The 144,179-nt window shown below is 37.7% G+C and overlaps 4 protein-coding genes and 2 long non-coding RNA genes across 8 annotated transcripts; 3 read left to right on the top strand and 3 right to left on the bottom strand.

Annotated features, from left to right (window-relative positions):
* Positions 1-25,169: 25,169 nt before the first annotated feature.
* On the top strand, positions 25,170-28,130 carry LOC113288228. The gene is made up of 3 exons (XR_003330529.1): positions 25,170-26,614; positions 27,289-27,373; positions 27,917-28,130. It is a non-coding gene; the product is annotated as an uncharacterized LOC113288228 (long non-coding RNA).
* Positions 28,131-51,409: 23,279 nt separating this feature from the next.
* LOC113288227 (splicing factor 3A subunit 2-like) lies at positions 51,410-54,276 on the top strand. Its single transcript, XM_026537192.1, has 7 exons — positions 51,410-51,685; positions 51,809-51,978; positions 52,707-52,783; positions 52,927-52,992; positions 53,142-53,216; positions 53,322-53,396; positions 53,510-54,276. The coding sequence occupies exons 1-7, from the start codon at positions 51,534-51,536 to the stop codon at positions 53,945-53,947; spliced, it is 1,053 nt and encodes a 350-aa protein (XP_026392977.1). The 5' UTR covers positions 51,410-51,533; the 3' UTR covers positions 53,948-54,276.
* A 2,932-nt stretch (positions 54,277-57,208) lies between these two features.
* LOC113285818 lies at positions 57,209-57,577 on the bottom strand. The gene is made up of 2 exons (XR_003328962.1): positions 57,406-57,577; positions 57,209-57,296 (listed from the first exon to the last, which is right to left on the bottom strand). It is a non-coding gene; the product is annotated as an uncharacterized LOC113285818 (long non-coding RNA).
* Positions 57,578-74,596: 17,019 nt separating this feature from the next.
* Positions 74,597-76,206, top strand: LOC113288226 (U-box domain-containing protein 35-like). Its single transcript, XM_026537191.1, has 3 exons — positions 74,597-75,180; positions 75,295-75,416; positions 75,615-76,206. Exons 1-3 carry the CDS (start codon positions 74,748-74,750, stop codon positions 76,089-76,091), a joined length of 1,032 nt encoding a protein of 343 aa, XP_026392976.1. The 5' UTR covers positions 74,597-74,747; the 3' UTR covers positions 76,092-76,206.
* Positions 76,207-76,317: 111 nt separating this feature from the next.
* Positions 76,318-80,325, bottom strand: LOC113288224 (serine/threonine-protein kinase D6PKL1-like). Its single transcript, XM_026537190.1, has 3 exons — positions 79,979-80,325; positions 78,199-79,328; positions 76,318-77,433 (listed from the first exon to the last, which is right to left on the bottom strand). Exons 2-3 carry the CDS (start codon positions 79,185-79,187, stop codon positions 76,554-76,556), a joined length of 1,869 nt encoding a protein of 622 aa, XP_026392975.1. The 5' UTR covers positions 79,188-79,328; positions 79,979-80,325; the 3' UTR covers positions 76,318-76,553.
* Positions 80,326-106,261: 25,936 nt separating this feature from the next.
* LOC113288223 (folylpolyglutamate synthase-like) lies at positions 106,262-112,089 on the bottom strand. Of its 3 annotated transcripts, none has more exons than XM_026537187.1 (18): positions 111,862-112,089; positions 111,361-111,453; positions 111,027-111,175; positions 110,872-110,937; positions 110,424-110,533; positions 109,945-110,005; positions 109,703-109,786; positions 109,482-109,538; positions 109,156-109,216; positions 109,012-109,058; positions 108,835-108,912; positions 108,350-108,514; positions 107,974-108,267; positions 107,657-107,735; positions 107,426-107,578; positions 107,065-107,204; positions 106,769-106,824; positions 106,262-106,365 (listed from the first exon to the last, which is right to left on the bottom strand). In XM_026537187.1, the coding sequence occupies exons 2-18, from the start codon at positions 111,368-111,370 to the stop codon at positions 106,344-106,346; spliced, it is 1,632 nt and encodes a 543-aa protein (XP_026392972.1). In that variant the 5' UTR covers positions 111,371-111,453; positions 111,862-112,089; the 3' UTR covers positions 106,262-106,343. The 3 variants fall into 3 exon arrangements, with proteins under 3 accessions (XP_026392972.1, XP_026392974.1, XP_026392973.1); XM_026537189.1 differs by lacking the exon at positions 106,262-106,365 and adding an exon at positions 106,517-106,693; XM_026537188.1 differs by lacking the exon at positions 106,262-106,365 and having other exon boundaries at positions 106,517-106,824; positions 111,862-112,088.
* Positions 112,090-144,179: the final 32,090 nt, after the last annotated feature.

Raw genomic sequence — 144,179 nt, 5'->3', positions numbered from 1 at the left:
GGGATCATCTGAAGAATACTAGGTTTTATCTCGAAATTAGCCGTAGTGGTTGGCAATTTAATGCACGAAGCTCGGGTGGACCTAGTTGGGAACATGTAATCTTTCAAAGTTTCCATCGCTGGCACAGCTGAAGTACTAGGGGTATTTTCCTCACGAAGAGACAGATTCCCAAAACTGAAGTTTCCAAAAACGGGGCTCTCAAAAGAAGAGTCTTCGAGCTCCCCACTTCCACAAGAAGAACTACTAGGTTTTTCACTAATCAATCGACCTAGATTATCTCTTTCCCAAGCCCGTTTTCTAATGACCTCGGGCATACACTAGAAAAACAAATAAAATAATCCTAAAGGAATTGAGGTTCTAAGCAAACACAAAGCAGGCTGACTCCACCAAAGCAAACCTAAAGATTTCTAGCAAAAAAAAAAGCATGATGGCTCCACTTAGATTGTTTCTAGACCAGCTTCTATTCTTTCGAAAAGGAACTCATTACAATCTGAGAAAACCTCTCTGGAATCAATCCGAGTTAAAATAAGTTGAATAGAGACGAGGGAAGCTGCGTGGAGCTTTGATACCCAAGGCCTCACCGGCGTTACAAGGTGGCGTATTCAACTCACAGAAACCATCATGAACTTCAAAGTATGCTCAAAAAAGTAACCAATATTTTTCGAACGCCTTTCCTATTAAGCTCGTTACCCTATAGTTCTCGTTCTAGTCAAAATTTTAGGCTCAGGTTCGCGTTTGGTTTTGTTTTCCTAAGGCGGGAAAGAAGAGAACGGTGATGAAATCCGAACTCTTATCTTGTATGGCCAGTCCTTGCACTTTACTAGGAAATTAAAACAGCCGTTTTCAATTCCTCAGCATATATGCAAACGAAGGAATACAGTAAACCCGCTGACAGGGGATTCGCGGGTGTTTCGAAAAACTTACCTCACGTACCAGACGGGGGACGAACCGCTGAAGTCGACTCGGGCCACGACTCCTATGTCATGTATGAACCCGAGGGAGCGAGGCGATATCGTAATCGCTGTCCTTCTCTGCAAAAGTTTATATTTAAACTATCCTTCCGTAGGGTTTTAAAAAAAAAATAAAGTCCCAAAGTCCACAGTCCAAAGTCCAAAAATAAAGTGCAAAAGAAAAAGATAATTTAAAAAAAAAATATATAAAAAAAATGCCTCTCTCTCTCTCTTTTTCTTTTAATTAGTTTTTATTCTTCTTTTCTGTCGCTCCTTTCACTTTGCTTTTACTCCAAATTTTTAAGTATTTACCAAAAACTTTGGTAAATTTTTCTTTCGCTCCAAACTCCAAAATATGTAAGGAAAAGATAAAAACCCAATAACGTAAAGAAAAACAAATAAAATAAAAATGAAAAACAAATAAAAACCTAAAAAAATAATCGAAAAACTCTAGCTTAAAGACAAGTCCGCGTCGGCGACGCCAAAAATTGATGCGGTTTTCAATTGAGTTGTAGTAATAAGTTCGTTGAGACTTATGAAAGCAAAAGATTTTAGACTTATAAAACTTAAAAATAAAAAATTTATTGCAAAATTGATTTCAAGATATTCAAAGTAACCAAGACACTAGATTTCACTATTACACATGAATGAACGATACCAAATATGTTTCAAAACTCTAACTATCCTTTAAGTCCTTTATTTATTAATTCACACATAATCAGACATATTCCCAAATATTAGTTGTATTCCCTAAGAATAGACTATCAACCGATTAAACAAAGTATAATCTATCAAATTGAATCAAAAGTAATTAAGAAAATTATGTGAACATTTAGAACTCCGCAAAAGCGGTGATTGAATGAATTATAAATTGTAAATTAGAGAAAATAAAATTGTTACCAATCATTCATGCATAGATAGATTCATCCATTTCCTTGGTTGCGCGAGAATTAGCTCATTATCATGGAAACACGCTCAATATTCATTTTTATTGCTCAAAGGGTGTTTACAAAGATGAAATGGGAGAAACAATGATAAAACCGGGTTTGTAACAGTTATATTTGTTACAAACTGAAAAGAACGATAGAACAGTACTGTCGTTGATTCTGTAGCTCTCGACCCACGCCTGTGTATCGTTTCCACTGTTGAAAAACGACTGTCTTGGATGGTCTGTTCTTCGTGTTCTTCAGATGAGCAGCAGCAGAAAAGTATTTCTGGTGGTTCTAATTATCGCCTCTGTCTTCTCCAAAACTCTCCCAAACTCTCAGTAACCCTTCTCTATCACCTCAAAACTCTTTATATACTCCACAAGATTGATATCACTCCAGTAAATGCGAATATTTTCTTTTTATTGCTCTCGGATATTCACGGGAAAATAATTTCCCTTCTTGTTATTTCACGATTCTACAGCTGCCAAACCTTCCTTGTTTAACTCTTCCATGCTTCTATATTGACTCAACACACTTTAAACACACGCAGATCATGCTCTGAACACACTGTGATTCAAACAGAACCCGTGAAAACTTGCGTCCTCTGTTTGTTTCAATACAGCGATGCATCCCTTGTTCGTTGGTTCTAACCTCATTACCAGTCCTGTTTAGTCAAAATAGGATACCCTGAGTCAAATCCAGTTATTTAATCTCTTTCAAACTCCTCCAAAATCACGACTGAAAAATACGCTGCATGTAAGCTTTGTTTTCCCGCCAAAAATGTTCAAACCGTGGGGAAGAAAAGGTTGCCCCCTATCCAGAGTAGGGGTGCCGATAGCATCTGCATTTGAGGTGTCCTGTGGTGCCCCTTATCCAAAATGAGGGTGCCTTTAGTACTTTTCCGGGGGGTGCCCCGAGCAACTTTTCAACCCGAATTTTCCAAAAAAATTTATTTCCCAAAAATACCTAGAAACACATAAAACACCATAATAAGTACGAAATCGAATACCAACAATACAGAACAGTGAGGACTAATTAGACACAAACATGTGTCTATCAGAGACGCTTTCTTCATCAACCGGGTCTTCGTTTTCGCCCTCAAGAGGTTCAGTATCGCCGGATTTCTCTAAAGCTACGTTATGACTACGTGCCAGCCTCGTAAAAGCATTTTCCTTCTTGAGACCCTGATTTTGAATAAGAAGCACATTCAGTGAGGATTTTTCAAGATGAATAAAATCAGTGGATCAAAAGAGGAAAAACTTAAAGTACCTGCATATGGGAAGAATTGAAAACCACCGGTCCACCTGCCTGCTTCTTATATCTCGCTCCTACATCCTGGGGACTGCAGTCATCAGAAGCGTCAGCCCTGGTTCGTTTGCCCGAGAGCGGCTTTAACCGCTTATGTTGCTTCAAGATTTCAGAGGAAGGTTTGTCACGAGGAACTGTTACAACTTCTTCCGAGAAGGTTTGGAAAGCTAGGAGCTCTTCCCTTCAGAAATCGTTATACTTGCTAGTCGCCACTAGTTTTCTCCCTGAGAGCAAAAATGGAAGGCTCTGCTTTGTTGGAAAGACGGCCGCATCAAGAAAATATGACAAAAGATCTGCTGAAGGCATTGACGGACGAAAAAACAGGATTCCCTGATCAAATCTCATGTGACGAGCGACCCTATCAATATTATAAGGAACTGCAGTGAGAGATTCATCAAAGAAAGATGGAATATATCCCGACGTGCATCTTCACATGAATATGATTTCCTCAGAACTCATATCCTTCCCATTGGTGTGCAATACAGTGTCAGGAACAACGACAAAAGTTTTCGGCTGAACCACATAAGAGTGGACTGGTCCCCACGGGTGAAAATCTATGGCGTACACGTTCTCGAAAAATTCGATGAGCATAAGATTTGAAGTGTTACCATAAACACGCTTGGAGGAAAGCAACATGGATATGCGACTCCACCTTCTTATATCCGTTGGAAACATACATATCCACTGCCAGGGAATCCAGATGAGAATACAACGACCCAAGGATTAAACTGCCTAAAGGGAGGACTACGCCTTGCGCCATCTTAATAGCAAACATGACGAGCTCACATCTTACGGTCTTCTTACCAGATCCGTCATCAAATACATCCCTAGACAGCCACAAGGACAGAAATGCGACGACACTGAGTTCATTATCCAACACTTGGCCCGGTTTTGGTTTTGTAGGAAACCATTCAGACACCCACCAAGTATAAAAACATTTCTCATCATTTTACTGTTGATTATATCCTTCCTCCTTATGAACTAAATCATCGAAGGTGCCGCTTTCTTCAACGGATAGTTATAATCAAAACTTCCTGCGATTGAAGGACTTAGAAACACGACCAAACTTTCCAAAGTGATGATCATCTCTCCCCATCTGCATATGTCCGTGTGCGTGGAAGGACACCATCGAGAAATGAAAGTGATCAAACCTGCAGCATCTTTCTAATATGAAGTGTTGCAGACGCCATGACAGCTTCAACAACTTGCGCTTTAGTCAGGTTATCTTTGATGCGTTCATTACCCAACATATACCTCATCCAGCCTTCATAAGAGCGCAACAGAGTGTGGAAAACTTTGAAATCAATAGGAGAAGCCGGATACTCTTTTTTTTTTTGAGACAGAACCTCATCACACGCTCTGGGGAAACTGATGCAGCATCTTTTTCATTTTCCTAACTTGTGAGGAGAGTTATCTTATGACCAGGATGAGTTCTAACATTCGGATAAGGCACAACGAAAATATCGTCATCTATATTAGTCATGTCTTTGGCGCTGCTAGCACTTCCTGGCTTGGAGGTAGAAGTATTTCCAGGTGACATCTTAACGAGAATTTCTTAAGTTCACTTTCAAATAACTGCAGTGAAGCAAAACGGAAAAGACTCATTACTCCATGCTATAAGAGGAACCATGCACACAATCTATTGTCAAAATTCGACATGGTCGCTAATGGTATAAAGCTCATGAATGAAGAAGTGTGTAGATGAACAATCTATCAAGATTTAAAAAAAAATAAAAAAATTTAAGCCGCGGGACAAACATCCACAACGGGCTGAATAAGGTTGTCACATGCTCGATCATTCTCTTGGTCGTCACATGCTCGATCATCCTCTTGGTCGTGGAACGGAGGCACGTACACATCCAGGGCCCGATGGAACATTCACCCATTCAAAAAAAATGGAGAAGGAACATACGGAAACCGTGTACTGGACGTGGGATGTATGGTCGCGGCCAAGTTGAGCGCACGGATGGACGAACGGCTTACTGTGGGTATTATGCTCACTGCCGAAACCTACAGCTGAGTTCGCGTCGATTATAACCTAAATGTAGGTTTCACATGCAAAAAATAAAGAAGGAAAGCAAACGGTGTCAACCAACTTAGGTTTTCTCGTTCATTGATGATCTTAACAACGTTAACTACCCTACTATCAATTCTACTGGTGGAATTCACTACAATATTACCAACGAAGAAGTTTTATTCACAATAGGATGATTTTTTCAAGTTCATGAAAGCTACACCTAAAACTAGGGTTTACATCCACAAAATAAAAACGAAGAAGGGAGCACATACCTTGCTACTGGCAACACTCGACGGTAAGGCAGCTAATGGCAGCGGCAAAGATCGGCAACAACGAGGAGAAACCAAACGAGAAAACAAAAAAAAAGTATAAGGGTCGACACCCTTTTATACAAGTACGATTGCGGAATCCAGGTGGAAAAGGGATTCCTTCTTTGGATCGAACACAAGGAAGAGCACATGGGACCGCCAATACTTCACAGCCGCGTCAAGGCAGCCGGACCCGCCAAGACTCGGCGGCCATGTTGATGCCGCCGCACGGAATAATTGATGACGGTCAACTAAACTCCTTCGAGTAAGCCTTCTCTATTTCATCTCTTTTACATCATGTATGTCACCATCTAATGTTTACCCCGTAATGTCACTGTCATCACGTGCTAAACAGTGGACTTAATGTTGATGGTGGTTTTCGATTTAGGGATAAAATTGTAAAATCCCGTATTTAATGCGCCATCATCCTGCAAAGGAATAAAGGTCATTTAAAAAAGTAATGAGTGTTCAAACCTCTTTACTTATATATGTATTGAGCAATTCGACATATTTATGAAATTTACCAGAACGGTGCATCAATCCCAGATATTCTATAAATTTCAATCTATCGCATTAGCTATTAATACATGACTCGCCTGATGTTTTCCCGTGCTATGTTCCCAGCCGAAACTCTCATTAATGTGTCACAGTGTGACATGTAATTCAGAGCACCTGGGCTGCTCTTAGTAACTTAGTTAGGTGCCTTTAGTCTTTCTTTTCTGTTAGCTATTGGTGTAATTGTTTCCTTTGGATTTCAGACACGTGTTGTCCATCCATTGTTGGCCTAGTAGGGATTAATGATTGGGTATTTAAGCTGTAAGAGAACCCTAAATTGATCTTATCTGAATTAATGAAACAATAACCATTTAGTTGCGCATATTTGCACAGATGTTGGTCTGAATCTTCGATTCAGAAGGTGTTCATCACCAATTATCCATTCATTTCTTTGATCTGTTTGATTATCTGTTGTTCATTCACAACAATTGGTATTCATAGCAGTTCGAATCCACCAATTTTTTTTCTCACAATGACTCTTAAAGCTGTTGAAGAAGAAGTAACCCAATTGAAAGCTTCTCAATCTCAGCTTCAAGTATATTGTAATACCCTATCCTATGAACTCACTACTAAGTTTGATTCTCTAGCAACCAATCTTAACAGCACATTACAAGAGAATAATCGAAATCTAGTGAGATTGTTCGGTCGGCCTCACAATACTCAATATCAACCACATACTGAAGATGCTTCTGGATCTCATGGTCATGATATGGAGGACCACAGTTTTGCTCATCATCGTCAATATATCCCTCCTAATCGTTTTCCTAAGCTCGATTTCCTCGATTTGATGGTGCAAATCCTCGTGGTTGGATTCAAAAAGTTGATCGATACTTTCAATTACATGATATTGAAGAACACAAAAAGGTGGATATAGCTTCAATATACCTTGAGGATAAGGCTGAAAACTGGTTTTTAAATTTTCAAGTTAATAGGCATAGAATTACTTGGATTGATTTAGCTAAGAGCATTTGTGCTAGATTTGAAAACCCTGTGGATGAAAATAATGTGGGAAGTTTTAATAAACTAGTCCAAATCACCACGGTGGATGATTATTATGAAGAATTTGAATCTCTGAAGGCAATAATGCTTGATATGAACCCGTCTCTTACTGAACCATATTTTGTTATGAGTTTTCTTAGTGGCCTCAAATATGAAATCGGCAAGTCTGTATCCATGTTTCATCCCCAAACTTTGCCGGATGCTTTTAACTTAGCCAGATTACAAGAACAAAAACTCAATGTAGTCCATAAAGCTTCTAAGCCATTTAGTAAATCTTTCTCAGCTAATTTTACACCCAACAGACAATACTCTCCTACACCATTGTCACCTAAACCAATTCTTACTTCCCCTAAATCTCTACCTACAACCCCAAAATCCTTCTTCTCTCCCCAACCAAAGACCAACCCTCCAAACCCAATTATCAAAAAACTGTCACAGGAGGATATGGACAAAAGAAGAGCTCAAGGGTTGTGCTATAATTGTGATGTTGTTTACAAACCAGGGCATTTCTGTAAAGGAAGACAAACAGTTTATATGCTTCATGTGGATACTGCTGAGACTAAGGACACTGAGGAAGAGGAAGATATATTTGAAGAATCTCAAGAATCCCCAGTTCACTCTGAAGTTGAAATTTCACTTCATGCACTCACAGGCAACGCACCTGGTGAGACTATTAGAATTCCTGGTATTCTTCACAACCAGAAAGTATCTATCCTCACTGACTCTGGCAGCACAACCATTTTTATTGATAGTGCCTTAGCTAATTCCTTGCACTGCTGCATTGAACCAACTAAACCAATGATGGTCACTGTAGCCAATGGAGAGAAGACAGTCAGTGCTGGAATTTTCTCAAACTTGCAATGGAGTATGCGGGGTCACCATTTTGTGGAAAACTTAAGGATTTTACCTCTAGGAGGGTGTGACATTGTCCTTGGTGCAGATTGGCTGAAGACTTTATCTAGGTGATGGTTTTTTCAATTTTGTTAAACTCAGTATTTCTTTCACACACCACAAGAAGCAGATTACATTACAAGGTATTTATCCTCAATCTACCTTACTTCAGATGAGTACTTCAGCAGCTCAGAAATATTTTTCTACTTCTTCTCATGGCCTGGTGGGCCAATTATTTTCTATTTCTTCTAACACTGCACCCACCACTCCCCAAATATTACAACCATTGCTGACTGAATTTCAAGACATATTTCATGAACCCACTCAGATACCACCAAATAGAATTTTATATCATAAAATCACTCTCCAGCCTAATTCTTCCCATGTTAACCTCAGAGACTACAAATGCCCTTATATTCAAAAAATGCGGTTGAACAGATTGTAAAAGAAATGCTCCATTCTGGCATTATTCATCCAAGTCACATCCATTTTGCATCTCCCATCATTCTTGTTAAGAAGAAAGATAACACATGGATATTTTGTGTTGATTATAGGAAATTAAACAACATCACTATTAACGATAAATTTCCTATTCCCATTGTAGATAAACTATTAGATGAGTTATGTGGCTATGTAGTTTTCTCAAAGATTGATCTAAGAGATGGTTACCACCAAATCAGAATACATGACTTAGATATTTTCAAAACAACATTTAGAACCCATCAAGGTCACTATGAGTTCAAAGTCATGCCATTTGGTCTAACCAATGCACCTGCCACATTCCAGGCTTTAATGAATGAGATTTTCCAACCATTCTTGAGGAAGTTTGTGTTGGTCTTCTTTGATGATATATTGATTTACAGCTCTAACATGACTGAACATTTGGAGCATCTCAAAATTGTCTTCTCTTTACTCAGATAACAGAAGCTATTTTCCAAGATATCCAAATGAAGTTTTGGGCAACCCTCATTGGAATATATGGGTCACATAATCACAGTTGATGGAGTTAGTGCTGATCCTGCTAAGATTGAGTGTATAAAGAATTGGCCACTTCCTAAAAATGTTAAGGAACTTAGAGGATTTCTTGGCCTCACATGTTATTATAGGAAGTTTGTTCGGGGTTACATTGCAATCAGTAGACCTCTCACTGCATTGCTTAAGAAGAATGCATTTCATTGGATCTCAGCTGCCACAACTGCTTTTAAACAGCTAAAGACTGCTATGTGAAACATTCCTGTCATGGCCCTCCCTGACTTTACTAAAACTTTTGTGGTCGAAAGTGATGCCAGTGACTCTTTTATTGGTGCAGTTCTACTTCAAGAAGGCAGACCTATTGCTTATTATAGTAAGCCCTTGGGCCCAAGAGCCACATCTCTCTCAACTTATGAAATGGAGTTTTGGGCTATAGTTATGGTTGTTCAGAGATGGAGGCACTGCTTACAAGGCACAAGATTCACCATAAGAACTGACCATCAAAGCCTCAAATATTTCTTAGAGCAAAAGCTTACAACCTCCTTCCAGCAAAAATGGTTGATCAAATTATTGGTTTTCAACTATGACATTCAGTACAAAAAAGGGAGTGACAACATGGTTGCCGATACATTGTCAAGAAGGCCATTGGAGACTTCTTCTTGCAATTAATTATCACTCTCTACATAAAATTGGGTTCAAGATGTCACAGATATCTATATCAATGACACTCAAGCTAACCAACTTATCTCTGCCATTCTCCTTAACCCTCTCAGCATTCCCAATTATACTTATGAGAATGGTATTTTAAGATACAAGCAGAAGTTATACATTAGTACTGGCAGCAATACAAGACACACACTCTTAACTTCTCTACATGCTTCTGCCATTGGGGGGCACTCTGGCATTCAAGCAACTTTTGTGAGGGCTAGAAGTCATTTTTACTAGAAGGGTATGCACAAAGACATAGTGATGTTTGTATATCACTATGATATATGCCAAAAAAACAAAGGGGACACAACCAACTCTGCAGGTCTTCTCCAGCCTCTTCCTACACCTGATCAACCATGGCAGCATATAACCATGGACTTCATAGAGGGTTTACCTGTCAGCAATAAGAAAAGTGTCATACTTGTCATTGTAGACAGACTGACAAAATTTTCTCATCTCTTAGCTCTTCCACATCCATGCATAGCTTCCTCAGTTGCCCATGCTTTTCTTTCTCAAGTGTTCAAATTACATGGATTGCCTTCCTCCATTGTGTCAAACAGAGACAAAGTCTTCACCAGCAAATTTTGGCAGGATCTCTTTAAATCTTTGGGCACCAATCTGAACTTAAGCACTGCATATCATCATCAAATAGATGGGCAAACTGAAAGAGTCAATGCATGCTTGGAAACTTACTTGAGATGCCTCACTGGACACAAACCCAGCCAATAGATCCAATGGTTAGCACTGGAAGATGATAGACACATTTTTGTGTCTGAATTGTCCTCATTGTCTCTATTGCTAGTGCTTGATTTTGTACTTATTATGGTGTTTTTATGTTTGTGTAGGTGTTTTTGGAGAAATACACTTGTGCGGAAAAAGTTGCTCAAAAAGTGCTATTTGGACCCCTGGAGGACATTTGCTATACGGACCCCAGATTTGGCTAAGGGACACTCAAGGTTATGCGTAGCCCAAATTCATCCTCAGCACCCAAATTTGTCCTCAGCACCTACCTTCTATTCACACCCCATAGCATCCTTGTTTTAAAGGCACCCGCACAGTCGATAAGGGCATCCCTTCTTCTTCTTCTTCACGTTTAAACAGTTTTTGGCGGGAAGAAATTCTTTTAAACCTACGAAATTTTCAGGTAGTAATATTTTTGTAGATTTTTATTTTTTTAGACTTTCTTTTTCTTTTGCACTTTATATTTTTGGACTTTGGACTTTAAAGTTTGGGACATTATTTTTAAACCCTACGGAAGGCTAGTTTAAATATAAACTGTTTGCAGAGAAGGACGGTGATTACGATATCACCTTGGCCCCTCGGGTTCGTACATGACATAGGAGTCGTGGCCCGAGTCGACTACAAAGGTTCATCCCCCGTCTGGTAGGGAGGTAAGTTTGTCGAAACACTCGCGAATCCCCTGTCAGCGAGTTACTGTCTTACTTTGTATGCATATATGTTGAGGACTTGAAAACGGATGCTTTAATTTCCTAGTAAAGGGAAAGGACCGGTCATACAAGATAAGGGTTCGGATTTCATCACCTTTCTCTTATTGCCCGCCTTAGGAAAACGACACCAAACGCGAACCTAAGCCTAAAATTTTGACTAGAACGAGACCGATAGGGTAACGAGCTTAACAGGAAAGTCATTCGAAAAATATTGGTTACTCTTTTAAGCATACTTCGAAGTTCTTGAAGGTTTCTGTAAGTTGAATGTGTGATTGCGCCGCCTTGTAATACCGGTGAGTCCTTGGGAATCAAAGCTCCACCGATCTTCCCTCGCCTCTATTCAACTTACTTTAACTCGGATTGATTCCAGAGGGGTTTGCTTAAATTATAACGAATTCCCGTTCGAAGGATTAGAAGCTAGTCTAGAAACAATCTAAGTGGAGCCATCATGCTTTTTGTTTGCTAGAAATCAATAGGTTTGCTGTGGTGGAGTCAGCCTTGATTGTGTTTGCATAGAACACCCCTTCCTTTTTAGGACTTTTTCTTTTTAATTTTGTTTTTATAGTGTATGCCCGAAGTTTTTAAACGGGCTTGGAAAAGAAACACTCTAGGTCGTTTGATTGGTGACAAACCTAGTAGTTCTTCTTTTGAGAGCCCCGTAATTGGAAACTTCAGTTTTGAGAATCTGTCTCTTTGTGAGGAAAGTACCCCTAGTACTCCTAGTCCTTTGGTAGTGCCAGAAATGACAACTTTGAAAGCTTTTCTAAACCCAACTAGGACCTCTCGTCCGTCTTGTATCAAGTTAGCTGAAACCGAGGCAAATTATGAACTGAAACCTGGGACTTTACAGATGCTCCCAATATTTTTAGGGAAGGAGAATGAGAACCCCTATTTTCATGTTAGGGAATTTGAGGAAGTTTGTAGTACTCTGAAAATTAAAAACCTAAGTGATGATGCGTTGAAACTTAGGTTATTCCCCTTTTCCTTAAAACATAAAGTCAAATCTTGGCTGTATAGTTTGGACTCTGAGTCAATTGAAACCTATGACCAACTTACTTCTGCCTTTATACATAAGTTTTTCCCAAGGCATAAAACATCGTCTACACAAATATGTACTTTTGCCCAACAAGAGGTAGAATCTTTATATAGGTACTTAGAAAGGTTCAATGACTTGATATCTCAATGTCCTCATCATGGTTTGGAGAAGGTTAGGTTCGTTCAGATCCTCTACGAGGGTTTAGATTATTCAACAACAACCATGGTTGAGTCCTTATGCACAGGTGGGTTTGAGAATAAAACTGTTGATGAAGCGATGACATTTTTGAATGAAATCGCCGATAAGACCCAACAATGGGAAAATAGTAGGGAACCCCATAAAACAATTCTTCTAAGTAGAGGAAATGTTAATAGGGTAGAAGGATCTTATGAGTCAGATGCCAAAATAGCAGCTATAGCCAAAAGGTTAGAAGCCTTAGAATTAGGTCATTCTAGTGGTAGTAGTGGAAGAAATTAGCCTTTTGGGGAAGGCCATGTTGTTGAAGAGCAAGCCAATACTCTTTATAAAAACACTAGGTTTGATAACCAACAGAAGTTTGACCCATATTCAGAAACCTATAACCCTGGCTGGAGAAACCATCCAAACCTTTCTTGGTCCAAGAGCCAGAATCAAGGTCAGTCTAGTAATGCTCAGGTTCCCCCAGGTTTTGGCTATACTAAGAATCCTTCAGCTCCGGCACAGTTTCAGATCCCTTCAGATAAGAAAATCATGAGTTTAGAAGAGTCTCTTGCCTTGTTAACTCGGAACACTTTAGAATTTCAGTAATCGGTTGCACAAGGATTAGATGAAAATAAAAATATGGTACAAGCTAACTCTCAGGGTATTTCGGAGTTGAAAACCCAGGTTAGTCAGATAAATGAGACATTGAGAGAAAAAGGAAAGTTTCCTAGTCAACCACAACCCAACCCTAGGGGAGTCCATCAAATATCTTTAGCTGGTGAGAAATCATCAAACCATGTGAACTCGATAACAACCCTTAGGAGTGGTAAAACGGTAGACAATAAGGTAGCCATGCCTAGTGGACATACTGTAGTTCCACCTTCTATTCCCCAAGAGGAGCCCGTAGACGAGGAAACTGAAACAGTCTCTAAGGATTCCCAAGAAATTCCTGATAGGTCTACCTTTGTGCCTAGAGCCCCATATCCACATTTGTTAGCCCCAACAAAGAAGGAGTCGACTTTCAACGAGATAATGGAAACATTTAAGCAGGTGAACATCAACATTCCAATATTAGAAGCAATTAGGCAGATGCCTGCTTATGCCAAGTTCCTTAAAGATATTTGTACACGAAAGCGTAAGCTTAATGTCCATAAGAAAGCTTTTTTAGTTGGTCAGGTAAGTTCCATTCTTCTGAACCAAACACCCCCTAAGTATAAGGATCCTGGACTCCCCACCATATCTTGTGCGATTGGTGATCACATGGTCGATAAAGCTTTACTTGACTTAGGAGCTAGTGTTAACTTACTCCCGTATCATGTATACACCCAGCTAGGTCTTGGTAAGTTGAAGCCGACTAAAATGACACTACAATTAGCTGATAGGTCTGCCAAAGTCCCTCGTGGTATCATAGAGGATGTTATGATTGAGGTTGATAAGTTTATTTATCCTGTGGATTTCGTTGTTCTAGACACCCAGCCTGTTCAGGACCCAAGTCGTCAAATCTCAGTGATTTTAGGTCGCCCATTTTTAGCCACAGCTAAGGCTATCATCAACTGTAGGACTGGGCTTATGAACATATCCTTTGGTAATATGACCACTGAACTAAATGTCTTTAATTTTACTAGACAACCTTCTGAGAACGATGATTTAGAAGAAGTGAATATGATTAGCACTTTAGTTCAGGATTTGGTTCAGGATAATTGGCTTGACACTTTACTGGTAGATTCTTTAGATGATTTTGAGGAAACCATTCTCTTAGATCAGATATGTGATCAATCTTTAGAAGAAGCTCTTGAGTATTTTAAAGATTCTATGGACCCAGAAATTCAGGCAATAGTTTTAGGTTTTTCTGAGAATAATGATGACCCTAAGTTTGGGGGTAGAGAACTAGAAGAATCTCTTGAGTATTTTAAGGACTCTGAAGATCCGGAAATTCAAGAAATAGTTAGAGGTTTGTCTGTGAACCCTAAGTTCGGGTAGTGATGGTTCTTGTGATTGTATCGTATCCCTAATTAGAGTCCCTAACTTGGGACTCGAGCCTTGTACATCTGAGATATTACTTGAGTCTTTTCAGACTCCGCAACCCGATCCTCCTGATACTGTCCAGGAGGTAACCCAGGTATTAGAGACCCTTTTTCGGATGAATCTATTTATCGAGACACACATATGAAGTTCAATTACGCGCCGCAGATAAACCCAGTTGTCTTGACAGAAACCATTAGATGAGGACGTGCTCCTTCTTTTCATTTTTCTGAATCAGTGCAGTTGTCTCATACTGGTGTCAGCTCTATTTGGTCTTATGGACCCACAATTGTTTCGACTATTGATATATGACTTTGGAAGGTGACAATCCTTTTTGAGGTATTTGATGTCTAGCTAAAGACTTTAAATTTAGCATTTCCTGGGAGGTACTCATGCTTACGGTAATATCCTTCCTTATTTCTTTTTCCATCCATCAAGTGGTAACAGTTTCTTATTGTTCATTTAATCTTTAGAACATTGAGGACAATGTTAGATTTAAGTTTGGGGGTGGAGAAGAAACTTTTTGTTAGCTCTTAGATGCAACAAATAAACTCCAGAGCCTAGAAATTTATGCTTATTAAGGTTGGCACTAACCAATCTAAGTGGATGGGAACATCTTGGTTGTAGGAGTTGAGGAACCAATCTGATTAGATGGAAACATCTAAAGAGTCTATTCATAAAAGCACAGAGCTCAGGTGTTAGAATTAAAAAAAAATGGTAGTTTCGCCATATCTCGTTGAATCCTAATCCTTCTATTTTTATTTTTTAAATGATTTGGCGGGGCACACGATTCAAGTTGTTACCTTTGCTGGGTGGAATAGAGTGATTGAGATACCAACATATAAAAAAAAAGATGAAAAAAAAGAGAGACCAGACCATTAGACCAACCGGAATAAATTCAATAAAGTCGACCACTGGTGCCCTTGTATATGCCAGTTGTGTTGACCTAGAGTTAGGTTTATCGACCACTGGTCCCCTTGTATATTCCAGATGTGTTGATATTAGTCAGACCGGTATCTTAGTCCATTAGGATAGGTTCACCTTGGCAGAGGCCTTCAGACAGATATGGGAAACACCGTTCACTTTTAACCATCTCTTTATCCATCTTCTTAATCTTTCCATATGATTGGTTGATTCCGGTTATGATGTACAGAAACTATCTGAGTAGAGCTCTGTCACTTATATATGAATTTTAGTATGCTGAGTGCAAATTCGTGTACAGTAATTGGAATTTCGCATCAGGGTACTTCCTCCTGTAGTCAATGAGAGTATGCCAACCAAGGAGATTCTTTAGTGCCTTCCAAGGTTCTGCGTAGATAGCTAGGGTCTGAAGTAAAGGTTTTGTGGGTACACCTCTGGTAAACCCTCCGGAGACAACACTCCGCCACTAGGGCCACCTAGTGGTTTAACGGCTTGTTGCACGTGCTAAGTGTAGTCATTTTTATTTTCTATATTAGATTTGCTCGAGGACTAGCAAATAATAAGTTTGGGGGTATTTGATAGACACATTTTTGTGTCTGAATTGTCCTCAGTGTCTCTATTGTTAGTGCTTGATTTTGTACTTATTATGGTGTTTTTATGTTTGTGTAGGTGTTTTTGGAGAAATACACTTGTGCGGAAAAAGTTGCTCAAAAAGTGCTATTTGGACCCCTGGAGGACATTTGCTATACGGACCCCATATTTGGCTAAGGGACACCCAAGGTTATCTGTAGCCCAAATTCATCCTCAGCACCCAAATTTGTCCTCAGCACCTACCTGCTATTCACACCCCATAGCATCCTTGTTTTAAAGGCACCCGCACAGTCAATAAGGGCACCCCCTTCTTCTTCACGTTCAAACAGTTTTTGGCGGGAAGAAATTCTTTTAAACCTACGAAATTTTCAGGCAGCAATTTGGGAGATATTCTCGTGGGGATTCTCTAAGATTTGATTGGTATTGATATGTAACGATGTAACAGGGCCGGTAATGTTGTTAGTTTTGAGAAATAAGGAAAGCTACGTGGAATTGGAGAAAACAGGGGGCATGCATTTTTCTCGGGTTCTCTGTGGATTAATTATGGAAGATACGTGAAGATTTGTTGTTGCATGAGTGTGACCCAGTCGTATATGGTTTACATCATGTTTGGAGCGTATCTACTGAAGATTATCGCGTGCAGGAGAAGAAACAAGAAAGAAGATATTCTCGTGAACTGGCAGGGAGCAAATGAAGATTTCGGGAGTTATTACACAATATTCTTGACCCTGTGAAGAGTATATATAGGTGGTGTGAGTATCAGAAGATGTAGAGAGTTTAGGAGAGTTACAGAGCATCAAAGAGTCGAAAAATCGAGTTGCAGAGAACACCATTTCTGCTGCTGCAGAACTGAAGAACAGACTCACGAAGACAGTCGTTTATCAACAGTGATAACGACACAGAGGCGGGGGTCGTAGAAACTGAACAGCGACAGTTGGCTTTTATCGTTTTATGTAACAGTGTTTTGCAACAATTAAAAACGTTGCAAACACCCGATTTTTAATAGTTTTTCTCCAATTCATCATTTGTAAACACTTTGAGCAATGAAATCAACTTTTGAGCGCGTTTCCACAATGACGAGATAAACCCAATCCTTGGGGCTACGGAGGAAGCCGTTGTTTCGGTAAAAGTGATATATTTTTATTAATTAATTACACAACTCTATTATGAGTTTTGCATTGAACTAAAAATTGTTTATATGATTTTGATTAGTTAGGTGTATTTTCTCTTGATAGAATATGCTTGCTTTAGGGTTTTGATATTCTATGCTTGGATTAACATCTATTCTTTTGGAAATCTACATGTCTAGGCAATACTATTAGAATCAATTTGAATGTTGAGTTGCATAATTATTGTTTTATTAAATCACTAATATCAACCAATGGTGGAATCTTAGTCCCATTCTCTCCATAATTTTCACAACATCTTTTTAATTTAGTTCGCTATTTTAATATATTAAAAAATCTAAAAATCCGCTTTCACAAGTCTTGAACGAATCATATTACTGCAACAACTTTGAAAACACATCAGCAGAATGGTGGTATAACACAAGCTTTCACACTAGTCTGAAAATGTCTCCCTTCCAAGCATTATATGGGTATGTCCCTCCTCACTTAGCATTCCCTACCACTGCTACAACTTCAGTATATTTTATTGAAACTTATTTAAAGGATATGGATTCTCTACTTGATATACTCAAGGAATCACTTCACTTAGCTCAAGAGAGAATGAAGATCTATACTGACAAGTCACGCAAAGATAGAAGCTTTGAGGTGGGAGATTTGGTATATCTTAAGCTACAACCCTATAGACAGGCTTCTGTGTCCCTAAGGAAGAACTTCAAACTCTCTTCTAAGTTTTATGGTCCCTTTCCAATTACATAGAAAGTTGGTAATGTGGCATACAAGTTGCAGCTGCCTTCTCAAGCACGTATCTACCCATTTTTTCATGTGTCCCAGTTGAAGAAGCATATTGGCATGAGCACACTCCATCTCCAGAATTACTAGTAGTTGATCACGAAGGTCAAATTATGATGCTGCCTGAAAGAATCCTTAGCACCAGAACCATTCTCCAAGGTCGCAGATCAGTGACACAAATACTCTTACAGTGGACTAATTTGTTGCCTGAGAATGCTACGTGGGAGGATCTGTCAAACATAAAGGATCATTACCCTAAATTTATCCTTGAGGGCAAAGGATCATGTTCAGGGGAAGGCAATGTCACAGTGTGACATGTAATTCAGAGCACCCGGGCTGCTCTTAGTAACTTAGTTAGGTGCCTTTAGTCTTTCTCTGCTGTTAGCTATTGGTGTAATTGTGTCCTTTGGATTTCAGAAACGTGTTGCTCATCCATTGCTGGCCTAGTAGAGATTAAAGATTGGGTATTGAAGCTATAAGAGAACCCTAAATGGATCTTATCTGAATTAATGAAACAATAACCATTTGGTTGCGCATATTTGCACAGATGTTGGTCTGAATCTTCGATTCAGAAGGTGTTCATCACCAATTATCCATTCATTTCTTTGATCTGTTTGATTATCTGTTATTCATTCACAACATAATGACATGACATGACGATCAAATGTTCACTCTCATAAGAGTATCATGAATCTCCCGAAATGTCAGTATTGAGATCCGCATGGAAGCGCCCACATAGGCCGCATCACCCTCTGACGAAGAGAATTTCGTATCGACGCACTTTTAAATTAGCTCGATCAAGCATATTTTCCTTAAAGAAAATCTAGACTGTTAACGTCAGTCTCGAAAATAACCATGGCCACACGATTTGGCCACGCGATTTAACAAGTTTAGACTCTTCCTAGCGAAACTAGGCAATCACCATAGTGACCACCGGCTGGCCCACTAGTGCCCTAGTCGATCGAGTCTTGTTCCCCTCATTCACAAGTGCTTCGAACGCCGACCCAAACATGGGCGTTCACGCTGCAAAAAATAGCTCAAACGAATTGAGACCGACAAAAAGGGTCTCAAAACGCATCACGTCCGTCCAAATTAGCCGGCCTAGTTGGATGGATTGGATCGCATTTCGAGCAATCAAAGAGATACCGACGTGTTCACCGTTGGCCCAACTTTCCCCTTGGTCGATCGACCTGTCCACTGCAAAACCAGAGCGCATCAAATTTTTCCCTCAAAGTAGGGTGAACGCGCTGCTTTGAAAACCCTAAAATTGCGTTTGCGGCAACGCCCTACTGTCGCAAATCAATCACGACCATCCATCTTCGCCGGCCTAGTTGAACGGCTTAGATTCAATTTCAGCCGACCCCGAAGATGTCAGTGTGATCACCGTTCCTTTACACATGGCCAACTGGACTATTCGAACTAGGGATCGATGTCCCGAAATGCTCGCCCAAAGAGGGGTTGGTCGTGCAGCTTCAAACCCTAAAATATAATCAGCGGCAGCGTTCAACTGCCGCAAATCATCTTGTCCGACCAACTTTGCTAGCTTGGTCGGACGGTTTAGATCAGATTCTAGATGGTCAGGAGGGTGACGCCATGATCACCGGTCACCCATCCTCCACGAGAAGTGACAGACCAAGTGATGGCGTGTCCCTAGAGCCACCAAACGATCACCCAAAGGTGGTCGATCATGCTACCTCCTTTAAGACGCTTATCCGCGACTTTTTCAATCAAGATCTAAAACAACGATGCTTCATACACATCAATTAATTTGAGCTGCTTAAATGCGATGCTTCACATGCATCAAATACATACAATATTTTATGTCGGCTTCATAAACAACTTAGTTGTTTCACCTAATAGCACCATATGTTATTCTCCGCGGAAAGTCCCACGACTTGACCCACTTATTCGAGACATCGAACATGTCACAAACTAGGGGATACTTACTGGGGTATTGGTCTGGAAGTTTACAGCGTGCGGCGTGCAACGCGTCCATTATGAGAACGTGTCAGGAAAATACGAACGATTAACAACGGTGAAAGTAGTGGGTGAAGGTGTGACCACGTAATGATCACCACCTCTTACACAACTCCACTACTTAATCTTCTCTATTTCCTACGAGATCAGGGTTGCGCTCAAATGACTTGTATAAATAGGTTTTCGACCTATTTCAACAAAGGGGAGAACATAAGTGTTATCAACACAAGTAGCCAGAAACCATTTTTCTGATACACAAGTCATAAACAGCCACACCTTCGTAATTCAACATCCTGATCTCAAACACCTTCTCCGCTTCCCTCCCTAAGATCAACCCTTCTCCTTCACCTTATGACCGAATTGAATCTGGAACGGCCATTTCTTGGTTTAGGCCAGAGTCTTACATATTGATCTCTCGAACTCAAAAGTACTCATGTGCAGTACATTTGTTTAGAGTTTGAATTCGTTTCTCATCAACACACCCAAATTTACCAAAAATAGCAGAACCATTTTTTACCCTCAAACACCAACATTTTAGAATATTAAAAAAATGACATATTAATATTTATTGGTGAAAAAGACCTATTGGTCATGGGACCATTTGATTTGTAGGCTTTTTGAAGCAATATTTGACAAAATATTGAGAACCAAGAGTCTGCTCGAATGAGGAAGTCATGAGTTATAGAAATCCTGGAATAATAATATTATAAAATAAAACAAAAGGAGAGGTATGGGACCCGCCATGGCCAGTGGACCCTGTCTCGCACTTCTTTTCTTTTTTTATTTTCCTTTTCCTTTTTTGCTTAGCTCTCCATACCCTCATTCATCCATATTTTGAGTGCTCGTTCGTGCATCATTACTAAGTACACCTGCACCATTTTCTCGGGACTTACTCGGTGGTAGCCCATATGCCCGAAAGTTGCATATTCACTGCTAATCCATGGAATTCAGCTGAGAAAAGCCGTAGATTGAAGTAATAAAAATATTATGGTGAAAATAGAATATTTGATGAATGTTGCACTAGAATTAATAAATTGATGACTCTATAGTAGCAAGCAATCTGTCTAGGAGCATTATATTTATTCGAGAATCGAGGTATGAGATAGTAGAGGTATCATACTCGTTCTGAAATTTATTCTGTATAGTCAGGGAACATTTGCAACATCCTGAAGACGTTATGGCTCTATACTAGCAGGCAAACTGTCTAGGAATCGTCCAATCATTCTTGATTCTACGCAGAAGTGGATACTGCACTTGCACGTTGTATACTGAATTATTCAGTATAAAATGATGAAATACGCGGAATATTGAAAGTTCGGCTGAGAGACTTCAATAATCATGTATTCATGATCTGAAGAGGCAGCTTTCATATCTAAATCATAAAATAGGAATTTCATATATTCGTCTGAGGTTAGGTCAGAAATATGCAAAACTATAATTTTACAATTTTAGCTTTCTTGAAAAATCCACCATTAACAAGCTTGAATGAGTTGATCAGTGGTGTGGACTATGTGGTAATTCTTTAGGCTTAGAATCTTAGAATAAAAGGGCAAAGAGCAATGCCTAAAGAGATACAACAATACAACATCAATTCCAAAAGAAAAGAAAAGTATCACACTATTATTCGTCCATCGCGCTTAAAACTATTTGTTTAGATTAAAATTATTAAAAGCTCCCTCATTGATGTACAGGAACACCGGTAATTTTATTTGAACAATTTGCGAATATACATAGCTAAGCTATTACGGTAAGGGTACTTCTTAGATAACGGTATTTTAAACTGGTCAAAAATCGGTAAGGGTACTTCTTAGATAACGGTGTTTTAAACTGGTCAAAAATCATGATGATGTGGTGTTACTTCAAATATTCATTTAAGAACCAATATGAACCAGATCATTTAGCGAGTACCGTAAAGAATTAAGTTCTTCGTAATTTAACGCCCAACGAGGGAATTACAACACTAAAATAAGCCTCCCCTAATATGTCCAACATTAGGTTTGGGTTAGATATGACGTCTAGTGAACAAACAATTACTGAAAACTTAGATTTTACGTTTATTATTGATACTTTTGCTACTAAGAATGTATAAACAAAATCGACTTTCAGATGATTATGGTTGTATGCACTTTACAACCATAATTGCTAAAATACCCTCGATTAGTTATATTAATAATTAGATTAACTAATATTAGTGATTGGATTAGACTAATTATTTGATTTATAATTAGTGTATGAAAATCAAAGATCAGAAAAAATTGATTTTCTTTTCTTTTGAAAATTGAACATACGTTTGGGAAAGAAGCGCAATCGGGGGATACTTTTACTAATTGGGGATATAAATTATTATTCCCATCCAATAGTTTCTGCTAAGGGGTGTTTTTCGGGGTGGAAATACGAAACTACCATTTAAATAAGTAGAAACTAAATCAAACCTAAATATTATCCACTCCCTTTCAAATTCTAAATATTCCCCATTCCCTTTTAAATTCTCTTCTTCTTCTCCGCTTGCTCCTCACTTTGAAAACAATTTTTTTTTTTTACATTCGGAAGTGATGAAGACCATGCCGGTAATGATTAAGACCATATCGGTAGTGATGAAGACCATGTCGGAGGTGATGAAGACCATGGTGGTAGTGATGCAGACCATGCCGGTAGTGATGAAGACCATGCCGAATGTGACGAAGACCATGTCGGAAATGATTTTTTTTCTTACATCGCCGACATTGTATTAGTGATGAAGAATACCGAAAGTAATGAAGACCATGCCGGAAGTGATGAAGATCATGCCGAAAAATGGTGCCGGCGTGCTCGATAAATGATTTACAATGCCGGCATTGTAAGTTGGAAGTAGCTATTTTTTGGCATTGATTTTGTCGGCATTTTGTAAGTTGGGAGTACTCATTTTTTAACCAAATTCCTATTACCTCAAAAAAAATCCTTATACTTTCACCCAAGTGAAGTGATTATGATTTAAACTAGTCATTATCAAACTAATCTATTAACTTAATTAATTATGATTAACCACTAAACATGTTTAGTGATGGGTAGATTAGAAATTAGTTAAAATACATGGATAAGGGGTGATTCTGATTTACTGTTTAAATCTTGTTTTTGTCTTTTTCCTATATCCCCTAATTAATAAAAGTATCCCCCAATTGGGCATTCTTAGGGAAACCTTACCATTAATAAAATATACGGTTGGGATTTCATGTTTTCCCGAACGTAAACAAATCCAGGGTAACTTACAGTGGGGAAAATTTGAAAATTTAAAATATGGTTGGGTTTCCTTATTGTAAACCATAAATACAGTTCGAGATAATGTATTCCCAACCGTAGAAAAATCCAGAGTAACTTACCGTTGGGAAGATTTTGAAAAAAAAAATTTAAAATTTGGTTGGATTTATAACCGTAAACCATAAATACAATTGGAAGTTCATGTATTCCCAACCGTAAAAAATTTCTACGGTCGGGAAATTCATGTATTCCAAACTGTATGAGTATTTTACGGTAGATAAATATTGATTTTCCAACCGTATTTAGTTCTGAAACTAATTTTTAAACTCCTAGTTTAGTCAAATCCAACCTATTCACCAACCAAAAAGGCAAAAGAAAAAAATAATATGGGTTTCTCGATTCATACCCAATTGTGTTATTATTGGTTGAGATGATCTTCGGTGAAAAAGAAATACGAAAAAAGAGGAAGAAGAGGCGACGTAAAAGAATAAGAGAGGAAAAAGAGGAAGAGTCGATTTTTTTTTTTTTTGTGTGGTTTACGTGTATTTTTTTGTTAGCTTTAGCTTTTTATTTCTTTAAGTAGGCTTAGGTTAGTAAACCTTAGTTATGAAAGGTAATAAGAACCCTCGAAACCAAACCTTTAGATCTCAATAGGTTTAAATCAAATGATAAAATCAGGAAACCTGTTTTGAGGCATACTGAATTTTTTTGAGGCATAATTCCAAAATAGGGTCACTAAATAAAAAACACCATCACCCTTTATTTATCCTTTTTGATAATGGCGTAACTATCCTTATTTAATTATTGTTAATGATTATGGTTAGTTTTAAATAATGATTAATTAATAATGTTAGTGATTGACTAGGTTAAGTTGTTAGTGTTAAATTAGTTGAAAAAAATCTGATTTTTGAGTGAGAGAGTAGGGTTTTTGAGAGAAGAAGAAGAAGCGAAAAAAAACTAGAGTTTTTGAGATTTGGAGGATTTTTGTGATTCAAAATGGATGATTCAGATGATCCGGGAGAATCTTCATCTCGTAAAAACGATATAATACACATCAACTACAACAATGATCCGAATTTGGCCAACTTTTTGGATTATGAGAATGATTTTGCTCAAACTTTAACTCAACCTCAACCTAAAACTCAACATGATGGTTTTTATGAGCCAAATCCAAATGACGAATACATTAATGAAGAACCTTATGCTAATAATACACAGGTATACTCGTATACGACGTCTAATCTCTCTTTTTTAGCTCCAAAACAATTGAAATTTTCCAAAATTGTTCGGAGTTCAATACTTGGTTCGGCGGTAATATAAGAGCCGAACCTTGCACGAGAAAAACAGTTCTGAAAAAGCGGGGGTCTAACAACCACACTCAATATTTTGTTTGGGAAATCTGTATGGACAAACTCCAATATAATTCTAAAAGAATCAACTAGACAGTCAGACTTAATCAACATAAATATATCCAAGAGTTGTATATCTGTTTCTCAATGTAATCAGCAAATCAAACAGATAGAATCCGTGAATATGATTATCATGAGAAATAACTTGAACGGTACCAAAGACCAATATTCAAGCGTCAATCAATTTATATCAACAACCAAAGGTTGGATTATCTAATTGATTGAACTACGCATAATATGTGATATTTCAATTATATAAACAAACATAATGCGGATAAGAAATAACACAGACACCGGAAATTTTTTTAACGAGGAAACCGCAAATGCAGAAAAACCCCGGGACGTAGTCCAGATCTGTATTAAGCCGCTACAGACACTAGCCTACTGCAAGTTAACTTTGGACTGGAATGTAGTTGAACCCTAACCAATCTCACACTTGTAAGGACCCTCAAGATCGTCAACACTATTTGACTGGTCTAGTGATGATCAATTGATGAATTAGCCGATAATGACTCGATTAGTTTAACACGAACGTTAATTAATAGAAATTAATCTAACAACAATTTAGATACGAAACTAGTATCGTCAGATATATCTCGAAAATTTACGCAGAATGGACTACTCGAACATGTCATTCGGATACCGGATGAATAAGATATCATCGGAACCGTGAGAAGGGGAAAAAACAGTCATTTGGTGGTTTAGCCGACCCGGCTGCCCTTATCCTTTTGAGGAGTGTCCCATTAACCAATTTCGGCCTTATCTCTACCCGTGTCGAGAGAGTAACTCTCATCTCTTTTCTTCTTCTTCATTCTTCTTTATTTTTCTCTTCTTTTCTTCCTCGACTCTTTTTCTTCTCTGTCCGTAGCCTCTGGTAATTTGAAGAGTGAAACGATGGTTCTGTGATCAGTATAAGGTGGGTAAGATCATTCAGTAGTCGATGGTGATGGTGATGGTGTATGTAATCGATTCAGAATAGAAAGAGAAAGTAAATTAGTAAGAGTAGAATTAGGGTTTCTCTGAGAGTTGTGTAGAAGTTCGATTGATGATGCATAAGGAAGAATTAGAAGATGGATTTGTTCTTAATTGATGTTTGATGGAATTTGTGGGTTGTTTGAGGATTGAATCAGTATGTTAAGGTTTTTCAGAGAATTTAATTGGTGTTCATTTTGGTGACCAGTATGAGAAATTGAAGGATGGGTGTTGAAGAACATGACGTGAATAAGGAGGTGATGGTTTTAATCTGATGATTTCATGTTCAGAATATCAATAATAGGGATTCTTGATAAAACAGAGACTTAGGGTTTGTGAGTTTGAATATTGGTTAAGAAAGATGGAATTAGCGGTGAATCAAATCAAAATGAGAAGCAGAACCCGATTCAGTTGCTTGAGGAATGTATCTTGAGGTATTTACTCTTCTGTTTTGATTAGTGAAGTTATTTAGTTTTATCGACTGAGTATTTGATGATTGAATTGAGGTCTGAGTTGGGTATTATGAATTGTTGGTGTTGAAATTGTTTAGATAGACTAAATGAATGTTGTTTGAGTCTGATGTTGAGAAGGATTGGCTTTGTGTTGCTATAAATATTATGGGAAAGGTGTTAGTGGAAATCAAGAAGGGTGAAGAGCTTGTTATTGAACTGAGTAGATACAAATAGTGATGAATGAGTTGTGCAGGTGAAAGGAGATGCTGATGTTGTTATTCTAAACTGAATTATGAGTTGTAGTTTATATGAATGATCTAGGTGGATGTGAGATTGATTTGAGTATTGTTGTTGTGGTTATGAGTATCTGGTGGTGGTATAATTGCAGTTAGTAGTATTGAAAGATAGTTAGGATGAGTTATTGTTGATCTGGGATGGAGATGTAGTAGTTTGAGCTGGTGGTGTTATGTTGAAGCTAAATTATAGTTAAGGTGGAGATATAATATTTATGGAATTAGTGTTGGAGTTATTGGTGGTGTTGGAGGTCTGTGTATTGAGATTGCAGGTGATGGTTCAGTACAAGTACTAGAACTGAAGTCGCAGGTGGTGTTGTTTTAGGTGAGTACATGATTTTGGAGTTGTTATTGAAATGGTAGAAGTTGAGTCTAACTGAACAGTGGTGAAGATAAGAGTTATAGTCTGAGTTGGTGGCAGTATTGCTATGTTGTTTGTGTGATTTTGCCTGAGTTACAGGAATGAAGGTTAGATGAATGTATGAGTTGAATCTCTCCAAGGGAAAGCTTGTAACTGCAATTGCAGGTAATCTTAGTTGAGTGTTGTATTTAAGATATGAAGTTTGTTTAAGATAAATGTAATGTTATTTGAAGTATAGTTAAGAGTTTTAGTGTTGCACAATGTTTGGGTGCATTAGTGTTCTTTGGTCTGAGCAATGGCTCTGGCCTGTGCAAGAATTTTGGCCTTGTGCCATTCAGCCTAGTTAGGTATCTGACTCTAGCTGACTTAGTCCATCTGACCGAGTCGAATCAGCTGACTCACCGAGTCACTAGACATGAGTCATTGACCAGTTGACTCGTTTGACCTTGGACCTTGACTGTTGGCCTGACTTTAGACGTTGACCGCCAGTTGACCTAGTGCACTGTTAGTGAATGTTAGTTGAACCAAATAGACTGAGCCTTAGATTAATGGGTCGTACTAATAGACTTGGGATTAGGCATAGTTTTCATACTTTCATTTTTTGGACCCTTAAGGTCCGAATTAGCCTTTGGCTTCTTCTACAAAGTTGTAGATATTCATAAGACCTAGCTGATAGATTATAGAACCAATCTAACTGAATTAATAAACCTTTAAATATGCAAGAGATGAATCACGGAGATGTGTGGAACCATAAATGGGCTTAGAACTATTAGATAGACTTGTATGATTCTTGTGTGAGCCGTTTGGCTAGATTCTTAGACTTCTTATGTGATTAACAGTTAGTCTATATTAACAACGATCGATTCAAAGGATGAACCAGTGGATCATGGATCTCGAGGTAGGCGTGGCTCGTCATCAAAAGAGGTGGGAATACTTTTAACTCTTTTGAAACCATTGTTGTTTCTTTTGCAAAAGTTTATGTTTTACAAACTCATGTTATATTTGTTTTTGCATTCCATGCGTTGTTCAGCTTGTATTATGATTTTTCTGTTGGTTCTTTGTAATCTTTCCATGGTTTGGAAAGGACTCGTAATGTTTTGTTGTCGTCATGAATTGTTATGGGAAATAAGAATTTCCACCTGTGGTATATAGGATACGCTCCTTCATATTTATACCTAGAGCTTTTATGATATATTGGCCGGAAGTTTGCGAGTTCAGAATTGTCGACATCAATACTTACGATTAGGTGTGGATTTGCGAGTTCGGAATTGCACAACCATAGTATACATTTTTTGAGGAAGGAGTTTGTCCATATACATGTTTGAGCATTACCAGTGACTTAGTCACTTTGTTGTATGGGAAAATATGTATTGTTTTCCAAATCTTGCTCTTGATTTCTTTAAAGTTGAATGTTATTCCTGCTGGCACCCCTTTTAGGGAGATGTGCTCACTCTTTCCCACTTTCAGTTTCAGAGTCAGATCAGAGTTGCGCAACGAAAGCTTCGAGGAGTTGAGTCCATTATTTGGTTAACTTCTAATATGTTTATTATGTTTTATATTCCATTTGTAAACCATATAACTATTTTATATGTATCATTTGCGAGGAGTTCTTGTATATGTATATATTTCAGAGCGGGGCTAGTTTTGGGTTAAGTTTTGTAGCAGATTTCTTAATTGAATGTTTAAGTAAATGATTTAGATTTTTAGTGCATATTATTTAGTTAATTTCTTGGATTAGTCAGCTGCTATCTTAGGGGGCGCGACAGTGTTGGTATCAGAGCTCACTATTAGATTTTATATGGGAAAACAATGGGAATAGCCAGTGCCAGTTAGTGAAGTAGATTAGTTTAGAACTGGGTTGGGTTTGTGAGATAAAACTTAATCACTAAAAGCTATCAATAACTAAAAATTTGATTGATTGTTTATTTGGTTGTTTGTTTGTGTTCATAATGAAGTAAAAATTGTAGGTACACCAATAATTTTAAATAATAAAAATTAGAGAATAATTAGTCTAAAGAGTATGAACACGTAGATAATCCAATACTAAGAAAATAGTGAGATTAGTATTATTGACAAATCTTGAAAATCAAATAGGAACTTAATGAATAACTTGACTTATATGTAGAGTCAACAATCTATAATTACATAAATGTTAATAGTATTCTTGGGACTCAATAATATTTGTAAGAGTAGTTAGAATAACAGTTCGACCATCAATGTTAATAATAAAAATACTACAATAATAGTTATAGATGATAATAATAGTAATAATGATTTTAATAAAGTAATGTTAGCATTTCTCAAGTAGTATCATATTGTACTTAACTAATATTTCAATAAAGATGTAGAACGATAAAAATAATTTATGATTAAATAGTTATGGAAAATTAATAACGTTCATCTACGGTTAGATTTTGTAAATTAAACTAATAAAAAATTAGAAATATATGTTTTGCGTTAAACCATATTGTTAATATAAGACTTATCAGGTAGGATTAAGAATGTGAGGCCATATAATACATAAAATAAAAACTAAACTTGTCAACGATTTTATACCCAGATTATCTTTAGTTCAATAAATGATTCACTCAATCATTAAATTATACACATGAAGTGACATATACGGTACTTGAATGCTTAGTACAAAATTAAACTTAAAGAATAATAAATTTGCCTATGAATTACATTAATAGCAAAATCTAAAGACTATTAGGATACATTATAATTTATGCAGACTCAAATTTAAATCATATTAAATTATCAATGTCAATATTTAACAAGATATAGTATACGGATTTAATCTGAATAAATAAAATATATCTTATCAATCTTTATGTGAATGTGGAATCGTATTTAAAATATTAAGGCTAAGTGTACCAACCGGACTATCAACTTAAGAATAATGAGAATAACGACAAAGTTGATAATAGTATACGAGTAATTAAGCTGGTAGTAAATTTATAATAGATAATATTTGGAATTAAAATTCAATTTCATTAAAATAAGTAAATAAATTCAGATGGCTAAATTGTTTAAAATGATGTAAACTAATTATATATTTTACGAAGTAAATTTATCAGATTTACACCAATTATGTTAAAAATTAAAGACTAATTAATCTTAATAAATTAATACTTAGTTAATTGTAATAATTTTGTATTTAGTTAATCCATAACGGGGGAATAGTGAAGGTTGTGTTTTCTCTGTTTGTAAGAAGGCATTGTTGGGACTGGCCAACTTGGCAGGGCAACTGCATTCCGAGATGACCGACCATAGAAGTATGATTTAATTCTTTCAGAAAACCGATAGTTATAAACTCAATTAGAAAGATTCATAGGAATCTCCCTTGTAATTAGAGACAAGTATTTTATAAGATAGAAATTAGTGTAAGAAACTTAGACTTTCTTATTAAATAAGCATAGTTGAACCTAGAGCCACAAATTTTAGTTGTAGAGAGCCATTTATGTTTGGGTTTTGTTTTATGTTGTTTGTGCTTAGACAAGAGATAGGACTTTTCTATAAGGTGGGGAGTTTTGAAGACTAGAAGGATGGTTTGATTTTGGATGACGAAAGTGTATAAGGTGGGGAGAATGTAAAAACCCTCAAGCTCGTCAACTCTATTTGACTTGTCTAGTGATGATCAATTGACGAATTAGCCGATAATGACTCGATTAGTTTAACACGAACGTTAATTAATAGAAATTAATCTAACAATGATTTAGATACGAAACTAGTATAGTTAGATAGATCTCGAAAAGTTACGCAGGATGGACTACTCGAACGTGTCATTCGGATACCGGATGAAGAAGATATCATCGGAACCGTGAGAATGGGAAAAAATAGTCATTTGGTGGTTTAGCCGACCCGGCTGCCCTTATCCTTTTGAGGAGTGTCCCATTAACCAACTTCGGCCTTATCTCTACCCGTGTCGAGAGGATAACTCTCATTATCTTTTCTTCTTCATTCTTCTTTATTTTTCTCTTTTTTTCTTCCTCTGCTCTTCTTTTTCTTTGTCCGTAGCCTCTGGTAATTTGAAGAGTGAGACGATGGTTCTGTGATCAGTATAAGGTGGGTAAGATCATTCAGTAGTCGATGGTGATGATGTATGTAATCGATTCAGAATTGAAAGAGGAAGTAAATTAGTAAGAGTAGAATTAGGGTTTCTCTGAGAGTTGTGTTGAAGTTCGATTGATGATGAATAAGGAAGAATTAGAAGATGGGTTTGTTCTTTATTGATGTTTGATGGAAGCTGCGGGTTTTTTGAGGATTGAATCAGTATGTTAAGGTTTTTCAGAGAATTTAATTGGTGTTCATTTTGGTGAAGAGTATGAGAAATTGAAGGATGGGTGTTGAAGAACATGACGTGAATAAGGAAGTGATGATTTAATCTGATGATTTCATGTTCAGAATATCAATAATTGGGATTCTTGATAAAACAGAGACTTAGGGTTTGTAGGTTTGAATATTGGTTGAGAAAGATGGAATTAGCGGTGAATCAAATCAAAGTGAGAAGCAGAACCCGATTCAGTTGCTTGAGGAATGTATCTTGAGGTATTTACTCTTCTGATTTGATTAATGAAGTTATTTAGTTTTATCGACTGAGTATTTGATGATTGAATTGAGGTCTGAGTTGGGTATTATGAATTGTTGGTGTTGAAATTATTTAGATAGACTAAATGAATGTTGTTTGAGTCTGATGTTGAGAAGGATTGGGTTTGTGTTGCTGTAAATATTATGGGAAAGGTGTTGGTGGAAATCAAGAAGGCTGAAGAGCTTGTTATTGAACTGGGTAGATACAAATAGTGATAAATGAGTTGTGCAGGTGAAAGGAGATGCTGATGTTGTTGTTCTGAACTGAATTATGAGTTGTAGTTTATATGAATGATCTAGGTGGATGTGAGATTTATTTGAGTATTGTTGTTGTGGTTGTGAGTATCCGGTGGTGGTATAATTGCAGTTAGTAGTATTGAAAGATAGTTAGGATGAGTTATTGTTGATCTGGGATGCAACTGTAGTAGTTTGAGCTGGTGGTGTTATGTTGAAGCTAAATTATAGTTGAGGTGGAGATATAATGTGTATGGAATTAGTGCTGGAGTTGCTGGAGTTATTAGTGGTGTTGGAGGTCTGTGTATTGAGATTGCAGGTGATGTTTCAGTACAATTACTAGAACTGAAGTCGCAGGTGGTGTTGTTTTAGGTGAGTACAGGATTTTGGAGTTGTTATAGAAATGGTAAAAGTTGAGTCTAACTGAACAGTGGTGAAGATAAGAGTTGTAGTCTGAGTTGGTGGCAGTATTGCTATGTTGTTTGTGTGATTTTTCCTGAGTTACAGGAATGAAGGTTAGATGAATGTATAAGTTGAATCTCTCCAAGGGAAAGCTTGTAACTGTAATTGCAGGTAATCTTAGTTGAATGTTGTATTTAATATATGAAGTTTGTTTAAGATAAATGTAATGTTATTTGAAGTATAGTTAAGAGTTTTAGTGTTGCACAATGTTTGGGTGCATTAGTGTTTTTTGGCCTGAGCAATGGCTCTGGCCTGTGCAAGAATTTTGGCCTTGTGCCATTCAGCCTAGTTAGGTATCTGACTCTAGCTGACTTAGTCCATCTGACCGAGTCGAATCAGCTGACTCACCGAGTCACTAGACATGAGTCATTGACCAGTTGACTCGTTTGACCTTGGACCTTGACTGTTGGCCTGACTTTAGACGTTGACCGTCAGTTGACCTAGTGCACTGTTAGTGAATGTTAGTTGAACCAAATAGACTGAGCCTTAGATTAATGGGTCGTACTAATAGACTTGGGATTAGGCATAGTTTTCATACTTTCATTTTTTGGACCCTTAAGGTCCGAATTAGCCTTTGGCTTCTTCTACAAAGTTGTAGATATTCATAAGACCTAGCTGATAGACTATAGAACCAATCTAACTGAATTAATAAACCTTTAAATATGCAAGAGATGAATCACGGAGATGTGTGGAACCATAAATGGGCTTAGAACTATTAGATAGACTTGTATGATTCTTGTGTGAGCCGTTTGGCTAGATTCTTAGACTTCTTATGTGATTAACAGTTAGTCTATATTAACAACGATCGATTCAAAGGATGAACCAGTGGATCATGGATCTCGAGGTAGGCGTGGCTCGTCATCAAAAGAGGTGGGAATACTTTTAACTCTTTTGAAACCATTGTTGTTTCTTTTGCAAAAGTTTATGTTTTACAAACTCATGTTATATCTGTTTTTGCATTCCATGCGTTGTTCAGCTTGTATTATGATTTTTCTGTTGGTTCTTTGTAATCTTTCCATGGTTTGGAAAGGACTCGTAATGTTTTGTTGTCGTCATGAATTGTTATGGGAAATAAGAATTTCCACCTGTGGTATATAGGATACGCTCCTTCATATTTATACCTAGAGCTTTTATGATATATTGGCCGGAAGTTTGCGAGTTCAGAATTGTCGACATCAATACTTACGATTAGGTGTGGATTTGCGAGTTCGGAATTGCACAACCATAGTATACATTGTTTGAGGAAGGAGTTTGTCCATATACATGTTTGAGTATTACCAGTGACTTGGTCACTTTGTTGTTTGGGAAAATATGTATTGTTTTCCAAATCTTTCTCTTGATTTCTTTAAAGTTGAATGTTATTCCTGCTGGGCACCCCTTTTAGGGATAATGTGCTCACCCTTTCCCACTTTGAGTTTCAGAGACAGATCAGAGTTGCGCAACGAAATTCTCGAGGAGTTGATTCTGTTATTTGGTTAACTTCTAATATGTTTATTATGTTGTATATTACATTTGTAAAACATATGACTATTTTATATGTAACATTTGAGAGGAGTTCTTGTATATGTGTTGATTTAAAAGCGGGGCTAGTTTTGGGTTAAGTTTTGTAGCAGATTTCTTAATTGAATGTTTAAGTAAATGATTTAGATTTTTAGTGCCTCTTATTTAGTTAATTTCTTGGATTAGTCAGCTGCTAGCTTAGGGGGCGCTACAACACTGATCAAGGTATAGTCGCGTTCCTTAGCCTCTGAATCCCAGCAAGACTCTACGAACTTGATTCTCTTAGCTGATCTCACCCACAACTAAGAGTTGCTACGACCCAAAGTCGAAGACTTGATAAACAAATCTGTCTCACACAGAAAATTCTATTGAATAGATAAATATATCTCCTACAAAAATACCTATGAGTTTTTTTTCCATCTTTTGGTAAATCAAGGTGAACAAGAACCAATTGATACACCAGACTTATATTCCCGAAGAACAGCCTAGTAATATCAATCACCTCACAATAATCTTAATCGTATGGTAGCGAAACAAGATATTGTGGAATCACAAATGATGAGACGAAGATTTTTGTGACTACTTTTTATCTTACCTATCGGAGATTAAATCTCGAGCAAATCATAGAGAAAATAGTACTCAATACGATAGAACAAAGTAAGATCAGAACACGCAACTATAGAGAGAATAGTTGGGTCTGGCTTCACAATCCCAATGAAGTCTTTAAGTCGTTAGCCTATAATGGTTTTAGGAAAAACCTAGGTTAAAGGAGAATCGACTCTAGCCGCAACTAGTGTCATACAGGAGGTGTGGGGATTAGGTTTCCCAGGTCTTAGAGTTCTCCCTTATATAATTTTCAAATCAGGATTTATAATCAATGTTACCTTGGTAACAAAGCATTCAATATTCACCGTTAGATGAAAACCTGATTAGACTCAAGCTAATATCTTTCAACCGTTAGATCGAACTTAGATTGTTATACACAAATGAAAAGTGAGTTCATTTAGATATGGGTGACCAACCTAAACTTGCACACTTGGTTGTTTCAACAATAGTTAACCGAAGTTAGCCATATGAACACTTTCATATCAACCTTGTTCATCTTAACACAACTAGTTCAAATGACTCAAATGAAAATAGTTATAGAGTTTTTCAATTGTTTATATTCTCATAGAAGTATACAAGAAACAATTGAAGCGAAATCGATTTTGATTCACTCGAATCAATTCATGAACATTATATCCACGGTTTGCAAAATATTTCATTCCTTATTATATAAATGTATTTGTTCATGAACAAACCGATTTTAGAACTTAACCCACTCAAGTATGCAAACGGGTACGCATACCTAAGTAGACATACTTGGTCTGGGTTCGCCAGTATGCGAACGGGTATGCATACTGTCGTACACCACCAAACTTATTTGAATTCCCGGACTTGAACTTACGCCGGTACGCATACGAGTATGCACACTAAGTTCCCGGATTTCAACTATCAAACCAGTACGCATACGAGTATGCGTACTATGGTTCCGGACTTGGAATAACTTGCAACAATTAGCATACAAGTACACACATTGTGTTATATCCAAGTAATGGTTAAATGTTCTAAAGTCCCATTTCAATCATTGAAATATTCTTAGAAGACGACAATAGCTTTCTCATCTAAACTATTAGCTTCGAAGAAATTTTCAAGTGATCAAATGATGAATACGAAATATTCCGAGTCTACACCAAATGATTGTCTCACACAAATCATATGAGATGTTACAAGGCGATTTTCACATGATCATATTTTGACTTTCTTCAAGAATATAAGATGAACTTGGTTAAAGCGAAAGCTTCCCAACACATATTTAGAGAAATATGTAAGCGAGTTAAACTTAGCTCGAAATATCAGATATGTATAATCGAAGTCTATATAGTTATACGACTTTCATCTCAAATAGGAGATAGAGTAGACTTTTGAGTGATAGATGAGTTCAAGTCTCCACATGCTTTTTGTTGATGAAGTTCCACAAGCTCCCCTTAGTAGTTCTTCTTCTTCAATCGATGAACGTCGTAAAGTCTAAAGCTCAACTACACATTCTATCCTAATCTGAGACTTAGCTATAAGTAGACTAGAAATCAAGGCTTATAGTTTTGACAACTAAACTTGACAAAAAAGCTTGAGATAGCAACACTTGCGAGTTCGACCGAGCAGTGCTATTATCCAGGAGTCATTACCTATTTGCTTAAAGAATATTTGGATCCTCACAAAGAAAGGTTTGCGGCTTTTTATACAAACCAATACAAACATTTCTACAACCAAGCTACAAGTACGGTAGAGTCGGCTCATTATTGATTGAAGAAAAACTTTTTTGGACGAGTTGACTCGGTTGTGACGGTGTTTGAGGCAATAGAAGAGTATTTCAAAATGGATATCGTAAGAATTAAATCAGAATTTGAATATTGTTCATTGTTCAAGCATAAAAACTATGGGGACGATCCTTGGATAATGGGATTAACTTATCGGGTATCCCATTTGTGTATTGACAAAATCATGCTTTAAGTAAAATTGATGAAAGCTTGGAACGCGAATAAACCTCATGAAGTATGTGTTTGCAAAATGAAATAATCCATGGGACTTCCGTGTCGCCACCAAATAGCTCGGTATGTGGATGTCATTATACCTTTTGAGCATATTGATAGTTTTTGGAAGCAATTGATTTTTGAACCTCTCCCCACTAATGATCCCGATAAAGAGATTTGGGATACTCCTTACGGGAAAAAATTAGCTGAGAAGTACTGAAGTGCATACCGGGGTCAACAAAAAATCATATACCACAACTTGAGAACAATCCTTTATCCTTTTATGGAGGAGGATCTTTTGGAACCATAAAGGAGTGAAGGGAAAGGTAGAAAAAGTACCAAATCAACACGAAAAAAGGAGAAAGCAAAAAACAAGTTGTTGGCTAACAAAATAAATCCATTGGGAGTTGAGTATCATGATGCAAAGCGGAAAAGATGAAAAATTGAGAAATTGATAAAGTTGGGAGAAGTTAACGTTTCAAGGAAACGTGGTCGTCCGAGTAAAGATAAGGGAGAAATAAGTAACTAAAATGATACCCCAAGAGACGTTAAACTCTAAGGGAAGATGTTTCCTTCGCAAGAAACGGGGAAACAAATCAAGATGAATGGAAGAAGACCATATATGCGGTGGGCAAAATGAAAGGAACTAAAAAGGATAAGGATGGTAAGTACGTGTGCGCTACTAATGTGATATATGACAATTACATGGAGGAACTACCCGAAATTATTCGTGAGTATATTATAACCATGGACGACGTCGAAGAGGATGAAAATTGCGGTTATCATGTCACGGCGGAAGACCTTTTTAAGAGGCGAAGAATTCATAGTGGCAAGGAGACTAAATCATATATATATAAGGAATCGGTTATTACAAACATTGTGCCGAAACAAGAACTTCTATAACGCAATGATGAGAGGGGGTCCAAGAGGAGACGAAGGGGTGGTATCGGAGTATATTGCATTTGAACGACGTTTACATGGGGATTCTTTCATCACAAGAGACCATTGGATACAAATGTTGATCTGTGCGTTTTTGATAGCAAAGACTTTTGATTGCTTGGTTCATTGTTTCGGAAGGGTTGGTGATAGTTTTTGTTAGAGCACTGCTCGGTCGAACTCGCAAGCGTTACTATCTCAAGCTTGTTGTCAAGTTTAGTTTCCAAAACTATAAGTCTTGATTTCTAGTCTACTTATAGCTAAGTCTTGGATTAGGATAGAAAGTGTAGTTGAGCATTAGACTTCATGGCATTCATCGATTAAAGACGAAAAACTACTAAGGGGAGCTTGTGGAACTTCATCAACAAAAGGTATATGGAGACTTGAACTCATCTATTACTCAAAAGTCTATCTACTCTATCTCCTATTTGAGACAAAAGTCGTATAGCTATATAGACTTCAATTATACACATTTGATATTTCGAGCTGATTTTAACTCGCTTACATATTTCTCGAAATATGTGTTGGTAAGATTTCGCTTTAACCAAGTTCATCTTATATTCTTGAAGAAATTCAAAAGATGATCATATGAAAATCGCCTTGTAACATCTTACATTATTTGTGTGAGATAGTCATTTGATGTAGACTCGGAATGTTTCGTATTGATCATTCGATCACTTGAAAATTGCTTCGAAGCTAATAGTTTGTGTGAGACAGCTATTTTCGTCTTCTAAGAATGTTTTAATGATTGAAATGGGAGTTTAGAAGACTTAACATAATTGGATTATAAACACAATATACGTACTTTCATATGTTTTGATCCAAGACTGGAATGTAGTATGCATACCCGTATGCGTACTGGCGAAGTCAGGTAAAGTCCGGGAGCTAGAGTATGCGTACATGTATGCGTACTGGCGAAGTCAGTTGAAGCCTGGGTACTATAGTATGCGTACATGTACGCGTACTGGATTCAACTGAAGCTTAGAAGTGTACGGAGTATGCGTACCCATTTGCATACTGGCGAACACAGTCCAAGTCCGGCTACTTAGGTATGCGTACCCATTTGCATACTTGAGTAGGTTATGTTCTAAAATCGGTTTGTTCATGAAGTAATACATTTATATAATAAAGAACATAATATTTTGCAAAACGTGGCTATGATGTTCATGAATTAATTCGAGTGAATCAAAATCGATTTTGCTTCAATTGTGTCTTGTATACTTCTATGAAAATATAAACAATTGAACAACTATAAAACTTGTTTCATTTGTGTCATTTGAACTAGTTATGGTTAAGATGAATATGGTTGATATAAAAGTGTTCATATGGCTAACTTCAGTTAACAATTGTTGAGCCAACAAAGGTGTACACGTTTAGGTACGGTTACTCGTATCTAAATGAAGTCACTTTTCATTTGTGTGTAACAAGCTAAGTTCGATCTAACGTTGAAAGATATTAGCTTGAGTCCAATCATGTTTTCATCTAACGGTGAATATTGAATGCTTTATTACCAAGGTAACATTGATTGCAAACCCTGATTTTTGAAGACTATATAAGGGAGAACTCTAGCAACTGGGAAACCTAATCCCCACACCTCCTGTGTGATACTAGTTGCGACTAGAGTCGATTCTCCTTTAACCTTAGGTTTTTCTAAAACCCAGTAAGTTAACGACTTGAAGACTTCATTGGGATTGTGAAGCCAGACCCAACTATTTTCTTTATAGTTGTGCGTTCTGATTTTGTTGTTTTCTATCGTGATTGAGTACTATCTTCTCTAAGATTTTCTCGATATTTAATCTCCGATAGGCAAGATAAAAAGTAGTCACATACATCTTCGTCTCATCGTTTTTGATTCCAAAATATCTTGTTTAACTACCATACGATTAAGATTATTGTGAGGTGATTGATATATCTAGTTTGTTCTTCAGGAATATAACTCTGATATATCAATTGGTTCTTGTTCACCTTGATCTATCAAAATACAGAACAAAACTCATAGGTATATTGGTAGGAGACAAATTTATCTATCCAATAGACTTTTTTGTGTGAGACAGATTGGTTTATCAAGTCTTCGACTTTGGGTCGTAGCAACTCTTAGTTATGGGTGAGATCAGCTAAGGGAATCAAGTGCGCAGAATCCGGTGTGGTTCTAGAGGCGTAAGGGACGCGAATGTACCTTGATCAGTGTGAGATTGGTTAGGGATCAACTACATTCCATTCTGAAGTTAAATTGGAGTAGGCTAGTGTCTGTAGCGGCTTAATACAGTGTGGTGTTCAAATATATACTAGGTCCCGAGGTTTTTTTTTGCATTTGCGGTTTCCTCGTTAACAAAATTTCTGGTGTTTGTGTTATTTCTTTTCCGCATTATATTTTCTATATAATTGAAATATCATGGGTTGTGCATAAGTTCAATCAACTGCGAATCCAACCTTTGGTTGTTGATTAAATTGATTGACACTTGGATATTGGTTTTTGATACCGTCTAAGTTATTTCTTATATTCAATAGGGCTCGCAAATTTCTATTTGTTTGGTTGTAGATTGAATTGAGAAATTGAGATATAACTCTTTGATATACTTTTCTTAAGATTGAGTCTGACTGTCTAGTTGATTCTCTTTAAAGTATATTGGAGTTAGTCCATACAGATTGCTGAGCGAAATATCGGGTGTGGTTGTTAGACCCCCACTTTTTCAGTTTTACTTATGCGCCGCCAATAATACCTTATTGTGATGGTCTAAAAGATAGAAGACACGTTCTTGCGTTTTCTCAAGGATATCATCTAATCGGTCTCAAACTTAATCCCGGTTGCCCATTACCTCCTTTGAATTGTGAAGTCTTTTGGCCGGGATTCCAACATAATTACTCGATGGATTGGTGTGCAAACTACACGACGGAAATGAACCTTTGGAAAACTTCATACATGTCGCTTATGAAAGAAAAAGTAATTGTAATGAAGGATGAAGAGACAAGTGAAATGAAGAGGATGAGGTAAATGAATCCCCGGTAAGATTAGGAAGTCCATAAAACATAATATGAAGTCTTTTTGGGATTGTCATAAAGGATCGGTCTTTTGTTTTTGTGAGGATGAGGTAAGATTATAAATGACATACAATGTATCCTCAAATACACCATATGAATGTGATATTTTGGCTTTTTCTTATTTATGTGTTTGTTAATAAATGACATACAAGTTTCCAATTATGGAAAAGCCGAACCTCAACGCAAAACTGTTACCAAAGTTACATAGAGAAGTCATACTTAAATTCAATACACCACTTTAAGCCGAACTTGACAATTTTCAAGAAAACTTGTGGGAATTGTCAGGTTCGGCTGAAAACGGAAGAATTCATTTTAAGTCGAACATGACATATCCCATAAGTTTTCTTACAATTTGTCAGGTTCAGATGTTCCTATAATTTAGATTATGAGCCGAACCTACATATATTTTTGGTAATTCCATTAGTTTTCATTGATAATCATTTTCATAACAAAATAAAATGCACACTACACAATATTAAATAGTTTAATAAAACCCAAATACGGGTTATTAGAATCACATACCTTTTTTGAGGAAGTCCTCAAGGATGCGGTATTGAGCGTCCTATTCGAAATCCTTTCCCTTCCATCTTCTCCATTCCGCTCGTGACCGCTCTTCAGTTTTAGCAATGGTTTCACCCTTAAGTCGATATCGCCTTTCAATCCGAATTAAAGCAATAAAATCTTCAACTTGTTTTCTTATATTAAACAATCAAAAAAATAACGCGGCATGATCTCGGTTATGAGGGTCCCCGGTGTCGGAGCAGAAGCTTTCATGAATTTTTACTCTGACTCATTATACCATTCATGCTACGTTCTTCACCCCTTTTTGGATAATAGACTACGTAGTGTGTGCATAGTGATACATCTTCATATAAAGTAAAGTTTGGAGCATGAAATGTCATTTTTCTAGATATATGAATAAAAATGGGCATCTAGAGTGGGTATATATAGAAGCTACGTGAGTAACGACTAGTTTTTTTTTTAAATAGTCGTTCCTCGAAATCTGTGAATTTTAAAAGTAAGGTTCGGCTTATAAAGTAACTAGAATATTGAGTTTGGGCCGAACTTCGTTGAACTACAAAACTTCATTGAACTACAAGTAATAGGTTCGGCCGAAAATAAAGAAAAGTCGAATGAGATGAACTTCACTATACAAAGAGTTCGACTGAAAACCGAAATACTAATTTTGGGCCGAACTTCATTAAACTACAAAACTTCTGTGAACTAGAAGTAATAAGTTCGGCCAAAAATAAAGAGAAGTCGAATGAGAAGAACTTCACAATAGAAATAGTTCGGCTGAAAACCAGAATACTAATTTTAGGCTGAACTTCATTAAACTACAAAACTTCTTTGAACTAGAAGTAATAAGTTCGGCCAAAAATAAAGAGAAGTCTAATGAGACGAACTTCACTATACAAAGAGTTCGTCTGAAAACCAAAATACTAATTTTGGGCCGAACTTCATTAAACAACAAAACTTCTTTGAACTAGAAGTAATAAGTTCGGCCAAAAATAAAGAGAAGTCGAATGAGACGGACTTCACTATACAGAGAGTTCGGCTCGAAAATGGAATTTTAATTTTAGGCCGAACGTAACACTGTTAATATAAAAAAACACAAAGCAATTTGATGATAATTAAAGTTATAGTCTTCTAGATATCATAATAATCTAACCTCCTAAACATCAGAGTGATAGCTAACATTTAAACCGGAAATACAAGTCAAAGATAAGCTAACATTTAAACCGGAAATCTAAGTTATAGTCTTAAAAGTTAAACTAAAATCCAAAACATCAAAGTGCAATAACAAAACATATTCATGCACCACTACCTCTACGAACACCTCCACAACCTCTTTTACCACATCCACGATTACATCCACGACCTCTTTTGCTTACTCCATGTCCTTCATTTCTTCCACTGCCGCCTCCATGTTCATCATTGGTATTAGATGCATTACCACCTCCACTTGGGCCTCCGGGTTCTTTCCGGGTTCTCTTCATCGACTCTTTCTTTGCACTGACGGATTGACCTATGCGAATGACCTCTTCCAATTTGTTGCAGAAACCTTGTTGCTCAGCTACTAATGTCTTCTGTTTGCAACTAACTTTCTTCTTCATTTTCTTCAACAACTTAGTTGCCGAGGACAACTAATTTCATTTCAAAAAAAAAGATTAGAAAAGAATATACTTCCATATTTTATAATATTTTTTTAAAAGAGTAAATAAAGACATCACTTACCATCATCGTCATTACCTCGGATACACTATGGATTTTGTTGTCAAACGGTTTCTTTGTCGCGGCTTCCTTTGCTTGTGCCTCCACAATTTCAGCTTCAACAATATCTTGACTTTCTCTATTAATAATGAAGGGATGAGAAGCTTGATTATACCGATCCATGTACTGTTTTACAACTTCACAAGGATTTTGACGCAAACTCTCTAACCCCTCCCAACTCAGCATGTTTTTATGCATTTCATTCCAATGACGAAGCGATGACTCGGAACATATTTTGGTTTCCATGAATCGGTGGTGCTCTTTGTGCCTTTACTTCCCTTCGGCAGTAACTTGAACTTTTGGTTATCATCATATGGTATTATTTGGATAAATCCAAATTGGCGGAGTACTCGAAGAGGATCAAAAAATACACACCCGCCTGGATAGAACAACGGTCCGTAGTACATCTCCAAAGGCATATATTTGTCTTGAACATCATATCCATCCAAAGAGTCTCACTTTTCTCTTAAAGAGGTTATCTTTTCGGGTTTATCCCTCTTCTTATGGTCTTTGAACTCATATTTAGCCGAATTTGGATATGTATCATCCACCACCTCAATTGGTGTGCTTAATTTCAACTTCGAGAAGTGATCATATACTTAAACCTACATTAAGCGCATAAGAAAAATCTTAGTTGACAACATAAACCTTAGCAATACAGGTCGAACCTGACATTTTCAGAATAATTACTGCCAAGTTGTCAGGTTCGGCTCAAAACTGAATTGGTATTTTAGGCCGAACTTGACACTGTGATTGACTAAAACTAGAAAACAAAGTACATGATCAAGTAACTTAAAAATGGAATTAAATTCATTAAGAAGCACCTGAAAGAGACTGAAGTTTCCTCCAATATTTATAGAGTCTAGCCTAGAGGTTGTAGCAATTGAATCGAGAAGGAATGCAACACAAGCGGATCCCCAAGCGTACTCATGAAATTTTGGAAGATCTTTTAAGAATCGGAGATATTGAGCATTAACTTTGTTTGCCAGTATGGTCAGGAAATATAACTCGGCCGAGAGTGTGCAACAAATAAGCAACATGGGTCTGGTTTATTTTGGTCGCGTCCATCACCTACCCATCCTTAACTTTCTGCACAGTGTTCTCGAACTTTTCTTTCAGATTCTTCAACTTGAACGACTTCAACATCTTTAGTTTTTTATCCGTGCCACGACGCACTTCTTCCACTGTAGCGCCCCAAAAGCTAGCAGCTGACTAATCCAAGAGATTAACTAAATAAAGAGGCACTAAGAATCTAAATCATTTACTTAAACATTCAATCAAGAAATCTGCTACAAACTTAATCCAAAACTAGCCCTACTCAAATATATATATATATACACAAGAACTCCTCTCAAATGATACTTGTACAATAGTCATTTAATTTACAAAACAAAATATATAACATAATAATAGCCTGTTTGGATGCAGAAGTAGAAGTCAGAAGTGCTTCTCCAGAAGCAGAACTCAGAAGCAGAAGCCAGAAGTCCAGATTTTTTACTTCATAAAAAGTTGACTTTTCTGCTTCTGGAAGTCATTATGAAATTCTACACCAAACTGACTTCTTGATTTTTGACTTCTAGAAGTCAAAAAGTTACTTCTGGATGTGTATCCAAATGCGCTATAAACATAGCATAAGTTAACCACTACGGACGTAACTCCTCGAAGCTTTCGCCGCGCCCCCAAAGCTAGCAGCTGACTAATCCAAGAGATTAACTAAATAAAGAGGCACTAAGAATCTAAATCATTTACTTAAACATTCAATAAAGAAATCTTCTACAAACTTAACCCAAAACTAGCCCCGCTCAGAAATATATATATATATACAAGAACTCCTCTCAAATGATACTTATACAATAGTCATTTGATTTACAAATCAGATTGTATAACATAATAAACATAGCAGAAGTTAACCACTACGGACGTAACTCCTCGAAGCTTTCGCCGCGCAACTCTGATCTGTCTCTGAAACTGAAAGTGGGAATGGGTGAGCATATCATCCCTAAAAGGGGTGCCCAGCAGGAATAACATTTAACTTTAAAGAAATCATGAACAAAATTTGGAAAACAATTCATGTTTTCCAAAACATCAAAGTGACTAAGTCACTGGAAATGCACAAACATGTATATGGACAAACTCCTTCTTCAAACAATCTATATTAGTGATGTCGGGTTTTTCCACACGTACATAGCTATATTGATGCCGGGTTGTTCCACACCTAATAAGCTAAAAGCTGAAAGTATATAGATATAAATATGAAGGAGCGTATCAAATATACCATATGTGGAAATTCCTATTTCCCATACAATTCATAGTGACATACATTACAAGTCCTTTCCAATTCATGGAAAGATTCAAAGAATCAACAGAACAATCATAATACAAACTAAACAATGCATGAAATGCACAAACAGACAATGCGTGAGTTTTTTAAACATAAACTTTTGTAAAAGAAACAACAATGGTTTCAAAAGAGTTAAAAGTATTCCCACAACACCCAACCGTTCTTCCAAGTTCAATCCACAAAATCTACCAAAACATGTACAAAACACACTATCGTTTCAAACTCTAAACATAACTCCTCAAACAGTTCATACATTATCCACCATCATGAATTCATCAGCAGCATCACCTGTAATTTATCCATCTCCATCACCAAATCTAAAGCCCTGCCATTCATAAATTACCACCAGTGGTTCAACTCATCATCCCTAAAATGGGTGCCCAGCAGGAATAACATTTAACTTTAAAGAAATCATAAGCAAGATTTGGAAAACAATTCATGTTTTCCCAAACATCAAAGTGACTAAGTCACTGGAAATGCACAAACATGTATATGGACAAACTCCTTCTTCAAAAAATTTATATTAGTGATATCGGGTTCTTCCACACCTACATAGCTATATTGATGCCGGGTTGTTCCACACCTAATAAGCGTAAAAGCTGAAAGTAAATAGATATAAATATGAAGGAGCATATCCAATATACCACATGTGGATAATACGATTTTCCATACAGTTCATAGTGACATACATTACAAGTCCTTTCAAATTCATGGAAAGATTCAAAGAATCAACAGAACAATCATAATACAAACTAAACAATGCATGAAATGCACAAACAGACAATGCATGAGTTTGTTAAACATAAACTTTTGTAAAAGAAACAACAATGGTTTCAAAAGAGTTAAAAGTATTCCACAACACCCAACCGTTCTTCCAAGTTCAATCCACAACACCTACCAAAACATGTACAAAACACACTACCATTTCAAACTCTAAACATTACTCCTCAACACAGTTCATGCATTCTCCACCATCATGAATTCAACAGCAGCATCACCTGTAATTCATCAATCTCCATCACTAAATCTAAAGCCTTGTCACTCATAAATTACCACCAGTGGTTCAACTCCTCCCTGCAACTTTAATAATCTTTCTACTAATTCGACATCATCACTAACAATGGTTTATAATCCACATTCACAGTAAATCCTTTCTCAATTCTTATATCATCCATAACTTCAAAAACTCAAAACTGAAATGAATATCTAAACTAATTAACTGATAAGAACAATTACCTTGATTCAGTAACATTCGGGCAATTGAATTCAAATTCTTCTTTGGCTTGATATGATTCATCATCTCGTCTTCAACCAGTATCCATTAAAACCTTATTAACTTCACCTTACACTTTAATCCTGAGTAAACCCCTAGTTCAACATCATGAAACCCTAATCTCTTTAACAACTTCAAATCAACCAAACCCATCTTCTAAATTCTTCTTGTTCATCCTTAAACGAATTCTCGAAACCAAATTCAGAAACCTTAATTATTCGATTCGTAATCTTATCAACACCACAACATCAATTAAATGAAAGCCCCTTTGTTCTTCATCTATCACCACTCGATTTACTATCAATTTCATTCAATTTCCAACTCTAGTCTGAAAACCCTAACTCTGATTCTCTCTGATTTACCGTCTCTTGTATTTCTAAATCAACTGCTTGAACTAATACCACCACATCATCACCTTCATCATCTACACAAACATCATAAGTTTTATTTTCTTTACTGAGTCTCACGGATAATCAACAAGAGAAGAAGAACCGAGAAAGAGAGAAAGAAAGAAGACGAAGAAAGAGAAAGAATAAACTGAGAAGAAAATAGAATGAAGGAGAAAAAGGAAACAGATCGAGTTTATCTTCTCGGTCTGGGGATAAGACCAAGACAAATTATAAAGGAACTCCCTAAAATGATATGGGAAGACGGGTCGATCAGAATGTTAAAAGACTAATTTGCCCTTCTCACTAACGGATAAATTCTTCTTCGTCTGGTATCTGACTGACACGTTCGAGTAGTCTATTCTGCGTAACTTTTCGAGATATATTCAACGGTTCTAGTTTCCTATCCAAATTAATTTCTATTAATTAACGTTCGTGTTAAACTAATTGAGTTATTATCGGCTAATTCGTCACTTGACCAGTCTAATAGCGTTGACGAGCTTGCGGGTCTTTACATTCTCCCCACCTTATGCATTTTCTTCCTCGAAAATCAAATATATCCATCTGATCTTCAAAACTCCCCACCTTATATAATATTTCCATCTCTTGTCTAAGCACAAACAACATAAAACAAAGCACAAACCTATATGACTCTACAACTAAAATTTGTGGCTCTAGGTTCAACTATGTTGATTTTAAGTTTTATCAAATAAGGAAGTCTAAGTTTCTCACACTAATTTATATCTTATAAAATACTTGTCTCTAATTGCAAAGGAGATTCCTACGAATCTTTCTAATTGAATTCATATTTATTGGTTTTCTAAAAATCATATTAACTTCTATGATCGGTCATCTCTGAATGCAGTTGCCCTGTCAAGGTTGTCTAAGCCCAACAATGCCTTCCTACGAACATAGAAAACACAACCTTCTCTATTCCCCAATGTTGGATTAACTAAGTGTTAATTTATTAAGATTAATTATTCATTTATTAGTTAAAGTTATTGGTGTACCCTACAATTTTTACTTAACTGCACATACAAACAACCAAACAAACAAATCAATAAATCAAATAAATCTTTTAATTATTGATAGCTTTTAGTGATTAAAATTTATCTCACAAGCCCAACCCAGTTCTAAACTATCAAGTTTACTAACTGGCATTGGCTATTTCTATCTTTTCCCATATAAGATCTAATAGTGAGCTCTGATACCAACACTATAGCGCTCCCAAAGCTAGCAGCTGACTAATCTAAGAGATTAACTAAATAAAGAGGCACTAAGAATCTAAATCATTTACTTAAACATTCAATAAAGAAATCTTCTACAAACTTAACCCAAAACTAACCCCGCTCAGAAATATATATATATATATATATATATACAATAACTCCTCTCAAATGATACTTATACAATAGTCCTTTTATTTACAAAACAGATTGTATAACATAATAAACATAGCAGAAGTTAACCACTACGGACGTAACTCCTCGAAGCTTTCGCTGCGCAACTCTGATCTGTCTCTGAAACTGAAAGTGGGAATGGGTGAGCATATCATCCCTAAAAGGGGTGCCCAGCAGGAATAACATTTAACTTTAAAGAAATCATGAACAAAATTTGGAAAACAATTCATGTTTTTCCAAACATCAAAGTGACTAAGTCACTGGAAATGCACAAACATGTATATGGACAAACTCCTTCTTCAAACAATCTATATTAGTGATGTCGGGTTTTTCCACACGTACATAGCTATAATGATGCCGGGTTGTTCCACACCTAATAAGCTAAAAGCTGAAAGTATATAGATATAAATATGAAGGAGCGTATCCAATATACCATATGTGGAAATTCCTATTTCCCATACAATTCATAGTGACATACATTACAAGTCCCTTCCAATTCATGGAAAGATTCAAGGAATCAACAGAACAATCATAATACAAACTAAACAATGCATGAAATGCACAAACAGACAATGCGTGAGTTTGTTAAACATAAACTTTTGTAAAAGAAACAACAATGGTTTCAAAAGAGTTAAAAGTATTCCCACAACACCCAACCGTTCTTCCAAGTTCAATCCACAAAATCTACCAAAACATGTACAAAACACACTATCGTTTCAAACTCTAAACATAACTCCTCAAACAGTTCATACATTATCCACCATCATGAATTCATCAGCAGCATCACCTGTAATTTATCCATCTCCATCACCAAATCTAAAGCCCTGTCATTCATAAATTACCACCAGTGGTTCAACTCCTCCCTGCAACTTTAATAATCTTTCTACTAATTCGACATCATCACTAACAATGGTTTATAAATCCACATTCACAGTAAGTCCTTTCTCAAATCTTATATCATCCATAACTTCAAAAACTCAAAACTCAAATGAATATCTAAACTAATTAACTGATAAGAACAATTACCTTGATTCAGTAACATTCGGGCAATTGAATTCAAATTCTTCTTTGGCTTGATATGATTCATCATCTCATCTTCAACCAGTATCCATTAAAACCTTATTAACTCTACCCTTATATTGTAATCCTGAGTAAACCCCTAATTCAACAGCAGCAAACCCTATTCTCTTTAACAGCTTTAAATCAACCAAACCCATCTTTTAAATTCTTCTTGTTCATCCTTAAACGAATTCTCGAAACCAAATTCAGAAACCTTAATTATTCGATTCGTAATCTTATCAACACCACAACATCAATTAAATGAAAACCCCTTTGTTCTTCATCTATCATCACTCGATTTACTATCAATTTCATTCAATTTCCAACTCTAGTCTGAAAACCCTAACTCTGATTCTCTCTGATTTACCGTCTCTTGTATTTCTGAATCAACTGCTTGAACTAACAACACCACATCATCACCTTCATCATATACACAAACATCATAAGTTTTATTTTCTTCACTGAGTCTCAAGGATAATCAACAAGAGAAGAAGAACCGAGAAAGAGAGAAAGAAAGAAGACGAAGAAAGAGAAAGAAAAAACTGAAAAGAAAATAGAATGAAGGAGAAAAAGGAAACGGATCGAGTTTATATTCTCGGTCTGGGGATAAGACCAAGACAAATTATAAAGGAACTCCCCCAAATGATATGCGAAGACAGGTCGATCAGAATGTTAAAAGACTAATTTGCCCTTCTCACTAACGGATAAATTCTTCTTCGTCTGGTATCCGACTGACACGTTCGAGTAGTCTATTCTTGGTAACTTTTCGAGATATATTCAACGGTTCTAGTTTCATATCTAGATCATTGTTAAATTAATTTCTATTAATTAACGTTCGTGTTAAACTAATCAAGTTATTATCGGCTAATTCGTCACTTGACCAGTCTAATAGCGTTGACGAGCTTGTGGGTCTTTACATCCATCTCTTTAGCGGCGCAACAAAACTCAAACTCGGTAGTACCGCGATCCCAACTAAGAACTTCTCGGTCAGCTTATAAAGTTGTTCCCAATCCAATTCATAATATTCAGCATCTACACTTTTCCCACGTGCTCTAAGACCTATTATCCTATCAGCGTCATCAGGTGTGATTGTCATCTCGTCGAATGGAAGATGAAATGTGTAAGTTTCGGAACTAAATCTCTCAGTAAAGGCAGATGCGGTCACTGAATCACAATCCTTTTGCTCATATTGAATTGCTTTGCATAAACCAGATCGCTGAACTATAACTTGAACCTCATCGACCTCATTCTTCCAAGCTTCAGCCCTTTGGTGTCTCAAATTTCTGACCGCACGCTTATGATCCGGAGTCTCATAGATTCTTTTTTCCCACGACTCCACGTAACCAATCACAACTTTTCCTTCATCTCGAGGAAGACCAAGTATTGGGACGTTCCTCTGGGTAGGTATTACGTAATCATCATCGGGAATATGAATCTTTGTCTTCTGTGGTTTAGCGATTTTCCTCTCTTTTACTTGTTTTCTTGGTTGTGGTTGTGGTTGTGGTGGTTCTTCTTGTTCATCATCTTCATTTTATTCATCTTCAACGACTTGTTTTCTATCCCTTTGTGATCTTCGTTGCTCATATTCTTCATCATCTTCATCTCTAGTTGTGTTACCTTGTAATCCTCCTCCGCTTCCGGTCTCTTTGGTTGCATTAGTATTTTCCTTGTTAGCTTCACTTCCCTGAACTTATCCCTCTGGTTGTATCTCTGACTCTCCATCCTCTGTATCGGAGGTTGTAGTTACCTTTTACGTGCACCCAAATTTTTGTTTTCTACTCGAGGTTGGGGAGTTTTAACATTAGAAGGGGTTACTTCCATAGACCTCTTCTTCTTGTCCTTTTGAGTTACAACTCTACCACCACCTTTGGTTTGTTTCCTAACACAAAGAAGAAAGTAACAACTGTTTTTTTAAACACACAGAGAGATGTTTGGCTTAAAACTCGTAGATGTAAAATCGTCCGAACATCACTATAGTACAAACTCGGCTCAAAACTGGATTACTAATTTTGGGTCGAACATCGTTGAACTACTTTTCATTGAACTACAAGTAATAAGTTCGGCTGAAAATAAGAAAAATAAAGACTCCTCGAATGAGACAAACTTCAAAATAGTCTGAGTTCGGCTCAAAATGGCAACCAAATTTTCGGCCGAACTGTTCTTCCACAGAGCAAAAAATAAAGAACAAACCTAGGTTCGTCTATTTCTGTCGCAAAATTTTGGGCAAAACCCATTTCTGAAAATCCTAAATTCATCAAAGAAATCCAATTCTATCGATCAAACAGAGTAAGAACAATCAAAATTAAGATGGGTTTGTATAAATACCTTCTAATATACATTGTGGGGTTATTCGATTCTCGATTTTGTGAATCAACGCCCCTCGACTTGATTTGTTCTTTGCTTGCCCTAGAACTTGCTTGATCGTATTGCAGTCCAACATGCACGTCTGGAAGTAGATCTCTAACACAATGTTTCATTCTACTCATCATTATAGTTTTGATTTTAATTGACGATCAAATTTTTTTATCGAACGATTAATCGGTTTGTGGAAGGGATTCGGCTGCAAAAATGAAGAAGAAGAAAGAATGAAGAAGAAGTTTTGTTGACTGATTTTGTTTTAGTTTAGATTTTAATTTAATCAAAGAGTATTTAAATAATCCGACTAGTTTTAGTTTAAGTTTTTAATTAAATTGAAAATTATTTATGTAAATTTAATATAATTAAAGGATGACCTAATAATTTTTGTATGGATAAACATCCTTTATAAAGATCATAACAGGAGAACTCCGGCCGCCGGATGGGCCTCCAGAATGAGTGCTGGGCCTGCTAGCCGTCTGATAGCGTTTCCTTATCCACCTTCGTGTTTTATAACACCTTCCTGTTTTATAACATCGATATCTATATATAGATTGTAGCACCACCATCAACGTCGGTAACTAGTTTTGTCCCTCTCCATTCTGTATCAGCACTAGTATTCTCGACTCGTAGACGTTTAGAGAGAGCGCGCGTGAGATTAAGGGATGGATCGAGATTGGGGATCGAAAACTGGTGGTGGAGGCGCAGCCTCTGCACAGAATGAAGCCATCGACAGAAGAGAAAGATTAAGAAGACTTGCTCTAGAAACTATTGATCTTGCTAAAGATCCTTATTTCATGCGTAATCATCTTGGAAGGTCTGTCTAATATCACATCTCTTTCTCTTTTCCCAACTTCTGAGTATTTCAAAACCCTAATTTGTTACCGTGTTTATTCGCTACTAAAACCCTAATTTTGAAATTGTTTGTGAATTTTTGCAGTTACGAATGTAAGCTTTGTTTAACATTGCACAATAATGAAGGGAATTACTTGGCTCATACTCAAGGGAAACGTCACCAGACTAATTTGGCTAAAAGAGCTGCTCGTGAACTTAAAGAAGCTCCTGTTCAACCTCAGCCTCATAAGCGAAAGCTTTCTCTCAAAAAGTCTGGTAATTACTTCAATTCCTTGTTACTTTTCTTTTATAATAATCGTTTAGGTATCTAAAGAGGTATTGGTAAGTAATAATTGAATATCTAGGGCACAAATTCCTTGACTTTATTTGTCCTTTAATTTCTGAAACGATTGGTATAATTTTTGACTGTTCTAGGCATGTCTAGATGTGTGTTTGACAGGATAGATTATCTAGAGAGAATAAGGAATATGGACGAGTTTAAGAAATAAGGTTTAATGTTGATATGGATTACTTAGCGAAGCATTAAATTGTAATCCGGTAGTCTAATTGTGAATAACTAGTTGTTAGATATTTGTTGGAGACATCAGGAATTTGCAGGTTAACATTTTAAGAAGTTTTTTACTATCAAGACCAACCCACTAGCCTTGTTGCTTTCTTAATTCCCAATATCTGATACAAAACTTAAAACTGGATCAGTGAAGATGAGAGTAATTGCTTGATAGGTGGTTACTTCTTTTTTTTTTTTGAATTGCCTCAATAACTAATACACATTAAAGGTAGAAAAGAATGTCCCTAATTTGACTCATTGACAGGGGAGGGGGTCTTCTTGTTGCGCTGGTACTCAATTGATGATGTCTACTCATAACTGCAGTAGTCAGCGGTACTCCGAGATGATGGGATATTTACTTATTGATTGATTCATGACCTTTTGTTTCTATGAGATTTTTTTTTAATATGTATTATTTTTTCATTTGATCGTGCAGTTAAGATTGGAAGGCCTGGATACAGGGTAACAAAACAATTTGATCCAGATACTAAGCAGAGGTCTCTTCTGTTCCAGGTACTGCATATATTTTTTGTTGCATCTCAACTGTACATGATTTATATTTATATGCATCTTTCTCTTATGTGGCCAAATCGTTATATGTATAATTGTTTCATTAATTTTATACAGTAACATGTCAAAATTATTGGTGATTGCAGATTGAGTATCCTGAAATTGAAGATCTTGAGAAGCCCCGACATCGTTTTATGTCATCTTACGAGCAGGTAATTTTTCTTTTTTGTCAGAATGGATCACAAAACTTGTCAATATTTATTTGTGGACTTCAGTTTCTATTTTTGTTTTTTCCATGGTATTCAAACTTGTTTATAAAGATGTCTAAGATGTTCTGTTTCTTCGATTCACATTCATACAGAGAGTAGAAAAGTGGGATAAAAGATACCAGTTTCTTCTGTTTGCGGCTGAACCGTATGAGATTATTGCCTTCAAGGTGTGTCCCTTGTCTAAGCTCTCTTTTGATACTCATTCTGCTCTACATAATTTGCTTATAAACATTTATGAGCTTGGTCTTATGCATTGGAATTTCGTGATTCAGGTTCCAAGCACAGAAATTGACAAGTCAACACCCAAGTTCTTCTCGCACTGGGATCCAGACTCCAAAATGTTCACGGTTTGTGTCTGAACTATCATTAACACTTTGCACCTCTTTTATGCATTTGTTGTTCGTTGTTTACATCACATTTGACATTAATTTAACTATCAATGCTTGGTTTGTATATGCAGTTGCAATTATACTTTAAAGTGAAACCCCCTGAAACAAATAAACCTCCATCTGCGAGTGGTCCCGCTAATGGCATAGCAGCTCCAGGTGTGCCACCAAGACCATTGCCTCCACAACCTCAAGCACCACCACCTCCACCACCTCAAGGAAATCCGCCTGGTGGCTTTGCCAACCCACCAAGAGGCCCACCACCTGGTTCTGTGCCACCTCCGCCACCCATGTCATCTGCCAATGGCCCTAGACCAATGCCTCCTGGTGGAAGCCTACCAGTTCCTCCACCTCCTTCAGTTGGAAGCGGTACAATGGCAAATTTTACTCCTGGCACCCAAATGGGTCGGCCAATGATGATGATGCCTCCACAAGGCTTTCCAGGACAACAGATGCTACCACCGCCTCCTAACATGGGACAACAGATGCAAAGGCCCCCAATGCCTCAGTAAGTGGCGCACATCAAGGTTTTTAAAGCTGAATTCGATGGTTTTCATCAACATAAGAGGCTCTGGGAATTTTTATTGAAGTTGTAATGGTAATTATGATTTGGGTTTTACTGTTCTTTCCTTGAATGGTAGGATTGTTGCTCTTTGCCAATAGTACTTTTCTCAGTGGTCCTTTCCATGGAAGTTATATTGAAGGTCATCATGTTTTTCTTGTCTTACCTGTGGCTTCAGCCTTGTGGTCATCTATAACCTCTCTGGGTGTACTATCTTTCTTTCAATGGATATCTGCAGAACGTTGCTTCCCTCATCAACAATACTATTTGCTACTTGCTACAGGGGTCGACTGTTCTAGTGGAATTTCACTGCCAGTACCACTTTTTAATAATCATTTAGCTAAACAGGCAACTCCATTTTTATAAAGACTAATTTGATTAATGGTAACCGATGACTCCATTACCATCCATGTTTAGAATCTCGACCTTCATTACATAATTCTCAAAAATTAAATCGGTAATGGGGAGATTTTTTTTTTTTTTTGTAAGTTAAGTGCATTCCAAAGAACTAACTTGGGGAGTTAGTAACCCTTACATCATAGTAAGTAGAGCCATCTAGTGTAGGATTGGAAGAGTCCATCCTAACATTAGATTTGTTTATTTCAAGAGCATTTGTAATACAAGGAGGAGTTCTACTCCAATTCAAATTTAGTCTAAAGTTTTTTGCCTCTTTGACCAAGATATTTGCTACACTATTTGCAGCTCTAGGAACATAAGTAAAATCCAAAAAATATTGACTCATATTAAAATCTTTCTTGACTTCTTACATTATGGCTTGGTTTTGCCATTCAATTTCAGCTTCTTTCCCATTCAAATAGTCCATCAGGCTTTTGCAGTCTCCTTCCACCCAAAAATTTGTCAGTCCCAGTTCAACTGCCCATTTCGCTCCTTGTTGCAAGACTATTGCTTCCGCTTCTTCAGGGGAAGTGGCTGAGATTGGCCCAGCTCTACTTTGTTGGAATTCACCTGCATCATTACGAAGGATTAAAGAAAAACCTGCAGGCATTGTCTTAGAGATCCATGCTGCGTCAATATTGATCTTCCATTGATTTTTATTTGGAGCAATCCAGGTACTAGGAATTAACTCTTTAGTTAACCCCAGAGGAGAGGGATGTTTGCACCAAAAGTGTAAATGTCTTTGGATTTCCAAACTTAATTGAGCACTAGACTAAGAGGTTTTTTCAAAAAATCGGTTGCATCTTTCTTTCCATATAAACCAAGCTTTGGTTAGAATGAGCGTTAAAGAAATGGTTGAGTTAGGAGTTCCCATCCATTGTTTACAGATATCCAAGAAAGTTATTGCATTATAAAAGCATGGTACTACAGGATTTGGTTCAGATGCCTAGACATCTTTAGCATAAGGACAGAAAATCAGAATATGCTCTATTGATTCCTCTTGTGAGCAACCAAAGGAGCAATGGGGATGTACATCCTCCATAAATTTGGACAATTTTAAATTTGTTGACAAGGCATCTTGTAAGCCTTTCCATGCAAAAATCTTTATTCTATCTTATATGTCTAGATTCCAGAGTTTTTTTCCAAAAAGAGTCTGGTTGTCCTAGATTATAATGGTTCATAGTTTTCTCATTCAATTTGTTGTACATGGATTTAACTGAGAAAACCCCAGGCTTAGTAAGAATCCATCTTAAAGTATCTTGTTTACCTTTAGCTATTTTAGTGTTGATAATCTTTTCAGCTATATGATTGGGGAACATTTCCAGAATTAGTATAGAATTCCACTTCTTTGTGATAGGATCAATGAGATCTTCCACAAGTGTTAAATGGTTGTTAGTTGTTGTTTTCCAGTTACTAAGGTTGTTTTCCAAATTGGGGATCCACTTGTCATCCCATATACTAGTCTTTTTACCATCCCCTATTTCCCAGATACTGTTTGTTCTACTAATATTATACCTTTAAATATGCATCTCCAGATCCAACAGCTAGTAGTAGGTTTTTTAACCCTGAAAGGGGAAGTGTGTCTAAAGTATTTAGGTTTTAGTTGAGAAACCCAAAGTGCATTAGGTTCCGAAAGGAGTCTCCAAGCAAGTTTAGCTATCATAGCTAGGTTGAACTTAAGCGCATTCCTTAGTCCTAGCCCACCTTTATGCTTAGGTTTACACACACAAGAGTAAGATCTAGGGTAATAACCTTTATAATTTGTTTCTTTGCCCTACCAGAAATCTCTTTGTAGTGCATCTATTTTATTTTTAATTTTTTTAGGAAGTATGAAACAACTCATTTGATAGATAGCCATGCTAGCCAGAGTTGCTTTATTAAGGACAACTTTGCTTGTCTGTACAAGCAATTTGCCCATCCAGATTTTTATTTTATTTTCCATCTTAGCAACTAAATCCTCAAACAATTTTATTTTTGCCTTAGCGATAAACAAAGGTGTTCCTAAGTAGGAGTCTAGGGGGTTAATTTTTTTTATTTTTAGAATTTTACTTATCATTCTTTGATGTTTAGGTTGAACTTTTTTGCTAAAGAAAATCCCAGATTTTTCAAAATTTATTAGTTTCCTTGAAGCCTTGCCAAAGGTATCAATTAGAGACAAGATGTTATGACATTCTTTTAAGTCAGCTCTAATAAATAACAAGCAATCATCTACAAAGAAAAGATGAGAAATGTGACTGTTTTTAGGAGTGATTTTAACACCATTAATAAGTTTCTTCTCTTCCCCTGCTAACAACATTCTGGAAAAGATCTTCATCCAAATGATGAATAAGTATGGAGACGGGGGATTAGAGCTGGCAAACGGGCGGGCCGGGGCTGGCTTGTTACGGGTTACACGGGTTCGGGTTAACACGGGTTAAAACCCGCGGGTCGATATTCTTCACGGGTGATCATTTCTTCAACCCGCACCCGTAACGGGTAAAGCTTGCGGGTTCACGGGTTAACCCGACTTGTTTAATTAAAAATAAAATTATAATTTCATTAAGTTAATTTGTGACAAAACAGAGACCAAAGTCACCAAACCACAGAACATAACTTGGGGATATTATTAAAACATAGGATTACATAGAAAAAAAGACAATTATAAGTTCTCTAGTCTACTGTGAAAAAGAGTAAAGAATCAAACCCTAACCTAGGATTATCGTTTCTAACCTAAAATCAATTCACATCCACCACTTTCATCACCTGCATCTCAATTTCATTCATAAATCTTCTCGTTATCACTACCACTAATCTGCAACATTAATCAACAACAACAAAAACGCAAACCCATCTTCATCCCATCATATTACTAATCCAACTCACATACACTTCATCTCAAACTGTCTGCATGTTATCAATTACAGCTGAAATCAAATTTCAAACGACACATCCACCATTAAAAGAACAAAAATGCTAAAATTACAACAAATGGACCAAAAAGGAATATAGTGGTGATAACTATAATGGAGAGACCTGTAGCTGCAAGAAATTAAGTTGTTGTTGCCATTGGTTGGGATGAAATCAAAGGAGGAAGCACCGAAAACCCAAAACGGTTTTGTAAACTCAGCATCGATGGAATAAATCGATACCACCTCGTTTCTGTGCTCAATCTGCATCAGGGAAACAAGACAATAGAGCAATGGAAAATATGAATTAAATTGAAAATCAATAACTAAAAATTCAACCTTAAACTTAACACCCAATACCCATCATTACTTGATTTCATTCTCAATTTGATATAAAATTTTCAATCCATTCTAGAACCCTAATCCTAATTTTAATGATTCCTCTTTCTTCAATCATCACGAAACCCTAACCAAAATTAACTCCACAGACTCATTAACTCTTTCCTTGATTCACTTATTCATTAAGTTTATTCAAATTTCAGAAGAATCATGAATCACTCACACACAGTTCGTGCGGTGGAGAAGAAAAATGGAAAGAGAAAAGAAAAACCAGAAAAGAAAGAGAAGAAGAAGAAAAAAGAAAGATATCTCTTAGTTTTAGGGTTTCTCCTTTTATACCTTAATCGTGTGGATGTGATTAACCCTAGATAATCCGACGGACAGGATTATGTAAAAATTACTAATTAGTTATTGTGGACGGGTTTACGGGTTGTACCCGCGGTTTCACGGGCCGGGACGGGTTAACCCGTTTATTCACAAGCCGGCATTTCTCCAACCCGAACCCGGCTTGTTTAGAAACCAGCCGAGCCGGGTTCGGGTTTTTACGGGCCGGGCACGGGTTAATCCGCGGGTTTCAGCTTGTTTGCCAGCTCTACGGGGGATCTCCTTGCTTGAGTCCCCTGGAAGGCCTAAAGTATTCCCATGGACTTCCATTAAGTAATACAATAATGGAAGAAGTAGAAATACATTGGAAGATGAGATTGCAAAAGTTATCATCAAAACCAAATGTTTTCATAGAGGACATTAAGAAACTCCAATCAATTATGTCAAAATCCTTTGACATGTCAATCTTAATACCCATTCCAGCATGCTTAGTCTTCTTTTTTTAAAGGAATGTATTATCTCTTGAGCAATAATAATATTGTCAGAGATTTGCCTTTTAGTTAAGAAAGCAGCTTGAAATGGGGAAATGAAGGAATTGAGGAAAGGTTTCATTCTATTTGATAAAATTTTAGCTATAATTTTGTATAAGGTGTTGCAAAGTCCTTAAATGTCACCTGCACATTCGCTACAAGTGTGCACAAAATTAAATTCATTTCCCATTTTTGGTTGAAAAGAAGAGGGCGGATCTACTCACTTCGGATGTCGATTTTCCTAATAAAACGTAAACAATTATGTTTTTCTTACGAAGCTCTGCATACCTATTAATAATGTGTACATCTCAAAATGTATAACATATGCTTTGAGAAAGAACCGTTGAAGTTAATACTGGTACCCGAATGTCGAAACCTCTCATTTTGACAGGTAGTATGAGCCAGACAAATGACGCCACCAACTATGAATCCACCACCACCCTTCGTCAGATCCTAAACACCAACAAACCCGCCAAACTCACCTTTTTTATTTACATTATATTGTGGTATCTTTGGCTGGCACGGAATAAACTAATATTGAACAACATCCCCAACATACATGGCTATAAAGCTAGAACAGGAATTCTCCTGGGAAAATTTTGTCGTGCCCCTGCATTTTTGGGAACCTTCCTGATTTCACACAAAATAAAAACCAGGCTAGCATCCACCTCCACACAAAAACCATCTCACCAGGATGGACACAGCCGTCAGTCACTGATGAGGCAGCCAGAGGGCACCCAGGTTATGCAGGTGGCGGTCTTAGTATATGGACTCCTCGACCGATATGATTGTATCAATAGCACAATTCTTATGGATGACGAAAACATTAGTAGCAGAAACCTGGACCATGTCCCTTTGAACAATGAAAACTAGGCATTTGGCCAAAAGTATGTATTGAATCAGACTCATAAAACCTAATTAACTACATAAAAATTCGGAGTGAATCACCATGATATCTACAAGATATGATTATTGAATTTCAAATCTTGATACAAACTATCCCGTAACACTCTTTACAACATATTTAACGAGAAGCTAACAAAGCAGCTAATGTACTTGAAAACCACACAATGGACAACAGCCAATAGGAAGAAAAAAATCCTAAGAAAAAGAGCAAACTGCGAAGGGGCAGTTACTCACTGTTACAGGATGATCTGCATAGCTTCCTCCAGCATCATGCACATACCCTTAAAAGTTATAATGAGTATCGCTAATACGTCTCCTAGTAATTGAAGTTTCCTTAGATTTGGTCTTTTCTAATTGAATTGTCTAAATTACTAGAGTTTATAGCTGAAGTGGCTAGATTAACTGCCGTTATGTTCTGATCTTTAGTGACCTTGACAAAAGAAACTGTTTCAAAATTTTCATCCCTCATTTGGTGGAACCCAGGTTAAATCTACCTTGAACTTCTTTACTGTACTCTTCTTTCAATTCCTTCAGAGTCTCATCATCTTCAACTTTAAAGTCGATATTTGTTCTTTGCAACTCTTTGGCCCATCTTATTGCAAATTCTGCTCTTCTACTGGCTCTGGTGACTCCAGAGATATAGTCTTTGATGTTTCTTGCTCACACACAGTGTCCGGAATAAGACATATCAATTAGAGGAAAGTTAGAATAAAATTGAGGGTTAGCATGTTCATCCATGATAATAGTAGATATCACGAAACTAATGTTAATTATCATTTCAAATTTCTGCTGATGTTCTCTGTTAGTAGAGATTATACATGATGTGACTTCAGTTAGCATAACTCTATTAAAGGAGCAGAGGTACGGTTTAACCTTGTTGGTCGTAGAACTTGCAGCAGGTTAAATTTTCCCGAAAACAAGATCAAATCTAGATTTCCATATGAACCAACGAATGGTAGCAAAGGTTGGAATCCAATATTTGAAGTCGTTCTGGGGATGACTCCAATAATTGAGCCATTCAGTGAAGTTGGCTGCTTTACCAAAGATTTGTGTTGAAGACCAAATAGGTTTGTCCATACAACAAAAGCATAGTGTTAGAGCATAGATCAGTTGAACCCACCAAGTGTTGGTATGTTAAGGTTAGTTGTCATATTTTAGTATCAAAACTCATCTAGAGTCGCTTGATTAAATAATATAGTTAACTTCGTTTAGGTTAGACTAGAAAGTATAGGAATGTTGAGACGTACACGTATTACTCCGAAGACCCGAAGAAAGTGAAGAAGTAGCGACTGCAACGACGACATCATCCTTCCTCTTGAGGTTAGTAATATTGACTTGATTTTGTTTCCATTCCTAACGTATCTTCCAAGTCGTTTATACTGAAAACATAACATGCGAAGTTATATTCATATGAAACTCTAGTGTTATACTTGATCATAATAGTCTGATCAAAGTATTAAGGAATTAGTTTACGAAGTATAACACTTATCTTTTGAACTTCATAAATACGACATAATCTATTTAATTACTTGATTATGTGTGCATTGTATATGTGTGATTTCATCCTAGATAATTATGCATTATTACATTAGTTTAAGGAAGTAGATTTATGAACTTGTTTCATAATCGAAAATCATGATGTGTTGAACCGGTTCTTCATTGAATATTTTGATTGATCAATACAAGATGACTAGGTAAAATCAATCTTAACTTTGGTTGAGAGTTGTGGTATAACCTGTCATAGCCTATAATATATAGATAGTTGTAACCGGTCACAAGTTACTTTGGAAATTAAGGTGCAACCGATCACAAACTATATTGAAATGCAAGTTTTAACCGGTTACAAGTTATTTTGGAATCCAAGGTATAACCGTTCACAAGATGAATTGGGTTACAAGTTAGTTCGATCTAACGGTTGAAAGATATTAACTTGGTTGAATCAGGTTTTTCATCTAATGGTGAATATTGAATGCTTTTTTACCAAGGTAACTTGGATTGCAAACCCTGATTTGAAAACTATATAAAGGAGAACTCTAGAAAGTGGGAAACCTAATCCCCACACCTCCCGTGTGTTACTAGTTGCATCAACTAGAGTCGATTCTCCTTTAACCTTGGGTTTCTATCAAGACCCTGTAGGTTAACGACTTCACATACTTCATTGGGATTGAGAAGCCAGACCCAACTATTTTCTTTGTAGTTGCGTGTTCTGATCTTGCACGATTCTATCGTTTGAGTACTATCTGCTCTAAGATTTTCTCGAGATTTAATCTCAGATAGGCAAGATAAAAAGTAATCACAAACACCTTTGTCTCATCGTTTGTGATTCCACAATATCTAGTTTCGCCATCATACGATTTAGATTATTGTGAGGTGATTGATAATACTAGGCTGTTCTTCGGGAATATAAGTCCGGTTTATCAATTGGTTCATGTTCACCTTGATTTATCAAAAGACGGAACAAAAACTCATAGGTATTTCCGTGGGAGATAGATTTATCTATTCCAATAGACTTTTCTGTCTGAGACAAATTTGTTTATCAAGTCTTCGACTTTGGGTCGTAGCAACTCTTGGTTGTGTGTGAGATCAGCTAAGGGAATCAAGTGCGTAGTATCCTGCTGGGATCAGAGACGTAAGGAACGCAACTGTACCTTGAATAAGTGTGAGATTGATTAGGGTTCAACTACAGTCCAGTCCGAAGTTCATTGGTAGTAGGCTAGTGTATGTAGCGGCTTAATACAGTGTGGTGTTCAAACTGGACTAGGTCCCGGGGTTTTTCTGCATTTGCGATTTTCTTCGTTAACAAAATTCTGGTATCTATGTTATTTCTTTTCCGCATTATATTTTGTTATATAATTGAAATATCACAGGTTGTACGTTGAATCGATCAAATGGAAAATCCAACCTTTGGTTGTTTGATTGAAATTGATTGATCCTTAAACATTGGTCTTTGGTACCGTTCAAGTTACTCCTCTTATATTCAATCGGGCTCGCAGATTTCTATTTGTTGATCACGGATTGAATTAAGATTAGAGATATAAACTCTAGTATATACTTTTCTCTAGATTGAGTCTGACTGTCTAGTTGATTCTCTAGAAAGTATATTGGAGTAAGTCCTCTCAGATTGCCAAACGAATTATTGGTTGTGTTTGTTAGACCCACGCATTTTCAATTGGTATCAGAGCAGGAAAACACATTAAAGACCTTATAAGTCTGTGTTTGTAGCGTATGATATGGACAAAAGTTCTACCTCTAATCACGCATCACCAGTTCAGGAACTTTTGGTAAAAATCCTGATTCGCCTGAAAATTCTGTCAAATCTCCTAAACCCATACTTAACTGGGAAGCTCGTCTTGATGAACAACTATATGAACTTTCTGATGAAAGTGATTTAGAAGAAGGACAAGATGTTGAAGAAGTCTCACAATACATCATACTCTTTGATCATCTTCTAAAGAGAAAGAAGTCAACATCCTGTTTGGCTGAATATCTAACTCCTCTCTGCATTGAAAACAGAAAATTAAAAAAACTCTTAAGGGGTATGATTGTGGGTATAACTTGTTACAAGTTACTCTTAAAAATCGTGAAGAAGATATATGTTCAGAGAATTCTGAATATGATGATCTTCGTCGAAATCTCTTTGTGTTGAAAGAAAGACTTGCGGAAACTGAAGCAAGATATGTCTCTCAACAAAATTGTTTGAATGTCAGAGAAAAGGTTTTTCTCGCCCGAGAAAAACAATTGGAGACTGATCTTAGTGCTGCTCTTGAATTCCAACAAATAAATTGTCTCCAACTAAACTCGTCAAGAATAATGATGAACGTAGCTAAAAAAAAAATCTTCCAACACATATTTCGAGAAAGATATAAGCGAGTTAAACTCAACTCGAAATATCAATGTGTATAATATAAAGTATATATAGCTATACGACTTAGTCTCAATAGGAGATAGAATAGGATAGACTTCTGAGTGATAGATAAGTTTTATTCTCCACATACCTTTTGTTTATGAAGTTCCTCCAAGCTCTCCTCAGTAGATCTTCGTCTTCAATCGATGAACGCCGAGAAGTCTAAAGCTCAACTACACATTTTATCCTAGTCCTAGACATAGCTATAAGTAGACTAGAAATCAATACTTATAGTTTTGATCACCTAAACTTGACAAACAAGCTTGAGATAGCAATGCTTGCGAGTTCGACCGAGCAGTGCTCTAATAATTAGGATCCCATCATTTATTTCTCTCCTATGCACAAATGCACCTTGAAAATCAGAGATAATTGTAGGCAAAACTACTTTCACTCTCTCAAAGTTTTGAAATGATTTTGTAAACACTACCAATCAAACTAATTGGCCTGAAGTTGTGAAGACAAACCGCACAAGCACATTTTGGGATCAAAATGATGTTAGTACAATTAATCCCCCGGTCCAAAAAAATTATAGCTTCAAATTATTTAACTACCAGCATTAAATCCTTCTTGACCACCTCCCAAGAAATTTTGTGAAATTTCATTGTAAAACCATCCGGTCTAAGACTTATTTGTTCTAAAATGTTGAACAACATTCATCACTTCCTCTTCAGAAAAAGGATTCTCCAAATCAATACTCTCTAAAGAAGAAATTGCAGGCATTTCCAGCTGATCAAAACCAAGTCTTACTTTATGAGATTCAGTTAACAAATTAGAATAAAAAAACTTAGTTTCTTCAGCAATCTGCTTCTTGTCATAACACAAAAAATTACCAATTTTAAAACAATTGATACTATTCATCTTGTACTTAAAAGAAACAACATGATGAAGATAAGTATAATTTCTATCTCTATCTTTCTTTAGCTCTTTAAGCAATTTTCCTGTGACATTAACAACCTGTTCGGTTCAGGATTTTCAAATCCCCGGAATTGGATTATCCCATAATCCAACTCCTAGAATCGAATTCCAAAGAATAGATTCCTTGATCAGACAAATTATGTTTGGTTGGGATAGTTGGATTGCTTAGTAATCAAAATATGTGATATTACTCAAAAACCCTAAATCCCCGATTCTTACTTAATGACAGAGATACAAATTGAAGAGAAGATGATTACGAGTAATAAACAAGAAGGAAAACGAGTAATTTAGGTTATACAGAAAATTCCATGACAGGTCTGGTTTCTCTGTTTTCTCTCTCACTACAGATATTGACGGCGTAAAAGAAAGATTATAAGCCGCGGAGATTTTTTAGTAGGGGTAGTAAAGTAATTTGGTATCAATTACCTTCAACTGTATTACATTACATCGCTGGGGGAATGCAATGGAAAATAGAGATTTTGAAGGAATCAGATTCCCGTGGAAAATGATTCCGGATATTAGGAGTATGTTCGTTTCAGGGGAATTGGACCTATTCCGTCGGAATTCAATTCCTAGGATCCCAGTTACCCCCAACCGAACGCGCTGTAAGAGAAATACAAGCATGCTGTTGTATCTCAAATTCTTTGAAATTCATTGGTTCAAGGGTTCGTACCGTTCTTTTTAATTTGTCTTCTGCACCTACATAGTTAAATAGCAAAATAATTTTAGCATTATATTTCATTGCCGAGATTACTTTGTAATAAAAATTGACACGTGGTACACTCCTCGAGTACTGAAGTAGTGCTCAACAATAAACTTTCACATCTGGTAATTAGTTCTAGAATGGAGAATACTTAATACTTAGGTCGGTTCTTATGGAAACTGGCTAAACCCTCCATTTTCCATGCCAGCTGGCCTGGTAAACTGGCCGAGTCACTATGGGAGAAAATATAAGCGGTCGAGTCTCCACCGAACGATTGAGAAAAGACTGACCGGCCTTAAGAAGACCGTTAGCGGCTCAGTCTCAACCGGCTAATTGTCTCTTTAATACCGGTCGGTCTTGTAATCGTCGGTTATCAAATAGTGAAATAACGGCTATTCCCCCACCCCCACCCCCATGTTTCCCTATAAATTCACCTCATTCAATTCAATTTAATCACACCTAATTTTCTCATTAACTCTATCTTATTCAATCTTTTGTACCTTAATCATCTGTTTAATTAATCATCTCTTAATTGCAGTATTGACATTCAAGTTGGAATTGTTGTTTCTGGTGGTTTCTGGTGAAGAAAATGGATTATCTGAAGGGGGGTGATATAATTGAGATGGTTGTGAAGCTGGCGTTGAAGGTGGAGAAGTGTATGGTGAACTTGCAGGTACATTTTGCATGTTTGCTAACACTTCTGGGTTATATTTAGGCAACACTTTCAAAATATGATAACAACTTTCATAAGCAAAATTTATCCCATGTTTATAGTGCCAATCAGTTTGGCACTTTCGTTCGACATCAACATCGACAAGACCGCTCTCTCGACCACGAGAAGCTTGCATTAGAGCAGCGACATACAAGGCAACTTGGGCGTTGATTGTAACAAAGCGACCGGAAAATCCATTTGCATCATGCTCGTTGATGTTCATAGTTTCTTTTCAAAAGTTAGCAAATATGTTATCCCACAACTTGGTAGATTGTTGAGTGGTACCATAGATACTATCTTATGTAAAGAACACATAGTTTCTGCAAATGCTTTCATCTTCGGCTATGGTAAATTTTGGACCCCTAATCTTCTTCTTTTGTTGTTTAGATTGAGTATTAGATTAATACATATTAAAGAAATTGTACAATACAAGTGAATGAAATAGTTAGATGATGAAATTTGTTTTAAATTAACAAATGTGAAGAGTAGAGAAAAGAAGGTGTGAGTTAAAATGGTAGAGTAATATGGTATTTATATGGGGAAAATTATGGCCGTTGGATCAGATTATACTCAGCGGTGCAAACTAAAGCGGCCGGTCTTATAAAACCCGGTAACGGTGTAGTAAACACCTAACGATGTAAACTGGACCAAGCGATCGAGACTCGACCGCTCGGTGGAAACTTGACCTAGCATGACTAAGTGGCAAATTTTCCACTTAGCCAGGCCAATTTTCCCCCTCCATAGTGGGTGCTTAACTGGCAAACTCTTTGGTTTGCCACACCCATACGAAGGGGCCTTACAAACTGGGGCACCAATTCCACCAATACTAATGACTACTTCAAAACTCAAATACATTTAACCATTTCATTGTCATTACAATGTACACAATAGGTGTCACAATGTTATTCATTCCGCTAGGTTCGTTAGTTATTTGGGTTTAATTAAAAGGATAAACTATTAAACTTATTTGTTAAAGATTGATTTCAATTGCAAGGTAAAACAAGAAAAAAATAGAATTTGTTGCATTTCTTAGTCTCAGTGGAACACCAAGCATAAAAAATGAAGGAAACAATATTTATGGATTTCTTAGTCGTGAATTACCTTAACCAAATGTTTATTTTTTTGGATTTGAATTCAATTCCACGAATTGGTTTACCCATAATTGTATTCCTAAGAATCCAATCCTTCCAACCTAAGGCCTATTCATATGCACATGCCACAAAAATGGTGTTTGGCATACCAGGTGGCATGGAAAACCATTTGCGCCACTATGGGAAAACCAATAAGCGACTGAGTTTCTATCGGGCGATATAGTTTGTAACGCTGGTGATGTTCTTTTTATCGAGCGATTTAAATAATACCGCTGGCTATATTATGATTATCGACCAGTAGTTATTTTGCAACGGCTATTTTCCCCCCAATGGTTCCTATATATACGCCCTTTTACTTCTCTTGATAACTCACCCATACTTCTACAGATATTTCACCAATTTCCTTTACTATATTCTCAATTTTAGAAATCACAATCATCAATGTCGAGATCCAATGAAGAAAGGAATATTATTATGAATCGGTTCAGATTACAGCAAGAAAGGTATCGTAAGAGGTTGCAAGAACTTGAATCGAAATTTTGATGCTTGTACATACGGGCCAAATACCAAGAGTTCCAGAACCCAAAGAAGTATTATCAAGAAGATATACGTATTGAGGGAGGGAATTTTACCACCAAAAGCTGATGCACGATTATTTTCTTCCAAATTATGTGTACTCTGATCAAAATTTTCAAGGTCGATTCCTGAACAAAAAGATTCATTTATCAGTTACTCTGTGCCTCGTCATCTGGTGAAAAAGATTATTGAAGAGCTTTGTCGAGTAGAACCTCAATTCAGTTATCAGTTTGATGCACTGAATATTAGAGGTCATAATCCTGAACAAAAAGTTACTTCAGATTTAAGGATTCTAGGTTATGGAAATCCAGCGGATGCGAACGATGAGTACCTTCGTATGGGTAAAACAACTTCTTACACTTACCTTTCATTGTTCTGTGAAGTAATGATTAATCATTTTGGTCCAACATATTTACGAAAACCAACCGACGAAGATGTTAGACAAATATTGAGGGAGAATGAGGACAAGGGATTCCTAGGAATGCTAGGTAGTCTCGATTGTATGCATTGAGTATGGAAAGGATGCCCTGTATATTGGGCTGGTCAATATAAGGGTCATTATGCAAAACCAACAGTTATCCTTGAAGCTGCTGCTTCTTATGATTGTTGGATATGGCACGCTTTTTTTGGTCTTCCGGGTTCACAAAATGATATTAATGTTTTGCACAAGTCGCCTCTGTTTGAAGATTTGAAGTATGAAATTTCTCCATCTGTCTGTTTCATGATCAACGGCCATCAGTACACTCATGACTATTATCTTGAGGATTGTATCTTCCCAAATGGTCCACCTTGGTTCAATGCTACCTTCAGCCTCTTGTTGGTCCATTGATCCGTTCATACCGACATTTTAATGATGCCCAAATAGCATTGAGGAAGGATGTGGAACGCGTTTTTGGAATTTTGAAGAGGAATTTCGCTATCATTTGTGGCCCATATCGTGGGTTGAGCCCTCGTGAAATGCACAAGACTATGCCCACTTGCATCATTCTTCATAACATGGTAATTCAGGAAACCTGTCGTGATTCGGATTGGATTAATTATGAAGATGAAGATTTGAGGCCGGAGATTCGACCAGAAAGAGGTCTCCCTGCAAGGAATTATGGTCAAATGACTAACTACATTCAGAACCGAAATGTGTATGACCAATTAAGAGATGATCTGAGATTGAATCTTTGGGCAGAGCATGGAAGACAGTGAATTTTTTGTTCTTTGGTTATTTATTTTTAATCTTTAAGTTATTTAAGTTATGTTATTTTTTTTTCCTTAAGTTGTATTGTTATTTTTTTTTCCTTAAGTTGTATTGTTATTATTAAATGAAGCAAAACTTAATTAAAAAACATTTCTAATTAATTAATTGGAAAGAAACTTAAACTGCTACATTTAAACTAAAACATTAAAATTTAAAATCATACATTAATCAACTTAAACTCATACATTAATCATCCAAATGAACTACTACATCATACTCATCATCATTATCATCATCATTGGGTTGGTTGTTAGTAAATCCAGTTTGATTTTCAATTTGTGCTTGAATCCTGTCAAATTCGATTTTTCATACATGTTTTTGTTGGGCGTTCATAATTGAAGTGTTAGCTTGAAGAATGTTATGCTTGTCATAGTCAAACCCAAATTTTTCTTGGGAAAGACGACTTTCTTACTTTCCCGGTTTTGAAATTTCCTATCAACTGATCTTTGCTTCTCGACGGTCTTTTGATGTTCCATAAACTCCGCCATGTTAAATCCTCCGGAACTCCCTCCTTCTAGAGATAATTTTTTATCCAATTTTGCGCCATTCCTCCGTGGAAGTTTTCCCTTAGTATTACCCTCAACATAATTATTGAAAACTTTGTTGGCATTTGAGCTTGTTGGGGTATCTGGTGAATAATTTGATGGACCTGAAGAAAATGGTGAAGAATTTGGTGTTGAGGAAGAAGAATTATATGGTGACCTTTCAGGTACTTGTTGATTATTTGACAAGTATTCTGGATTATATTTGTTCAACCCCTTCAAAATATAATAACAACTTTCAAAAGCGAGCTGTTTACCATGTCTTCGTTGCCAATCTGTACGAACCTCTCTTTCAAAATCAACATCAGTCTGACCACTGTCCTTGCCTTTTCTCTTGGCTTGCATTATTAATGCAACATAAGCGGCCACTTCCTTGTTGATTACAATGAAGTGTTCTGACAATCCTTTCGCATCACGACCATTGATGTTCATGGTTTGTTCTTCATAATTCTTAAATATGTTATCCCACATGGTGTTACCATGTTGTTGTGCACCGTTGATACAATCTTGGGTAAAAAAAACATAATTACGACAAATACATTCATCTTCTGCCATGGTGTATTTTGCACCACGGACTCGGGTTTTTTTAGCTTTGCCTTGACTTTGAGATTGTGAATCCATTTCACAAGAAAATATAGATAGTTTTAGATTTGAAAAAGATTGAGAAATTTTACAGAGATTTAGAAATTCTGGTGTGAGTTAAAATGAGTTTGAAATTAGGTATTTATAGAGGTGGAAAACTGTAGCCGTTGGATGATGAATTAATCAGCGATAATCATACAAGCGAGCGGCAGCTTGACTAGCGCTGGCGATTGACTGACCAACGACCGACGAAAAGACCATCGAGCGATGGAATCTCTATCGCTGGATGGAAACTCTGTCGTGTATGCCTATATGCCAGGTCTGGCATATAGACATACGAGTTTGGCAATTTGACATACCCATAGTGGATGCATATATGCCAAATATCATGTTTTGGCATGTGCATAGGAATAGGCCTAAAGAAAACGAGACTTGCTGAAAGGAATATGCTGCATCTTCTGATGGAAACCAAAGATTTGAAGAATTGTGACATCTCAATGCTATTTGTACAATGTCGTCAAAAGTATCCAGCGTAGAGATACAGTTCCGACTTAATTATTCATTGTAATCAATAAGCAAAGAATTTTAATTAATACTTTATACAACCTTATGCCACAACTCACATTTAATTGATAATTAAAACATAAGTCTCGCAATAACACCTGGATCAATCTGATGATCGTCATTCTGCGGTGATCATTTAAAGTTGTGTTACAAGCAAATGGAATAACATTAACAAGCAATCATACCAAAAATAATGCAGAAGAATAACGTCGATCTTCAAGACGACAACTTATTTACTCATGGTTTTAACCGCATTGCTAGTCTGAACAACAATAATGAAGAGAACAATATCGTCGGTGCGTATGATCCATTCATTAAACGTAGTATTAGCAACAGAAAAGGTTCATCGAGCATTAAACATCGAATTCCAGCAACAATAATTGAAGAATGTAAAGGTAGTATTCGTGTTAATTCATTGAAAACAGGTGAACGCTACAAAATATATGTAGCAATTGGGAAGAGTAAATCAAGTAAGGATGCACTTATATGGGCATTGAGACATCTTTTACATGATATTCCCCCTTGTATTCGGCAACTTTTATCTATCTTATTCATGTCTATCCTGAGATTCTCTGTATTACAACTCCATGTAAGTTTGAATTTCCAGCTGATTCATATGTTTTGATTGCTTTATGATTCATATTTAATTTGCTAATTACATTCATGGTGTAGTGGGGGGAAGGTGTCATAAAGATTCGGTGAACCCTCTATTATTTGAGGATTACAAGAACGAAATGATTGAAAAGAGAAAGAAATTCCTCGATGAGTTCTTGAGTCTATGTTCTCTTTGTAAGGTTAAAGGGGAGACATTGCTGATCGAGAGTAACGACGTAGCCACGGCTGTCATAGATCTCATTCCCATTCTCAACATCAAAAAACTTGTCATCGGCACTGGCAAATCAAGTTACAGGTACACAGTCGATCTAATCATATTCATATTTGTACAAAATTTTACTTTACAACAACTTGCTCCACTAGAACAACATTATAATAGACAAACATGATTGGAAATAGTTATCTAGACTTACTATTATTTTTTTCTTCCAAATTCCGTTCATGTTAATGGTAAAAGAAAGAGGCAGTAAAAAGATAAGAAACTGATTATAGGCTTATAGCAGCCATTGGAACAATCAATCATAAGTGTGACATCCTGACAGTTAATGGCGTTATAGTAGCACTTCAAATATAGGTAGTACGTACAATTTCATACTAATGTGGATGATATATGATAAACAGAAAGCTGAAGAGGCCACATGGAATAGCTGATCAGATACTGAAGGCTGCTTTGCCCGATACTTGTGATATTAAGATCATAGGCCGCGGCAAGGAACTGATCGACATTGAAGATCCAGTAGATATATTTAAGGATAAGTCGTCGTACATCGCAAATGGGCAGCAGCACTTCTAGTAGTAGCAGCAGCGGTAAGTTCATGGATAGGGCCTTTTCACTGTCTCGAATTTTCAGCAGTCGTAGCAGCAGCAGCAATGATAGTAGCGATGGCAATGCGGCTGATTCGATCCAGAATATCTCAAGTCCAAAGATGGTCTTACATAATTACAGTTTTGCTTTCAACTGATGTAAATTTGTGCTAATATTTTCATGTCTCGGTTACACGTTTTTCCATAAAACCAAAATGAAAAGAAGAACGATTTTTTCGGGGACCATGGTTTTTTTTGGGACCATGGTTCTATTTTTAGTAAGACATTTAGAAGTAAATCTAGGTCACCCCTTATCTAGATATTTATATTAATAGCTAAACTACCCTCCCGATTAATTTTGGGTAATGATTAGTGAAATGATTAAGTAGAATTATTAAGAGAGTAAAGTTAGAGAAGATGAAGAAGAAAAACATGGAAAAAAAAATTGAGTTCAACCACAATCAGAGGAAGAGCATTTGGGTTATCAGGTATGCTTCAAACTTAGATAATGTTGGTTTAGTGCTCCAAACTTTCAAAAAAAATGAAAATTTTTATGTAGATTTGGGCCAGTTCGGTTACCATATGTCAAGAACATGTAACCGAACACACCTGAAAGTGTAGTTCGGTTACGTTTTCCAAACACACAGGTTACCGAACTCGCTCGTTAATGGAGGTTTTGGTCGTACAGCGTAATGTTGGGTTTGCCCGCAATGTAACCGAACTTTAGGGTCTAGAAGTTCGGTTGCTTTGCAAACAATAACTAACCGAACTTTACGTGAAAATAAAATTTTACCAACTGTACATAGTTCGGTTGGTACGCAAAGTTCATACCAACCAACTATCCAACCGAACTTTACGTTAAAAAAAATTATTCCAAGTGTAAGAAGTTCGGTTGGATCGCAAACTTTTATCCAAAAGCGTATCTAACCGAACTCACCGATAAAAAAAAGAACCAAAGTTACAGTGCTATATTCGGTTACCTGGTATAAAATGGTAGGTAACCGAACTTTGAACTTAACAATTTATATGGGTACATCTTGTGTGTTCGGTTACATATCAAATTGCTCTACCAACCGAACTTAAAGTTCGGTGATATCCTTATTTTGCGAAGGAACCGAACTTATGGACTTGTGTTGTTCTAATATAAGGAGTTCGGTTAAGAAACAATTAATTCGTGATAACCGAACTTTCTGCGACTAAACCGAACGTTTTGCGACGTAACCGAACTAAAAGTTCGGCTGAGACTTGTTTTTTGCGACGTAACCGAACTTTTCTCTGAGAAAAACCCTCCATTAAACCTCTCTGCAACTTTCATTTTCAACTCATTTTGATGATTACTTCTCATTTATTCCACCAAAAACGAATGACAAGTAATGGGTTTGTGAGAATATCTTTATTAATGTTTTAAATTAAGCTATATATATATAGGTGGTGGTGGTTGGTGGTGGTGGTGATCATAGGTGGTGGTGGTAATCGGTGGTTGGTGGTGGTGATAATCGGAGGTGGTGGTGGTGGTAATCGGCGGTGGTGGTTGGTGGTGGTGGTAATCGGAGGTGGTGGTGGTAATCGGTGGTTGGTGGTGGTGATAATCGTAGGTGGTGGTGGTGGTAATCGGCGGTGGTGGTGGGAGGAGGTGGTGGTGGTGTGGTGGTGGTAATCGGTGGTTGGTGGTGGTGGTGATAATCGGAGGTGGTGGTGGTGGTGGTGGTAATTGACGGTGGTGGTGGGAGGAGGTGGTGGTGGTAATCGGTGGTTGGTGGTGGTGATAATCGGAGGTGGTGGTGGTGGTGGTGGTGGTAATTGGCGGTGGTGGTGGGAGGAGGAGGTGGTTATATATATATAGGTAATTATTAGGTTGGTTTTAAATTAAATTAGGTTAAGAATAAGTTAGTCATTTCAATATTTTAGGATATCCCATAAAACTATGGAAAAGGTGACCTAATAAAATCATGATCCCTCAAAAAAACCATGGTCGATAAAAAATCATTCAAAAAGAAGAAGAAAGTTATACATGTACTCATGTAGTGTTATTGGTTACTGTAAGGCCCAAAACAAAGTCATTGTTCACAGGGCCTGTGTGTTTAATTTATGTAACCAGAAGGTATTCGGCTATTTGCATCCGGAGATGAATCTATTGAAAGAACCAATCCAAATCCCCTCGCACTAATACACATATAAATCGTTGTAATTTGAATATCTACCGAGTCGAGATATATATCAAAAAAAAGAAAAGAAAAAAAATTACAGCCTTCCAAAAAATTCAAAACAAAAGATGCCTTAGTTAAGTTGCGAAGGCCATTTTAAACATTGTTTTGTTTTGATGACATGTATAATCTCTTACTAATTTGTTGGATGACTCCAATTTCAACAAGTTGCATCGCTGGAGTTAGACGATTGCTGGTTCCTGATCAAACCTATATTGGTAGATAAGATAATGATATGAATCCGCGGGATTCCCTCAGGATATCCAGATTCCTGCATTTTTTATATCATAGACATAACTTGCAACTACTAAGGAATTCAATTATTCATATTCTTTATTCATAATTTTCTCCTTTGAAAACCATACATTCTGACATCAACATAATAATATATGCTAATTCTATACATTAGCAAGGGATTAAACGCAAGAGAAAGAAAAGATCAATGTGAAACCTACATGAAGTTTTGAGAGCTTGTAAAAAACAGATAAAAACGTTAGAGATTTTAAACATGTTAAGTGACGTGTCAAATTCGGGGATTAAGATTTGTCCACTTTTACATTTGTCTCCTTGGACAGTGAAGAAAAAAAAAATCAAGGTTCTTGTGGAGCCGCAGAGGAATAGTCAAACGAAAATGGATTGCATATTTATCTGTCAGGGATTTGGGTGGTAGCCACTCACAAACAAATAATTGCCGCACCACCGTACTAAAAATTATTCGCATCATTTTATCGATGAAAACGCTGTTCAAAACGTACAAATCAGCATTTTACCTACAAAAATACAAGTCGTAGGTAGAAATCAAAGCAATTGAGAAATCAACGGTCAATGCATAAGTGACCCCGTCCTTAGATCAGAAAATCTTTGAAGGAAAAAAGAAAAACAGAAATCTCCTCCTGGTGAGAGTTCAAAATGAATGGAACAAAACCGAATGGCAAAGATCAAATTAGGAACGACGAATACGAGATTGATGATAAACTTTATACCAACGGGTTTAACAGCATATTTGAAACAGGCAGTAATAGCAGTAGTTGCAGTGAGATAGAAGAAATCGATGAAGATAATAGTAATAACTCAAGTATCCGGAGAGAAACAAACAGAATTGGATTTCTTTCATTTAACGATAAGCACCGTGGGATACCAGCAACAATCGAGGAAGGATCGTTTGAAGGAGTTAGTGTAACTTCATCTTTATCTGGAGCACAAAATATATATGTAGCAGTTGGAGGGAAATTGAATTCCAGCTTGGATGCACTCAGATGGACTTTGAGACATCATCCCTCGACGATGAGAACCATCAATCTTATTCATGTCTTTCCTGAAATCAGCTTTATTCCGAGCCCATGTAAGTGTTGCAGCTATTTTCTTTTCTTTTTGGTAATTTTGGTGTCTCGACTTAGTAGCTTTAATTTCTAATGTGACATTATCTGCTTTTGTGGACTTCTGTGCATGCTGATAGTTGGTGGGAAAGTTCCTAAAGATCAAGTGACTCCGCAGGAGTTGGAAAACTACATGTCCCAACAAAGCCATAAGAGAAGGGAATTCCTTCAGAAATTCTTGGATGTCTGCTCTGTTTTTAAGGTAACATAATTTTGCGATAGGAAATGCTCCTATGCATTGGCCAAGGATTTTTGGATTTCTGAGATTAGTCCTATACACGGAAGGCTTATTGGCTTCACATTTCCGTGTAGGCCTATAAAAGTATGGCTGTATATGCTACTAAACTCAGCTTAGACTGTATTTATGTGACACTCTTTTTATATTCGTATTCCGTACTAGGTTACAGTAGAGACGCTGTTGATCGAGAGCAACAATGTAACGAAGGCTGTGGCAGATCTCATTCTCATACTCAACATTAAGAAGCTAGTTGTCGGCACTTCTAAATCCAGTTACAAAAAGTTGAAGAAAGCAAACGGAATTGGAGATCAGATACTCAAAAGTGCATCAGATACATGTGATATTAAGATAATAAACAACGGCAAGGAACTAGCAATCACCGAGGAGACAACGACACCGGCTGGTGAATCCCCTGCATCCACTCCAAGGAGCAATAGCGGTGTCATTGATGAGACCAAGACAATAACAGTTAATAGTCAATCATCGGCATCCTCTTCGCAACGTAACAGCAGACCCTCTTCACGTCGCAACAGCAGCAACAATGTTCTTGCTGATTTTTACCTTGACGACCTTGTAAAAGGCTCAGGCTCCCTTTCTCCATTTAGCTGCTTTGCTTCAAAATTCTGTCTAAAGCAATGATTTCACTCATTGGTGTGGAACTGCAATATTGCATTGGTTAGTAATCGTGTGGGTAACTTGAAGGTTGCCAACCTTAGGGGACCCTGCAATTTTTCTTCAGTGTATTTGTGTTTTGGAAAACACTGCTTTATTGACAGAGTGCAGTGTTGTGTATTTACCACAATCTATATACAAAGTTATGGCATTAAGGCAACATTCCATTCTAGTATTGGAAGAGAGTACAGTATTGAGTAAAAAAGAAGCTTGTTAACAGTTGAAGACAATAAGAGAAGACTTCTTTTGAACATTTTTAGCTTCTGCAACTACAATTTCTTTTCAACATTATGCTCAACAACAATAACAAGGAACTCATCATCTTCTAACAGTATAAGAAGAACCCTTGACCACTAAAACGTTAATAAAAAACTCTTCCCGTACCCCGACTACTACAAACAAATACAATGTCATTAAGTTTATAAATCACTAAAAGAAATCAAATTCAAGATAATTATCGTTACTTTTCTCCGTTGGAGCAGTGGGAACCACAGGCTTTTCGCTTGTTGATGCTGTTGGAACAACCGGGATCCTCTCGAGCTCAACCGGTTTCGGAATCTCTGGTGGACTGGCACAACGTATTAAAGCCCAATTCACACCTTCAAAGAAGGGGTGTTGCTTGATTTCAGTTGCACCACGCTTGTACGCCAGACGGTGCTGGGGCTCCTTCACAAGAAGCCCTCTTATCAGATCTCTTGCTTGGAAACTAACCCCTGGGGACTCTGGAAAACGAAGTGGCTGACCCACAACATTGAATAATGTTGCTCGATTTCCTGATCCTTTGAATGGAGTTTTACCAAACAAAAGCTCGTATAGAAAAATACCATAAGTCCACCAATCTACTGCACTCCCATGGCCCTCGCCTTTGATGATCTCTGGTGCCAAATATTCATGGGTGCCCACAAATGACATTGACCGGGCCCCTGTAGGCTCCGCAATGAGCTCGGGCAAGGGACTGACTTGGTTACCAATCTCATTTTTAGGCTTGCGCTCTTTCTTGGATTTGCTCGAGAAGAAACGGGGGCCAAAGCATGTTGTGGGGGCTACACAGGATGGCTGGATACAGGATGGTTCTATGCAAGCTGGTTGAACACAATAGGCGGGGTTCTTGCGGAATGGATCAGATGACTCAAGAAATGCAGTTTTCACGAGAGTTGGGCTGACAGAACAGCGAAGGGAAAGGTCAAAATCTGAAAGCATTATGTGACCGTCTTCCCTCACTAAGACATTTTCTGGCTTAAGGTCACGGTAGATAATTCCAAGCATGTGGAGGTACTCCAAAGCAAGAAGGACCTCTGCCACATAAAACCTGCACAGTGTAATCAAAATAATATCAATTCACTCCACCCATCAAAGCACACAAACACAGAAGAAGAAAAAAACCACACACACAATACCATGATTTACAATTTGTACGATTTGGAGATTATAACATCAAAAAAATTGGCTGTAGACTGGAATAAAGCTGCAGTACCAGAGAAGAAAAATCAAAGAGAAACCCATTATCTAAGTCCCATGGTATACCCTTCTCTTCAAAGTGGTCAGGTGTTTCAGAAGTGCCAGCCTGCTCCTATAATTCCTATCATGGTACTCCACCAACATTTATCAAAAGAATGTCGAAATGGACAACCTATCCTTCATGATCTGCTTGTGCCATGATATTACTAGGAAACAATATTCACCTTCCTTAATCCCAAAACTACAAGTTACATTCAACATACCGTTCAGGTTTTTCAAAAAACACCATTCAGGTCTTTCGAAAAACTCATTGTTTCAATGACTCATGTACGCTATACTCTATAAGTTTCTCCTTTCTGCTCTCATGACATATTTACTTTTCTTGGGTGGCTCGCTGCCTCTGTAAGTAAACTAAACTAAGGTACAGAGTACACACCAATGAGCAAGGGGTATTTAGTACACTCCCTAACATCTAAATATGTGATGATGAACATTTAAAGCAGGATTTATGTAGGGAATAACAAGTTGATCTAAGATATAGCCAGGTTTTCTAGGTCTCTAACTAATTAATAAAAAAACAAATTAGCACAAGGGAAAGAACAATTTGGAAACATACTTCACAGCCTGTTCAGAAAAGTGTTTTCCAGGTTGCCTCTGCCGAAGGGTATGCAAATCACCACCAGGGCAAAATTCCATAACCAAACACGAAAACTTTTCTGTCTCGAAGTGTGTATATAGTGTTGGGAGGAATGGATGGTCCAGACATTGTAGTATTTCACGTTCTGTTTGTGCTCGAAGAAGCTTCTTACGGCTTGCTAAAGATCCTTTGTCCATAACCTTCATGGCAAAGTAACTTTTAGTTCCACTCAACTCTGATAGATAAACACTTCCTATATCTCCACATCCCAATCTTTTGAGCAGTCTAAAATGGCTTAAACCCAAGGCTCCCTCTCTTACTCGGACAACTTGAATTGCTTCCCATCTCGAATCATTTGCTTTGTGAGGTTTGCTAACACTGCTGCTCATGCTGCTACAACTGCTTTCATCACTTACATCACTACTCGTGCTTCCTCTACACATACTACTCTTCCCACTCTCAACTAAATCGGTGCGGTCACTGATCTTGGCACTTCCACTAGTCTTGCTGAGACTGCTCGTTCCATCACTCACTTTCGCTGACCCAGGAGGGGTATCTTTTGCACTACTTAGTTCAGAAATTTTCTTTTCTTGATCTTCACTACCACTTTCTAGTGACATCCTTGTTTCTTTTACTCTAGGGTCTACTTGGGGCAGTGATTGTTTGAGACCTTCTAAAGAAGCATTTAAACCTATTTTATCAGATATAGGATCAGCAACCTCCTTTTTTACAGGATTTGATTTTGTTTGGTCTTCTAATACCTCTTTAGTAACCTCTTTTCCCACAACTTGCCTGACAGATCTTGGTGATTTTCTCGGCGTAGCTGGTTCTGATTTACTCATTGGTTTAGCAACCTGTAAAGGCGCTGGCCTACGAGAGTTCAGCTTCGGCTCTACTGCTTGTTGTTTAATAGCTGTTTTCTGCTGTAGTTCAGAGTGAGCTCTGGTACCTGATTTTGAAGCCATCATGTATGTTACAATACAAAGTCTTTTCTACATAAAATTTGGTAAAATCCATTGTTTACTAGCCAGTTTGCTCTCCATGAGCTGCACAGAAAGAGCTTTTATTTAAACCCATAAACAGAAGCTTTGACTTGGCTAAGATGATATCTGCAATTAATCAGATAAGAGATAATAATAACAATTAGTTTGAATCAAAAATGAAACAAAAGAATACAAATTAATCATACCATATAATCAGATCAAGACAATAGAGTTCACCAAATAAAAGTAGATCTAGAAAACTGACAAGTAATCATATACTCCAACACTGAACCAAAAATTAAAAATGATCATAGAGTTCATGAGGACTGAGAGAAGCCATGTTCCTAAAAAATGAACAATAGATCCATCATGTATACAAGAGATCAAAAATTAAAATCAGCCCTTGAAAAATAAAAATAATATTAAAAACTCACCTGGGAAAATCAAGATTAAACAGTTTAATCTTAGAATAGGCTAATACATGACGTTTGAATGAATGTCCCAATGAGAAACAAAAAAGCCATAAAACAGGAAATCTTAACTACAAAAATAAAATAAAGAGAAAACCAAACAGATGAACAAGATTCAAGGACCGATGAAGTAACTAATCTAGATCCCAAGCATCATAAACCAGAAAACGATAATCTCATATAAAACCCTACCATCATAACTCAGCAGATCCAAAAACCCCACAAACAAACAAAAAATGCAGAATTGAGAAATACTTAATCACACTAAACTGATTAACCAAAAGATTTTCAGAAAAAGATGAGTACCTGAACTTGAAAGATCGGAACTTTAGGATTTGCTTTTCAGAAAAAAAGGGAACCCAGAGCTTAAAAATTAGTGATACAGAAATTTAAAGAGAGAGAGGGAGAGGGGGGGAAAGAAAGCAATGAAGTTTGTGTTGTTCTCACTGAGTTCTCCTCCTCACCTGATAATATCTCTCTTGTGGTCAGAAAGAGAGAGTTGTCTGTGGGAGTTCTCAAAGAGAGAGGGAGAGAGAGAGAGAGAGAGAGAGAGAGAGAGAGAGAGGGTAAAACTAAGCTCAAGCTTTTTTGATTCAATAATGTCGTTGTTGGTTTTGGTTCCCAAAACAAAAGGGTCCGAATCAAGCTATTGGATGTCTCTTCATTTCATGTCCCCAAACTGTTGTCATTCGTATCCTTGTTATATCTTCGTGTGTCCTACAATTTTAAGCCAACTTGAATATGTGCCAAAACAAATTCTATCCAGAATTTTTTTTTGTTCTTGTACATATCATTTTCAAACAAAATTTTCAACTATTTTGCAGTGCGCTATAGTACTATCAAATTCCAAGAAAAATTACCAATCCAGTTAATACAAAGATGAGGGTTATTTTGTTTCGTATGAATTGGACAACATCCAATAAGATTTACGAGTGTCACTGTCGTACAGTGATAAAATTAATCACTGGGTGTTGATACCAGTGATTTAAGTTCGAAACTCGTCAGCACCAAATTTTTTACCGATCAAGAAAAAATATATAAGATGTAGTACCCCTCTTATTGGTATGGTATTTTTGAAACTATTATGATGTCTAAGTCTTATCAAGTAAATTTTGAGAGTTTGGGCTTACTTATTCAAGGTTATAAGAGAGAAATAAGGATTAATGCTAAGACAATGAGAAGTTTTAACTTGAATGATAGAAAGAAAGTTACTTTCTCTCTTCTTTCTCTTCATCTTCCCTTTCTCAATAGTCATCTTGATAGTAGATAATAGAATGAGATGTTTTTATATCATTTTTGGTGTCTTTCGACATATTTCTTTGTCGTTCTGAGACGGTTTTTCTTCATCGTTGTGGGGCAAATTCTTCAAATTTTTAATGGCTGGTTCGTGGGTTGATATTCCTGATTCAAAAACATTGAAGATTTATCACGACATCGCGCATCCGTGTTCGTGTGGATCGACAATTTTATGGCAAAAGTACTCATTTGTTTTAGGAGCATCTCTTATGGAAGAAGAATACAATCAGAATAAATGGTCGGAGTATATTTCCAGATATACCATCATCTTTCCCTTATACATAAAGTTGTTTTGGATATCTTTACGGTTCATCGCTCTTTCTCCTCGCGATCTACGTGTAATTGATGTCCTTATTTGTATTAGGGTTTTGATTGTCTCTTATTTTGATGTTTTTGTCATCCTTGTAAGCGAACATGTAATCACTATTTTGATTTGAATGAATTGATATATGTTGATTGTTCAAAAAAAAAAAAAAAAAAAAAAAAAACTAATATGGTGATTGAATAAATGGATAGATTATTTGTTGATCCTAATATATTTACTTTGTGCAGATTTCATTTTAATACTGTGGTAAAATCATTGGGTGATGATACCACTGACCTGAATTTAAAACTCGTAAACACCAACCTCTTTATCAGTAAAAAAAAAAAAACATTTCTACCTTGTGTATTTTTGTTAAATTGTTTGGTTTTCCTTTTAACTATCCAAATATGGTCACTTAACTTGTTTTTGTGTACCTTCCTAAACATTAAAAGAAAAAGAGTATATTCGTTGAATTTTCTGACCCATGGACCCTAATGATAATGGTAATAAACTGGTAGTCTAAACTTTTGACGTTATTGGTCTGGTAATAATTTTGATTTCAATCCTAAATTAATATATGAGGTTGGTTTCCTATCGGAAAGAAAAGACATTTAAAAATAAAAAGTGATTAACAATAACAGATTTATACTTAATTCCTGTAAAATTAGTTGTTGATTGTTATCGTTCATTTTAAAATCACACAATTTGCTACCGAAATAATTAAATTCCACCAAAATCGATAGGCACTAAACATCCCATGTTGCTAGTCTTGAGCGGAAGTCGGGATCCACAACATAGTTTTTTTTTTTCTTGGACAATCAACGTATTTCAAGTTATTCAAATCAGAATAGTAATTACATGTTCGCTTACAAAAATAACAAAAACATCAAAATATAAGATAATCAAAACCCTAATATAAATAAGGACACCAATCAAAACCCTAATAGTTGTGTGTCTGTCAATTTTGGTGGAGTTTATTTTACTTTGTCCAAAATTGTTTCCGAAGAAAAATCATACAATTTCTAAGGACAGTACAAGGAGGAAGTAAAGACTGGAAATAACAATAGTCAAGCAAGAAACCAAATATGACAATGATACCCGTGAGAAAGTACACAATATACCCGAAATACCCTCATTAACAGGTTGTTGTCTCTATTCTATTTTATTCTGTTTTTTCTTTGGATGGTATGTTCAGAAATACATTTTATCTCCAACTCCTTAAATAATTCCATTTTTGTTATCCATGAAACGTACACTGTTTTTCACTTAACAAACGAAAACTTATAACTACTTTTAGGGTTCCACTGTAAGAACAGTTGTGTAATGGAGTTCCACTATGAGTCTTTTTGCCTTTAAAATGTGAAACCAAATCTGTCACTGTAATTACGACCACTGAGCTGCAATTCCTTTCTTTTTGTGGATAATTGAAGAAGCTTTATACAGCTGAACCTATTAAATGTCGAGTTTATGGTTATGGACCCTTCACATCATGCAAGAAGTGTAACAGAAGTATTATTGTGTACTTGATTCACATTAAATTGTATTTAACTCATTTTTCGGCTCGAACAATTAAGCACAGTGCCAAAGCCCTAAACCTTGTTCTTGCATTCTTTAAGTGTTGGTTGAATTGGTTTGGTTCCTAGCAGAATAGTAAGGTTGTTGAGCAAAAATTGTTGGAAAAATTGACACTAAAATAGGGTGAAGAGAAGAATGTTGTATGAGGGTTCAAGGCTCTAATGAAAGATTTTTTTCGACAATTATTAGATCCTTTCCCAATTGAATTGGCGAGTACAAACAGGTCAATGAATATCGCTGTCAGGATACTTGAAGCCCCACAACAATGTTGGATTCAAAGCTTGTACGATCTTGATCCAACCAAGAACACACTGGTTTTATTTCTGATGATGCTTGTAAGAAAGAAAACAGAGAGAGTTGAGATGTGTTTTGAATGAAAAACAAGTCTCCTATTTAAAGAGGAAATCACACCCTTTGCAGATGACTCTTCATCTCTACAGGCATCTTTTCAGAGTGAACATGCGCGTCTCTTCCTTCAATGCGTTCATTGGTGAAATGAGATTTCTGTTCAGTTTTTCTAACTGACAATAGAAACCCAAGAACAGGAAATTTCCAACGAGACGCTGTCTCGCACTCTGCAGGAGGACCCTTGCCCCCTAGACCCCCAGCGACCTGACCGGGCAGGTCGATCCCCGGGAACAGCCTAAATCCTGCAAATCAACGGGTTTGTTGAAAATATCCAACAAAAATAGTCATGAAAATTGAATAAATAATAACTATGCATCTGATATATTTACAGGGTTTAATGGGTATACTCATGAAAAAACTAGAATTTTGCATGACTATGTCTATGAAGATGATATCCTTTTGAGTACTACGTGCTTGGCACATTATCATGGACTCTATTACCCGTTTTACCTATACCTTATGACCATTATGATCTAGGACTTGCATGAATCGATGATTAATGCGAAGATATAACTACTAGTACTACACTCCTAGCACTAATAACTGGTGTTGCTACCTAACCTTTGGACAAAGCTTAATTAGCTACAGTTTTTTGCTCCTAATGACTTAATTCAGTTTGACCCCAGTACTTAATAGGCATGACTTTTCTTCTTTTAAATGAATCAGAAGAAGACCTTTCTTGGCCCTGTCATCAACATATCCACGGATCACTAAGTAAAAAAAGAGAGCTATTTATAGAGCGTTGCACCTACTTCCTTTTTTTACAGTGTTTTTCACGAGCAGCAGTTATGCGCCTGTGTACCAACCACGGCCGAGCTTGCAATTAAGTCAATGGTATGTACCTGTATCGCTCATCGGTCAAACTCTAGCAGTTCTTCTTCTAAATCATCAATCGTGCTCTAGTCTATACAGACACTATTGGGTCAATGTGTCATTTTGCAAGGTCGATCTTAGAATCTCACCATGTGAGGTCAGTGCAACCAACATACACTATTCTCCAGCACATGTTAGACATGTCAACGGATTCAACATCTGTGATCCAATCTTATATAGTATTCTTCCCCTTTTTAAGTGCAGGAATGAAAAAAGAAACCGAAACAAGTCAAAACAAGATCAAGAGAAAACAAAAGAACACAGTCACTCACTCGCAATAAGTTAAGCAAAGCTGCACCTATAAATGGACGGACTATGGTTTAGAGAGGGTTGATCGATAAAACCTCACATGCACTATCATGGATGGAATCTATCAATTAATTTATCCTTTAGATCCAAATTAAGTTTATATATATGTTTAAGTAGAGTAGCCAGGAGGAGCATTTTGTTTGCATAGAGGTAGTTGATTGATCACTAGTGGTCTAAAATGGCATTTGATTATTATTCTTAATTTCTTGTTAACTACTTAAAAAGATAGAGATATTGGGGGATTGTATAAACTACTAATTCCTTAAATTCCGGCAGTGAAGAAGCACGAAATAATGACATCTAAATCCAAAACTTTGCAATGGTCCCTACCACGACGATCATTAAGAATCATTATGCTGCTTATTATCATGCTTTTTCTTTCTAAAGTAACTAATTAATCCAAGAAACTTTAATTAAAGGCTCATCTACAAGAAAGCTAGTTTGGTTTGCCTAGCTAGGCAGCGAGATTAACACTTAAACTAACTACTTGGAACTCAATTAAGCCCATCTATCCATCTATCCACAGTTCTAAGTAACAAAAGATAGATTGAAACGCGTTATGTCCGTAGAGTACAAAAGTCCATTGCCTAAATTGAATAATTTATGATCTTGCCGCACTTATGCAGTTGAAAGTTGAAAATATAAACAAGAAAGTATATGTTTAATATGTTCACATATGCTAACATATTACGTTATACGGAGAATTTGTGGAAGTTGAACACCGAATTAAAGAACCTAACCCAAGGGATTCAGCAGTTAATGGCAATGATAACCATCAAGGTTTGTAGTCTTCTTCTTTATTGTTTTCGTTTATGGAATTCGTACTTATCTTTTAGGTATTTGTGTTTGGTTGATTGTTAATTGAAATTGTTCAATACTCGTATATATTACGCATATAAACAATAGTAAGATTCCTATTTGGAGAGTACAAAACAAACGGCAACCTCTGAGTAAGGAGCCATTTGCTCCACACACAATGTATTTGCGCATCTTGTTTGATGGAGGTTTGTTCTCCATATTGCTTACCATTTCAATTCTTCTCCAAGTTACTTTCTTTAGCAACGGTGATTTTACACGGTTTTACTGATTAGATGAACTGTGAGGTAGGCACCGAAGCCGGAAACATTGAACATCAAAGACAGAACTAAAAAAAGTAATAATAAGAACGGGGTCGCAAATCCTTCCTTTGGCGGTGTCAATTCCTGCTGGTCAACACAACTACAGCAGGGCACAGGCGTTCGACAGCCATTGTTCATACACATTGAGAATGACAAAATTAAGGAAGCAAAGGTTAAAAGGGAATATCCGATAAGGCGATGCCTTGGCTCTCCTATTTGAAAATGGGCACCCCCATGTCGCATTGCTTGAAGTTTTCATAGTAGTATATCTTTTTATATTCCTTTTGATTTTGTCAAACTAAAAACAATAGATAGACAAAGAAAAGCAACGAATCATGAATTTGCCAAACTCGATATATAATGGGATTGGGAGCACTGGGAGAGAAACAGTGCCAGTGGAACTAATAATTTAAGCCAAAGTGCGTGTCTACAAAAATGTAAGAATCATACACTTGGCCGCCATATATGCCTCTCTTTGTATAGTGGCAACGCTTTTTCATCTTCAAGCATGGTATTTATTTATTTTTCCTATGAGTTAGTAACATTGTTAAGATGGTGGCCAAAAATACTGAAACAACATTGTTAAGATGTGTGAGGCTTATGGAAAAGCTCAGATCTGGATTAGGTTAAGGATCAAAGATAAAATTAAGGGCCCTCTGATTTGTCTTATCCTTAAACTGCAACTCCGAGTAAAAGGGTTTGGTTGGTAATCTTGTTTATTTTATTGTTTTTCATTAAAAATTTTGCATATAAAGAGAGAGATTCCTAGAGATGAGTACATTGAGTAGAGTTTTAGTAATATGCTTCTCGTTCTCGATAGAAACGTAACACGTTATTTTGGGCAGAAGGACATGGAACGGAACACTTCGGTTTTAACGCTTTGCTGTTGAAATCAATTAAAAACAGACAGAAAAGCTAAAGGTATCCATATCGTACTACACTACTATGTTTAGAATGTTTATTGCTCCATCTAATCAGACTCAGATTAGCAGTTAACTACTGCTTACTATATACTATAGTACGTACAATACACTCTTAATGGTTGGCACTGCTATGCTTAGGCGTGGACCGTTGCATAGCTACCTATGCATCTTTCTCTGACCTATGTCCTTGCCATATTCATTTGGGAATTGGGCGAGAGCCCAGACCCTCAAAACGAAAATGATTGACAATCCGATAAAGAATTCGTCGTAAAAACCGCCTTTTCACAAAAAAAACGTTTCCAAAACCAAGTTAGTATAAGCGTGGGGTCTATCTTTGTGAGGGGGCGGTTTGTTTTTTTAACGGCGTTGACGTCATTATGATAAGAATGTTTTCTCTCTTTATGTCGGTCATTAAGATAATAGAAAAGATAATTAGAGATTCCCTTTGGAACGACGCTGAAAACGGTAAAAAGTATAATTGGATTAAATAGAGATCAGCATGTCAACCTTTGCACAAAGGCAGACTCAGAATTAGAAAACTGAGGCCAATGAATAAAGCTCTCGTTAAGAAATGGTGGTGGAGATTTGGCAAGGAAAAAAATGTTTTCTGAGTAAAGATTGTTTCTGAGAAATATGGAGTGATGTCATGAGTTGGAGAACTACATCTTCAAAGGCTAGGCATGGAATGAGTGTGTCGATAAGCATCTGCAATGTAGACGATGATTTTTTTAAGAATACTTAATTCAAGATTGGTAATAGGATTTTTATTAAATTCTGAGAAGATAAATGGTGTACTCAAGGCCTAGTAAAATCTATGTGCCCTAACCTCTATTCAATTTCAACTTCAAAACTTTGCTCCTCGGCTAGTGTAGTTGGGTCTTCTGGTTCTATCTCTTCATGGGATATGGGAATTCATCGTCCCAGACTTTACAATACCGAAATAGCCGAGATGGCAGTGCTTTTTCCTATCCTCGTTGCAGTTTCCATCAATTCTGAAATGCTAGATAAGCTCATATGGATTGGAGACAAGTCAGGTACTTTCTCTGTTAAGTCTGCTTACTTGTGTAATGTGTCCGACCCTTCTATCTTAGAATTCCCTAATAAGAAAATATGGTATACGATTTAGCCTCAAAAATTGGTCTCTTTTTGTGGCAACTTGTGCCGGACAGACTACCGACCATCTCAAATCTTCATAGGAAAAGTAGTGCTCTGGTAGACTCCAATGGACAACCTATCTTAAACATCTGTCCCTTTCATAATGGGCTCCCGGAAACTTGCCAACACTTGTTTTTGGAGTGTCCTTTCATCCTTCAGATATGGCATTTCTTTACTTCTTCCGCGAACATGCCTTCTATTAGAGGTTCTTCTCCAATGGAAGTGGTTAAGAACTGGGTAATTTATCTTTCAACTCTGTTTGAGGGTGAAAACAGTTTCTGCTGATTTTGGTAATTTCGAGTGTGTGGGTGAGAAACGAGTTTAAACCCTAAACAATGTACTGCAAGGGAGTACTTTGATTCGAGAGATCAATCTGTACAAATCCGGCCTAAACCAAGAAATGGCCATTTCAGACTTACTTCGGTCACAAAGTGAAGGAGAAGGTTGGTCTAGGGAGGGAAGCGAAGAGAGTGTTGAGACCAGAATAGTTGATTCGGGAAGAGTAATTGTTTGACGACTTGTATCAGAAAGTGGAAAGCTAACATATGGGAAAGCTAGCAAGTGATTTCTGAGTGTTGTATTCTCCTGACCAAAAACTTGTGTTTGGTGGAAATAGGTGAGACCTATTTATACAAGTCGCAACGAAACGTACCCTGGTCTCGTAAGAAGTGAAAACGGTTGAGTAAATTGAAAAAAAAATGGTAACGGGTAACGCCTGGAATTGATGTTTCCATAATGAAGGAAAAGTTTCACCATTACTTCTTGTATTTACTAACCGCCTCACCTTTATGACACTTTCCTGTAACGGGCGTAGTGTACGCCGCACGCTGTAAACCGCCAGACCAATACCCTGATGAGCATCCCCCAATTTATGACATGTTTTGATGTCTCGAGTGTTTTCGTGGAAAACGTGTAGCATGTTGCTACGTGTGGCGTGGCCAAAGGATTTGGCGTTTGTGGCCAAGTTGGTGTCGTGCCCAAAGAATAGGCATCGTAGCCAGGTTGGTGCCATGACCAGAGAGTTAGCATCGCAGCCAAGTTGGTGTCGTGACCAAGAGTTAGCATCGCAACCAAGACATTTCCATGAGTCGTTTGGTGGCAGTTTTATACGGATGAGATCTGCATCTCAGGAGGAAGGGTAGTTGTAGATTGTTCTGACCCTTCGTTTGGCAACCAGAGGAATGGTTCCAGCGCTTGCATGCTCTTGGAACGACTAAATTAGGGTTTTGGTGTCGTGGCCAAGAATTGGCGTCGTGGCCAAGATATTGCCATAAATCGTTTGATGGCAAGTTTGTATGGCTAAGATTGGTATCTCAGGAGGAAGGGTGGCCGTTGATTATTGCAAACCTTCGTTTACATCCAGTGGCATGGTTTAGGCGCGGCCGAGCTAGGTATTTGGCGTTGTTTAGGCGCGGCCAAAACTAGGGTTTTGGCATAGTTTAGGTGCGGCCAAAATTAGTGCTTGGCATTGGGCCAAACGTGGCCATGTGTTTGATGGCAAGCTTGTACGGCTAAGATTTGCATCTCAGGAGGAAGGGCTGTCGTTGATTGTTGCAACCCTTTGTTTGGAAGCCTGTGGCACGTGATAGGGCCGGCATGGCTTTGGCATGTTTTAGGCGCGGCCAAAATTAGGATTTTGGCATAAACCGTGATGTTTGGCCTTGGGCCGGAAGTTTCCATGCGTTAGGTGGTGAACTTGTACGGCTGAGATCTGCATCTCAGATGGAAGGGCAGTCGTTGATTGTTGCAACCTTTCGTTTTCCAGCCAGCGACATGGTGGTAGGGCCCCATGGCTTTGGCATGTTTTAGGCGCGGCCAAAATTAGGGTTTTGGCATAAACCGTGATGTTTGGCCCTGGGCCGGAAGTTTCCATGCGTTAGGTGGCGAACTTGGACGGCTGGGATCTGCATCTCAGATGGAAGGGTAGCCGTTGATTGTTGCAACCCTTCATTTGGCATCCAATGGCATGGTGGTAGGGCCGCATGGCTTTGGCATGTTTTAGGCGCAGCCAAAATTAGGGTTTTGGCATAAGACGTGATGTTTGGCCTTTGGCCGGAAGTTTCCATGCGTTAGGTGGCGAACTTGGACGGCTGAGATATGCATCAGATGGAAGGGTGGCTGTTGATTGTTGCAACCCTTCATTTGGCAGCCACCGACATGGTGGTAGGGACGCATGGCTTTGGCATGTTTTAAGGGCGGCCAAAATTAGGGTTTTGGCATAAAACGTGATGTTTGGCCTTGGGCCGGAAGTTTCCATGCGTTAGGTGGAAAACTTGTACGGCTGAGATTTGCATCTCAGATGGAAGGGTAGCGGTTGATTGTTGCAACCCTTCATTTGGCAGCCATCGGCATGGTGGTAGGGCCGCATGGCTTTGGCATGTTTTAGGCGCGGTCAAAATTAGGGTTTTGGCATAAACCGTGATGTTTGGCCTTGGGCCGGATTTGCCATGCGTTAGGTGGCAAACTTGTACGGCTTAGATCTGCATCTCAGATGAAAGGGTAGCCGTTGATTGTTGCAACCCTTCATTTGGCAGCCATCGACATGGTGGTAGTGCCGCATTGCTTTGGCATGTTTTAGGCGCGGTCAAAATTAGGGTTTTGGCATAAACCGTGATGTTTGGCCTTGGGCCGGAAGTTGCCATGCGTTAGGTGGCAAACTTGTACGGCTGAGATCTGCATCTCAGATGGAAGGGTAGTTGTTGATTGTTGCAACCCTTCGTTTGGCATCCATCATCATGGTGGTAGGGACGCTTGGTTTTGGCATGTTTTAGGCGTGGTCAGTGCCTGGACTTTCTGACCGTGATGATGATGTGTTGTGAATGCTTGTATGGTCGAAATCTTCTGGCGCCACTAGATAAAATATATCAGTTGGGATACGTTCCGTTGCCGATGTATTGCTATCAAAGTCTTCAAGGACTTTGTTCCAAGCGACATCCTTCGAACCATCTTCTGAATCTTGGGTTATCCTATGGAATGGGATGCGGTGAGCAGTCTCCAGTTATACTTCTGTTTGATCCGATGGTCATGGCCGAATATGTGAATGTATCTTTGTGGTGTGCTTTTGAAGTCTTCGGTGTATATGTACGGCTTCATGTCGAGAAATTCTTGCGTAAAACTTCGACAGTGATGATGTTGAAATTAGAAATAACTTGGTTGAGGGGACTGAAAGCATCCCATGTTGGTAGTTCCCATGTGTAGCATACTTTCATTGCATCACCTTGAATCCACGTCCACAGGATTTGATGCAAGATTATTGTACTCTTCTGGATGTGATGTTGGGATGCTCAGAATATCACATGGATAAAATATTCTGGATAGCGAAGAGGTAGAAAATGATAAATTTATATTATTTATCGTGGCTCCCTCTATTTCTTCAGGAAAATATTTCAGCCGCGTCTCTGGAGTTATCTCACGAATCTTTGATGGTCGTCGGGATGGACTGTGATGAGCAGTGCCCAGTCGCGCTTTTCTTTAGTTTCTGAAGTTGTTTCCTCTGGGAAGGCTTGGGATCTGCCGCGGCCTCGTAGAGTGTTGCAGGCGTCTTCTAAATAGAGAGGTGATGATATTCTTACGCTACACCCTTGCAGAGCAGATGGCTTTGTCGTGGCTATGACCTTTGGTTGACCGTGTCTTCTGAGATTTGACAGCGAAGGGATTTCGTGTAGATTCCCATTCCCCAAGTGTGTTTTGCATGTTTCCATCTTGTGTGGTCGGTGGGTTGAGCATGATAATTATATCACCATCGTGTGTTCGTACTTGTGATTTTGTTACTTCTTCCGCATGCAACTAAAATATGGAGGAGTACGGGTTACCTTTACAGTGATTGTTGCCATGGTGAAGCTCTGGATGGTATCAACAAAAGGGCGGCAACAGTTCCTGGAAGAAAATGTAATCAGAAGAAACTTTCCATGGAAGTAAAGGGATTGGCTGGATGCGTAAGCGAGCAAACTGTCTATGACCACAAGCTTTGGTGGGATGGAACAAAAGGTGGCCACGGCTACGGAAATTGGCTGGTTGCGATCATGATCCTTGGCAGGGGGAGTGTGGTGGCACGAAACTCGAAGGAAGGAGTGGCGATTATAGCACGATCCTCGGCAAGGAAGAGCGGCGGATACGACAAGATCCTTAGAAAGAAGGAGTGGCGGCTATGACACGATCCTTGGCAGGAAGGAGGCGTTGAAGTGGCTTAGGTTCTTGGAGAGGACGTTGAAACTTATGGAGCAAAAATGCTGAAGTTTCTTCTTTGGACCCTGGAGCAGCTTATGGAGAGAATGCTGAAGCGGAGCGGCTGTTGGAGCGAACGTTAAGGCGGAACAGCTACTGAAGCGAACGATGAAGCGGATCCGCTGCTGGAGGACGTTGAAGCGGAGAGGCTGCGTTAATCAGTGTGTTTTAAAGCTGGACACCCTTCAAGCAAACAGTGGTTAGGAGTCCCCAGTTCCATCTATCAATCGTGCTTTCCAAGAGAGGTTGGGGCTTGGGAACGGCTTCCTGGATGGAAACAGCTGCTTTCCTGATGCAGTGCGGTTGAGGGTTGCAAATATGTCTTGACTTTGCTCCTTGGGGAAATATAAAATCTCACATAAATGTTTCACCATAGACTGCACGATTTTACGGGCGAAGTCCCCAGAAATCATGCATCTCCTGACAGGAAAAGAGCCTTTGTGAACTCAGGGGGGTTGCTGATTTTCTTTGCTTCGATTTTGGAGAAGTCGTTCCTGATCTTTACGTGTGATGAAATTGTATTGTTGATTCCCTTCTACTAGGCGTTCAAGTGCAACGCTGGAAGGATGCAGGCTGCCGGCGTTGGGAAGATGCAGGTTGCCGGCCCTGGAAGGACGTAGGCTGTCAGCGCTGGGAAGATGTAAGCTTCCGGTGCTGGAAGGACGCAAGTTGTTAGCGCTGGATCGACTTGGAACGGGAGCTGGCTTGACGTGGACGCTGGCTTGTATTTGGTATGGCGCGGATTATTGGTTGGGCATGGAGCGGACTGTTGGCTTGGCGTGGCGCTGGCTTTTTCTTGCAGGCCCAGTTGCCTCTTCCCATATGTAGATCAAATAGGAAACCCTTTTCTTATTCAAATTCCACAAGTGCCTATGAAAGGGGTTGGCTCTCCTTTTTATCTCGTACCTTTGTTATCACGTCCTGGTGTTAGCGGTAGCAGTAAAGTGGGCAAGCATATTCCAGCTATGTACTCCAGCGTTCCTCTTTCAATTCGTTTTCTTGTTTTCTTGTGTTGGTGCAAACCTTAGCCGTAGGTATGCCTTCCATAAATCTGTAGAAATATTGTTCTTCTGAACTGGTGTAAACCCTAGCCGTGGGCATGCCTTTCATAAACTTGTAAAAATACTTCATCATAAACAATTCCTCTTCAAATATTACCGTAGTAACGTCGGCTAGTGCATGAGTAGTGAAGTGACAGGTAATTATTATTATGCAAAGTAGACACGTAAGGGTAGGTGGCTGTGTTTTTTTTCTTTGAAAGGCAAACAAAGCGCCTGGTTTATGGTTTGATTTGAATTGATAGATAATTGTTATCTATAAGGGTTTTGGATTATTCTTCTTGGAATGAATTGTTTTAGAATAATGTTGTCTTGGTTTCGATTGCAAGTGACGCAAACATCCCAGGAAAACCATGGAACCGTGAGTGTTATGTGTCAGTAGAGAGCATGGGATAAAACATAACATGGCTATCAGTTTTATCATTCCCGTGAAAACTTGAAGTAGTAAACCATGTATTTTGTCTAATCAAGACTTACTCAGTTTTTCGGATCTCCTGATGAAAAATGAATCTTCAGGGTGAAAGTCCAAGTTTTGTGGGAAGCACAACCGTGATTTTGGAAAGTCTCCAGTAGTCCCTGATTCGTCTAATGGTCGAGTTGTCAATCCCTGGCCGGCTCATTTGCTTCTAACCTCTAGGAAGTCCCCAGTCATCCCTTGTCGCGTCACGACTGGTGATCGGGACGTCCGGTAACCGAGTCGTGGATCCATGATCAAATCGCTTGCTGCCGCCACCTTGGAAGTCCCCAGTCATCCCTTGTCGTGTCATGACTGGTAACTAGGTTGTCTGCTAACTGAGTCGTCGATCCCTGAGTGGATCGTTTGCTTTCACCACTTTGATGTCTAGGTTGAAGTATGAGATCGGGAATTGGAAATTGATATTGTAACTGAGAGATTAATCTCCCGCTATGGTCGCCAATTGTTTGAGGGTGAAAACGGTTTCTGCTGATTTTGGTAATTTCGGGTGTGTGAGTGAGAAACGAATTTAAACCCTAAACAATGTACGGCAAGGGAGTAATTTATATTCGAGAGATCAATCTGTAAAAATCCGGCTTAAACCAAGAAATGGCCGTTCCAGACTTGCTTCGATCACAAAGTGAAGGAGAAGGGTTGGTTTTGGGGAGGGAAGCGAAGAAAGTGTTGAGACCAGAATAGTTGATTTGGAAGAGTAGTTGTTTTACGACTTGTATCAGAAAGTGGGAAGCTAACAGATGGAGATCTAGCAAATGTTTTCTGAGTGTTGTATGCTCCTGACCTAAACTTTTTGTTCGGTGGAAATAGGTAATGCCTATTTATACAAGTCGAAGTGAAACGTACTCTGGTCTCATTAAGAAATGGAAAACGGGGGAGTAAATGGGAGGAGGTGGTAACCGGTAATGCTTGGAATTGATGTTCCATAAAAGAAAGCGTTTCACCATTACTCCCTGTATTTACTAACCGCCTCATCCTTATGACACTTTCTTATAACGGGCGTAGTGTACGCCGCACGCTGTAAACCGCCAAACTAATACCCAATGAGCATCCCCCAGTTTGTGACATACGTTGATGTCTCGAGTGTTTTCGTGGAAAACATGTAGCACGTTGTTGTTGTCTGGAAATTTGAGATTGGGAGACTTGTCGGCTCGGTGGTGACCTTCAACGGTCGAGATTTTGCATCTTAAGAGGAAAGGCAGTCGTTGATTATTGCAACCCTTCATTTGGTAGCCAATGGCATGAAAGCATGATCAGTATGGCTTTAATATGGCCTAGTTTAGGCGCGGCCAAAAGTTAGGGCCAAAGGTTGCCATGCGTTAGCTGGTAACCTTGGACGGCTAAGATCTGCACCTTAGATGAAAAAGTGGTCGTTGATCGTCGCACGCCTTAGTTTTGGTAGCCGCATCGGGAAGGCCGGCATGGTATGGCGTGACAAGGTGGTTGGCATGCCATTGGCACATGTGGCATGTCATGCCTTGGCGTGGTTTGGCGTGGCTAAAACTAGGGTTTTGGGCCAAAGGTTACCATGCGTTGTTTGGCGACCTTGGACGGCTAGGATTTGCATCTAGGATTGAAGGGTGGTCGTTGATCGTCGCACGCCTTCGTTTTGGTAGCCGCATAGGGAAGGTCGGCATGGTATGGCGCGGCAAGGTGGTTGGCATGCCATTGGCGCGGTTTGGCGTGGCCAAAACTAGGGTTTTGGGGCAAAGGTTACCATGCGTTGTTTGGCGACCTTGGACGGCTAGGATTTGCATCTAGGATGGAAGGGTGGCCATTGATCGTCGCAAACCTTCATTTTGGTATCCGCATAGGGAAGGCCGACATGGTATGGCGCGGCAAGGTGGTTGGCATGCCATTGGCACATGTGTCATGGCATGCCTTGGCGTGGCCAAAACTAGGATTTTGGTCCAAAGGTTACCATGCGTTGTTTGGCGACCTTAGACGGCTAGGATTTGCATCTAAGATTGAAGGGTGGCCGTTGATCGTCGCACGCCTTTGTTTTGGTAGCCGCATAGGGAAGGCCGGCATGGTGGGGCCAAGAAAAATGGCGCGGACGGCTTGGCATAGTGGAGCCAAGGGTTTGGCATGGACGGCTTGGCATGGTGGGGCCAAGGCAAGGTGAGGTTGGCTTGGCATGGTGGGGCAAAGGGTTTGGTGTGCCATTGGCGCATGGTGCGGCTAGCATGGTTGGGGCGAAGGCAAGGTGCAGTTGGCTTCGCATAGTGGGGACAAGGGTTTGGCATGGACGGCTTGGCATGGTAGGGCCAAGGCAAGGTGCGGTTGGCTTGGCATGGTGGGACCAAGGGTTTGGCATGCCATTGGCGCATGGTGCGGCTAGCATGGTTGGGGCCAAGGCAAGGTGGGTTGGATTGGCATAGTGGGGACAAGGGTTTGGCATGCCATTGGCGCATGGTGCGTCTAGCATGGTTGGCATGCCTTGGCGCGGTAGACGTGGCTGGCATGGTTTGCCATTGGCACAGTGGTGCTGCTGGCATGGTTGGCATGCCTTGGCGCGGAGATGTGGCTGGCATGGTTTGTTATTGGAACAGTGGTGCGATTGGCATGCCTTGACGCGGAGATGTGGCTGACATGGTTTTCCATTGGCACAGTGGTGTGGCTGGCATGGTTGGCATGCCTTGGCGCGGAGATGTGGCTGACATGGTTTTCCATTGGCACAGTGGTGCGGCTGGCATGGTTGGCATGCCTTGGCGCAGAGATGTTGCTGGCATGGTTTGCCATTGGCACAGTGGTGCAGCTGGCATGGTTGGAAAGCCTTGGCGCGGTAGCATGAGAATTAGGGTTTGGCATAGATGACGTCAGTCGATGTTAAGGGTTCTGCCGTGGAACATGACCCATGTTAAAAAAAGGTACCCCGGTAATTCTTGCGTAGGCATGCAGATTGATTAAATAAAGGTGCTAATGGTCATAGTGACGCCATGTCAGTTGCACAGTTTTACGATTTCAACTCTAAGCTAAAAACCACCGTCAACAGGTGGCCGCTCCGTTAGTGTCTTGAGGAAATAGGTATCTCTTTCTGAGTTATAGACACGTCTGTCTGAGCCTTACGAGAACCTTTTGTCTTTCCATCAAATCATCAGTGGTAAAAGGAGGTCGGCTTCTTCCGGCTCCTCCAGTCTCTTTCCCTGATGGTGGAGTAGCAACGGCTCTGGTGACGGTTGGAGCTGTCATACTTGAAGAAACGTTGGGGTGGCAGAAGCGGCTCTGGTTCTGGTGATCGTAGGTGTATCGTGCAGAGATGGCGCGGTTTTGATCACAGAGTTTTGGAGCCATGGCGCTGTTTCGAAAGGTGGGGATGGCGCTGCTTTGGCTGGTTGTGGAGCGGAGAAGATGGCGCTGGACTTTGGATGGCTGTGGAGCGAAAAGATGGCGTTGGAAGGGTGCGAAATGTTAGCGCTGGAAAGGATGCAAGCTGCTGGCGCTGGAAATATGCCAGTTGTTAGCGCTGGAAGGATGCATTGTTAGCGCTAGAAGGATGCAAGTTGTTAGTGCTGGAAAGGATGCAAGCTGCTGGCGCTGGAACCTTCCTCCATTCAAGATCCACAAACATCATGCATATAAAAGGCGCTACCCATCTTCTTTATCCCGTATCATCAGTTTTATTCCCTCGTCTTGGATCTAGTAGCAACACAACGAGCATACTCCAGGTATGTATTCCAGCGTTCCTCCTCTAGCTTGTTCTTCCATCTTGGTGCAAATCCTAGCCATAGGCATGTACGCCGTAGTTTTATGGGTGACGCCCGTCTTGACCGCGATAAGTCCCCAATCACTCCTCGTCGTGTGATAACTGATAACTAAGACATTGATTCCCGAGCGGATTGTTTGCTTCTACCATCTTGAGATCGGAATTGAAAGGTGAAACTTGAAATTGGAAATCGATATTGCAACCGAGAGATTGATCTCCCACTGTGGTCGCCAATTGTTTGAGGGTGAAAACATTTCGAGTGTGTGGGTGAGAAACGAGTCTAAACCCTAAAAAATGTACTGCAAGGAAGTACTTTGATTCGAGAGATCAATCTGTACAAATACGTCCTACACCAAGAAATGGCCGTCCAGAAAGTGAAGGAGAAGGGTTGGTCTAGGGAGGGAAGTGAAGAAAGTGTTGAGACCAGAATAGTTGATTCGGGAAGAGTAGTTGCTTGACGACTTGTATCAGAAAGTGGAAAGCTAACATATGGGAAAGCTAGCAAGTGATTTCTGAGTGTTGTATTCTCCTGACCAAAAACTTGTGTTTGGTGGAAATAGGTGAGACCTATTTATACAAGTCGCAATGAAACGTACCCTGGTCTCATAAGAAACGGAAACAGTTGAGTAAATGGAAGAAAATGGTAACGGGTAAAGCCTGGAATTGATGTTTCCATAATGAAGGAAAAGTTTCACCATTACTTCTTGTATTTACTAACCGCCTCACCCTTATGACACTTTCCTGTAACGGGCGTAATGTACGCCGCGCGCTGTAAACCGCCAGACCAATACCCTGATGAGAATCCCCCAGTTTATGACATGTTTTGATGTCTCGAGTGTTTTCGTGAAAAACGTGTAGCATGTTGCTACGTGTGGCGTGGCCAAAGGATTTGGCGTTTGTGGCCAAGTTGGTGTCATGACCAAAGAATAGACATCGTAGCAAGGTTGGTGCCGTGACCAGAGAGTTAGCATCGTAGCCAAATTGGTGCCGTGACCAAGAGTTAGCATCGCAGCCAAGACATCGCCACGAGTCGTTTGGTGGCAGTTTTGTACGGATGAGATCTGCATCTCAGGAGGAAGAGTAGTCGTAGATTGTTTCAACCCTTCGTTTGGAAACCAGCGGCATGGTTGCAGCGCTTGCATGCACTTGGCACGGCAAAATTAGGGTTTTGGCGTCGTGGCCAAGAGATTTCCATAAATCGTTTGGTGGCAAGTTTGTATGGGTGAGATTTGTATCGCATGAGGAAGGGTGGCTGTTGATTGTTGCAACCCTTTGTTTGCAGCCAGTGGCATGGTTTAGGCGTGACCGAGCTAGGATTTTGGCGTTGTTTAGGCGCGGCCAAAACTAGGGTTTTGGCTTAGTTGAGGTGCGGCCAAAATTAGTGCTTGGCATTGGGCCAAAAGTGGACATGCGTTTGATGGCAAGATTGTACGGCTGAGATTTGCATCTCAGGTGGAAGGGCGGGCCGTTGATTGTTGCAACCCTTCATTTGGCATCCAGTGGAATGTGGTAGAGACGGCATGGCTTTGGCATGTTTTAGGCGCGGCCAAAGATAGGGTTTTGGAATAAACCGTGATGTTTGGCCTTGGGACGGAAGTTGCCATGTGTTAGGTGGCGAACTTGTACGGCTGAGATCTGCACCTCAGATGGAAAGGTAGTCGTTTATTGTTGCAACCCTTCGTTTGGCAGCCAGCGACATGGTGGTAGGACCGCATGGCTTTGGCATGTTTTAGGCGCGGCCAAAATTAGGGTTTTGGCATAATCCGTGATGTTTGGCCTTGGGTCGGAAGTTACCATGCGTTTGGTGGCGAACTTGGACGGCTGAGATCCGCATCTCAGATGGAAGGGTAGCCGTTGATTATTGCAACCCTTCGTTTGGCATCCAGTGACATGGTGTTACGGCCCCATGGCTTTGGCATGTTTTAGGCGCGGCCAACATTAGGGTTTTGGCATAAGCCGTGATGTTTGTCCTTGGGCCGGAAGTTGCCATGTGTTAGGTGGCGAACTTGTACGGCTGAGATCTGCACCTCAGATGGAAAGGTAGTCGTTGATTATTGCAACCCTTCGTTTGGCAGCCAGCGACATGGTGGTAGGACCGCATGGCTTTGGCATGTTTTAGGCGCGACCAAAATTAGGGTTTTGGCATAACCCGTGATGTTTGGCCTTGGGTCGGAAGTTACCATGCGTTTGGTGGCGAACTTGGACGGCTGAGATCCGCATCTCAGATGGAAGGGTAGCCGTTGATTATTGCAACCCTTCGTTTGGCATCCAGCGGCATGGTGTTATGGCCGCATGGCTTTGGCATGTTTTAGGCGCGGCCAAAATTAGGGTTTTGGCATAAGCCGTGATGTTTGTCCTTGGGCCGGAAGTTGCCATGCGTTAGGTGGCGAACTTGGACGGCTGAGATCTGCATCTCAGATGGAAGGGTAGTCGTTGATTGTTGCAACCCTTCATTTGGAAGCAAGCAGCATGGTGGTAGGGCCGCATGGCTTTGGCATGTTTTAGGCGCGGCCAAAATTAGGGTTTTGGCATAAACCGTGATGTTTGTCCTTGGGCCGGAAGTTGCCATGCGTTAGGTGGAGAACTTGTACGGCTGAGATCTGCATCTTATATGGAAGGGTAGCCGTTGATTGTTGCAACCCTTCGTTTGGTAGCCAGCGGCATGGTGGTAGGGCCGCATGGCTTTGGCATGTTTTAGGCGCGGCCAAAATTAGGGTTTTGGCATAAACCGTGATGTTTGGCCTTGGGCCGTAAGTTTCCATGTGTTAGGTGGCGAACTTGTACAGCTGAGATCTGCATCTCAGATGGAAGGGTAGTCGTTGATTATTGCAACCCTCCGTTTGGCAGCCAGCGGCATGGTGGTAGGGGCGCATGGCTTTGGCATGTTTTAGGCGCAGCCAAAATTAGGGTTTTGGCATAAGCCGTGATGTTTGGTCTTGGGCCGGAAGTTGCCATGCGTTAGGTGGCGAACTTGTACGGCTGAGATCTGCATCTCAGATGGAAGGGTAGCCGTTGATTGTTGCAACCCTTCATTTGGCAGCCAGCGGCTGGTGGTAGGGTTGCATGGCTTTGGCATGTTTTGTTATATTTAGGAGATCCCTATGCTTAGACTCAGCCAGCGGCATGATGGAAGGGTAGCCTATTTTCAAAATCATATATGTAAGGGTAAAAACTATTTTGTTATATTTAGGAGATCCCTATGCTTAGACTCAGCAACGATATCTTGTTCTGGTGAGGAAAAGTAATTTCATGATTAATACCAAAATAAGATAATAATAAGTCCAATCCATGATTAATAACTTCACCACCACCATCAGTTCTGTTGGCTCTGATAGTGCAAGAGAGTAAATTTTCAGCATAATTCTTAAAGTTAATGAAAACAATTCTAAAATCAGACTTGACAATTTAAAAGAAAGACCCAACAAAACTTTGAGAAATTAAATATTGACATAAAATCTGAAACTTGTTACAGAAAGGCTTGTTAGGAGCAGAGCCCCATACTTCAATATGAAGAAGCTGTAAAAGTGCAATAGAACAAGAATTTGAGACATTAAATGGAAGTTAATGGTTTCTTCCTAGTTGGGAAGCAGTATAAAACAAAGGCTTTTACATGATATTGGCAAGCATCATTGACCAATAAATCCGTGAACCTAACTACAAAGGGAGTTCTTCGACGATACCAAAGACCAATGTCCAAGAATCAATCAAATCTTATCCAACAAATAAGGTTGGACCTCTCTACTGTGATTGATCAACGCACAACATGTGATATTTCAATTATAAAGATAAACAATATAATGCGGGAAAAAAATAACACAGACACCAGAAATTTTGTTAACGAGGAAAACGCAAATACAGAAAAACCCCAGGACCTAGTCCATATTGAACACCAAACTGTATTAAGCCTCTACAGACACTAGCCTACTACCAATTAACTTCAGTCTAGAATGTAGTTGTGCCCGAACTCGGTCTCTCGTTGATTCGGGTACAGTCGCGCTCCTTACGCCTCTTGAATCCCAACAGGACTCCGTATAATTGATTCCCTTAGAAGGAGTCCCACCAACTAAGAGTTGCTTCAACTCAATTGAATACTTTAAACCAAATCTGCCTCCCACAAATTAAGCCTATAATTGATTTCCTGATTTATGATCTAAACGGATGATCGGATCAAATGAAAGATCCGGGTGATGGATTATTATTCACCTCACAAGTATAAAACTTGCGGAATCACAAAGTCTGAGACGAAGACAACTTTGTGATTACTATCTATCTTGATTGATGGAGCAAGGCTCTACAAACAATCAGGATCAGGATACTCAAGTTATCAAGGTAAAAGATAACTGGACTTGGCTTCACGAATCCCAATGAAGTCTTTATAGTCGCTAAACCCTAAAGAATTTCTGGAGAGGACAACTCTAGATACAACTAGGACACACCAAAAAGTAGTGTCAGGATTCAAAGATCCCAGTTGCCAAGATTTCCCCTTATATAGACTTAGGTTGCTTTAGGTTTAAGCTAAGATAGCTTTCGAACCAAGCAAACAATATTCACCATTAGATGAAAGCTTTGAATATTATTCACATATACAAGATAAACACTATGGTTAGGTAAACCGTAACCGAACCGTGTATAAAGACTATGTTCAACATGGTTACCAGAAACTAGCCGATTTGAACTTAAAAGCTTAACACTCATTTTCATGTTCACAAGGACACTAATCTTGAATCACAATTATGTGATATAATTAATCTAGTGTTAATTAGAGAATTGATCAAATGAAAATCATCTCAAAGAAATATAATTGAATCAAAATCAACATAGTTTGTAACTGTACAAGGTACAAATACTTGAACCGTTCGTGAGTCGGCTGAATCGCAGTACGCAGACCGGTTTGCAAACTTATAGCAATTACCGAGTTCCGGAGTCTACAAAACTTCTCAGTTCACGTACCGGTTTGCAAACATTGATCAACTCAAGTTCCGGAGTATACAGGGCTTTTCAGTTCACGTACCGGTTTCCAAACTAAAGACTTTTACCGGTTCCGGAGTTCAAAGAACATTTCAGTTTGCGTGCCGGTTTGGGTACTAAACCGGTTCTAGAATGTAGAAATGTATTGGATCGAATACTGGTTTAGTCTTTAACCCGGTTCCCTTACCAAAGTTCCAAAGTGGTTTGTATACGAATATACGTACCTATCCAGATCATAGACAATTAGATTTTCCAATGATATGCATACGAGTATGCTTATCACACAAATATGAAAATCGATATATAGCTACTGTGTTACGTGTACGAATACATGTATTATTGTTTCAGACATATAACCGTTTTCTCAGTTTATAAGACTGATAACACTGTCTTGTATTCCGAATATAGTAGTTATATATTTCTCAAAATCAATTCAAGACATTCCTGAATAATAACAATGACGCATATCACTGTTCCAGGATATTTTTAAATGATAAACTTGAACCATTATTTGGATCTGAACAATAAATTGTTCTCCACCGAAATTGATCACGTATGAACAAATGTTCATCAAGCTTAGTCATTATATTTCGAGAAATTCGTAAACTAAATAATTAGTTCTCGACTCGAAATTCTTGTCTATGGAAGCTAGTCTAATTAGTTATGTGACAATCTTCTCAAGGATAGAAAAGTGAATATAATTTGAGAAATAGTTGGTTCAGTCTTCACTTACCTTTTGTTGATGAAGTTCTCCAAAAGTTTCGGTTGATCTTCACCTTCAAACGGTAAAACGCAAATGATGATTGGTTCGTTTCTCAGCTCCACTATCCTAGACCTATACTAAACTAATTGTAGACTTGAAATCAAGATATAGTTTTGACAATTAAATCTGACAACAAGCTTGATATAGCAACACTTGCGAGTTCGACCGAGCAATGCTCTAACAATCTCCCCCTTTGTCAATTTTAGTGACAAAACTATTAATACCTATGGATAACAAAAATAAAGTTTTCGAAATACTCCTTGATCCACCATGTCTTCATGATTTCCTTGGTTTCTTCAACTCTCCTTGAACTCTTCGTTATTTCAAGTTGCAATGATTCTGAAGGTGTTCAACTTAGCATCATTGTTTTTGAAGAACCGATTCCATAGCGAAAACAATTTTTTGAAAACAAATATTCTCAGTCGTTGTTATACAGAAACGTACAGTCGAACCTCAATAAATGAATGCTCTCGGGACCAAGAAAAAAGATTCGTTTAGCGGGGTTATTTATTTATCGATAAATGAATATTTTATTTATTTATCGATAAACAAATATTTTATTTATTTATTGATAAACGAATATTTATTCATTTAGATAATATTTTCTTAATTAAGAAGTTAAATTGTACAGGAGCAAATGTACAAGTATACCGGAAAATGGTCAATTAGAAGAAGAAATCCAAGGATTAACTAGTGTCATTTCTAATTTACGTTATAGAAACGTGATGGACGTCGAACATATTTTGAACTATCATAACGAGAATGATGCAGTTATGGAGTCTCCAACAGACGAAGAAATTATTGAGTCGGTTATGAATAATGAGAATGATCCTGAACCAGATGATAGTAGCGTCGTACCAAATGTGTCATCTAAAGATGCTTCAAGCGATGGTCACTTTAAAAAACTACTTGCTACAACACGAGCAAAATATTCCAGAAATTGTCCAAGTATTGCATAAAATTAAGGATACGGTGCATTTTTGTTTGGTGGAAGAAAAAGACAATCAACCATAGATGAATTTTTTTGAGTTCATTCCGACATACATTTTTATGTAAAATTTTCTGATTATGTATTTTGGTTTATTTTTATATATTTTATTTTTATATATAATTCAATGATTATCCATTTATATTTCTGTAGGGCCTTTAAGGATCCAATTCTTTTTATTCATTAATGCATTAAGCGAGGTTATTCATTTATCACCTTGGCCCAAGACGGGACCGGAGAAAATTATTCATTTTGCGAGGTTATTCATTTATCGAGGTTCGAATGTAGTATTATTATCTTCTCTCCAAAGTTCAATTGTATCTCAACTCTGTAGTAATATTATGGTGATATGTTTCTCCCCCTTAATCAATACTTACATCTTTTGTTTAATAGGTAAAAACCTATTGCTTAAATGATCCACTCCCCCTTACATAATGACCCGTAAACCATATATATGTAGTATGAAACTACTACATAATTCTCCCCCTTTTTGTCAATAAAATTAACAAAGGTACGAAAATCGAGGGATCGTAATGAATACAACCAAAAGATATCTTAAGTTTTAAGGAAGAAGGAGATACTACATAATAACATAGTTAAAATGCAAATCCTCATATCAACTTATTTAAATGATATCACATAGTAATAAATACTTAGCGCTCATGATAGGAGATTAAAAAGATACAAGCATCCCCTTTATAATTCCACAGCCACACTCCCACAAAGATATAGCAATTAAGCACAAGTTCATTTAAGAAGTCTCCCCCATAAAATGTTATTCCCAAGAGAACAACATGAGTGACCTTACTTTTGTGAAAAAGAAGGATTTTGGACATTAACAAATCACAAGGATTTGTATCCATAGTATCGACATAAATTAATCTCAAGGCCAGTTACGAACAACGAGACAATTTTACTCGATTTTACTCAACATAAGAGAATCTTACGGAGTGTGTCAAACATCAAAACATAAAAAGATCAATACCGCGAGAAAAATCTCAAAGAGTTTGTGCTATTTTCCGTTTATAAAAACATAATAGATTTAACTTCTGAGCATATATGAAATATTAGCTCGATTCACGAGAACGTAAAGGAACAAATATATCATAAGAATTTTGCAATAAATAAACAAAAAATGATTACATACTGCAAATTCATCTTCCAACAACTCTAGAATTTAAATAAATAAATCTAAAAACATTCAAGATGAAAAACGTTGGGAATAGCTATGTGTAATCACAATCTTTGCGATACCAAACCCTAGTTATCGTTCTCAAGAATAAAATCCTCAAAAGAAGGTTCCTAGATATGCATCAAGTTTTTAATATCCTGAGCAGAGAATTCCTTCTCATTATTGAAAAACTCATTGATGATAAAATCATTTAGTTTTTCTAAGTCATCGGAGATGTCAATTAACTCACTAAGTTTTGTCCTCAGTTTACTCACAGTGCTTTTTTTTCTTAGACAGCGAGTGTTCATAGTAAGTTATCTCATCAAAAGAGCGATTGATTCGAAGCTTTATATCATTCCTCTTACATACAAAGTTCTTCACTTTAGCCCTAAAATCATTATCATGTCGACAAATAGATAAAGACAAGTTGAGGAAGAACCTTTTTCATCTCCAGTTGACATCTTCTTTTGATTCCTTCACATAAGTAGACGTTAACAACTTTTATTGGACCCTTCCTTATCTTTGATTATTCGTTAGAAGCTTTCTCTCTTAATAGGACTGTGCAAACCGCGAACTAGTAAACCGTCATGGCAGAATTGTGAAAGGGGGCATCCCTCTGTAGCTCTGCAGCTCGCAGAATCGTGAAGGGGAATTACCCCGTAGCCCTGCAGCCGGGACATGGAGTACGTGGCCACATCACCGAAATGATTGTGAATGCGTAATCCCATGGAAGCGATGGACCACTACACCCTCTGTGTCGAAAACGAACAAGACACGGAAGGTGTCAAGGATAAGTTACGTCTCGGCCCGCAGACGGCCGGTGTAAAAACTTCGTCGCACCCTTGGGGATACAGTCTTTCTAAAATAATATCCCTGCTCGACCCGGTACTTGCTATTGGAAAAGAGTTTTGGTTTTGGAGTATTTTTCAGCCCTAAATAAAGAAATTGATTTTCTCTATTAAGGTTCGTGAACCAGTGGACATATAATATACGTTCCCGTCCGTGAGCCCAAATGATTATGCACACACTTTGACCAACTTACAAATTGTGGTTACTCAATCCCAAGATTAAAGCATCTCATTAGCTCGAATAAACAGGGTTTAGAGCATAAGAGACAGCCAATAAATCAAGTATGGATCATAGAGTTTTTGGAGCTAGCTCAACAAAAATTATTCATACTATCTTATGAAATGGAATGAGTCACACAATAACTATGATCAATTTATTCCTGGGCAGTCTTATTATCACAAAAGATAATGTGACGAAAATTTATGCAACCTCACTTTCTCATTATTTCCTCGCTGGATCCACCAAAGCGAGGCTCCCATCCTCTTTTTTGGCGAGGATTGTTTCCTCACCTGTGTCAAAGTTCCCTCCAACGTTCCCTGCTTTCAAGCAGAGAGAAATGGAACAAAACCTTTAACCACGGTTTACTGTCCAAATTATCCTACTTTCCTTCTCCATAAGAGTCAGCCTTATATCAATTTTTGCTCTCACTGGTAACAAAATCTTTCTTAATATATGCGAGAAAAGTCAAAAACGAAAACATTCAATTAAAGGGAACATCTTAGCTCAACTCAGATAACCATAAATCAGATAATTATACAGCAAATGATTCTACGCCCAATATTTTGCAGTGACAAGAACACAAATCTGATAAATCCCACTTTTTCCGAGTTCCCATGTTAATTCATTTTCTCTCACATAAATCATCTGTTTGTGCCCGAGTTCAATATATTAGACGATCAGAACCCATAATTGCACATTTCTATTTGATAGATACTTTACCTTTTGATTATTCTCAAGACGTCACCCACAAGGTGCAATGAACCAGTAACCAGAACCTAGAATGAAAAATCAAGAAGATTGACTTCAGAAGAATATATAATTCTTGACTTTTTGTGTGAAAATTAAATGTCCCAAGACTCTCTTCTAGGGGCATAAATAGATTTTAGTGACTGTTTATGATATCAGTGAAAGTGATGGATACAACTATAGTCCAGTCATCAGTGAATTTGTACACTGTATTCTTTTTACTTATTATTGCTTGTAATTGTGAATTCAAGAGGAGAGCATATAGATACCTGAAAACGAACTGATCGATTCTGTTGGACACTATCCATGAGCCATTTAATAGCCAAGGGAAGTGAAGGAAACACAATACTGGTCTCGGAATTCCTCATACTGTGTTCACAATCTTCCTTGCTTTCTTCTAGCGTTGACTCTGAAGACAAGTAGAAAACAAAATACTACTTTTATGTCCGTCATACTTTGTAGAAAACTACACTAACTCAATTTGAAATGATAAAAATTTCACACACTTGACAAAGAAATTGGCTAAGCAAAGCACAATAGATGTGTAAACTAACTCCACAATCGTGGTAATATATTTTGAGGAAGAAAAGACTACTATTTTCGCAGATATAAAAGAAACAAAAAGAATACCTTTCTCTTCATGAACAAGATTTTTCCATACTTTTTCAAGTTGTAGTTGCCAAGATAAATCAACTTGTGGATCAGATGAGGGTAAAGCATGAGAGCCGACCTTATTATACACCGACTGGTTTGGTACAAAGAGAGCCTTCTGGAAGTGAACTCCTGAATATTAAATGGTAAATAAAGCGAAATCTCTCATTTAGTCTTACATAACAGCTGCATAGAGCATGAAGAAGTTACCGTGATTAGCACAAGCATGGATTAGGCGGGGCAGAAGAAGCTGAGGATCTCGCACTGACATGCAATTGAACAAGAGTATCTGGCCATAAGTTTTCAAAAAAAAAAAATCAGTACATGATTGCACATTAAAGTGGTGCAAGTCATTATATATATACATATATATGAGTTGACAATAAATACATTTTGTAAGTACACCAATAAACAAGCCTGTGTAAAGAAACATGCTGTCTTGATTTAAGATCTATCATGAAATGTAGATAACCTTAAAACTACCGCACTCATAAAAAGGCCAAAAGAACTCCAGTTTGTGAACTTACCTGCATGGAATTCATACTCAGAAACTCATTAGGGCCCCTAAGCGCTGTATTTAAAACATCTGAACTCTCAGAAGGTTGTTTCTTCAAGGAACCATAGTGTTGAGTATCTTCTTTGATCGCCAGAGAAAACCAATTTCCACAAATTTCCATGCTTTCAGGACTATGAGCGCCATCCAAATAGAACACCACATCTCCAGGGCCTTCCACGTTAACAAATGGATCAGCAACTATCTGTGCTCGTCCTTGCAAGCTCGCAGTTCTAAGCCCTTTGACAAACTGCTCGGGCAGAGAGTTCTGTAGACATGCCCATATCGATGAGATATATCAGCATTTTTATATGGGCCGAGAAAAGTAAAAACCTAACTGTACAACTTACAGCCTGATCCAGATACGTGCCTTCGTAATGGCCCATCTTTTGGAGCCACGTGCGGCACAGGGCAACCGCAAGACCTGCATTGATGTATTGGTGCTCACCCTGAAGCCCAAGTTGCAAACCATTTAATAAACTGCTATCCAAGGGATGTGCAACTTGGAGAGCTACCTGTAACGGATATGAAGTTCATATATAAGCTTTACAGGTTGGTTCCTGTCAGTGTCTAATGACATATACTAGACTGCCTATATGACGAATAAAAATAGCTTAAAATGGGAAAATACAGGGTGTATTACTTCAAAATCATATCCTTCAGTTGTTAGTCCATAAGAAATAGTTTCGGCAGCCAATTCACGAACAATACAAGAACATTTTCGTGTTCAATAATCAGGATTTAAAATTTAACTAAGCTATTGACAAATTACACATTTGAAGTAAAATAAAAGCAGTAAAGATAGTAGTGAAAAATGTAATATGATAAAACATACCTCTAATTCATAAGCCCTTTCCTCAAGCACGCCCATTGCTTCAGCAGGCTGAGGCACCGTAAATGCTGGAGTTTTTTGCTATCAGGAACAAGGAGAAAAAGAACATGTTTCAGGATAGAAGTCTTCCTAATTGTCAAAGGTTTCTGCAAAAGTAAAAGCATATAGTTCCATGAATACCTTGAAAATACCAGCTTTCTCACCAGCAATCTCTCCAAGGGTGTAGCCTGCCAGTAATGGTCAGAAACAGCAAATATAATAACGATAACCAATTTTTTTAAAGGATGACTAATTGAAAAAAGAATCCACAGAAAAATCACTAACCCAGAATTTCCATGTGATCAAACCCAAGGGAAGATATTCCACATGCAATAGGTGTTTGCACCTGAAATGTAATCCACAATGTGAGTCGTGCTAGGCTGAATTTAATAAAACAATTACAGTGTTCCGGTTAAGTGATTCCATTACGTTCAATTAGACTATACATTAAGATATTCCACATGCAATAGGTGTTTGCACATGGAATGCAATCCACAGTGTGAGTCGTGCTCGACTGAATTCAATAAAGCAGTTTTAGTGTTCTGCTATAAGTGACTTTGATACAATCATTAAACTACAAATTTATATTCGAAAGGAAATGTAATTCATACCAAATTTGTAGCATCAAACTTTCCACCTAAACCAACTTCCAGTATAGCAACCTCCACCTGCTCAGCAAAAAGGAAAGCCTCTATGTTATACTTCAGAAACACGGAAGACATCAACAAGATGATCTAGAATAATCGTACCACAAACAAACAAATTCCAGAATGAAATTATTGTCAAGTTGGAGTTATGCTATCAAGTTGAAAGAAATATATCATGCACTGACCTGCTCTGCTGCAAATATTTTGAAAGCAAGCAACGCAAGGAACCGAAAGTACGTTGGCATAGGTACATCTTCACTGCTTTTCTCCTGCATTCAAGATGATGAAAAACATGAGGGAACGGGCAAAACAAGAACTTTTGCCTTGATTATTGACAAAAGCAGAAGATAGATCAACAGTTATGGAGGAAACGGAAACCCCATAGTTTCAAAATAACTAATCAATATGTAAGCAATATAAATGATACCTTCAGACGTTCAAAGCACCACCAGAAGTACGCCAAAAATTTGTCTCCACTTATTTCCACTCTACAAAGGAAAAACAGAACTAGAAATGAAACAGACATCTTAATTGCAAGTCGATTCAAAGGAAGCGCATCTTTTGGTTTTGGTTAAATCTGACACATGCAAACTTCACGCTTTCTCCTGGAAACAAAGTGAGTTCCTGGGAGTACATGCCATTGCATGTTCAAGGTTTCGGAACTGAACAAACATATCGAGTTTAACATCAACAGCAGCAACACACTTAAACGAGTACGGTAAGCTCAAAACTGTCTGACCCAGCTCGCTTTCCCAATTAATGGAGCAACCTCCCAGCAAAAAATTGGAGAAGAGAACTTAAATGCTAATCAAAGATGCTGCCGCATCAGTTGGGAAAGCAAATATTTTAGCTATCAATGGGATGACGTAACATAATTTTTCATGATGTCTAACAAGGTTAACTCACCCATCTAACCGGAATCTTTCTCGGATATCAATAAGATGAGGAGAAGTGAAAAGTCCAGTACGAAACCCACAATTACGCAGTATAGATTCTGTAAATGTGCATGTTGATCCCTACAAAAATATTGTGAAACAGCAAAATAAGGTTTTCACAATTATAAAAAGTAGCAATGCAAATACAAAAACAAGACATTGATACTCATAAGCATAAACCATTTCCAATTTACACCAGAGCTGAAGAAACAAAAAGATGAGAAACAAACCGTTGGCCATATTTCGTTTTATCGAGAAAACACACGGGGTAGGTAGTGTAGCAAGGTGGGACCGAGCATACAATCACAACCCCTTGTTTGCCAGCACTTTAGTGAGCAGAGTGCAAATAGCATTTATTAGTAAAAGTGCTACTAAGAAGCGAGACTAATAAAACCTTAAATAGGAAAAGAAAATCACACCTTTCCTTTAGTACCAGCGACGTGTATAACCTTCATTTGAGAAATAGAATCCTCCAGATCCAATATCTACAAAATCCAGTTATTATACAGTTATTCATACACTAAACAAGCAGCCAGAATAAGGTCATTGAAGTTCAAATTATAAGTGAGATTACCTTAACATAATCGAATAACACATCGAATTGATCACCCTTAGTAGACTTATCAGCACGAGTACGTTTGGTAATTAAAGAAGACAAAGCATCCAAAGTTTCTTCGTATGTAGGTGGTTTAACATTCTTCATCACATATTCAATATGGCCATCTATATAAAATTCAAATACAAACACAAGAACATAATCAAAAAACCATTACAGAAAAATGATACAAACTAATTCCACAAACAGTTTCGGCTCGTCTAATCATTCCTGAATTTATAACCGCTGATATCATTGTAATATTCAAATATGAGTCTATGAATTGAAAAATCAATGAAGATAGAGAGAATACCTCCTGCCATGATGATCGGCTATAAGAATCAGATTCAAAGAAGTAATGAAGAAGCACCAAAGGTTTATCACGAAGTGAAGCCAGACACTAGAGCTACAATCCCAATCAGAGAAAACATTAAACAGACAGAAGTATGATTTAAACCTGCCTCAGACTTCGATATGCAAGAAACAAGAGCTACATGTATATCACATTTTTCGTTTGTGTAAAATGAAAAAAAAACCTAATCGAGTTGACAAATTTCTCCCCCTTCAGCTTGTCCAGGTTGACACTTCAATATTTGGTAAAGCCCCATTACAAAAACCATACACAGGTATTCATTATGAACCAAAATTGATCTGAAATCATCAATGGGTATCAGTTTTGTTGGCACTGAGACTACAAGCCATGATTTGGGGCAATCTCTTCCCATTTTTTAATGAGGGACACTCGGTCGGAGACTAAAAGAGGAATCCAGAACCCCAGACAGAGTAAAACATTAGATGAAATTAACTAGCTTACCTTGACGAATATGGAAATAGCAACTCCTCGAGCAGCTCAAGATTCCTACTCGAACTCGAAGACTGAAAAGAAAGGGCAAAATCAAGAAGACAAGAACTCAAGTGTGTTGCGCAACACCTGTGGGAGTTATGAGGTGGCGATTAGAATAAAATACGTATGATTTCACCCTCGAGCATATTAGTTTACGTCAATAGAACCTCCTAGTCGATTTCGGTTCGCTTCGGTTGGAACCTAACATTATCTCGGGAAAACTTTTGATGAAATTTTGAAGTTTTTATTTTTAAAATTTTATAACGTGTATGTTAAGCATTTTGCATACCTTACATACATATGTTACATTATACAAATATAACCAAATAATATCAATTTTTAAGATAAGTAACAAAAAGAAAAACAATGAGTTTTTAAAGTTGGGTTTGGTTTTTATTACTAAATTTTCATATGTAGAACTTGTCTCAGCGAGATTTCTGCCGTGTTTTGATGGAATTTTGGTCGTCTTAGTGAGACCTCAACCACATTTCGGTGGAATCTCGGTAGTGTCGCCGAGTTTTCGGCCAAATCTCGTCTCGCCGAGATTGACCATAAAAGTTAACTCATCTCCACTTTTATTGTGGATGCGAAAACATCATCGATAATAATCTACTCATATTGAAAATGAGAGGCTAACTAGTACACCACCAACTTTTTCATTCTGATACCTATTTGGACAATCTTATGTACAATCTATACGTTTGGTTACGAAACTGTATTTAAAATTGTTTTAACAAGGTAAACCTAGTATGTACCCGAACTGTTCATGAACCAAATTCCAATAAGGACAAGTCTTGTAATCTATATTTCAAAATATGAATTCAACAAGAACGAGTCTTGTAGGTTCTTCACAGCTGAGTTAACATTATCTAGGTTTAGATACGTACAACCTGCGATATTTCAATTGTAAAGATTAAACAATATAATGCGCAAAAGAAATAACACATACACCAGAATTTTTTGTTAACGAGGAAAACTACAATCTTGTAGAAAAACCTCGGAACCTAGTCCATATTGAACACACACTGATTTAAATTGTTACACAATTACCTACTACCAGTTTTCAGACTAGATGTAATACCTTCTGCTTCAATTTTACTTGTGCATTCATAGAATTCGTAGCAGAATACCAATTCTCTTTAGGAGTTGCTCTTGTAAATCTTCTAGCCATTAGCCAATTATCTTTAGAAGATATTCTTGAAAATCTTCTAGAAGAGCGTTAATTCTCTTTAGAAGATGTTCCTCAACAATTAGGGTCTATCGTTCCATAACCTAATTGATTCTTCCTTACAAGATCGTTTAGAATAATCTAGAGATATCATGATCTATCAAATCTAGCGTTTATAAAAAACACCTAGAAACGGGTTCCATAACTTTTGAAGAAGATAGCTTCCATGTGCTTTACGATCCCAAGTAAAGTGTTTTGGAATCTCACTCTTGTTCGTGAAGAACAAAGATATGGGAAACAACCTTATGCAACACACACACAATTTTCCAAGGGATAATTTGTGTTGTTACATGAAACCTCTAGGAAAGGAAACACCAAGTATTTGATTAAAAAAGGCGTTTAGTCAAGTATTCACGGCACACATATAAAGTTTTCTATAATAAATCACGCACAACTTCTGTTATAACTCAGAATTGAGTGATTCTTGGCTCGTTGGATTCGTGTTTTTATTCAGTATAACAGGAGGACCTTTCTAGGGACAAAGGTAATTCTCACTTAAAGTCTTGTGCTCAAATATCCTCGAATCTTTACATAAATATAAATTTACCGTCATAGGAATTGTTCCATAGAGTGAGCACATGTTTCGATAGATATAGAGGTAGAATAAAGAAGAAAATCAAGTATTTGTTACTTATCTCCAATGAAGTTCTTCGTAGATATGTTCTTGAGTTTTCAATCTCCAGTTTTGATTCTATACTTTACTTCTTAAACCTAATCTAGTCCGTAACTGACTTTAGTAAACTAAATCAAGAATGCGTTTTGGCATATAGATTTGACAACTAACTTGAAATATCAATGCCAGTGGGTTCAACCAAGCAATGCTCTAACAGTTCCTCCATTGACAATTTTAGTGACGAAACTATTTTACATATGTTATAATTCCATTATGCTTCTTTATTTCTTGAATCTTCAACGTCTTCAATTCTACATGTGTTCATTCTCAAAATCTAACTGTACCAAAACTTTGAAGCAATACTGCGGTGATGTATTCTCTCCCTTAGTCTTTATTTCCCTCTTTTGCATATTAGGTAAAACTTATAGCTTATAATCACCCCCCTTACATAACATTCCTTTTTTTTTATAGAAAAACTTAGACCTCAGTCTAAGAAACAAACATAGTGTTGGCAAGGCTGCCTACATTGTTTTTACAAAAGATAGAAATATTAAGAGTATCCAAAATTTGAAGTCTATGGATAATTTTAAGACTAGTTAAAACAAAAAAAATTGGATTTATTCTTGTGACAGTGTCTTCTTCTTCACTTCTTAAGGATTCATGGTGACTGAGGTTAAATCTCCCTTTGACTGCCTGATGGTATAAAATTTTAAATCTGATCAGAATTTCCCTGGATTAATCTTGTATTTCTATATTGGTATGTTGCATTTCCTTGGCCCAATATCCAGAGTGGCCTGGGTGTCCTCTGGTACCAATGTGGTTTTCTGCAAAATCCAGAATAGTTGGAGCAGAGAAATATATGAAACTTTCAGGGTCTTGTAACGTGCATATAATTATGATAATACCAAATTTCAGTTTAGGATAATGGTTTAGATCATAAAGAGCATTAGTGTTTCCCTCTGTGTCAGGCTCTCCACCAGTTAGGGAGAAAGTATATATCAGCTGGTAGGTTATGTATTCTGTTATACATAAATGTTGTTTGATGCACAGAGAGGTTTTCCTGGCATTTGGCTGGGTGTGATTGAAGACCATATCACACCTAGCCTTCCAGATGAACCAGCGTGCAGTGGCATAGATATTACTGTTTTCATTTGTATACCAAGAGTTGAACCAATCCATGAAGTTTGTAGTATCATCAAACTGGTCATGGGATGGGACAATGATTTCATGCCATACAGAAGTGGCTGAAGTTAGGAATAAATGTCTCATGGTTTCCTCCCCACTGTTGCAAACTTGGCAAATAAGATCTATGTAATGCAGAATGCTGGTAGTTTTAGCATTGGTGGTAGGATTTCATGAGCATATTCCAGATAAAAATCTTTATAACTGGAGCAATGTCCATTTTCCAGATAGCTCCCTAGTTTATTGTTAAGGGATCATTTCTGTACAGATTGTCTATCTTGGCCCTGTAGAGGGCCTTGACAGAGAACTTTCTAGAGTCATTTAAGGTCCACTGAATCTTGCCTTCCTCCCCTGGATGAGCAGTCAGAGTCAAAATGGCCCGAGCTATATCGGGGTTGAAGATGTGTTGAACCAGAGTATAATTCCAGTTCCCATTGGGTTGTAGAAGATGTTCAACAATCTCAATGTGTTTGGAGCAGTGAGTAGGTTTGATGAGTCTAGCTGTGGAATTTGGGATCCAAAGATCTTCCCAGATTTTGATTTTTCTCCCATTGCCAATTCTCCATACACAGTGTTGTTGAATGTTATGAATGCCTTCAAGTATGCCTTTCCAAATCCATAAGTCCCCATTTTTAGGTTTGGGATGCATGTTTAGCGCATTTCTGCCAATAAGGTATTTAGCATCCATTAGTTGATACCAGAGAGAATCTTTATCTTGTTCTAGTCTTCAGACGATTTTTGTAATCATAGAGTTGTTGAAGAGTTTCATATTCATGAAGCCTAATCCACCCAGTTCTTTAGGCTTGCAGACTGCTGTCCAGGCTTTTGGGTAGTAACCGTTGGGGTTCTCCAGACTTTTTCCCCAGAAGAAGTCCCTTTGAAATTTGTTGAGGTCTTGACAGGTTTTTTTGGGGATCCTGAAGCAGTTCATTTGATAGATGCTAGATGTTGAAGTGACAGTTTTGATTAGAACTTCCCTCCTAGCAGAGTTTAGAGGAACATTTTTCCAACTGGAGAGTCTTAACTTGAGTTTGTCTACTCCTAGTTTGAAATATTTGATCTTGTTTTTTTGAGTAAACAAAGGAGAGCCTAAGTACTTATCATCCAGTTTAGAGCTGGCAAACGGGCGGGTCGGGGCTTGCCCGTTACGGGTTACACGGGTTCGGGTTAATACGGGTTGAAACCGCGGGTTGAAATTCTTCACGGGTTGTCATTTCTTCAACCCGTGCCCGTAACGGGTTGAACCCGCGGGTTCACGGGTTAGCCCGCCCGTTTCAGAACTGACAAGGGTTGCTAATTAAGCCATCTTTTCTTGTCCATACTGCCAAGGGTTGAACTCAATCGGTTGCACAACCTCGATTAAGCTATTCACTTTTGCATTGTGTTCATTATACTTTGGCATGCCAATAGGAAGAATTGGCAACATCTATTATTTTCTTCTTCGTAATGAGAACATAAAGCTGATCAGAGTACTACTTACGAGTACAACAGATTTTCGAGCAGCCATTGTCAGGATATCTGCACATGACACTACCCCTGGGCACACCTTCTCTACTGCAGTCTTTATATCATCAATAACATTGAACCCCCTCACAGAATTCTGATTAGGATTCGCGTTTTGCTCCCCTGTGAAATTTGATGCGTCATCGAGCAGAATTGAACCATCACATCCCTGATAAAGTACACGAGATAATTAATAATACCAAAGATGTCAATCCATGAATAAATTTGATAAATCCACTGGCAAAAGGAAAAGTTAAATAGCGTAAAGAAGAAAATTACATTGACAAAGCAGTCATGAAAATGCAAGCGGAGAAGAGAAGCACCCATTCATTACAGATTTTACAGTCATGAAAATGCAAGCGGAGAAGAGAAGCACCCATTCATTACATTGACAAAGCAGTCATGAAAATGCAAGCAGTCATGAATAAATTTGAAAATGCGCTAACAACAGATTTCACAGTAGAGAAAATATGCTTACATGATTTGGACTTTGGAGTAATAATTTACTGAGAATTTAGCATTAGAACTTCCTATAAACAGTATCACAATAAAGAGGACTAGTACTTTGGAAGAGGAAGCCATTTTGCTTTCTTCTTTTTGTGGTGCACCTACAAATGAAGCGGATGACAATAAGTGTTTGTGAGTTTGTGTTGAATATACGCAGTGAAAACGTGTATTTATAGGAGGTTTTCAATCTGATCAATGCCCACCAAACTAACCCAAGAGAAGAGACAACAGAAAAGAAAAATACAGTACTTCTTTCTCCTAATCTTTCTCGTTTCGTCTTTTCGAAGAACTAAAGTGGATTTTAGTTACCAAATTTCTCAATTATTGTTACTTTAATCGAAAGTTTAATATATTAATTGGGCGTACTAATGGTTTTTGTTTTTGTTGAACACAAACACATGGACTGGAAAACAAGCCATGAACCATAACTGTTGACTGATGTGCATATTGCACCTACTAATTGCCAAGAAAATGTCTGTATATGCAAGTCATTATAAGGGTATCGAATCTTTTTCAACTCCGAGTTTACGGTCTTTCTTTGTATTCATGTATTTAGCCATTTCTAGATGTTCTTAACAAATAAAACATCTGGATGCCTTTTGCTGTATCTGGGATTGTGTACTTGTATAGAAGTATTGGTAGTTGGTTGCTAAACTTATGCATCATTTATACGAACTAGTTGCAAACTTTTGCTCTGTTTAGCAACCTATCCGTGTCTTTTATAGGTTAAGATAGCTCAGTCACGGGTTTACGGGTTGAACCCGCGGGTTCACGGGCCGGGACGGGTTAACCCGTTTACTCACAAGCCGACATTTCTCCAACCCGAACCCGGCTTGTTTCAAAACAAGCCGAGCCGGGTTCGGGTTTTCACGGGCCGGGCACGGGTTAACCCGCGGGTTTTGGCTTGTTTGCCAGCTCTAATCCAGTTATAGCACTTGCACCCCCAAAATGTTGTTGATGGTAGGAATGAGGCTTCGGTTAGTGTTCTTATTGAAAAATACCCCAGATTTGTTAAAATTAATGAGTTGACCAGATGTTTCACCAAATATATTTAGAATGTCCATAATTTTATGTGCTTCAATCTTGTTGGCTTTGCATAAGACCATACAGTCATCAGCAAATAAAAGATGATTGATAGAGGGAGCATCCTTGCAGATATTTATTCCAGTTATAATGCCCAAATCCTCAGCTTGAATGAGACTTCTGAAGAGAGTTTCCATACAGAAAAGAAACAGATAGGGAGATAAGGGATCACCTTATCTTAGGCCCCTAGAAGGTTTGAAGAATATATCTTGAGAACCATTAACGAGGACAACAGAGGTGGTGGTTGAAATACACTGCATAATTTTGTTGCACCATTGGTCATTGAATCTCATTTTCTTCATAATGGTGGTTAAGAAAGTCCAATCCACTATGTCAAAAGCTTTTTCCATGTCAATTTTTATACCCATACTTCCATTTTCACCTTTTATTCCTCTTTTGGATCTCACAGTGTGAACAATTCATGGGCAATGGCTATGTTATCAGAGATTTTCCTTCCAGGGATGAAAGCAGATTGGTAAGGGGATATTATATTGTTGAGTTAAGGTTTCATTTTCTGAGATAGAAGTTTTGAGACGATTTTATAGGTTGTGTTGCAGAGACTTATTGGTCTAAAGTGGCTTGGGGAAGTTGGGTTGTCCACTTTAGGAATGAGAGAAATGAAGGTGGAATTCATCTCTTTAAGCATATGACCAAAAGTGAAGAAGTGATGTACCATATTGACTATGTCATTTCCTAGCAGCTCCCAGTTGGCTTGGAAAAAGTTTGGAGGGAAGCCATTGGGACCTGGAGCTTTATATTTAGCCATGTTGAACAGGATGGCTTTAACTCATTATGATCTGGGGTTCTGTTTAACATAATGTAGTCATTTGTAGTAATAGTAGTAGGGATGAGGTTGATGATTCATGGGTTTATGGTGGTTGTTTCCGCTGTAGCCATATTTGAGAAATGTTGTGTGAAACAGTTCTTTACCTCTTGATAATCTGTTATCCAGTTTCTTTTATTGTCTTGGATTGTATCAATCTTGTTTCTTCTGGTTCTTTTTTTTGTTTGTTGTATGGAAGTAGCTTGTCTTCTGATCCTCTAGTTTTATGAATTGATCCTCCAGTCCTTGAGATTTTTTTCTAGCTACTGCTACTGCCTGACTTTTATCATGTATGAAGTAGTTGTTGTGAAGCCAATGAAGGTGTTTCTTGCATTCTTATATGTTGGTTTTGATGTTGCCATAAACTTCCTTGCTCCAAACTCTAAGTTGGAGTTTGATATCTTTAATTCTTCTGGATATGAGGAAATCACTAGATCCAGAAATATTTTTACTCCGACACTCAACTATAATTTTCTTACAATCCTCATGGTCTAACCAAGGACCAAAGAATTTGAAAGGTATTTTGCCAATTTTCCAATTTGGATTTGAGTTAAGGAGAATTGGGTGGTGATCAGACCAAATAGATAGCATATTAGAGATGGTAGTATTAGGATAAAGGAGAAGCCAACTTTCAGTTTCTAGCCTCTATCCAATCTTTGTTCAGTAAGAGCACGGCCACTTATCTTGTTGTACCAAGTGAAAGGGAAACCAGTGGAGCTAAGATCAACTAAATCAAGATCCAGAATTTTGTTGTTAAAGATAGCAGCTTCATTATTAGTGCCCAACAGCTCTGTAAAATGTTCATCCTGGTCCTTAAATCTTTTGAGACTATCAGAGTCATTAGAGTTGAAAGTCTTGTCATCATCATTTGGAGAAGGCTTCTTTATTTTGGAATCCATCATGGTAAGCATCAAAGAAGAGGTATCATTATTCTCAAATTCATGTGTTCTTTTTAGCCTTCCATGCCTCCTTCTTTTTCTGAGCCATTTCAGCCTCCATTCTTGTATTATTTTGAGCTAAATTAGGGAGGGAGTTGAAAGGAAAAGGTTTTTGAGGTGGAGAAGTAGGAAAAATAGCATCAGTGGCAACAGTTGGGGAATGGGAATTCTCTGAAGAGTCAGTTTTTTTGGTTCTTGCAACAACCTTCATCCTTAGAAGATTTTTCGTGTAGGTGCCAACAATTTTCTTGGATAAATCTAACTTTATGTTTCTAATTTGACAAGCTAGCACATCTGGATGTGGAGTATTAGTGTCCTCATTAGATGCAGATTGAGATCCAAAGGTAATAGAATGGTTGGAGGATGAAGCAATATTTTTTATGGCTTTTTCTAGTTCTAGTCTTTTTGCAATTTTCATTATAACTTCAAATTCAGTTGCAGCATCAACATCAAAGTAAGGTCTGTAAATAACATCCTTCCTAGCTTGAACAGTATTTTGTTGTTGGGTTTTTGGAGGAGGAGATGGTTGTGGGGTTGGTAGATGGGAGTGTTGTGGTTGAGAGTGATTTGGTGGGATGGGACACAAAGGGCTTGGATGATCAAGGATCCTACAAACTTTGCAGAACTTTATGCCATTCAGGGCATAAGAAAATTCCATCCAGGGAGAGATAGTGGTGGTTTCAAATGCTTCAATATCAAACTTGATAGGTCTAGTAACATCAATTGTAAGTTTTACCTCCAGGTTTTTTTCAAATCTATCCCTCTTACAGGTTTTTTTTGCATCTTGAAAGACTCAAACTGGTTTGACAATGCTTTTTATATTAGGGATTATATGCTGGTATTCTTTTGATGAGTAACCGTATCATGACCTTTTTAAAAAGTTTTTCGTCAATCAAATCAGGTCTTCCAGCAGAACACCCACCAAAACCATGAGTTTGTCAAAAACTCCTCTAGTTCCTCCTTTTCTCAAGGTGGAATAATCTTCTTCATGAGTGAGCCTAAGAGTATTTATGAAGCTGCTAACTCTAGTAGTTTGGAGACAAACATTGCTACATAGTTTTCCAATGAAACACCATTTCCAGTCTAGAGGTTGTTTTGTTTTGATATTGTTAGGGTTAAGAAATACTTTTGGAAATAGATCCTCAGGGATTGTGAGAGCAGTATTCATTTTGTTTACCAAATTTTAAATACTGGGAGGAGAGGGATTTGAAGTTGAAGCCATGGGAGAGTAGTGAAATTTTTTGCATATGCAGTAGAGAGTAGAGTAATGTTCACTAATGATGTAGAGGTGAATATAAGAGAGGTCAAGGAGGAGGGAAAGGTTGCAGGCTTTAATTTGAAAAAGAATCACGAGATGATAATAATGTTTGTTGTTGTTATCATCTTTTGTATGAATGAGGATAATAATGTACCATATAGAGAGTTGCTGGTACACAAGGATAGTGATGTTGAGGCAGTATGTTTGTCTTCTGGTGGCTGACTGGAGTCGAACTTTAGTCACATGTGGTGATATAGACTTATCCTTGTGTATAGGCTTGATGGCTAATGGTACTTTGGGGTTTGCCCTAACAACAGAGAAAATTAGTGCTACGAGACAAGATATGCATTTTACCTTGGTTCGGTGAACCATTTTTTTGATGTTGCTGGCATTTATTTTGACCAGAGTTTTGCACCATAGAGTCATAAACAAATTTAATCGTGTTAGACTTATGGAACTGAAATTTTCGGCATCTTAGTCCCACCTAAGTCTTAACTTCTAGTTTCGAGTATGGGTTTGGGTTAATTCCATGACCCTAAAGAGAAAAGACCGTATTCGAAGGTGTAAAGAATTTACACTTGCCAAGTGTTTGAAACCGCTCTGCATGTGCCAATGAAGATAGTCCACATGCATAGTGCGATAGAATAGAGCCAATAGACTTGACAGAACACGATTGCATCGGATCAAATCGCCTAGTTAAGAGATACGAAATAGAATAATGTGGAAACATTTCAATTAACGGTTGTGATGAGGAGTCAGTTGTTCTTTCAAACCATAAAATATTCATAGTGGTGAGAGATCTTTTCATTTTGTCATTCAGTTTTTTCAGAACAGAGACACAAAAATATTTAGTTTCCAACAACAGAGATAGAAGAAAGATATGCCTCGAGTGTTTTATAGTGAGGGAGATATCGTATGATGCGTGTCGTAAGTGCAACAAATTAATTAAGATATTTCCCACTAATTAACTAGTAATCTAGGGGTAGTAAGGATCGTTCCCACAGAGATCTGTGTAATTGATACGTTATTTGAATCAACAAAAATAATAATAAATACTAAATAAGGGGGATTGTTTGATTAAAGTAGTATAAAAATATAATAAGAAAGCAAATATGATTAAGGAATCATTCGCCACCACTGAGCAAAAACTTGATTAAAAAACTTGTTTATTCCTTGTTAAATTTTTATATTGTCACCAACCGTATAATAGCAATAAGCTATGTTATCCCCAGAATTCTTATTGTCACTGGATACAGAAGCGCTCGACGACAGATTCTATCCATCTGAGCCACCATGAATAAGCTCTCAATGTGTAACCCAGTCGAACGCATTACGTTTTGTGAATTAGGTTGATCCTAGCATCAGACGCATAAGCTCGGCCTGCTTACTAGTGTCATCTCTATACACAATTGCTTAAGTCCCTCTGTCAGCTTTTGCGATGTACTACTTGTGTAAAGAATCGAGTGACAATTACACGTATCACCAACCCTAATACTAGTAGAAGAATTATTATTAGGTTAATTCAAATGGCCAGTTGGATAACCCAGTAATAATCTTAGACGATAAAAACAATAGAGATAATCGACAAGAAAAATCAACTTAAAATAAACTTGTAAAAAAAAATCAAAATTCCATTATGAAATATCAGGACTTTGAAATCATCCTTAATCAGTAAAAGTTTAACTATACATGGATTTACTAAAATCCATGAAAATATATGAAATAAGAAGAAGAAAATAACCTGTTTCCCCCTAAAAGGGTAAACCCTAAGATATGGAATAAAACCTTTCCTCTCTTCCTTTTCTCTATATTTTTCTCTCTGCCAACAGTTAATTCTGAAGCACGGCTGCACAAGGCTATATATAGGCCTTACCCCAAACCTATTCCGCGTAAGACTGGGTCTTATGGGCATCCCCAGCCTCTTCCCAAACAAAAAAAACCGTCTCCTAAAGCCCCTCTTCCCGCAAGGCTTCCCTAGTGTACCAGAATCCCAGCGGGAAGACTCCGGATACGGCTAACCATTAGCCGTTTTGAAAAAGTAGAAAACGGTAAATCATTAACCGTTCTACCTCAAAAAAAAACGGGCAATGGTTGCCCATTCCATAGGAACAACTACTCATTGCCCGTTCCTTTCTTGGAACGGTTAACGGATACCCGTTCCTTGACCTTTTTTCGTTTACACTCCATGTACACTCATTTACAGTTTTAATGTTGTTTTACCAATACTGGTTACACTCTATTTACATTCAAGGGATAAATTGTTTCGATATTTGTTGGAGTAATTTTTATTTTTTATTGTGTTGGATGTACATGTCCAAAGGTGCATTTTACTCACAGACAAATCACATAGTTTTTAAAAATTGTAAACCTAGAACTTGTTTACACTCAGACGCACTGTTAGCCTCGGATTCTTATCATCATCAACGCACTGTTATTGATGTCTCATTCAGATAGATATCTCTTTATCCTTATCAACAACGGGGAATCATCTTCAGTATTTGCAAATGGACTATTTAGGTTGGTGATCACACCGCTAAAGTACAAATCATCTTCACTTTCACAATATTCTCTGGATAACCTCCTCGAGAAAGTTATAGGCTCACCTTTACATATAGGAATTCCAGTTAACATTGAAAAAGCGGGGGTCTAACAACACCATCTAATATTTCGCTTAGCAATATGTATGGACTAACTCCGAAATAATTTCTAGAGAATCAACTAGACAGTCAGACTCAGTCTAGGTAAAAGTATCTCAAGGAGTTAATATCTCTCTCTTGTTTTGATTTACTCGAGCTAATAGAAATCAACGAGTCTTTAATCAAACACAAGGGATAACTTGGATGGTACCAAAGACCAATATCCAAGGATCAATCAACGACAATCAACAACCAAAGGTTGGGTTATTCGAATTGATGATATAAACGCACAACCTGTATTATTTCAATTATAAAGATAAAACAATATAATGTGGAAATTGAAATAACACAGACACCAGAAATTTTGTTAACGAGGGAACCAAAAATGCAGTAAACCCCGGGACCTAGTACAGATTGAACACACACTGTATTAAGCCGCTACAGACACTAGCCTACTCCAAGCTAACTTCGGACTGGACTGTAGTTGAACCCCAATCGATCACCCACTGATCCAAGGTACAGTTATGATCCTACGCCTCTGATCCCAGCAGGATACTGCGCACTTGATTCCGTTAGATGATCTCACCCACAACTAAGAGTTGCTACGACCCAAAATCGCAGGCTTGACAATAAACAAATCTGTCTTACACAGACAAGTCTATCAAAGGATCAATCTATCTCCCACAGATAAACACTAAAGGTTTTGTTCCGTCTTTTGATAATAATCAAGGTGAACATGAACCAATTGATAATCCGGTCTTATATTCCCGAAGAACAGCCTAGAGCTATCAATCACCTCATAAAAATCTTAATCGTATGGTAGCGAAACAATATGTTGCGGAATCACAAACAACGAGACGAAGATGTTTGTGATTATTTTTTATATCTTGCCTATCGGAGATATCAATCTCTATCCAATCAATATGATTGTACTCGTACGATAGAAGACGCAAGATCAGATCACACAACTACGATAAAAGTAGTATCGGTCTGGCTTCACAATCCAAATGAAGTCTTTAAGTCGTTAACCTGGTTTTAGAAGAAGAAAACCAAAGGTTAAAGGAGAATCGACTCTAGCACGCAAACTAGTATCACACGTAAGGTGTGGGGATTAGTTTTGCACAATGCTAGATGTCTCTTTTATATAGTCTTTCAAATCAGAGTTTGCAATCAATGTTATCTTAGTAACAAAGCATTCAATATTCACTGTTAGATGAAAACCTGATTTAGATTCAAGCTAATATTTCTCAACCGTTAGATCGAAAACTTAGCTTGCTACACACACTTGACAATGCACGCTTCTAGGCTTGTTAACCATACCCAAACGTATGCACTTGTTGGTTCAACAATAATTAACCAAAAGGTTAGTCATATGAGATTTTTATATCAACCATGTTCTTCTTCACCATAACTAGTTCAAATGACTTCAAATGAACTAGTTAGAGAGTTGTTCAATTGCAAGGAAATCTTATGTAGTACACAAGACACAATTGAAGCAAAGATGATTTTGTTCACTTGAATCAGTTCATGAAATTTTATAGCCACGGTTTGAAAACTGCATTCCTTATTCTTTTTAAGTTTAAGTTCAGAAATCATCTTCAGATATATAACCTTCTCAAGTTCGCAAACTAGGTTCACGGACTTAAGTTACCGGGCAGAGTTTACAAACTCCAGCAAAAATTCTCGGGTATGAGAACTTCGCCGGGTCCCGGACTGGGTTCGCGGACTTAGCTTGACGCAAGTAGTTTGTCAGCTCCAGCAGAAATTCTCGGGTTTGAGAACTTCGGCAGTTCACGGAGTGAGTTCGCGAACTTGGCTCACACCATTCTTCCAGTTTTCTTGATCAACAAAGTTCGCAAACTTTGGTTCAAGGATTAGGACTTATACATAAATGTGTTTCCACAACAATGATTATGTCCACCATTGTTTATGTAATCTAAACTCTCATTTCAATCATTGAAACATTCTTAGAGGACATTATACAATTGTTACACCATTTCTCGTCAAAGCAATTTTCAAGATGATTGAAACATATCATGAATTTCGTCACATGGTAAAGATAAACTTGATCGAAGCGAAAAGCTTACCAACACATATTTTGAGATATAGATAGGCGAGGTATACTCGGCTCGAAATACCAAATGTGTATAATCCAAGTCTATATGTATAACATACGACTTCTTGTCTCAAAGAGTATGAGATAAAGTAGATAGACTTTTGAGTGATAGATAAGTTCAAGTCTTCACTACCTTTTTGTAGAGAAGTTCCACCGGTTCCTTGAGTAGTTCTTCTACTTGTATGATGAATCGCCATGAATTCCTTGAGCTAAACTACACTATCTATCCTAGTCCGAGACTTAGCTATGTAGACTAGAAATCAAGATTTATAGTTTTGATCACTAACATTGATAAATATGATTGAGATAACAACGCATGCGAGTTCGATCGAGCAATGCTCTAACAATCTCCCCCTTTGTCAGTTTTAGTGACAAAACTATCAATACATATGGAATAAAAAAAAGATAAAGAAACTTTAGTAGCTCCTATTCCACATGTCTAATCTTCAACATTCCTCGAAATCTTCGTCACTTCCATGTACTCCAATGATCCCAAAGGTTGTAAGTTTAGCATCACCATTGTTGAAGATCTGTAGCTATAACAATGAGAAAGCATCGGTCTCGATCATTGTTATACAGTGTCATAGTATTATTACACAATGTCAAAGTTCAATTGTATCACAACTTCTACAATAATACTATCGTGATATGTATCACTCCCCCTTAGTCAATACTCCATCTCACATGGAAAGCACTCCCCCTTATATAATGATCCGAAAACCATATGTATTTGTAATGTGAACTACATATTAATTCTCCCCCTTTTCGTCAATAAAATCGGCAAAGGTACAAGAACGGGATAATAATGAAACTTCCGAGAGACATTTCATGACAAAAGGAAAAAAATACATACCAACTAATTTAGATGCAATCATAAAGCCGAGGCTAAATGCATTCATCAAGGAGTTTAAAGATACAAGATTACCTCTCTAAAACTCCACAGCCGCACACCCCTCAAGATATGACCATTAAGCACAAGTTCAAAAGAACTCTCCTCCATTTGATGTCATTCCCGAAAGAACAACAAGAGCGACCTTAATTTCAAGAGAAAAGAAGGATTTTATTGGGCACCAAAAACCATAAAAATGATTTTCTATATCCAAAAAACTCAATCAAATTAATCACAAGTAAACCCATGATTAATTTAATCGGAATACACAATCAAATTAAACACAAGAGGTGATCAATTCAATTGATTATGCTCAACATAAGAGAACTTATGGAGACATGAAAATGCTCAACTAGATTAATTACAAGAAAACCCATAATTGATCTAATTGGAATACACAAAAAAACTAATCACAAAAGTAATCAATTTAATTGTCATTTTTTTGCTCGACATAAGAAAACTTACCGAGTAATAACTAAATAACCAAACAAGATGATTAATTTAGTTCAATATGCTCGACATAACATATCTCACGGAACACCAGCTAAGCTAAAAGATCAACTTGGTTGTATAGTGCTCAACATAAGATACATTATGGAGTCTCACAGTAATACATAAAATATGGATCAAGGATGATCAATACTGCGGAATACACAAGGATTCATTCTATCTTCAATCACTATTTGCATAACGACAATTAATAGACATAATCCTTGAAAACAAAAGATTTTAGCCTATCTTCCATCAAAGATTGACAATATAGGCTTAACTTTTGTATTTGTCAAAAGTCTATTCATTCTTTTACCAGTACGTGAATACCGATCACAAACGACTCTACTTTTGACAAAGTATGGGACAAACAAAGTTCACGGACATAAACACCAATATCCCATAAAAAATTATAATATAACAAATCATAAAGATTAATACTGCAACACATCATCCTCCAAATATTTTTAGAATTTAATACCAAATAAACCTAAAAAAACAAGAAGATGAAACATAATAGCTATGTGTAGTCACAATCATTGCTATTCAAGCACTAGTTATTCTTCCAACTAAACCAAAAAGAAGACATACTAGGCAACAATGTCTTTGAGAAATTCCTTATCATTCCCGAACTCCTTTTCGTCAACAACCATTGGAATATAAGGTTCGTGGAGGAAGGAGTCAATACCAACAAACCGTCTTGACTGATGATGTCGAACCAGGGCCTTCTGAATTTCCAAAGATCTTAAAACGCAAGCCTTTATTTCACTAATCTCCTTTCTTAATTCCTTCAACTCATCAAGAACATCGGAAAACTTCTGAGAGTTAGAAGGGACATCCTTTGGATTTCTTGTATTCCTCCTCTTTCTTTTCAAGGAAGGAGTTACTGGAGATTTCTCTTTTTCCTTGATTGATGGCTTAACAATCATATTGACATATTTTCTATCCAAAGACATGATGTTTAGAGAACAGTTATAAACAACCGGTTTTTGTGAGTGGAATTCACAATCTCATCAAACAGTCTTAAGATATAAAGGATATCAGAGAGGAAAAAGGAATGTAGGGTTCGCAACCTTTAAACAGGTTCGTGGACGCCCAATTCTAAACCCTATAAAGAGTAAAATTGTCGATAATAAACCTTTACTTTATTTGATAGACAGGAAAAACAAACCTAAGAAAAAAAAACTTTTCATAAAGCCTGAGCGGTACACAATCTTATCTCTTTTGATTAGGCACATGAGACAAGATTTACCAAACAACACAATTAATTTGTGCTGTGGTGAACAACAATTTGTCCACCATTTTCCTCTTGAAAGGAATCCTATGAATTCTGTCTATCAAAGCGATTTGACCATACCTTCTTCTCTAATGGTCTTATGTTGTCTTTGGAAACCAACTTCTTAGACGAAGATAAAATCCTACACACCTCAGCAGTCTTCTGAGCAAGTTTAAGCTTCCTTGCCAATCGATTTTCTCTTCGTTGAAGTTTGTTGGTGTGCCTCACTTGATGTTTGTACTTGTAACATCTTGATAGTTCATTACCCTTATGACAACAAAACGAGCACGTCAAACTTGGATAGTATTCAGGCGTCTGTGGTGTGAAAGCAGTCAGACACATAGTAGATCCTGAAACATTACAAACAGAGTTTCCAAAGGAGGGGTCAATTAATTCTTCCAGCTTGATTGGATTATATTATTCACTGAAACCATCAAGGTTGATATATGTATTGCTACAATTATCAAAATTAATGTTTTCACATAGAAGACCAACACTTGATTTCCTATCTTCATCAGAATCATAGATCTCAGACATCTCATCAAGTGTTACAGCAAGACCTTTGTTCCCAGTGTATTTTCTACGATTTGGGCACTCGTTTGCAAAATGACCAAAACCTTTACACTCAACGCATTGTGGCACATCATCGTCATCAGCCTCGTCAGCATCCCTGTTTTTAGGAGGGACGCGATTGTGAGGTTTATCTGATGACCTAGGTTTATCTCTTGAAAACCGTTTACTTCTCTTCAATAGAAGATCCCTAAACTGTCTTGTGATCAAGGAGACTGATTTGTCAAGATCTTCATCCGAAAAATCACCCTCAGACTGATCATCCTCAGAGACACGTACACTTTTACTTTTATCAAGTAACTTAGTGTTCTTCTGTGCTTTAAAGGAAACATCCTTTCCGATTTTGGATGTATGCTCATGATCAAAGATCTTTAGCTTTCCAACCAATGTATTTCTCTAAAGATTATCAAGGTTATTTCCCTCAACGATGGCATGCTTCTTAGAATCGTATCTATATGGCAGCGATCTGAGAATTTTCATCACAATGTCCTTTTCAAGAATAGTCTTACCCAATGCAAAAGATGCATTAACAATTTCAGACACTCTGTGATTAAACTCGTCAAATGTATCTTCATCTGCCATACGAAGGTTCTCCCAATCGGAATTAAGGTTTTGAAGCCTAGCTTCCTTTTCACTGGAGTTATCCTCAAATACGATTTTTAAGATATCCCAAGCATCTTTAGACCTAGTGCAATTTGACACATGGTGCTGAAGATTTGGGGTAATGGCATGTATGATGGCATTCAAACCGTCGGAATTTTTCTTTGCAGCAAGTATCTCAGCAGATTATATTCACCAATATTCTTGGGAACGTTTACATCTCCAACCGCCACAACGGGAGCATCATAGCCATTAACAACATATACCCATGATTGAAAATCACGCGCTTGAATAAAAGCTCGCATAGAAATTTTACACCATAAGTAATTAGAGCCATCGAACACTGGTGGTACGTAAATAGAGATAGCACCTCTGTACATAGAGTCAGATCACTACAAACACAGAGTTGTAAGGTCTTGAACGTGTTTGCCTGCTCTGGCACCAATTGAAAAAGCGGGGGTCTAACAACACCACCCAATATTTTTCTTAGCAATCTGTATGGACTAACTCCGACATACTTTCTAGAGAATCGACTAGACAGTCAGACTCAATCTAGGTAAAAGTATCTCAAGGAGTTAATATCTATCTCTTGTATTGATTTACTCGAGCTAATATAAATCAGCGAGTCTTTAATCAAACACAAGGAATAACTTGGATGGTACCAAAGACCAATATCCAAGGATCAATCAATGACAATCAACAACCAAAGGTTTGGTTATTCGAATTGATGATCTAACGCACAACATGTATTATTTCAATTATAAAGATAAAACAATATAATGCGGAAATTGAAATAACATAGACACCAGAAATTTTGTTAACGAGGAAACCGCAAATGCAGAAAAACCCCGGGACCTAGTCCAGATTGAACAGACACTGTATTAAGCCGCTACAGACACTAGCCTACTCCAAGCTAACTTCGGACTGGACTGTAGTTGAACCCCCAATAAATCTCTCACTGATCCAAGGTACAGTTATGCTCCTATGCCTCTGATCCCAACAGGATACTGCGCACTTGATTCCCTTAGATGATCTCACCCACAACTAAGAGTTGCTACGACCCAAAATCGCAGGCTTTGACAATAAACAAATCTGTCTCACACAGACAAGTCTATCAAAGGATCAATTTGTCTCCCAATAGATAAACCCTAAAGGTTTTGTTCCGTCTTTTGATAATAATCAAGGTGAAGAGGAACCAATTGATAATCCGGTCTTATATTCCCGAAGAACAGCCTAGAGTTATCAATCACCTCACAACAATCTTAATCGTATGGTAGCGAAACAAGATGTTACGGAATCACAAACAATGAGATGAAGATGTTTGTGATTACTTTTTATATCTTTCCTATCGGAGATATCAATCTCAAGACAATCAATCTGATTATACTCGTACGATAGAAGATGCAAGATCAGATCACACAACTATGATAAAAGTAGTATCGGTCTCGCTTCATAATCCCAATGAAGTTTTGAAGTCGTTAACCTGGTTTTAGAAGAAGAAAACCAAAGGTTAAAGGGGAATCGACTCTAGCACCCAAACTCGTATCACACGTAAGGTGTGGGGATTAGTTTTTCACAATACTAGATGTCTCCTTTATATAGTCTTTCAAATCAGGGTTTCCAATCAATGTTAGCTTAGTAACAAAGCATTCAATATTCACCGTTAGATGAAAACCTGACTTATATTCAAGCTAATATTTCTCAACCGTTAGATCGAAAACTTAGCTTGTTACACACACTTGACAATGCATGCTTCTAGGCTTGTTAACCGTACCCAAACGTATGCACTTGTTGGTTCAACAATAGTTAACCAAAAGGTTAGCCATATGAGCATTTCATATCAACCATGTTCTTCTTCACCATAACTAGTTAAAATTACTTCAAATAAATTAGTTAGAGAGTTGTTCAATTGCAAGGAAATCTTATGTAGTACACAAGACACAATTGAAGCAAAGATGATTTGATTCACTTGAATCGGTTCATGAACTTTTATAGCCACGGTTTGCAAACTGCATTCCTTAGTCTTTTTAAGTTTAAGTTCAGAAATCATCTTCAGATATATAACCTTCTCAAGTTCGCAGACTAGGTTCACGGACTTAAGTTACCGGGCAGAGTTTACAAACTCCAGCAGAAATTCTCGGGTATGAGAACTTCGCCGGTAGGAGGATTTAGCTTCACGCAAGTAGTTTGTCAACTCCAGCAGAAATTCTCGGGTTTGAGAACTTCGGCAGTTCGCGGACTTGGCTCACGCCATTCTTCCGGTTCTCTTGATCAACAAAGTTCGCAAACTTTGGTTCAAGGAATAAAACTTATACATAAATGTGTTTCCAACACAATGCTTATGTCCACCATTGGTTATGTAATCTAAACTCTCATTTCAATCATTGAAACATTCTTAAAGGACGTTATATAGTTGTTACACTATTTCTCGTCAAAGCGATTTTCAAGATGATTGAAACATATCATGACTTTCGTCACATGGTAAAGATAAACTTGATCGAAGCGAAAAGCTTACCAACACATATTTCGAGATATAGGTAGGCGAGGTATACTCGGCTTGAAATACCAAATGTGTATAATCCAAGTCTATATATATAGCATACGACTTCTTGTCTCAAAGAGTAGGAGATAGAGTAGATAGACTTTTGAGTGATAGGAAAGTTCAAGTCTTCACATACCTTTTTGTCGAAAAGTTCCACTGGTTCCTTGAGTAGTTCTTCTACTTGTATGATGAATCGCCATGAAGTCCTTGAGCTCAACTACACTTTCTATCCTAGTCCGAGACTTAGCTACAGTAGACTAGAATCAAGACTTATGGTTTTGATCACTAACATTGACAAACATGCTTGAGATAGCAACGCATGCGAGTCCGAACGAGCAATGCTCTAATAAACATTACGAAGTCCAAAGGTGTCAATCCTATTTCAAAGCCTGGGAAATAGAAAGTCTTGGTTGTATGCCACCATCTAGCTACTAGAGCATTTGTGAGTTGCACATCGGAATTCTTAAAATTAAATGAAAATATCTTGGAAAACCCACAATTATCTAGTACTTGAAGTGCGCGTGGATTATTCCGTACAACAATATCATAATAATCCTTAAGGCTTCCCCAACTAGTCCTCATTTTCATCTTCGGTACATCTTTACCGGATATATGGCCATCTCTACCTTTTACAGAGGATTTTTGTTCCGTCGGGTACTCCATTATCTAAATGCACCAAACAAACAAATATAAACGTATGAAAATCATTGTTTGAAAATCAGCAAACAAATGTAAACCTCTTGGAGGAAATACTTAACTTGATACTCAAAACCATATCTTACTAACCAATTTGGATTCGCACATTTCTATGAATTTTGTATTATCCAAATTGCAAGACATGCAATATCATTAGGATTATTTAAAATCAAATGCCACTACAAATCAACCATGTTCATCAATAAGTAACCATTCAACCATGTTCATCAATAACAAACAAAAATTTATCATGTTAAATAAATTTTAAACAAACACAAAGCAGTAACTAATAGTTGTGGCATTCAATTAGTGTTAATAACCTATCAATTTTACAAAATTAATCTTAATTGAAAAGAAAAACGGTAACTAGGGTTTAAGGTTAAAATGGTTTACCTTTAAAGATTGAGTTGTTAAAACGCCTTCAAATCAATTGCAACTTCGAATTAACCCTTTCTTCCACGAACCCTAACAAAAAAAATGGAGAAAACGATGGTTTTTGATTTTTTACGGAGGGGAAGAAGATGAACTGTGAAGGGAAAAAAAAGAGAGGAAGAATCAAAGTTTGTCGACTTCTCTGGAACTTTTAGGTGAAATTATAGAACGGTTAATGGTTAGCCGGTTCAATCGATTTGGACTGGTCAAGATAAGAAGAATGATTAATGAATAACCGTTTTTAATGAAACGGGTGATCTCTGACCGTTATATGAAGAATGGTTGATTACTTACCGTTTTTTTTCTTCTTAGAACGTCTAACCGTTAGCCGTCCCTGGATTTCTCTGGGAAAAACTGCAAGAGCCAGGCCCTTCCCAGACTGAGGTGTAAAAGATTTTGGGAAGTAGCTGGGTATCTCCATAAGACCCCGTCTAAGAATCTATCATGATAAAGATTGAAAGTCGGCCGATAGGAGTTTTGAATTTTTAAAATCAGATGTTTTTGCTTTTGTGTAACACGGAACACTGTAGTTGTTTAAGCATGACTTCTGATTGGTGCAACTTTCAGTGGGGACTCTATAAGACCCATGTGTCTTCTATTAATACTAGACACACATCCAACTTGTTGTAAGGCAATACAACGAATCCTCGCTTTCCACCGCGTAAGACAAACTTCTCTGAGAGATAAACTCTATTTCTGTTCCATGTTCATCGATGCCAAGTTTATCCTATCCCAAAAAATTCTCGGCCAAGTTTTGGAGTCCAACATTATGTCAAACTATGCTACAAAGCCAACTCATTCTCCGATATTCTCTCTACTAGTTTCTCGGTCAAGAGACTCGCCCACTTATCTGTTTGCCATGACAGCCATGACAGACTCGAGCTAACTCTTCTCTGCCAACATCTCGATCACCAGTTCGAGTTCCATCACCACTTATGTTGTAAAAGGATAGTGCCTTTAGCGCCTAGGCGCCAAAGGCCCACTAAGCGCAGGTCCAGCGCCTGAAAAAATCGGATTTTATACTACTTCCCACACTAGCACCTTAGGCGAGCGAGTATGGCGCCTTTGGCGCCTCGTGGAATTTGTAGGCGCTAGACTAAGCTCCAAAGGCGTTTTACAGAGAAATATTTTCTCCTGGATCTTCTCTTTTTTCGGATATTAATGGTAACTATTTATATATTCTCTTAATCAAAGATATTGCAGAGATTTTATAGCTCATTAGTTGTCAAATATTCAATCAAAACTTAATTGGAGAGATGTTATAGCCAATTAGTTGTCATATATTCGATCACTTAACTGGAGAGATTTTTTAGCTAATTAGTTGTCAATATTCAATTAAATCTTAATTGCATAGATTTTATAGTAAATCAAACAAAGATATGTGACCATATTATGCTTTATCTCCGGAGCAAATTGAGTTTTTAGTTTCTTTCTTTGTTTGTAAATTTTGAATTTCCTTTTGTATTGTATTTACTACCTCTGATATCACAGATGTATTTATGTTAAGAATATATTATATAAATATATGCTTTTGTTTTGGTCTTCTCATCGATTTAGAAACCAGGAAAATTATCTTCTCTAACTTAACTATGTACGTATATTCTCAATCAAAGAATATCCTTGATATAACCAATGAATATTTACAGGAATTCTAGCAAATCACATGGAGTATAAGGCAGTATAACAAGACTGTAAGAAAAAGAGGATTATGAGCATTCTGACCAAAAAAGGATTATGAGCATTGCAACCAAAACATGATTATGATAAATTGATTCATGGTCGCTAGGCGACAGGCTTGGCGCCTCGCCTCGTCTAGCGCCTAACACAACATAGATCACCACAACGTAACACATGAGTTCCTTCTCTTATTACTGGCAATGACATCACCTAAACTCGAGTCTTCGAATCCCTTTTCCAAATCCAACGACCTATCATCAGCATAATCGATAAGGCAGCATCCACAGAACTCCATTCCATCGAAACAGCATCACTGCCATTACTACATAGAGAGTTCACTTGAACCCAGACTCCATCAATCCCGACTACCAATACTCGATTTCTTCTTCTCTGCCAGGATCATCACGATCAAGATATCTCGTCACTGACAGCAACCAAAGACCATCGTGATCATCACGAACTTCTCCATCATCGTTAATCATTCTTATACAACAATCCCATTTCAATCCGAGCATTACCATCCTCTGTTCTTACTCTCTTGAGCTTAAACTCTAAATCCAGCAACGACCCATATATTCTAACACCCACTGGCAGTCACCATCATCGTCATAACCCCATCGTCTCTGGAAGCTACCTCAAAAACTAGAACAAAAAGCTCGAGCTCCCATGACAGCAAAGCGTAGCTCATTGATTTCTTCATTCCCTGAACTTGAACGTGGAGAATATGAAGGCATCCTTGAGTACTTTGACCGGCGCCTTTAACAACATTTGAATTCCAGTTACCCCCAAGTAAAAGAGCTGACTTCTTTTAGTCGTTCCCTTGAAACATTCCACCCCTTAAAAGAATGAATATACCTTAACGTACAGGGGGTGCCAATAGTACTTTACCTTTAAAGTGACTATTTTGCCCTTGTAGACTTCTAAGTTCTTGTTTTGCTCATAACTTCCTTATACGAACTCAGAATGACTCTGTTATTTCGCCACTGACTTTGTCTTCTTGCCCTCACAAGATGATGACTAAAAATCCTCCATTTGAACGAGTTCCACTGGGTCTTTGACCCTTCTTCACTTGTGACTTCACTTTTTGTAGATATTTTCACTTCTTTTCGGATGATTCTCGTAACAAAAGACATAAACTAGAAAACAATCATAATACAAGGTAATATGCAATTAACATAGCTGAAATAAGTATGGAATTGACACTTAACACATGTAAATAAAGCACTTATCATCGTAGAGGAGACTCCTGAGATATTGATGGAGCATACCTTGGATTGGTACAATACCAATATCCTCATTTCCAGTTTTCATTATGGAATTTCGCCCAAATGGAAGGGAGGCAGTAAATTATACTCGAAACTTCAACTGGCATTGGGCTAATTTGCGTCACAATCGAAGAGTGAAAATGGAACATATGTTTGTTCATGTATGTCAAAATGATTAGTTTATAGTCTTTGCATGATGAGTTTATATCAACCTTTTCCAGGTGCATGTTGAAAGAGCAACCATTCCACCGAATAGCCAGAGAATTGTTAGAAGAGCAGGTGAAAATGGTAGGGAACGGGATGGAGGTAGGTTTGTGTTCCGTGATGGTGTTCATGAGGTTGGCAATGGGAGTGGGAGTGGTTCTCAGGCTGAGAATGATACAATCCCTACTTCTGGTGACCAAGGAGATCAAAGAACTTCCCCAATTCCAATTGCAGATCCAATATGGAGTGTGAATTGTGGTTGGGTTGTGTATGCAACTCATCCCAGACTTGGGCAATTTGTGGTAAATGAAGGTGTAGTACTTGTTGGGGATCGATACGTGGTGTGTGGTGGAGTTCGCCAAGTTTTTTTTGCTGATGTAATGCCTGAACCTGTCAGAGCAACGATTCGCAGGAATGCTGCAATTCCCATTTCTCCTCAGGAAGTAATATTTCCTCAACTTAACATGATGTTCCTTGTTGTTGGACGAATTACTACTGAGGTTGCTTCCATTGCAAATGCCGGATTTGGGAAGTGAATCCTCCTCAGATGGGACTAGAGCCAGAGCCAGTGCCACCATCACCAATGATGGGACCAGCAAGAGCTCCAGCTGAAGTCGCCCCTGTAAGAGTACTTGCAAGAGACATGAGAGGTGGAAACTGTAGCGCCTCCCAAATCTAGCAGCTGACTAATCCAAGAGGTTAACTAAATAAAAAGGCACTAAGAATCTAAAACATTTACTTAAACAATCAATTTAGAAATCTTCTACAAAACTTAACCCAAAAACTAGCTCCGCTCTGAAATATATATATACAAGAACTCATCTCAAAATGATACATATACAATAGTCATTTGGTTTACAAATCTAACATACAACATAATAAACATATCCAAAGTCAACCAATTAACGGACTCAACTCCTCGAAGCTTTCGCTGCGCAACTCTGACCTGTCTCTGAAACTGAAAGTGGGAATGATTGAGCACATCATCCCTAAAAAGTGACCAAGTCACTGAAATAAACAAACATGTATATGAAAAAACTCCTTCTTGAAACAATGTATAATATTGATGCCAATTCCACACCGAATAATAATATTGTGGTGTATAGCCCTAGCCATGTGCATAAAAGCTCGAAATAAAGTAGGTATAAATGTGAAGGAGCGTATCCTATATACCACAGGTGGAAATTCCTATTTCCCATAACAATTCATATGACAAACAAACATTACAAGTCCTTCCCAAAGCATGGAAAGATTAACAGAATCAACAGAATTATCTTAATGCAATTTAAACAAAGCATGAAATGCACGAACAGAAAATGCATGAGTTTGTTAAGCATAAACTTGGAATACTTCTCTCATAGCTGTTTTCAGCACTTTGTAGCTCCTTTTTGGATGATTTACGTAATTGAGAAAAATAAGAGAAAACCAAAGTAATAATACGAAAATATGCAAGAATAATAACTAAAAGAAGTATGGAATGGACACTAAAATCATATAAAATATGTACTTATCAAATTCCCCCACACTTAGCTTTTTATAGTCCCCGAGTAAACTAAATAAAACTAATCCTAAATACAACAACTCCATGTCGTGAGGATACAATTACTCTTAGCATGAATAACATACCTTTAAACCCCTAGGTGTCCCTAGTGGACGAGTTATAGTCTCGTGAGGGCTTACAAGAGGTATACCCACAAAATCTACTCGAATCTCTCGCCTTGGAAGAACCACTAAGGATAGACACAAAGCAAAAAACCAAATAATTAGCTTTCATATGTTCTTTAGCTGCAAACATCCCACATACATTCCAATCATCACACATTAGCAATTACTTATGTCTGACATTCAACCTGATTGCAAAACTCTATTAAGATAGTCATCGTACTTGTTGCAACGTTTGTCACAACACTCGCATACTGAAATCACATGGTGATGATATTTTTCAATTGAGTTGTAGTAAAAAAGGTTCGAACTCTAAGACTTGTGAAGATTAAATTTAAAGGTTTAATGAAAATAATAAAAGAGAGAGTTACTGGGACTAGGAGTTCACCGAATTCATATCATAAGGTTCAATTATTTATTCTTCGGAAATTATAGCTCAATAAATAAAATATAATGACTCTTATTTTTGCCAAGGTAGATTCTCAAAACATTAGTTATAAATCGTAAGCATGGACATCAAACATTTAAGCAAGCATGACCTAGCGAATAAAATAATAACTAATTAATTCAAATCATAAATCAATTTAAAATAAGTGCAAAAGTCATATAAAGAGTAAAATAATTTTACCATGTATGAAATTCGGCTTCCTCCGTCGTCCCAGTGATGGGTTTAGCTTCTCATGATGAAAACATACTCAAAATTTATTTTTATTGCTCAAACGGTGTTTACAAAGAAGAGAAAAGGAGAAAGATTAAACGCAACTATTTTTCTCTTCCAAAACTCCCCTCTCTCTGGATGCCTGTTTGGTCCTATTAACACCCTATTTATACACAACAACCTAGTACTCAAACATCTTTTCAAAATATTCTTCCATAACTCCACCAGATCTTCTGTTTAATGAAAGATATCTCAGGAATAATTTCTTTCTCCATTTATCACACATCTTCCTCTATTTGCTAGAATAAAATCCTGGGGATATTATCTTTTTTTATTTATAAATAAAACCACAGATTTTCTTTCTCCTTTTCAATAAAAACAAACTCATCAATATATTATCTCTTTTAACTTCAAGATATGAAAACTTCCTATATAATAGGCATGAAGATATCTTTTCCTTAAATCTTTGAGATCTCCCATAAATTATGTGAATCTGTTTCAAATGAAGAAGAAGAGGGTGCCTCTATCCATTTGTTGGGTGCCCGTATCTGAAATGATGGGTGCTTTTATTAGTTCTTCTGGTTGCCTTTAACACTTTTTCGAGCTATTTTTCCAAAAGAGCTTATTTCCTTGAAAAGACTTAAAACAAGATTATTAGTGATTAAATTAGTCATAGCGAATGTAGTTATGGGTGAAAATGCGTCACACTTGCGTGCTCATCAAATTCCCCCACACTTACATTTTGATAGTCCTCGAGCAAAACAGAAAATTGACCCGCTACACAGCTGGTCATATAATAAGATAGAGAGGAAGAGACCCGCTACACAGCTGGTCATATAATGCAAGAAAAAAAAAAAGACCCGCTACACTGCTGGTCATATATTTTTTTATTATTTTTTATATATTTTTTTAGACCTGCTACACAGCTGGTCATATAATGCAAGAAAAAAATAAAAAACCCGCTACACAGTTGGTCATACCCTAACAATCAAATTATTATTATTTTTCATTTTATATTTTTTCATTTTTTCATTTTTTTTTAGACCCGCTACACAGCTGGTCATAACATGCAAGAAAAAGGAACAGACCCGCTACACATCTAGTCATGATTTGCAAGGAATTTCCTGGAAAAAAAAAGTAAAAAGTTAACCTCTCCCCCACACTTAAACATTACATTATCCTCCATGTAATTGAGTCATCCAACGCAAATATTAAGATGGGAAATGTAAAAAGTAAATCAAAATAAAAATAAAATAAATATACCTACTGGAATGTACATAAATGGATCCCCAAAAATTAACAGCCTGAAAATTTGGGGATCAACCCAAAATACAGTACTTACAAACGACATCTTCACAATTATGCTATGAAAAAATGGTGACATTGAAACTGTCTGAAATAGAGGATTACCCCCAAACCTAGTTTTTACTTCACATGGAAGTGAGTATAGAACAAAATATGGGGATACTATTGGGACCGAGGAAATATCAATTGGTTCATGCACGATATCAGGAATAGGCAAGTCCTTTGGGTACTTAGATGCAAAGTAATCCAACAACACTTTAGAAGCAACTTTTGGAAGTCTACGGGTCTAGAAACAACCTCTAAGTTGGGTGAATGATAGACACATTTTTGTGTCTAATTTGATCTCAATACTATATATTGTTGGCACTCGATTTTGTACTAATTTTGTTATTTTATGTATTTGTAGGTATTTTTTTGGAAATAAATATTTTTGGAAAATTCGGCTCGAAAAGTTGATTTTGTCACCCGGAGGATAAGTGTTATTCGGACTCTCGCTTTTGGATAAGGGGTAACCTAATTACTAAGGGGCACCCCCCAGGTCACCCCCAAGGCAGCTGCTATTCACACCCCAGTTCTGGTTAGGGGAAGGACATCTTCTTCCCAAATTCAAAAACCAAAAATTGGCGGGAAAAAAATATATCAACTGGCAGATGTTTGTTGGAATTTTGAACGTGTTCTAGGGCGATTCAATGGCTGATTTTTGGTAGGAAGTTGTGTTATGTCCTATCAAACACGTTTTGGGCTTTTGGTTCGATCAAATTTGGCCATAATTAGCTGGACAATTCACGGAAGCAAAACAGGGAAACACGGGTTGGACACGGGATTGGAGAAGATTTGAGCGTGTTCTGATCATGCATGAGGGCTCTAGCAACGTTGTGGGTCGTGTGTAAACACTTCTAGAGTGACCAGGATGGAAATCTATGCGTACCAGAGCAAGAATGGAAAGAAAATATTCCCAAGAATATTTTTCTTTACTGTCGAGTTAAAGAGAATTATATGGAGTGAATGAGCGAGATTCGATGGGTCTGTTGGCTATAAATATGTTTCTATGGTTGCCTAGAAGGGTTGTCGAGAGTTTTGGGAGATAGGGAGAGCTAGAGAAGACGAAATCAGAGTTTAACAAAACTCTGCTGATGCTGCTGATGATGATGAAGAACACGAAGAACGAACCAACCAGAGCAGTCGTTCTTCAACAGTGACAGCGACAGCGGCCCGAGGGTCGTAGTGTGGGTCTTAAAAATCTACAACGACAGTTTATCTTTTTATCGTTCTTCCTTTTGTAACGGTTAACAGCGCCTTTGCAACAGTTATTTCTGTTGCAATTTTTCTGTTCACTTGTTTTACTTCCTTTAATCAACTTTTTGAGCTTAATACATGTATTTTGAGATTATGATTAATATGAGGAGCTAAACCCCAACACTGGGGTGATGGAGGAAGCCTTATTTCACACTTGGGTAATTATATTTAATTCTTCTCATGACTTTTGCACTAATTTTAATTAAAATTATGATTTGAAAAAATTAGTTGTCATTTGATTTGATGCGGCATGCTTAGCTTAGATGATTTGATGCCTCATGCATAACATTTACATCTAATATTTGGAGAATTTATCTTGGCAAAAATAAGAGTCAATATATTTTATATATTTACTGAGCTATAATTGTTAAAAGAATCATTATTTGAACCTTAAGAAATGAATTCGGTGGAATCCTAAACCCCAGTACCTCTTGCACCATTGTTAATATTTTTGTGTATATAATTTTTATAAATCTAAAAATCCATTACCTTCACAAGTCCGAGAGTTTGAACCTCATTACTACAACCAAGAAAATCTTTAATCATTTTGGCGCCGCCGACGCGGATTTGTGCTTAGGTAGAATTTTTTTTAGGTTTATTATTTATTTTTTTTAGAATTGTTTGTTCCTTTTTACGTTTCTTTTTGTCTTTATTTTGCAGGTTCAAAGTGAAAACTAAGGACTTGGGAACAAAAAGCTTAAAGCTAAGGGAGAAGGAAAAAAAAGACATAATTTTCTTTTTTAGGATTTAATATTTATTATTATTATTTTTTTTTTCTGTATATAGCTTTTATTTATTTTTTTTAGAATTTGTAAATAGGCTTTTTTTTCATCATTTTTGTAATTTTTTTTGGACTTTTTATTTGGACTTTATTCTGGATTTTTGGACATTTTTTTAACCCTACGGAAGGGTCTTATTATTAATAAAAAAAAAATTTATATATAAACTGTGTGCAGGGAAGGACGACGATTACTATATCGTCTCGGCCCCTCGGGTTCGTACATGACATAGGAGTCGTGGCCCGAGTCGACTTCAACGGTTCATCCCCCGTCTGGTACGGGAGGTAAGTCCATCGAAACACTCGCGAATCTCCTGTAAGCGAGTTTCTGTATTCCTTAAGGTGATTCATTGATTGAGGACGAATTTGGACTGTTTTTAAATTCCTAGTAAAGGGCAAGGCCTGGCCAATACAAGATAAGGGTTCGGATTTCATCACCGCTCCCTTCTTGCCCGCCTTAGGAAAACGAAACCTAACGCGAACCCAAGCTTAAAATTTGGAATAGAACGAGGCCGATAGGGTAACGAGCTTAATAGGAAAATCGTTCGAAAAATATTGGTTGCTCTTTAAGCACACTCCAAAGTTCATGATGGTTTCTGTGAGTTGAATGCGTGACTGCACCGCCTTGTGATAGCGGTGAGGCCTTGGGTATCAAAGCTCCACTGAGCTTCCCTTGCCTTAGTTCAACTTATTTTGACTCGGATTGATTCCAGAGGGGTTTGCTCAAATTGCAACGAATTCCCTTTCGAAAGATATAAGCTGGTCTAGAAACAATCTAAGTGGAGCCATCATGCTTTTTGTTTGCTAGAAATCTTTAGGTTTTCTTTGGTGGAGTCGAGTCGGCCTTGTTTGTGTTGTGTAGAATTCCCTTGCAATTAAGAATGTCGAACTGGTATGATAGAAGCCAATACAATGAGTATCGACCTGAATTTGAATATGGACATCATCCTTTTTATGACCATGTTAGGAATAGTGGTTGGGAACGCCATCCTTTGGAAGGATATGGGTCATACCATGGTGAGCCCAATTACTATCCACACATGCATCAGTCTTACGAGCAAGAAGATTATAGTACTAGTTCTTCGTCTCTAGGGGACACAATCAAACTATTGAAAACTAGTCCCTATTATGATCCTTCTGAACCTGTTCTTCCTCTAGAAGAGTCTCTCAAACAATTAACTGAGAATCCAAATAGGTTTGTGTTAGAAATGAATAAACAAAATGCACCCATGAGTGAACCTTCTATACACGATACCATAGGAAGTCATGTGAGTCGATTCAAAAGCTTTTATCGAGGCCCCAACAGAACTGCTCAAGATAGTCTTAATTTCCAATATAGTGTTTCCAATTCTACCCTTGATATCAATAGTGAATATTTTCCCAATCTAGAGGACGAGGTTAGAATAAAAGACACTACTTTAGATGAGGTTCATGATGATTGTGATGAAGATAATATTGATGAAGAATCATACATTTGTAGGCATAGTGATCCGGAACTAGTTACTCCATTTGAGCTTCATAATGATAATATTATTTCTGGTTCAGATCCCAATAATTTTAATGATTATTCACCTATTCAAAAGGATGTGGATCTGACTAGAGATACCACCGTTTTAGACGATGTAGTTCATGATCCTTTAGCCTACAGAGTATTGGACAATCCATTATTTGATGAACTTATTAATGGATCGGAGGAAGTAACTTTGATTAACACCTTAGTTAATGAGCCTTTATATGAAACTTTCTCTGATAATCCTTTATATGATTGTGATGATGGTTTAGAGGAAAGAGTTTACCCTGAGAATACTGTTTTAGAATCTAGCGATTTAGAAACACTAGTCTTAGAAGATGATAAACTCGTAGAAATGAGTGAGGATGAACCCAACTTAGAAGAATCTATTGACCATTTCCAGGAATCTGATGACCTAGAAATTAGGGAAATTGTGACTAGTCTTCCTAGAGACACAGAAAACTCTAAGTTTGGGGGTGATTATCATTCTCCGTGTGCTTTAACTCTTAGAAAGTACCCTCCTGTAGGACTTGACATTTGTGCCTCAACCAT

Source organism: Papaver somniferum, chromosome 6 (genome assembly GCF_003573695.1).
Source record: "Papaver somniferum cultivar HN1 chromosome 6, ASM357369v1, whole genome shotgun sequence".
NCBI lineage: Eukaryota > Viridiplantae > Streptophyta > Magnoliopsida > Ranunculales > Papaveraceae > Papaver > Papaver somniferum.
Note: the sequence above shows the minus strand (reverse complement) of the source record. Positions and strands in the feature narration are given on the sequence as shown.

What these genes read in the sequence shown, in the direction of transcription:
- LOC113288223 (XM_026537187.1), bottom strand. An exon ending in AGTTTGATGCTACAAATTTG is followed by an intron (nt 109,217 to 109,481) that starts GTATGAATTACA and finishes ATTACATTTCAG; the next exon opens with GTGCAAACACCTATTGCATG. An exon ending in CCATGCTTGTGCTAATCACG is followed by an intron (nt 107,579 to 107,656) that starts GTAACTTCTTCA and finishes TTTAATATTCAG; the next exon opens with GAGTTCACTTCCAGAAGGCT.
- LOC113288227 (XM_026537192.1), top strand. Translation starts at nt 51,534, where the DNA reads ATGGATCGAGATTGGGGATCGAAAACTGGTGGTGGAGGCGCAGCCTCT. An exon ending in GCTTTCTCTCAAAAAGTCTG is followed by an intron (nt 51,979 to 52,706) that starts GTAATTACTTCA and finishes TTGATCGTGCAG; the next exon opens with TTAAGATTGGAAGGCCTGGA. An exon ending in CAGACTCCAAAATGTTCACG is followed by an intron (nt 53,397 to 53,509) that starts GTTTGTGTCTGA and finishes TTGTATATGCAG; the next exon opens with TTGCAATTATACTTTAAAGT.
- LOC113288224 (XM_026537190.1), bottom strand. Translation starts at nt 79,187, where the DNA reads ATGATGGCTTCAAAATCAGGTACCAGAGCTCACTCTGAACTACAGCAG. An exon ending in TTTTCTGAACAGGCTGTGAA is followed by an intron (nt 77,434 to 78,198) that starts GTATGTTTCCAA and finishes TACACTGTGCAG; the next exon opens with GTTTTATGTGGCAGAGGTCC.
- LOC113288226 (XM_026537191.1), top strand. Translation starts at nt 74,748, where the DNA reads ATGAATGGAACAAAACCGAATGGCAAAGATCAAATTAGGAACGACGAA. An exon ending in CAGCTTTATTCCGAGCCCAT is followed by an intron (nt 75,181 to 75,294) that starts GTAAGTGTTGCA and finishes GCATGCTGATAG; the next exon opens with TTGGTGGGAAAGTTCCTAAA. An exon ending in ATGTCTGCTCTGTTTTTAAG is followed by an intron (nt 75,417 to 75,614) that starts GTAACATAATTT and finishes ATTCCGTACTAG; the next exon opens with GTTACAGTAGAGACGCTGTT.